This window comes from Loxodonta africana, chromosome 11, assembly GCF_030014295.1.
Source record: "Loxodonta africana isolate mLoxAfr1 chromosome 11, mLoxAfr1.hap2, whole genome shotgun sequence".
NCBI classification, from domain to species: domain Eukaryota; kingdom Metazoa; phylum Chordata; class Mammalia; order Proboscidea; family Elephantidae; genus Loxodonta; species Loxodonta africana.
Window position 1 is genome coordinate 26,886,554 of NC_087352.1, and position 143,700 is coordinate 27,030,253.

At 43.9% G+C, this 143,700-nt stretch overlaps 5 protein-coding genes, 1 long non-coding RNA gene and 1 pseudogene across 10 annotated transcripts; 5 read left to right on the forward strand and 2 right to left on the reverse strand.

Annotated features, from left to right (window-relative positions):
• Positions 1-4,906: 4,906 nt before the first annotated feature.
• LOC135232711 (uncharacterized) lies at positions 4,907-9,153 on the reverse strand. The gene is made up of 2 exons (XR_010323290.1): positions 8,709-9,153; positions 4,907-8,492 (listed from the first exon to the last, which is right to left on the reverse strand). It is a non-coding gene; the product is annotated as an uncharacterized LOC135232711 (long non-coding RNA).
• On the forward strand, positions 9,090-26,841 carry LOC100661413 (zinc finger protein 304). Its single transcript, XM_010586643.3, has 3 exons — positions 9,090-9,496; positions 12,776-12,902; positions 17,298-26,841. Exons 1-3 carry the CDS (start codon positions 9,464-9,466, stop codon positions 18,761-18,763), a joined length of 1,626 nt encoding a protein of 541 aa, XP_010584945.1. The 5' UTR covers positions 9,090-9,463; the 3' UTR covers positions 18,764-26,841.
• A 9,730-nt stretch (positions 26,842-36,571) lies between these two features.
• Positions 36,572-51,031, forward strand: LOC135232710 (vomeronasal type-1 receptor 1-like; annotated as a pseudogene).
• ZNF772 (zinc finger protein 772) lies at positions 47,716-74,313 on the reverse strand. 3 transcript variants are annotated; one of them, XR_010323287.1, is made up of 6 exons: positions 73,091-74,313; positions 72,414-72,452; positions 62,654-62,780; positions 62,031-62,153; positions 54,126-60,698; positions 47,717-53,208 (listed from the first exon to the last, which is right to left on the reverse strand). XR_010323287.1 is itself a non-coding variant. In XM_023543604.2 (5 exons), exons 1-5 carry the CDS (start codon positions 73,121-73,123, stop codon positions 59,548-59,550), a joined length of 1,473 nt encoding a protein of 490 aa, XP_023399372.2. In that variant the 5' UTR covers positions 73,124-74,313; the 3' UTR covers positions 53,750-59,547. The 3 variants fall into 3 exon arrangements, 1 of the variants encoding a protein (XP_023399372.2); XR_010323288.1 differs by lacking the exon at positions 62,031-62,153 and having other exon boundaries at positions 47,716-53,208; XM_023543604.2 differs by lacking the exon at positions 47,717-53,208 and having other exon boundaries at positions 53,750-60,698.
• On the forward strand, positions 73,245-90,491 carry LOC100662452 (zinc finger protein 17). The gene is given in 7 exon segments (XM_023543629.2): positions 73,245-74,358; positions 77,727-77,765; positions 79,471-79,557; positions 81,614-81,740; positions 82,256-82,354; positions 83,044-85,104; positions 85,107-90,491. Coding segments are annotated over 7 exon segments (2,772 nt in total). The 5' UTR covers positions 73,245-74,175; the 3' UTR covers positions 85,283-90,491.
• A 21,670-nt stretch (positions 90,492-112,161) lies between these two features.
• LOC111749618 (oocyte zinc finger protein XlCOF15-like) lies at positions 112,162-112,968 on the forward strand. The gene has a single exon (XM_023544124.2). It carries the CDS (start codon positions 112,162-112,164, stop codon positions 112,966-112,968), a length of 807 nt encoding a protein of 268 aa, XP_023399892.2.
• An 11,056-nt stretch (positions 112,969-124,024) lies between these two features.
• On the forward strand, positions 124,025-134,734 carry LOC100662552 (zinc finger protein interacting with ribonucleoprotein K-like). Of its 3 annotated transcripts, none has more exons than XM_064294296.1 (5): positions 124,025-124,473; positions 125,181-125,219; positions 125,971-126,054; positions 127,744-127,870; positions 128,051-129,517. In XM_064294296.1, the coding sequence occupies exons 1-5, from the start codon at positions 124,441-124,443 to the stop codon at positions 128,068-128,070; spliced, it is 303 nt and encodes a 100-aa protein (XP_064150366.1). In that variant the 5' UTR covers positions 124,025-124,440; the 3' UTR covers positions 128,071-129,517. The 3 variants fall into 3 exon arrangements, with proteins under 3 accessions (XP_064150366.1, XP_023399398.1, XP_023399399.1); XM_023543630.2 differs by having other exon boundaries at positions 124,027-124,473; positions 129,400-134,734; XM_023543631.2 differs by lacking the exon at positions 125,971-126,054 and having other exon boundaries at positions 124,028-124,473; positions 129,400-134,734.
• Positions 134,735-143,700: the final 8,966 nt, after the last annotated feature.

Below are 143,700 nucleotides of genomic sequence, written 5' to 3' on the forward strand. Positions count from 1 at the left end.
TACAGCTCAAGTTAATTTCTCATACACAAATGTATACACGTTATTATGTGACTCTAGTTGCTATCCCTGTAGTGTGACAGCACACTCCCCCTTTCCACCCCAGGTTTCCCATGTACATTGAACCAGCTCCCATCCCTTCCTGCCTTCTCATCCAGCCTCCTGACAGGAGCTGCCCATTTAGTCTCCTGTATCTACTTTTTTTTTACTAAGACGCACACTCTTCATGAGTATTATTTTATGTTTTATAATCCAGCCTTATCTTTGTCTGAAGAGTTGGCTTCAGGAAAGGTTTTAGTTCTGGGTTAACAGAGGGTCAGGAGCCATGTCTTTTGGGGTTGCTCTAGTCTCAGTCAAACCATTATGTCTGGTCTTTTTACCTGAATTTGAGTTCTGCACCCCACTTTTTTCCTGCTCCATCAGGGACTCTCTGTTGTGTTCCCTGTCAGGGCGGTCGTTGGTGGTACCCAGGCATCAGCTGGTTCTTCTGATCTCAGGCCGATGGAATCTCTGGTTTATGTGGCCCTTTTGTCTCTTGTAGCGTAGTGGTTAAGAGTTCAGCTGCCAACAAAAAGGTCGGCAGTTCAGATCTACCAGGCGCTCCTTGGAAACCCTGTGCGGCAGTTCTACTCTGTCCTGTAGGGTCGCAATGAGTCGGAATCAACTCGAAGGCAGTGGGTTTGGTTTTTTTTTTTTGTCTCTTGGGTTAATATTTTCCTTGTGTCTTTGGTGTTCTTCATTCTCCTTTGCTCCAAATGGGTTGGGACCAATTGACGCATTTTAGATGGCTGCTCATAAGCTTTTAAGACCCCAGATGCCACTAACCAAAGTGGTATGTAGAATATTTTCTTAATAAACTTTGTTATGCCAATTGACCTAGGTGTTCCCTGAAACCATGGCCCCCATACCCCCGCCCCTGCTACTGTGGTCCCTCGAAGTGTTTGGTCATGTTCAGGAAACTTCTTAGCTTTTGGTTTAGTCCAGTTGTGCTGGCTTCCCCTGTATTGTGTGTTGTCCTTCCCTTCACCTAAGATAATTCTTGTTTACTATCTAGCAGTGGTTGGGTTTTTATCCAGTTAGTGAATTCCACTCTCCCTCCCTCCTCACCCTCGTAACCATCAAAGAATGTTTTCTTGTGTGTTTCAACCTTTTCTTGAGTTCTTATAATAGTGGTCTCATACAATATTTGTCCTTTTTTGACTGACTAATTTCACTCAGCATAATGCCTTCCAGATTCCTCCATGTTGAGATGTTCTGCAGATTCATCATTGTTCTATATCTTTGCATAGTATTCCATTGTGTGGATATACTATCATTTGTTTATCCATTCATCTGTCAAAGGGCATCTATTTTGTTTCCACTTTTTGCTATTGTGAACAGTGCTGCAGTGAACATGGGCATGCATGTGTCTATTCGTGTGACGGCTCTTATTTCTCTAGGATATATTCCTAGGAGTGGAATTGCTGGATCATATGGTACTTCTGTTTGTAGAGTGTAATTGCTGGATCATATGGTACTTCTGTTTCTAGCTTTTTAAGGAAGTGCTAAATCGATTTCCGAAGTGGTTGTGCCATTTTTCATTCCCATGAGCAGTGTATAAGTGTTCTAGTCTCTCCACAACCTCTGCAACATCTATTATTTTGTGTTTTTTGGGTTAATGCTAGACTTGTTGGGGTGAGATGGTATCTTATTGTAGTTTTGAGTTACATTTCTCTAATGGCTAATGATAGTGAGCATTTCTTCATGTATCTGTTAGCTGCCTGAATGTCTTCTTTGGGGAATTGCCTGTTCATATCCTTTGCCCATTTTTTAATTTGGTTATTTGTCTTCTCATTGTTGAGGCTTTGCAGTATCTTATATAGAGATTAAACCCTTATCAGATATGTCATAGCCAAAATTTTTTCCCAGTCCGTATGTTGTCTTTTTACTCTTTTGATGAAGTCTTTGGATGAGCATAGGTTTGATTTTTAGGAGCTCCCACTTATCTAGTTTCTCTCCTGGTGTTCATGTATTCTTAGTTATGTTTTGTATTTCGCTTATGCCATGTATTAGGGCTCTTTGCATTGTCCCTATTTTTTCTTCCATGATCTTTATCATTTTAGATTTTATATTTAGGTCTTTGAAACATTTTGAGTCCGTTTTTGTACATGGTGTGAGCTATGGGTCTTGTTTCATTTTTCTGCAGATGAATATCCAGGTACGCCAGCACCAGTTGTTAAATAGACTGTGTTTTCCCCATTTAACAGACTTTAGGCCTTTGTCAAATATTAGCTGCTCATAGGTGGATCCTGGATTCTCAATTCTCTTCCATTAGTCTATGTATCTGTTGTTGTACCACTACCAGACTGTTTTGACTACTGTGGCTGTAAAATAGGTTCTAAAATCAGGTAGTATAAGGCCTCCCACTTTGTTCTTCTTCTTCGGTAATGCTTTACTTATCTGGAGCCTCTTCCCTTCCCATATGAAGCTGGTAATTTGTTTCTCCATCTCGTTAAAAAATGTCATTGGAATTTGGATCGAGATTGCATTGCATCTTCAGATCACTTTGTGTAGAACTGACATTTTCACAATGTTGAGTCTTCCTATCCATGAGCATGGTATGTTTTTCCACTTAAGTAGGTCTCTTTTGGTTTCATGAAATAGTGTCTTGTAGTTTTCTTCATATAGGCCTTTTATGTCTTTGGTTAGATGTATTCCTAATTTATCTTCTTGCGGGCTGTTGTAAATGGTATTGATTTGGTGATTTCCTCTTTGATGTTCTTTTTGTTGGTGTAGAGGAATCCAACTGATTTTTATATGTTTATCTTGTATCCTGATTCTTTGTTGAAATCTTCTGTTAGTTCCAGTAATTTTCTTGTGGATTCTTTGGGGTTTTCTGTGTAGAAGATCATATCATCTGCAAATAGGGATAATTTACCTTCTTCCTTACCAATCTGGATACCCTTTTTTTCTTTTTCTACCCTGACTGCTCTGGCTAGGACCTCCAGCACAATGTTGAATAAGAGTGGTGATAAAGGGCATCCTTGTCTGGTTCCAGTTCTCAAGGGGAATTCTTTTAGACTCTCTCCATTAAGATGATGTTGGCTCTTGGCTTTGTATAAAAAAAAAAAAAATTTTTTTTTCTTTTCTTTTAACACCCTTTATTATGTTGAGGAATTTCTCTTCTATTCCTATTTTGCTGAGTTTTTATCATGAATAAGTGTTGAACTTTGTCAAATGCCTTTTCTGCATCAATTAATAAGATCATGTGGTTCTTTTGTTTTATTTATGTGATGGATTACATTGATTGGTTTTCTAATGTTGAACTATCCTTGCTCACCTGGTATGAATCCCACTTGGTCATGGTGAGTTATTTTTTTTTGACATTTTTGAATTCTAAAGGCTGGATTTTGTTGAGGGATATTGTTCATGAGAGATACTGGTGTGTAATTTTCTTTTTTAGTGGTATCTTTACCTGGTTTTAGCATCAGGGGTACGTTGGCTTCATAGAATGAGTTTGGGAGTATTCTATCCCATCCTTTTATATGCTCTGAAATACTTTTAGTAGTAATGGTGTTAACTGCTCTCTGAAAGAATGGTAGAATTCTCCAGTGAAGTCCTAATGGCCAGGGTTTTTTTTTGTTGTTGTCATTGGGAATTTTTTAATTACCTCTTCAATCTCTTCTTTTGCTTTAGGGTTAGTTTTTCTACCTCAGTTTGTGTTAGTTTAGGTAGGTAGTGTATTTCTAGAAATTTGACCATTTCCTCTAGGGTTTCAAATTTGTTGGAGTACAGTTTTTCATAGTCTTCCGTTATGATTCTTTTAATTTTCCTTGGATCTGTTGTGATATCACCCATCTCATTTCTTATTCTGGTTATTTTCTTCCTCTTGAGGTTTTCTTTTGTCAGTTTGGCCAGTGGTTTATCAATTTTTTTCATCTTTTCAAAGAACCAGCTTTTGGTCTGGTTACCTCGTTCAGTTGTTTTTCTATTCTCTACTTTATTGATTTCTGCTGTAATTTTAGTTTTTCCTTTCTTATGGTGCCCGTGGGCTTCTTTTGCTGCTTGTTTTCTCTTCGAGTTGTAGGGTTAGTGTTTTGAATTTGGCAGTTTCTTCTTTTTGGATATGTGCGTTTATTGCTATAAATTGACTTCTGAGCAGTGGTTTTGCTGTGTCCCAAAGGTTCCAGTAGGATGTGTTTTCATTCTCATTTGATTCTGTGAACTTCTTTATTCCATCCTTGATTTCTTCTATAACTCAGTAGCTTTTCAGCGAGGTGTTGTTCAGTTTCCATGTATTTGATTTTTTTTTTTCCTTGCTGTTTCTGTTATTGATTTTCTGTTCTTATGGGTTTATTGTTTGGACAAGATGCTTTGTAATATTTTGATATTTTAGATTCTGTTAAGGCTTGCTTTGTGGGCTAATATGTGGTCTATTCTGGAGAAGGTTTCATGTGCCTTGGAAAAGAAAGTATACTTGGCTGCTGTGGGTGTTCTGTATATGTCTATGAAACCAAGTTGGTTGATTATAAAATTTAGATCTTCTGCGTCTTTATTGACCTTTTTCTGGATGTTCTGTTCTTCACTGAAAGTGATGTGATGAAGTCTCCTACTATTTTAGTGGAGCTATTTTTCTTTTCAGTGCTGTTAGAGTGTTTTATGTATTCTGGATCCCTGTTGTTGGGTGCATATTTATTATGGTTATGTCCTCCGAGTGTACTGACTCTTTAATCATTATATAGTGTCCTTCCTTATTCTTTGTGGTGGATTTTGCTTTAAAGTCTATTTTGTCAGAGATTAATACTGCCACTTGTGCTCATTTTTTTTTTTATTGTTTTTTGCTTGATATATTTTTTTCCATCTTTTGAGTTTTAGCTTGTTTTTGTCTTTCGGTCTAAGGTGTGTCTCTTGTAGGCATTGTGTAGATGAAGCATTTTTTTTTTTAATCCATTCTGCCACTGTCTGTCTCTTTATTGGTCTATTTAGTCCATTTACATTCAGCATAATTATTGATAGGTATGAGTTTAGTGCTGTCGTTTTGATATATTTTTGTGTGTATGTTATTGACCGTTTCTTTGTTCCTCTTAATTTTCTGTTCTGAGTTGTTTTACTTTATGTGCTTTCCATCTTTTTCATTGTTGTTGATTTTGTATTTGCTGAGTCTTTATGGAAGCTTATATTTAATCTTATGAAAGATCGTTGAAGATTTGCTGTAAGTGATGTAAGTTTCCACAGGCAAACCAGCATGTGTACATGCAGGTATGTGTGAGTTTCACAATTATCACCATGCTGTGATCAGTCATTGATCACATTATTTTGCTATTCCTCCTTTGGCATTTTCTTTGAACCTGGGTTTTGAGCTATATGTCATAGTATTACCTTACGTTAAAAAAATATGTTGTACAGATGGATATAAAAATAATCATTTACCCACTGTGAAGCCCCTCAGAGCCTTTTTAAATAACTACATGTGTAGTCTTGCATTAGGATTGTGGTGAGAATCCATATTGTGTTGGCTTTAATGCTTGTCATTTTGTGAATGGAAGTTTTATGTCTTTTTCGTGTAATGTGTGATAATCCTTCACCATGCCCCAGGCCACAAAGTTTGCTTTCTTCTAAATGTTTTATGTTTTACATTTAAATCTCTGATGGTTTTTAATTTTTGCCATTATGCTGCGAGGTTGAAGTTGAATTTGCTTCTTTCTCTCTCTGTTTTTCCTTCTTTCTTTTGTCTAGGGATATTCAGTTGTTCTGACACCATTTGTTGAAAAGACTATCCTGCCTCCATTGTATTGCTGTTGCCCCTTTGTCAGAAATCAGTTGGGCATATTCATGTTGGTGTATTTCTTAGGTCTCTGTACTCTTCCATTGATATATGTGTCTGAACCTCTGTCAGTACCACAGTGTCTTCATTACCTAGTAAATCTTAAAATGGGTAATGTGATTCTCCCCTCTTTAATCTTCTTTTAAGATTGATTTAACTTTCCTAGTTTCCTGGAGAAGGACATCATGCTTGGTAAAGCACAGGGTCAGCAAAAGAGAGTAAGACCCCCAGTGAGATGGATTGACACAGTAGGTGCAATAATGGGCTAAGACATAGCAACAATCGTGAGGATGGCACAGGACAAGGCAGTGTTTCCTTCTGTTGTACGCAGGGTCGTTATGAGTAAGAACTGACTTGACGGCACCCAACAACGACAGGCCCTTTGGCTTTCCATGTATATTCTAGGACATGCTTATCTATATACAAAACGTTTTGGTGGGATTTTGATACAAATTGCATTAAGCCTACCAGAGAGTTGGTGTCTTGCTCATGTAGATACAGTTGACCGTCCTGCTTGGTTATGTTAGTCTCCAGCCCCTCTAGAGGTTCAGCTGATACTGCATGGCCCAAGTCTCGCACCATAAATCACATTGTTAGTATAGGCTGTCTGGCATGGCTAAGGCTTCCAGGTAAACAGAGACACTCTTAACAGGCAGGGGATTCCAAGAGCTTATAGATTACCTCCCAGGAGCTGGGGAGAAAAGCTCAAACTTTTCCTTGGGCAAGGGTAATGCTTTATTGCATAAGCCAGCCCCAGCCCTTTGGCCAAAGCTCATGTAAAGCAAAGCAATCATATTTATGTGAGCATCCACACTTAGTACAGCATTCATATGAGATACAGCAATAGTATCAGTATGAATATGCCTAATATTTGGAGAAGCCAATGTGGGATAGAGTTAGGTGTAAAGAAATTAATTTTTCCTGTGCATTCATCCTAAAGCCATTACATTTCATATTTTTGTACTGATACGATTGTGTGCTTCCTCCACTATTTGTAGCTTATGATAAAACTTGGTAGAGCTATATAGCATAGAAATTAGCTAATGGTTAGCTAAACCCACTTCTTCCTCAGGACAGTCATTTTCCTATGGTATTGTATCCTGACAAGGCTTTAGCTCAGTCTCCCAATACATTTGATCATCAGAATCAGTATTATCATGTGACTTATTTACCTAAGGTAGCTGAATCTTCTGAACAAGGCAAGCGTCGCACCACATTGCAGTATGTAATCTGAAGAAGAGTTAAAAGATACTGGCACATTACTAATTCCAACTCCATCATTAATAATTGGTCCAGTGATCAAATTGATAGATGGTGCTAGGTGCTAACCAAAACTATTTTATTTTTCTGGACACTCAGGAGGACAGCATGGCCCAGCTTTCCTTACACTTCATTTTGGATCATGCAAATGAGTTTTGCCTATGGAATATGGGCAGACATGATTGTGAAAATGTTTCTTCTTTATACCTACTCATTTGGTTCCTTCTGGGATTGTCTGCTTGGAGCTCAGTGGCTCGATTTTCCCCATCTCCCCAGCATTTGGTGCTCCCTTGAAGCTGCAGGATCAGATGATGGGAAGATAGTGGCTTGATGAAGACGGGACCTAGTGATCCTATCTATCACTAGATGGATATCAGGCTGAGCTGAGCCATCTCCTAATCACATATTTGTACCTGGATCTGCCTGCTTTGAGGGCCAGAGGGGAAGACATGATGGTGTTAAGGCCCTGGTTCCTGTGAATTAGACATGAATTAGTGCTGTGTCATCCTATGTAATAAAGGATGACACGAGACCATGTTAAGTTCACTGTCCATTTAGGCCTGAAGGCAGTTAGTCCTGATACTCCCAAGTTTTGAAGTATGTGGCCTGTAAGACTGCATCCCTTGGGCAATAGAATTACCAGTGATTTATGATATCCTGCTGCGTGTGATATTTTTTAAAATACTGAAGAGTATAAAGGTGTGCTTTTAGGCAAAAAAATTAACAACTATGATGCTACTGGCTGAGTCAGGGAGTTATGGTATTTTACGTTTTAAAAAATATCACCAGCAACCTGGCTAAAAGGTGTCTTCTGTGACTTACCCTCCACTGTATGTGAGAATCTTGTGATAAACATGATAATAACAACAATGGCTCTTATGTGTTTTGCAGTATCTATATATATATATATTTTTATACGCCAGGCCCTGTGCTAAGCACTTTTCATCTCACCTCCCATCAAGTAAGTTACGGTATTTTCCCATTTTAGTTATAGGACCTTTTTTTTATTTTTTCAGTACTAAACTTTGAAAGAGAGCTCAGTGCCCAAACTTGAGCTAGGGTCCTACCCCTAGGGTGTCTGTGCCACTTGGACTAGGTTGGATCCCAGAACTTGCATTTTCAAGTTCATAGAAGATGCTGATACTGCCAAACCAGGGACCAACATTTGGGAACCACTGAATTAGAAGAACTTACATTACTAGGAGTCCCTGAGTGGCACAAAGAATAAGCACCTACCAGCCAATAGATTTGTGATTCAACCCATCCAGAGGCCCTTGGGAAGACAGCCCTGGCAATCTTCTTCTGATAGGTCATATCCTTGAAAATCCAATGGATCAGGTCTACTCTGCACACATGGGGTCGCTGTGAGTCGGTATCGGGGAGAACATTAAAAAATATGTTGCTGTTGAGCCGATTCCGACTTATAGCTTTCCTATAAAAAAAAAAAAAAATTCCTATAGGACAGAGTAAAACTGCCCCATAGGGTTTCCAAGGCTGTTATCTTTACCGAAGCAGATTGCCACATCCTCTCGCGGAGCGGATGATGGGTTTTAACCGGCAACCTTTCCGTTAGCAGCTGAGCACCATGCACCACAAGGGCGTCTGAAAACATTGCTACACAAAAAACCCACGGGCAAGGTATACTCACTTTCAATTTGGATCCCGGTCCTCAAAGCTCAGAGAGGTGAAGCAGCTCTCCCAGAGTGTCAGAAGCAGAAGGATTAAAAAAAATGGGGCATCTGCTGGAGACCTCTGAGTTCCTGGCCTTGTCCCTGGTGACCATGGAAATCTTGGTGCGTCCCCTGTAAGAGAACTTCGGCGCTTCAGGACATAGTTTCTTGATCCTTTTTCTCCTGCCCCTGGCGCCGTGCCGCTTTGCTGTTGACACGGAGAACGAAAAAGGAGCCAAACGTCTGGTTGGATACAGGATTAAAACTACATTACCCAGAAGTCTGTGCCTAGCAAGTTGGACCAATGACAGTCCAAGATGGCGTTTCTGGCCGGCAGGAGCCATAGTTCCGGCGTCACTATCGTTGATGTCATTTGCCTGCGCCTTTCAGTACCCGCGGTGTGGTCAGGGCCAGCGTCGGGTTGTCGAAACCGGGCCAGGAGAGAGGGCTCAAGAGGATAGAGCCTTCCTCTGTGCCTTTGTTAGAAGCCGTGTCCCCGGTCTATGGGACGAGCAGTCTCACGCGGGGTGTCAGTCGGGGCCGCGAGCTTACCAGTTCTCTGCGCGTGTTCTCCGTCTTTACGGCACCCAGAGAGTGGCTGCTTAGTTTGCGACCGTTTTACACGGGGAAGGCGTGGGTTACCTAGCCCAGTGGAGGTGTTGGGGTTCGCCGGATCCAGAGAAAGACGCCCAGTTCGCCCCCCACTCACACCCTATTCTGCCCACAGGATCCGATGGCTGCAGCTAAGTTGACGGACCGGGCTCAGGTGAGTGGAGGGTCTCTCATGTAGAGGACCTTGTATCCTGGGACGCTTCGTTTTCATTTCTTCTTCGCCTGAGTATAAAGGCCATGGAGGGCGGTCACTCTTTTGGAAATTGTATGGAGCCTTTCCAGTTCCCAGAGATCAGTGGGATGAGGTGTGGAAACCTTATCAAAGCAGAGGAACCAGCTTGTACAAATACTTGGAGATGAGAATGAGTTAGTAGTGTGTCTTGGTTATTTAGTACTGTTATAACAGAAATACCACAAGTGGAGGCTTTAACAAAGAGAAATTTGTTTTCTCACAGTCTAGTAGGTTACAAGTCCAAATTCAGGGAGTCGGCTCTAGGGGAAGGCTTTCTCTATCTCTGGGCTCTGGAGGATGGTCTTTGTCCTCAATCTTTCCCTGGTGGAGGAGGTTCTCAGGCACAGGGACCTCATGTCCAAAGGATGCGCTGTGCTGCTGGTGCTGCTATTTTGGTAGTATGTGGTCCCCAACTCTCTGCTTCCTTCCTTTTCCTTTTATCTCTTGAGAGATAAAAGGTGGTGCAGTGCACACCCCAGGGAAACGGCCTTTTCCTTGGATCACAGAGGCAATCTGAGTAAAGGTTGTATTACAGTCCAACCCTAATCTTCTCAACATAAAATTACAATCACAAAATGGAGGACAACCACACAATCCTGGGGCATGGCCTAACCAAGTTGATACACACATTTTGGGGGAACATAATTCAATCCGTGACAGAGTGTTTCAGGAGCCACGGGTCTTAATTCTGTCTCTCGGGAACATAGAGCAGAGGACAGGAGTAAGGCAGAAATGTTGGCCTGAGGAGCTGGGCCTCTGTTTTGAGGGTGGTGGGAGCCAGGGAAGGTTTGGATCAGAGAAGGTGTTCTGTTCCAGTCTTAACAGATACAATCTGATTGCAGAGTGGAGACAAGATTGGGATGAGGGATGTTGTCAGGGAGGCCAGGATGGAGTCTGCTTCAATAGTCCAGGTGAATGCTGATGGTGGATGAACCAGAGTGGTGGTGGTGGTGGTGGTGGTGGTGGTTAGAGGAGTGGCTGGTTTTTATATATGTTTTTTAAGTAGGGGTGACCGGTTTTCTAATGAGAAGTAGTGCTGTAATGGGGCTCTTCATCTGTCCCTATCTCTGCACTTGAGTTTGGGGTCCCTGGCTCCTGAATCTAGGCTACAGGTATAAGCGGAGAGGTTCCCATTTCTGTAAACCAATAGGATGAAGACCAGAGGGTGTGTTAGACCCAGGAACAGGCATGTGCAAATACTTCAAGGTGAGAATTAATTGGGAAGGTTCAAGGAACAGCCGGTCTTAATTATGTTTCTTAGAATAGAGAGCAGGGGACTGGAATCAGGCAGCAATGGCAACCTGAGAAGGCAGGCCTCTGTTCTGAGGGTAGTGAAAGCCAAGGAAGATATGGAGCAGAGGAGGCAGCACATCTGACTCAGCTCTTAAGGAGGAGGCTACTGCAGTAGTCTCCATGAGTGCTAGTAGTGACTGGGTCCAAGGGGTGACTGTGGAAGTGGAAAAAGTGGTTGGCTTTGGGATCTGATTTTTAAATAGGGGGGCTGGATTTTCTAATGTGAAGGGTGAGCAAGAGAAAGGGAGGAATCAGGGAAGGCCCCAAAGTTTTTTTGGTTTTACCTGGTAGAATGATGGATATGCCCTCAATAGAGAAGAGGAAGTTGGTGGTTGGAGTTATTTTCAGTGACTGTATCAGGAGTTAGGTTTACGCCATATTGAGTTTAAAAAGTTCCATAGACCCCTCGGTTCAGGCATCAAGCTGAACATACAGGTTTTGAGTTCTGAGAAGGTGTTCATTTTGAAGAAGTCCAAAGGTGGCCGGTACATGGAGTAGGGTGAAGCCATGAGTTGAATTTAGGAGGGGTAACAGGTCAGTAATCTCTGAGTTTTAAAAATGGTTAAGTGCTTGATTACTAACTGAAAGGTTGGAGATTCACATCCACCCAGAAGAGCCCCGGAAGAAAGGCCTTGTGATCTACTTCTGAAATATCATGCTGTTATTGTTAGGTGCCATCGAGTCACTTCCAACTCATATTGTGTACAACAGAACGAAACACTGCCAGTTCCTGTGCCATCCTCACCATCTATATTTGAGCCCATTCCATTGTTGCAGCCACTGTGTCAGTCCACCTCATTGAGGGTCTTCCTTTTTTTCACTGACCCTCTGCTTCACCAAGCATGATGTTCTTCTCCAGGGACTGGTCCCTGCTGATAACATGTCTGAAGTTTGTGAGACAAAGTCTCTCCATCCTCACTTCTAAGGAGCATTCTGACTATTCTTCCAAAACTGATTTGTTTATTCTTCTGGCAGTCCGTGGTATATTCATTACCATTGAAAACCCTATGGAGTACAGTTCTATCTGACACACATGGGGTCACCATCAGTTGGAATCAACAACTGGTTTATCTTCAGGTTGTGGTGGCAATGCCATTAGTGAACAAAAAAGATGAAAGCAGGGACAGGGCCCCTTTCCTGGGCACCTGGGTTGGGCTGGTGAGTGTTAGAGAGACAGATGAGCACTCCCTGGATGCCATGTGTAGAGTGGCATAGGGAATGTTGTGCTGATGCAAATAGTGTGGGCCGGGGGTTGTCAGCGGTGGGGTTCCCAGATGTGAGAAAGGTATATTCCAAATATTGACGTGTATGTTGCGAATGTGAACTGATGGCCTTAAGACCATAGTAATGGAGGCTTCAGAGCTGTGGTGGCACAATGATTAAGCACTCAGCTGCTAACCGAAAGTCAGTTGTTAAAACCCACCAGCCACTCTGTGGGAGAAAAAACCTGATGATCTGCTCCTGTGACGATTACAGCCTAGGAAACCCTACAGGGAGCTTCTCCTGTGTCATAGAGGGTCAGTATGAGTCAGAATCAATTCAGTGGCACACAACAACAACATTGGAGGCTTATGGGAGAATGCTGAGCCCATGCGTGATTGTGTGTGGAAAGCATGATCTGAAGCATGATCAGGATAACACCAGAATTGCCTCGTGGGAGAGTGTTTGGGACCCTGCATTCCAGAGCTTAGATGGTATCAATCTGCACACCTACCTGGTCCTGCTCTGGGCTGGATTCAGTCATCAGTTGAACATGAAGAAGGAGACAATAGTGATGCCAGAGCCTGGTACCTGCTCTGAGTTAGGAGCTGGAGAGGAAAGTGAGCAGGAGGTGGATGTGTGAGTGGATAGACCAGGAGTGCTGGGAGAGATAACTGCCTGTGGGCTCAATTGTCCCTATTATCTCAGGGCTCTGTGACCTTCGAGGACGTGTTTGTGTACTTCTCCTGGGATGAGTGGGGACTCCTTGATGAAGCTCAGAGACTCCTGTACCACAATGTGATATTGGAGAACTTTGCCTTGGTGGCCTCCCTGGGTAAGTCCCTGTTATTTATTGTTATGTGGCAGATTACTCCAAAATTCAGTGGTTAATAACAAGAGAAAATTATTATCTCCCTTCGTTCAGTGAGTCAGGAATCTGGTCACAGCTTACCTGAAAGCTTTTGACTCGGGGTTTCTGATGAGATTGCAGTCAAGCTATTAGACAGAGCTGCAGTCTTCATGTGAAGGCCTGTGTAGGGAAGAATCCACTAATAAGCTCACTCATGTGGTTGCTTGCAAGATTTAGTTTCTTGTGGCCTTTTGGGCTATGAGCATAAGTCCGTTACTGGCTGTTAACCAGAGGCCTCCTGCAGTTCCTTGTCATGTCGGCCTTCTCATAGTGTACCTTATAACATGGAGGCTGGCTTCTCTCTGAGCAAGTGAGCAAGAATGAGTGTCCAGGATAGAAGCCAGTCTTTCTGTAACCTAATCTCAAAAGTGACATCCCATCATTTTTGCCATATTTTGTTCCTAGAAATGAGTTAGGCCACAAGTGAAGAGGTTTACACAAGGCAAAGAATACCAGGAGCTGGCAATCATTGGGACATGTCAGAGGGTACCTTCCCCGGGCACTCACATACACTCCAGCATCTTGGGAGGGTTTTGTTCTTCTTTTCCCTAGGGGCAGCTCTATCTATTCCACAGCCAGATCAGAGACATTTCTCCTTGCCTTCTTAGGCGCTCAAAGTAGGTTCTGTGAGTACCAGGACTGGGCTGTATGTGGCATCCCAAACCTCGCTGAGTGGTCCCAACACCTGCTGCCCCAGAGCATTATGGGAAGGAGTTAGGGGCCCTGGAGTTTTGCAGTCGGCTCAACAAATCCTACACGGCGGATCCTACATAGCAGAACCACAGTGTCCCAGGTTCTGCCTCCCGTCTCTAGCTGGCATGGCCTGGGGCCCAACCGTGCCAGCAATTGCAGAGACTGACATGGTCACTGCTGGCAGAGGCCTCAGGACTATTCTGCCAGATCCTCCTTGGAGGTTTTCTTTTCTTTTTCCTATTAGGTAATTTATTTTGTTGTTGTTGTTGAGAATATACACAGCAATACGTACACCAGTTCAACCATTTCTGCTTATTACACTTCAGTGATGTTATTTACACTCTTTGAGTTGTGCCTCTGTTCTCACCCTCCTTTTCTGAGTTTGTGTCCCACTGGTAGAACTCACTGCCCCCTGAGATTCTTATGGAGGTTCTTTTGTTTGTTTTTTTAACATTTAGTTTTCTTCTCTGTGGGGTCAGTCGCCCTGGGCCAGTGCTTGCCGCTCATCTGTCATCTTTCCTTTAGGACGTTCACCTTCCAGGTCTCATGTAGTTGCCCGTTTGGAAAGGGGCAGAAAGACCCAGGTGCCTGAAAGGGTGAACAGGACTCCAGGCACACCAGGATCAGCCCCGCGCGGGTTTGGCCCTGCTGTGGGGGTGGCGGGTGTGATGTCAAGCCTGGGCTCACATTGTACTTTCAACCTGTTCTGTGTGCACCGATGTTTTGTTGCCCAGGCCAGTAGTAATACATCATTTCTACCTTCTCCTCCTCCTCTTTTTTATTATTTTTTTTTTATTGTTGTAAAGATATGTATGAGCAACATTTGGTAGTTGAACATTTTTTACGTGTATATTTTGGTGACACCAGTTACATTAATCATATTGCGCGACCATCACCAGTATCTGTTGCCAGATTTTCCATCACCATAAATAGCTACTCAGTGTTTCCTTAGGCGTGACTTCCCCCTTTCCCTCTCCCTCCTGCCCCTGGTTGTTGTTGTTGTTAGGTGCCTCTGAGTTTATTTTAAGACTCACAGTGACCCCATATGGCAGAGAACTGCCCCGTAGGGTTTTCTAGGCTGTGTCTGTTGCCAGATTTTCCGTCACCATAAATAGCTACTCAGTGTTTCCTTAGGAGTGAATTCCCCCTTTCCCTCTCCCTCCTGCCCCTGGTTGTTGTTGTTAGGTGCCTTCAAGTTGATTTTAAGACTCATAGTGACCCCATATGACAGGGAAGTGCCCCATAGGGTTTTCTAGGCTGTAATTTTTACAGGAGCAGCTTGCCAGGTCTTTCTCCCACTGAACTACTTTGTGGGATCAAACCAAGAACTCTTTGTTTAGTAACCGAGCACTTAACCATTGTGCCACCAGGGCTCCTCCACCTCTGGTAACCACTAATAAACTTTGTTCTCTATGTGCAGTTGTCTATTCTAGGTATTTTCTTATAAGTAGGATCATAAAATATTTGTCTTTTTACGATTTACTGACCTCAGCATGATGTTTTCAAGCTTCATCTATGTTCTGTCATGGATCAGCACTTCATTTCTCTTTATGGCTCAATAGCATTCCATTTGGATCCCTAGTGGTGCAGTGCTTAAGAGCTTGGCTGCTAACCAAAAGGTTGGCCGTTCGAATTCACCAGCCATTATATGTCTGTGCCATATTTTGTTTATTCTTTCATCTATTGGTGGACATTTGGGTTGTTTCCGCCTTTGGCTATTGTGAAAAGTGCTTTTAATTCTTTTGATTATGTCCCTAGGATTGGAATTGCTGAGTCACACGGTAGTTCTGTAAAAGGAACCCTGGTGGCACAATGCTTAAGTGCCCTGCTGCTAACTGGAAGGTCAGCAATTTGAATCCACACAGCAGCTCCATGGGAGAAAAGACCTGGTGATCTGCTTCTTTACAGATTAAAGTCTAGTAAACCCTATTGGGCAGTTCTGCTCTCTCACATGGTATCACTGTGAGTCAAAAATCAACTTGATGGCATCTGACGACAACAACAATATAGTAGTTCTCTATTTTCTTCTTCTTGGTACTCTTAAAAATGTAGGTCTTTTTAGTTTAACGGTTGGTAGTAGGAGTAGTAGTGATAGTATTGGGAGAACCTATCTAAGTTCAGGAGGATTAATACAAATCAAGATCAGCTCAAGGTTGATCTGTATGAAGTGAAGGTCAGACTTTTCAAACTTTTTACCAATTCTGACACCACCCCTTCTCCCCATAGCACCCTCTGCTTTTCTACTAGCTACAGGAATCCTTTGAAGTGGTCATAGAGAACTCACAGACCATACTTAGAGTTAAGGGGTTTATTAAGGAAGCAACAAGGAACAACTTTAAATCAGGAGCAACAGGCTATAACTCAGGATCAGAATCAGGAAGCATGTAGGCAAAACTTCCCTTTTTCAGTACTAGGCAGCTCTCTCAGCTCCTCTGGGCCCATGCAGGGCTCCTCCTGGCCTCCTTAGTACAGGTTTCCCTTGGCCCCCATCATCTGTCACCACTGACTCTTCTGCCAGCCCCTTTCGGGGCCTGTTATCATCACCTCTGCCACTGGGCCCCTTCTGGGCCTCTCGCTGTCTTTCACGTTGCAGCCCTTAGCCCGTGTTACAGCTCACTTAGGGGGTTCCTTGCCTACTCTCTTCTGTCTTTCTCTTCCCTCTTCTTCTCTCTTTTTTTCTTTTGCTTCTTCCTACTGTTATTTTTCCTGCTTTTTTCTGTCTGACAAACCTCTGTGGGGTTGGTTGCTTATATACACGACTTCTTATCAATTTTAAGCATGGCCCCTCCCAGTGGGACCAAAAACTGACCAATCCCTTCTTGGTAGGCCACAAAGACTTCATCTGCATAGTAGGGTAAAACTAACTTCTTTTGCACAGTCTGTTGACCAATCCCTGCCATGTGCACCATAACAATCACAGGGCAGGCTGAAAACAGGACGAGGACCAGATAAAAAGTATCAAACCAAGTTGTTTACAGCTACCCAGGAAATGTAGGAAACCCTTTGGGGTAGAAAACTAGGACAAAGGTAATTCCTCGGGGCTTCGGGGAAAAATCTCTCAAGCTGTTTTTCCAAAGAGCCAATGCAAAAGGCCAGAAAAAGGAACTCATTTCACCATACTTGTCATTTCTTCTCTGTCTTCCATCTCTTGGCTGTTTCCCCATTTCTCTAGCCTCGATGTCTCATCCATTGTCCTCTGTGTGCTCTGCAACATTGTCTGTGTTTAGTGTGTTTTGAGGTGTGCCCATAACCTTATTCGTCCTTAAACTCTAGCTATTTCCTTGCAGTCAGATTTACTGGGCCTGGAAACACACTTCTGGACAGGGCCCACCTGATACCTGTAGCCAAAGCCCTGCTGATACCTGTCTGCAGCGGATTTGGAGAACTTCCTTCTTCTCCATGTACTGTACACTGCCTTATGTTTACCCAGTGTTAGTATTGCCCCATTCTGTGACCTCTAGAGGCCCAGCACGGACAACAGGCTCGTAATCGCCCTGACCCTAGCTCCCCCATCTCACCAACAATCCCATGAACTCATTCCTAGTTATGTCACATATACATTTATGATGGGGCTGCAGCTCTCCACCAGTGTCAGCTTGCACTTCACCAACATGTCTCTGCTTTCAGGTTGTTGGCGTGAAGCAGAGGAGGTGACACCTTCTGAGCAGGATGTTTCTTTGGAAAGAGTTTCACAGGTCAGGACTCTGTCCACCCAGAAAGCCTACCCCTGTGAGAGGTGTGACCCAATCTTGGAAAACGTTGTACACCTGGCTCAGCACCAGGGATCACACCCTACCCAGAAACCATGCACATGTGGGCCAAGTGGGAGAGACTTCTTGTCTGGTGCAAACTTTGACCAGCAACAGGAGCCACACAGTGCAGAGAATCCATTCAGAAAAAATGACAATCAAGCTTCATTTGCGAAGAGCTATGCAGTCCACATGCCAGGGTGGCCCTTCATGTACAGAGAGGAAGGAACGGACTTCCTGGACAGCCCTGGCCTCTTCCAGCAACAGGCCATTCACACTGGGGTGAGCCCATCCAAAAAGATTGAGTGCATGGAGTCCTTTCTGCACAGCTCCACTCTTGGCAAGCACCAGGGTGCCCACACTGGACAGGCGGTGTTCAGTTATAACAACTGTGGGGAAGCCTTCCTGAAGACCTTCACTCTCCTCAACAACTGGATCACTCAGACTGAAGACAGACCCTTCAGATGCTTCACATGTGGAAATGCCTTCAAGGAGAAATCAGGTCTTATTAAACACAGAAAAGCTCACAGTGGAGAAACGGCCCATGTGGGCAAGGAGTGTGGAAAGACCTTTACTGACCTGTCCCACCTCAGGACGCACCAGAAATTTCATTCTGGAAAAAGGCATTACACATGCAGTGAATGTGGGAAGGCCTTCAGTTGCAAAGACACCCTTGTTCAGCACCAGAGAGTTCACACTGGAGAAAGATCTTATGACTGCAGCGAATGTGGAAAAGCTTACAGCAGAAACTCCCACCTTGTTCAACACCAGAGAACTCACACTGGAGAAAGGCCGTATAAGTGTGGTGAATGTGGCAAAGCCTTCAGCCGCAAAGACACCCTTGTTCAGCACCAGAAAATCCACACTGGAGAAAGGCCTTATGAGTGTGGCGAATGTGGGAAATTCTTCACCCATAGCTCCAATCTTATTGTTCACCAAAGAATTCATACTGGAGCAAAGCCTTACGAGTGTAGCGAATGTGGGAAATGCTTTAGCCGCAACTCCAGCCTCAGTCTACACCGGAGAGTCCACACAGGAGCAAGGCCTTATGTGTGCAGTGAATGTGGGAAAACCTACATCAGTAGCTCCCGCCTTGTCCAACACATAAAAGTCCACACTGGAGCAAGGCCTTATGAGTGCAATGAATGTGGGAAATTCTTTAGCCGCAACTCCAGCCTTATTTTACACCGGAGAGCACACACTGGAGAAAAGCCGTATGTGTGTGGCAAATGTGGGAAAGCCTATAGGAGAAGGTCCCATCTTGTTCGGCACAAGCAAGTGCACTCTAGGGAAAGGTCTCATGAGTACAATAATTTTGGTAACTCTCTAGTTGCATCTCTTTAACTTGTCAACACCAGGATATTCACAGAGAAAGATTTTATGAGTGCATAAAATATGCTATTTCCTTGTTCAAGCCAGTAGGACTCACACCAGTGAGTACCCATTGTGGGAGAGCCGTCAGCCAGCAGGTGAGCCTCGTCCATTCAGATGCCCATACTGAGGGGATTCCCACTGAGTGCCACATGTATTGGAAGTTGGCACACATTGCATTGCACTTTCTAAAATGTCCTGGGTTCTTGTCCTGGGTTATGTCACTGCCAGTGTGTGTCAGTCACCACAATACATTCAGGGAAGACAGACTTTGTGTTGTCTCTCCTGTTCCCTGGAGAGAATTACGAGTGTTTTGAGCCCTCTTGAGAGTCTTCGTTTCCTCCCGTATGACTGGTTTCTGAGAGGACATGATCTAGCTGTGGCCAGAAGGCTTTGAGCTGGCATCTACTAGAGGCTTCCAAAGAAGTCGCCCCTTTTTCATTGATGCTGTACATGTGATAGCTCTGATGAATTTGTCCTGCTTCCAAGTCACGCAGCCTTGTAACTGCCTGTCTCATGCTGTTCTGGTTCTTGGAGCGATAAAGGTGTTATTGTGTAAGCCTTTACTCTTGGGAGATCTGTTTACCGTGTGGAGTGAATTGAGAAAAGAATAGGGTCTGCCAGCATGAAGGTGGGAACACCTTTTGTGGGTGCCCCCAACTTTATGTGCCTAGAGGGGACAAGAGGATGGCAGAAAAAACGTCCGAGTGGAGTTTGCCCATGACCTTTCAGGTAGAACTGAAGACTTTGTGAACCTAATCCTGTGGCCTGGTTATGAGGATTTCCTGTAAGCCCAGAAAACATCCTGAGGAGGAGAATGTTGATAGCACCCTCCAGTGCACTTCATAGCATGCATGAGTTGGGTCTCTTGTACCCAGGAATTGTCCCACATTCCCCACCAGTGTGGAGAAATTGCTGTCTCCCAGACTTGTACAGGAGCCAGCCCACTGACATTCAGAGTCCTGTAGGTAGGAGTCACTGACTGTACGAGCCACAGGTCAGGTGGGAATCAACTGGTACAGAGACACTCAGTACAGAAATACTGAGATAGTTGGGAAGACTGTGGCAAATGAGAAGGGGTGTGTCTATTATAAAGTGACATCCACAGATGGCCATGTGATTCTGGCTGTGTGGGGTGAGGGTGTATGGAAATTTGCAAGACCTGTAGACCTCTATCTCCTTTGGCATGACTGACAATCTAAAGGGTTCTGGAGGCCCGGAGCCTCCCTTGAGTGTGGAACCTTATGGCCATTGCTGCATAGGCAGGAAGTCCAGGCCTGAGAGAATACAAGTCCTTCAGTCCAGGGGTGGGGCTTCTCTGACCTAGCCAGCATTTCCGGTGACTGAAGTGGACATGGTCTTCATTGTGCTCCAGTTTCTGCTGCCGTTGACACCAGTTTCACATGTTGGGAAGAGTGGTATGGTAGAGTCAAAATAGTTGGCAGATCTGATTTTCCAAGAGGCATAGTGGTTGTTGCTGGGTGCTATGTAGTTCAGTTCAACTCATAGCGGCCCCCTGTGACAGAGCAGAACTTGCCCATAGGTTTTTCTAGCCCATAATTTTTATGGAAGCAGATCACCAGGTCTTTCTCACAGAGCAGCTGAGTGCTAACCCAGAGGCATGGTAGATAAAGGCGTTTTATGCAGAACATTTTGTTAACAGCTTTATTGAGGTAGGATTTACATGCAATAAACTGCATTATTTAAAGTGTAAAATTTGTTCTGTTTTAGCATGTGCATACACTTTTGAAACCATTATCACAGTCATGATAATAAACACATCGAACACACTCAGAAGATTCCCCACGTCCCTTCCTAATCCGTTCCTCTCAATTGTGTCTAATCTCCTTCCCTGCAGTTCCGAGCAAGTCATTGATTTGCTTTTTGTCACCATCCTTTTTTTAGAATTTTATTTAAATGGAATCATACAGTATATACTCTTTTTTTATCCTTGTGATATACCACTTTTTTTTTTTTAATCCATTCAACTGTTAATAGGTGGTTTCGTTCTTTCCAGTTTTTGGCTATCATGAATAAAGCTGCTGTGAAGACTTGTGTACAAGCTTTTAGGTGGATATATGTTTTATTTCTCTTGGGTAAATATCTAGGAATGGAATGGTGGGGTCATAGGGTTGATGAGTGTATTATTTTTTTAAAAGAAACTACCACAAACTGTGCTGGAAAGTGATTGTACCATTTTATATTCACAGCAGCAGGGTATGACTATTCCAGTTGCCTCACAACCCCTCTGACAGTTGGTATTTTTCTGTTTAGTTATAGTAATCTCAGTTTGTGTTCTAGATTTAAAAACAAAACCCAGTGGCTGTTGACCCTGCTCTGACTCATGGCAACCCCATGAGTGTCAGAATAGAATATGCACCATAGGGTTTTCAGTGGCTCAGTATTTGGGAGTAGATTGCCAGATCTTTCCTGTGAGGCACCTCTGGGTGGGCTCAAGCACCAACTTTTTGGTTAGCATCCAAGCATGTAAAGTTTGCACCACCCAGGGTCTACTGTATATAGCACAAAACCAAACCTGTTGTTGTGAAGTCAGTTCTGACTCATGGCAACCCCATATGTTACACAGTAGGACTGTTCCGTAGTGTTTTCTTGGCTATAATCTATGGAAGCAGATCTCTAGGCCTTCCTCGCACATGCTTCTGGATGGTTTTAAACTGTCAACCTTCAGGCTGGTAGTCAAGCACAAATCATTTGTGCCATCTAGAGACCTTCTATATAGCATGTTGTTGTTAGGTGCTGCTGAGTCTATTTCAACTCATAGTGACCCCATGCAACAGAGTAGAACTGCCCTAAAGGAGTTTCTAGGCTATAATTTTTATGCCTGTGATCTTTATGCAGATCGTCAGGTCTTTCTCCCATAGAGCCACTGGGTGGGTTCAAACTGCCAACCTTTTGGTCATCAGCTGAGCGCTTTTACTATTTATACCACCAGGTCCCCTCCTGTATAGCATACCCGTTGCTGACGACATTAATTCCGACTCATAGCAACCATATAGAACAGAGTAGAACTGCCCCATAGGGTTTCCATGGATGCAGTCTTTACTAAAGCAGACTGCCAACTCTTTCTTCCACGGAGTAGCTGGTGGGTTCAAACTGCCAACCTTTCAGTTAGCCGCTGAGTGCTTAACCGATGTGCCACCAGGGTCCTTCATATATAACAAACCCATTGTCATTGAGTTGATTCCGACTCATAGCAACCGTATAATATAGTACTTCTCTAATATGTAATAGAAGAAGAATTAGGAAAACATGTACAGATGTGATTTTTGCAATCTCAGTTCAAAAATACCATCACTTTAGGCAGTTCCTTTTTGTCTTAAGAGGTGCATGTACCCAATCCACAGGAATCACAGAAGGATGGAACATTCTTGAACGTGCATCATAATCACCTGGAGATCTTATAAAAACACAGATTCTTTGGCCTGAACTCCAGAGTGTCTGACTCAGTAGGTCTGGGGTTGCGAGTGAGAAATGCACTCCTAATGAGTCTCCAGATGGTGCTTGCAATGTCACTATATTCACAAGTTCTTAGAGAAGGACCGTTTGGAGCAGAGCATGGACCAGACATTGCTAATGGTGTGATCCACAGGCGTTTATAACAGAATAAACAGTACAGGGATGAGAACAGGACACGTCATCATCAGCCTAGGTTCCCCAAAGTTAGGCTCTCGTCTACAAGATGATGTTAGACTGCACTCAAGCATATCCCAGTTCATGTTTTGAGAGAAGAACCCCTAAATTCCTCCCTGGATTAAATACTAATCAGACAGCCAAATTTACATGCCAAATAGCATATATAGAGAACAGGTAGGGAAAGGGGCAGTGAAAGAGGGCAATAAAAGTAGAAGGTCACCTGTAGGCAATGGGCATCAATTATTGCCCCGGTTCAGAGTGGGCTAGATCTACCGGTGCCGGAGAACAGCCCTTCCTCCAGAGGGCAATCATCTCCCCCTGGGGCCACGTACTTTATGTCCATTAGTAGCTATTAATGTGCATTGGCAGATAGGAAGATGGTTACGGGACAGTAATACTATGGCACACCTGCGCACCCAGCACCATTGCTGCATCTTGTGCTGGGATCCAACTCCGATAACCAGTGTTCTGAGAAAGGCAATGCTTCCAAGCCCCAGCTTGTGGGGCTGGAGATTTGCAAACACTGAGGGATGGTGCCAGAGTTGTCACCAACATCCCTCGAAGTGACCAAAGCAGGTGGATGGCCAACTGGGCTAGTGTTCCAGGTTTACAATTGCAGAGGGACCCCACGAGGTCCTGAGCTGGTGTCCACCACTGAAGCTGTTTCTTGATCTCTGCCAGGTTCTTACAGGGAGAGGCTAGAGAAGAGGGGGACCGTTTGTAGGACCTCCGGAGGCCTCCATTGTGTCCAGATCTTTTTAGGAGAACCTCTCCAGACAGTCCTCACTGCTGGCCAGAGGCTAAGTCTGAGCTTCTTGGTGGAGAAACTGAGGCCACGGAGGTCATTTATTCTCCCCACGGAGGTCCCTAAGTGGCACACATGGTTGGCAGTGTGAACTACTAACCGAAAGGTTTGCAGTGTGAACCCACCCAGAGGCTCCACAGAAGAAAGACCTGGCAATCTGTTCCGAGAAAGATTTACAGCCTATGAATAGCTATGGGGACAGTTCTACTCTGTAACACGTGGGGTCGCCATGAGTCAGAATCAACTCGACACTGAACAACAACATATCTGAATCAGCTCGAGAAATACTGCTTTGTTATGACCCTGAAGGGGCTTTTCAAGCCCCAGATAGAGAAGGAAAGCTCTGCAGGAAGGCTGAAATCCAGACCCTTTGACAGTAAGGACTCTAAAAGAACTGTTTCTAAATGTCCTATTTACCTCTTTATTTTAATGGGTATCACTCAGTGTTTTTAAGGATGAAAAACGCATTTTGGAGGCAAAACCCTCATTATGATCAAGGTTCCAGCACAGCCACCTGCTCAGTTTCATTCTCTTCATTCTCTGACTTTTCAGACATTAGTGCTTCATGCCCAAACTTCATTGAGATCTTAACTTTTGTCACATGTCGCAGATAGGTTTTCCCTGAGCTATTTCCACTACTTTTTTTTCCTGTAATATGGTATTGTGTTTTCGGTGAAAGTTTACACAGCAAATTAGGTTCCCGTTTGACAATTTGTGTACCAATTGTTCAGTGACAATTGTTAACATTTTTCACAATGGGACAACATTCTCTTTAATTGCATCTGGTTGTTCTAGTTTCTAGTGCTCTAGTTTCCCTGTCCCCTTCTCATCTTTGCTTTAGAGAAATTGTTGACCTTTTGGTCTCATACAGACGGTTTTTTTTAATGGAGCACGGTACTCAAGGGTAATATCCTTTATTTTGTGTGCCAGTCTGTTATTTCGCTGAAAGGTGACCTCGGAGAATAGTTTCAGTTTGAGGTTTAAAGAATATCTCAAGGCAGTAGTCTGAAGGAGTCCTCTAGTCTCAAGCAGTCCAGTGAGCCTGAACTTTTTAAGAATTTGATGTTCTGTTCTGTGTTTTTCTTCTGTTCTATCTGGGTCCACCTACTGTGGCCCTGATAAGAATGATCAGTAGTGGAGCCAGGCACAATGTTTCTTCTGGTCTGTTACTAATTTTTAATAATGATGTAATCATTCTTAGTAGCTCTCAGCTACTAAAATTTCCACATTTCACTTAACATTTTCTGAGATCATCGCAGCTCTTTATGGAGACATTGTTACTGCAGCCACATGTCAAACAGTGAATGTTTCTCAGCGAGAAGATGAGATCATGGTGTCCTAGACCCTTACCTTAGGGATAAGATGCCTTCTTTCCACATACTCTCTGACTGGGACTCCCGCGGCCATTTTATTTGCAGAAAATGACATTTGTTAAGTGTTACGGATTGAATTGTGTCCCCCCAAAATACGTGTTGTAAATCCTAACCTTTTGTCTTACTTATCTAGTGCTGCTATAACAGAAATACCCCTTGTGGATGGCTTTAACAAAGAAATACTTATTCTCACAGTCTAGGAGGCTAGAGGTCCAAATTCAGGGTGTCAGCTCCAGGGGAAGGCTTTGTATCTTTGTTGGTTCTGGAGGAGGGTCCTTGTCAGCAATCTTCACCTGGTCCAGGAGCTTGTCCAAGCAGTAACCCTGGGTCCAAAGGACGTGCTCTGCTGCTGGTGCTGCTTTCTTGGTAATATGAGGTTCCCATGTCTCTCTGCACACTTCTCTCTTTTATATCTCAAAAGAGATTGGCTCAAGACACAACCCAGTCTTGTAGATTGAGGCCTGCCTCGTTAACATAACTGCCATTAATCCCATCTCCTCATCAAGATAGTATTTATAACACATAGGAAAATCACATCCGATGACAGGATGGTGGACAATCACACAATACTGAGAATCATGGCCTAACCAAATGGATACACATTTTTGGGGGACACAATTCAATCCATGACACCCCTGTACCCCAGTGAGCAGGGGACACTGCATGGTTTAAAGTCAGGAAAATTGTGCATCAGGGTTGTATCCTTTCACCATACCTTTTCAATCTGTATGCTGAGCAAATGATCCAAGAAGCTGGACTACATGAAGAACAGGGCATCAGGATTGGAGGAAGACTCATTAACATCCTGCGTTATGCAGATGGTGTAACCCTGCTGGCTGAAAGTGAAGAGGACTTGAAGCACTTCCTGATGAAGATCAAGGACCACAGCCTTCAGTATGGATTACACCTCAGCATAAAGAAAACGAACATCCTCACAACTGGACCAATAATAACATCAGTATCAATGAAGAAAAAATTTAAGTCGTCAAGGATTTCATTTTACTTGGATCCACAACCAATACCTATGGAAGCAGCAGTCAAGAAATCAAAAGACGCATTGCATTGGGGAAATCTGCAAAAGACCTCTTTAAAGTGTTAAAAAGCAAAGATGTCACCTTGAAGACTGAGGTGCTCCTGACCCAAGCCATGGTGTTTTTAATTGCCTCATATGCATGCAAAAGCTGGGCGATGAATAACGAAGACCAAAGAAGAATTGATGTCTTTGAATTGTGGTGTTGGCAAGGAATATGGAATATACCATGGCCTGGCAAAAAATGAACAAATCTGTCTTGGAAGAAGTACAACCAGAATGGTCCTCAGAAGCAAAGATGGTAAGATTACGTCTCACATACTTTGAGCATATTATCAGGAGGGATCAGTTCCTCGCCCAGCCCATTGCCTTTGACCCTAGAGAAGGACATTATGCTTGGTAGAGAGCGAAAAAGAGGAAGACCCTCAAGGAGATGGGTTGACACAGTGGCTGCAACAACGGGCTCAAGCATAACAGTGATTGTGAGGATGATGCAGGACCTAGCAGTGTTTAGTTCTGTTGTACATAGGGTCACTATGAGTCAGAATCGACTCGATGACACCTAACAACAACAACAAAATACCTGTGGTTATAATCCCACTTGGGAATGAGTTTTATTTGTTATGTTAATGAGACAGTATTAATGTGGGGTGTATCTTAAATCAATCTCTTTTGATGTACATAAAAGCAAATTAAGCAAGCAAGCAGAGGTGGAGAAAGATATAATCCATGCCATATGAAGATCACCATGGAGCCAAGAAACAGAAGTTGAAAAGAGACAAGGAGCTTCCCTCAGTGTGCACAGGGAGAGAAAGCCTTCCTGTAGAGCTGGGGCCCTGAATTCAGACTTCTAGCCTCCTAAACTGTGAGAAAATAAATTTCTGTTTGTTAAAACCACTCACTTGTGGTATTTCTATTATAGCAGCCTTAGATAATTAAGACAGTAAGTATCTTTTTTTTTAATAACTTTTATTAAGCTTCAAGTGAACGTTTACAAATCCAATCAGTCTGTCACATATAAGTTTACATACATCTCACTCCCTACTCCCACTTGCTCTCCCCCTCTTGAGTCAGCCCTTTCAGTCTCTCCTTTCTTGACAATTTTGCCGGCTTCCCTCTCTCTCTATCCTCCCATCCCCCCTCCAGACAAGAGTTGCCAACACAATCTCAAGTGTCCACCTGATATAATTAGCTCACTCTTCATCAGCGTCTCTCTCCCACCCGCTGACCAGTCCCTTTCATTTCTGATGAGTTGTCTTCGGGGATGGTTCCTGTCCTGTGCCAACAGAAGGTCTGGGGAGCATGGCCGCCGGGATTCCTCCAGTCTCAGTCAGACCATTAAGTTTGGTCTTTTTATGAGAATTTGGGGTCTGCATCCCACTGATCTCCTGCTCCCTCAGGGGTCCTCTGCTGTGCTCCCTGTCAGGGCAGTCATCGATTGTGTCCGGGCACCAACTAGTTCTTCTGGTCTCAGGATAATGTAGGTCTCTGGTTCATGTGGCCCTTTCTGTCTCTTGGGCTCTTAGTTGTCGTGTGGCCTTGGTGTTCTTCATTTTCCTTTGCTCCAGGTGGGTTGAGACCAATTGATGCATCTTAGATGGCCGCTTGTTAGCATTTAAGACCCCAGACGCCACTTTTCAAAGTGGGATGCAGAATGATTTCATAATAGAATTATTTTGCCAATTGACTTAGAAGTCCCCGCAAACCATGTTCCCCAGACCCCCGCCCTTGCTCCACTGACCTTTGAAGCATTCATTTTATCCCGGAAACTTCTTTGCTTTTGGTCCAGTCCAATTGAGGTGACCTTCCATGTATTGAGTGTTGTCTTTCCCTTCACCTAAAGCAGTTCTTATCTACTGATTAATCAATAAAAAACCCTCTCCCTCCCTCCCTCCCTCCCCGCCTCGTAACCACAAAAGTATGTGTTCTTCTCAGGTTTACTATTTCTTAAGATCTTATAATAGTGGTCTTATACAATATTTGTCCTTTTGCCTCTGACTAATTTCGCTCAGCATAATGCCTTCCAGGTTCCTCCATGTTATGAAATGTTTCAGAGATTCGTCACTGTTCTTTATCGATGCGTAGTATTCCATTGTGTGAATATACCACAATTTATTTACCCATTCATCCGTTGATGGACACCTTGGTTGCTTCCAGCTTTTTGCTATTGTAAACAGAGCTGCAATAACCATGGGTGTGCATATATCTGTTTGTATGAAGGCTCTTGTATCTCTAGGGTATATTCCTATGAGTGGGATTTCTGGGTTGTATGGTAGTTCTATTTCTAACTGTTTAAGATAAAGCCAGATAGATTTCCAAAGTGGTTGTACCATTTTACATTCCCACCAGCAGTGTATGAGAGTTCCAGTCTCTCCACAGCCTCTCCAACATTTATTATTTTGTGTTTTTTGGATTAATGCCAGCCTTGCTGGTGTGAGGACAGTAAGTATCTTGTCTTAGTGTGGGTTCATTAGAGGAGCAAAACCTGTGAAGCATATATAGATATATAGAGAAAATTTTACTTCAAGGAAATAGCTCATGAAATTGTGGTGGCTGGCAAGTCCCAAATCTGTGGATCAGATGGCCAGCTGAAGGCTTCTGTTGGGCTGGTGAATTCAAAATCTGCAGGTCAGGTGACAGGCTGAAGGCTTCTTGAATCCCAAGAACCAGAAATCTAGCTACAGTAAGAGTACAGGATCAAAAGAGAGCAAGCTTTACTAGAACATCCATTTATATACTGGTGGCAGGCCCCATCCCCTAGAAAACCCCCCTTTCAACTAATTGGCTGCTCACATCAGATCACAAAATGAAAGATGATTACATAGTGTCTGCCAAACCACTGAGAATCATGCCTAGCCAAGTTGACTCATAGCATTAACCGTCACATACGTCTTATTTTCAGATGGGTCTAAGATTTTAAAATGGATAGTAGGCTGGGTTCTCTAGAGAAACAAAACCAGTAAAGCATGTAAATATATATAGAGAGAGATTTATATCAAGGAAATGGCTCACACGGTTGTAGAGGCTGGAATGTCCCAAGTCCGTGAGTCAGGATAGAGGCTTCAGATTCATGTAGCCACAAAGGCCAGTGAACTCACAGTCAGCTGGTCAGAGAGCAGGGCTCTTGCTCACAGGCTTCAAAGATTGACAAATCCCCCAAGATTGGCAGGTGAGACCACAGGTAAGCTGCTAGCTCAAGCCCTAAGAAGCAGAGGTCAGATGAGCAGGAGCCAGTTGCCAGGTCCAGAACAAGCAAACACCCTTACCAGAATGTCCAGTTATATTTGATGCAGGCCACACGCCCAAGGAAACTCCCTTTGAACTGATTCGCTACTCACAGCAGATCCCATCATGGAGGTAATCACATTACATCAAATCTCATCATGGAAGTGATCATGACATCATACAGCTGCCAACCGCAGAGAATCATGGCCCACCCAAGTTGAGACACAACCATACCTACTGAATTGGGGAATTGAGTTAGAAACATATGGAGAAAACAGTGGGCTTGTTGAGGTTTAAAACACTGAGATATATGAGGGTAAGTCAAAGTATTGCTACAAAATCATGCAAACCTTTATTACACAAAAATATCAAAATGTGAAGTGAAGCTATTGTTTCTCGACATGTATCCATCTAGGTCTATACACTTTTGAAGGCAGTAACATCACCAGCTCTATTATAAACCATTTAGTACGTATTCGAATAAAACACGTTTAATAAAAGTCGACACAATACCAAATTTTAATTTTAAATAAAAATAGATTTCTTGCTCCACAAATAATTTCTATTGTGGAATGATCATCTTTTTTAAAAATTTTTATTGTGCTTTAACTGAAAGTTTACAAATCAAGTCAGTCTCGCACACAAAAACTTACATACAGCTTGCTGCGTATTCCCAATTTCTCTCCCCCTAATGAGACAGCCTGCTCCCTCCCTCCACTGTCTCTTTTCGTGTGCATTTTGCCAGCTTCTAACCCCCTCTGCCCTCTCACCTCCCCTCCAGGCAGGAGTTGCCAACATAGTCTCAAGTCCACCTGATCTAAGAAGCTCACTCCTCACCAGTATCCCTCTCCAACCCATTGCCCAGTCCAATCCATGCCTGAAGAGTTGGCTTTGGGAATGGCTCCTGTCCTGAGCCAACAGAAGGTCTGGGGGCCATGACCACAGGGGTCCTTCTAATCCCAGTCAGACCATTAAGTCTGGTCCTTATACGAGAATTTGGGGTCTGCGTCCCACCGCCCTCCTGCTCCCTCAGGGGTTCTCTGTTGTGTTCCCTGTCAGGGCAGTCATTGGTTGTAGCCAGACACCATCTAGTTCTTCTGGTCTCAGGCTGATGTAGTCTCTGGTTTATGTGGCCCTTTCTGTCTCTTGAGCTCGTAATTACCTTGTGTCCTTGGTGTTCCTTCATTCTCCTTTGATCCAGGTGGGTTGAGACCAATTGATGCATCTTAGATGGCTGCTTGTTAGCGTTTAAGACCCCAGACGCCACTCTTCAAAGTGGGATGCAGAATGTTAATAGATTTTATTATGCCAATTCACTTATATGTCCCCTGAAACCGTGGTCCCCAGACCCCTGCCCCTGCTACACTGGCCTTCAAAGCATTCAGTTTATTCAGGAAACTTCTTTGCTTTTGGTTTAGTCCAGTTGTGCTGACTTCGCCTGTATTGTGTGATGTCTTTTGTGTCACCTGAAGTAGTTCTTATCGCTATCTGATTAGTGAATACTCCTCTCCCTCCCTCCTCCCTCTTGCAACCATCAAAGAATATTTTCTTCTCTGTTTAAACTATTTCTTGAGTTCTCATAATAGTGGTCTTATACAATATTTGTCCTTTTGCAACTGCCTGATTTCACTCAGCATAATGCCTTCCAGATTCCTCCATGTTATAAAATGTTTCACAGATTCATTATAGTTTTTTATCAATGCATAGCATTCCATTGTGTGAATATACCATAACTTATTTATCCATTCATCCACTGATAGGCACCTTGGTTCCTTCCATCGTTTTGCTATTGCAAACAGTGCTGCAATGAACATGGGTGTGCATATATCCGTTCGTGTAAAGGCTCTTATTTCTCTAGGATATATTCCAAGGAGTGGGATTGCTGGATCCTATGGTAGTTCTATTTCTAGCTTTTTAAGGAAGTGCCAAATCGATTTCCAAAGTGGTTGTACCATTTGACATTCCCACCGACAGTGTAGAAGTGTTCCAGTCTCTCCACAGCCTCTCCAACATTTATTAATTTGTATTTTTTGGATTAATGCCAGCCTTGTTGGAGTGAGATGGAATCTCATTGTAGTTTTGATTTGCATTTCTCTAATGGCTAATGATTATAAGCATTTTCTCATGTATCGGTTAAAATACATGAAAAGTGAAGTGTCTGTTCATATCTTTTATCCATTTTTTAATTGGATTATTTGTCTTTTTGTAGTTGAGTTTTTGCCGTATCATGTAGATTTTAGAGATCAGGCGCTGATCGGAAATGTCATAGCTAAAAACTTTTCCCCAGTCTGTACGTAATCTTTGTACTCTTTTGGTGAAGTCTTTGGATGAGCATAGGTGTTTGATTTTTAGAAGCTCCCAGTTATGTAGTTTTTCTTCTGCATTGCTAGTAATGTTTTGTATACGGTTTATGCCATGTGTTAGGGCTCCTACGTTGTCCCTATTTTTTCTTCCATGATTTTTGTTGTTTTAGATTTTATGTTTAGGTCTTTGATCCATTTTGAGCTTGTTTTTGTGCGTGGAACGAGGTATGGGTCTTGTTTCACTTTTTTGCAGATGGATATCCAGTTATGCCAGCACTATTTGTTAAAAAGACTGTCTTTTCCCCATTTAACTGTTTTGGGACCCCTGTCAAATATCAGCTGCTCGTATGTGGATGGATTTGTGTCTGGATTCTCAATTCTGTTCCATTGGTCCATGTACCTGTTGTTGTACCAGTGCCAGGCTGTTTTGACTACTGTGGCGGTATAATAGGTTCTAAAATCAGGTAGTGTAAGGCCTCCCACTTTGTTCTTCTCTTTTAGTAATGCTTTCCTTATCCAGGGCCTCTTTCCCTTCCATATGAAATTGGTGATTTGTTTTTCCATCTCATTAAAGAATGTCATTGGAATTTCGATCAGAATTGCATTAAATCTATAGATTGCTTTTGGTAGAATAGACATTTTTATAATGTTAAGTCTTCTTATCCATGAGCAAGGTATGTTTTTCCACTCCTTTTAGGATTTTAATACAATTTTGTAATTTTCATTATAGATGAATGGATAGGTAGGTAGATAGATAAAGGTAATTGTTGTTAGGTGCCATCAAGTCAGTTCCAATTCACAGTGACCCCATGTACAGCAGAAGAAACACTGCCAGGTCCTGCACCATCTTCACAATTGTTGCTATGCATGAACGTATTGTTGCAGCCACTGCGTCAGTCCACCTCGTTGAAGGTCTTCCTCTTTTTTGCTGACCCTCTACTTTACTAAGCATGATGTCCTTCTCCAGGCATTGGTCCCTTCTGATAACATGTCTGAGGTAAGTGAGATGAACTCTCGCTATCCTTACTTCTAAGGAGCATTCTGGCTGTACTTCTTCCAAAACAGATGCCATTAAGTCACCTCCTACTCATGGATACCTTATGTACAACAGAACAAAATGTTGCTTGGTCCTGCATTACCCTTACGATCTCCAGCATGTTAGAGTCCATCATTGTGGCTATCATGCCAAACCATGTCACCTACGGTCTCCCTTGCCCTTGCTGACCCTCTATTTCACCAAGCATGGTGAACACTATTAGTCAGGTCCAGTCCCTCTTCTGTTCAAATTTACTTCATGGCTCCAAATTCACTCAAAGTAAAATGAAAAATCCTTAAATGGCCTGTCCTGCTACACAGGACCTGGCCTGTTTCCTCTCTGACCTTCTCTATGTCCACTCCTCATCCACCTGCTCATATCGCCACCGATGCCCTTGCTTTTCCTGGAGAAGGTAACTCTGCCTAATTTATCTGCTCTCAAGAGGCTTTATTGTCGTTGTTATGTGCTAACAAGTTGATTTTGACTCATAGTGACCCCATGTGACAGAGTAGAATTGCCGCATAGAGTTTCCTAGGCTGTGATCTTTACAGGAACAGATCATCAGGTCTTTTTTCTGCAGAGCTGCTGGGTAGGTTTGAACCGCCAGCCTTTCAATTAGCAGCCAAACGTGTAACTGTTGTGCCATTTGGGCTCCTTTGAGAGGCTTACTGAAATTTAACTTATTGCTGGGAAGAGAGGAACAGCCACAATGCTCTTCTGTCTGGGAATCTCCAATATCAGAACTCCTGATTCTCTTCAGTATGCTCATGTCATTTGTAGAGATATTAATGAAATGCGACACTGTCCTGCTGCACATATATTTCTCCCATAACCCACCTTCAGTGCAGTAGGGAAATCCTCTTGGCTCTTTTTTCAAATGATGTCAAGAATCTGACCACATTTCATCACCACCACTGCTGACCTGGTCAGAGCCACCATCATATTCACAAAGATTTTAGCACTAATCTTCTAAATGGTCTTCCTACTTCTAGAAGTTGTCAACATAGTAGTCACAATAATTCATTATGGTATAGATAGATTCTGTTCTTCTGTTCAAATCCCTGTCATGTTTCCCCAGTTCACTTAGAGGAAAATGAAAAATCCTTAGGATGCCCTGCTCTGCTCTAAGCATCTAGTCCCTGATACCTCCCTCAGCTCATCTTTTTCTACTTTCCTGGTTGCATTCATACCAGCCTCCTTGCTTTTTCTGGAAGAGGACAGATATGATCTCAATTTAGAGTTTTTGCTCTGGCTGTTTTCTCTGCCTGGAACAGATTCTCCAAGATCTCCACAAGGCTTTGACCTTCACCCACCTCATCCTTTGCTCAAATGCCCTTACTACTGAGGCCTCCACTCAGTAATCTACTGAAAAAAAATTATAAGAATATCCCCCAAACCAAACCCACTGCTATGGAGTCAACTCCAACTCACAGTGACCTTATAGGACAGAGTAGAACTGCCCCATATGGCTTCCAAGGCTTTAATCCTTACAGAATGAGACTGCCCCATCTTTCTCCCACAGAGCAGCTAGTGAGTTCAAACCACTGACCTTTCAGTTAGCTGCCAAGTGCATAACCACTGTACCACCAGGGCTTCTTAAGTAGGAACTTAATGAGTATTTGTGAAGGAGGAAATAGATATAATACCACGTGTTCCCTGTTTGTTTTTAGCATTCTGACAATTCTATCTGCATGCCCTCTTTACTTCTCCGTTCAAGTAATCTCTCTCAATATTTTCAAGAATTATAAAAAGAAAATACATCACAAGTCTCAGAGCAGCCATGCTTCCTGTGTAATCATGTGCTCAGCTTCATCCTCTCGCTTCTCAGACTTCACTGAGAACAGAACAACCATAACAGGAATAATGAGAATGTTCATGCATTGTGAAGAATGTTGCTGATCAATTTGTGTAGATATTGGTGAACAGGAACCTAAACTGCTGTGTAAACCACTGAAAACACAGTATTATTAAAAAAAAAAAAAAAAAAAAACTTCACTGGGATCTTAACCCTTTTCACATGTCCCAGGTGTGTTTCCCTAGATCTATTTTGGCAATTAAATTTGACTAACTATACAATCATTTATTTTTGTTACTTGCACAGACCACAAATGTTTTTTCTGAGATAATCTCAACTCCCCATGCAGAAGTTGTAACTGCAATTGCAGGTGAAATTTTCTTTTCACTTCCCAGACAGGAAAGGAGATCATGGCACCCAATCCTTTGTCTCAGGGTTCAGATATCCCCTTTCCAAACATGCTGTCACCACTACAGTCAGTGTCTGGTGGAAAATGGCTATTCTTTTCAGATAGGTGTTAGATTCTTAAAAGGAATTGAATACATATCCAAATATGTAGTAAGAAATATTAACTGAATAAAATTGTGGTGCTCTCTGAGTTGAACATAATGACTGACAATATGTGTTTTCCGAGGGAATCAAAGACATATCACCTTGTCCACAGCCTTCTCTGTCTTCCCACTATCACCCTGTCTGGAATCTTCTCTGTTACCCTATTGGGGTCGGTGCCCTGGAGCAGTCGAGCCCATGAAAGGTACTCCAGGTCAGAAATAGAAAGTTTATTAGGAGATAACACAAATGGAGGGGCCCTGACAGCAATGCAGGCTGTCCTTTATGGAGTTTCCCAAAAGCAATTTTTACATCGGAGCTTATATATAATTTTGGCAAGGATTACCTAATGTTTTTAAGCACATAGCCCACAGATGGTCACATACATCACAAAACAACTACAGGAAACTACTAAACTAAAGGTATGCACGTTGGACAGCTAGACCCTAATCTGTATGTTTGTAACAGGCTGAAAAAAAAACTTAAAGTAAGAATCTCTCAATTACTGCAACTGACCTGCCAAATCCACTCTCACTGAGATAAGGAGCAAGAAAGAACGTTGCAGACCAAGAGCACCAGGCAGCCTTCCTAGCTGCCATCTTGCAGGCTGAAGGCCATTTCTCAAAATAACAAAGAAGAGGAGATAGACCAAGGCCGCAGGAGCTGAAAGCGCTCCACACCCCTTCGGAAAGAGACCAGTGCAGCTGGTGCAATAAAAAAAAAATGCTTATAGATTACTTAGAGTATCATTATGGCATTAGTTATGTCAAGCTCTCAATCGACCATTTTGGGCCCTGGTAGCTCAGTGTAAAAAGCTTGGCTGCTAACCAAAAGGTCAGCAGTTCGAATCCACCAGCCACTTCTTGAAAACGCTGTGGGGCAATTCTACGCTGTCCTACAGGGTCACTATGAGTCGAAATCAACTTGATGGCAAGGGGTTTGGTTTTCTTTTTATAACCCCCATATTTTTTTTTTTTGTGCTCTCTTCCTGCCCCCCAGCAACCATTGGTTTACTTTTTCTCACATTAGATTAGTTTGCTTTTCTACAATTTTGTAATTGGAATAACACAGTGTGTACTCATGTTTGTCTGGTTTCTTTCATGCTGCATTGTTATTTTGAGAGACATCCTAGTTGCAGATGTGAATTGTTCATTCTTTTTATTGATGAACAGTATTCTATTCTATGGATAAACCACCATTTGTTTATCTGTTAATGGATGAATGGGTTCCCCTACCCCCAATTTTTTGGCTATCACAAATAAATTTGTTACAAACATATGCATATGGTTCTTCATATGAATTTATGTTTAATATCTTCTGTCAATATCTAGGAGCACAATCCCTGAGTCATAAGTTAGGTGAATGTTTAACTATTTAAGACACTGCCGCGCTGTTCCCTAAAATAGCTGTGCCCTTTTGCATTCGCACCAACAGTGTAGAAGAGTTCTGTTTGCTTCACATCCTCACCGATACTTGGTATAGTCAGTGTTTTTACTATTAGCCATTCCAAAAGTGTATAGTGGTATCTTACTGTAGTTTAAATTGTATTTCCCTAATTCATGATGTTGAACACTTTTAATGTGTTTATGTGCCACCTCTATTTCTTCTTTGATGAAATGTCTGTTAATTTCGCCTATTTTTTAAATGAATGTTGATTGATATTTCCCTTTTATTAATAACTAAGAAGACAATGAACAACAAAGACATGTTGGAACTTAACTTATTCTTCAATGACTTGAGTGGCTTCTTTTCTTAATGAAAGAATTGTTTTTGAATATTGCAAGAGTATTTTTCTAATTTTTTTGCACTATTCACAACGTAAAGGCCACATACACCACTTTAAAGTTTAATCTGCATTGTTAACACATTCTCCATCACTTTCTTAAGTCTAGACAATAAAATAATTAACCAACCTTTGTTTGCAGTGTTTGCTAATTTCCCTGGTGTAAATACTCCCACCATGGCCAATTTCATGCTGCCAAGATGCTATCACTGAACGTGGAGTTGGGAAGAGAGATGCAATAGTACACTATTATATTCTATTTCTTCTATACAGATACAATAGTGATAAATCACATTGAAAACATAGATAATAGTAAAATGTAGTAATATAATTAGGACGCCCTAGTGGCGCAATGGTTAAGCGCTCGGCTGCTAACCGAAAGGTCAGTGGTTCAAAACCACCAGCCACTCCATGGGGGAAAGCAGTCTGCTTCCGTAAGGATTTTATACCTTGGAAATACTATGGGGCAGTCTACTCTGTCCTATAGGGTCTCTGTGACTCAGAACCAACTCTATGGCAACAGGTTAAGTTTTGAGTATCTGTTACTTTGCAGTAAAGGATTAAGCCAGCAAGTCTGGGTTGTCCAAAACCTGCACATTCCAAGAAAGGATTGGCCTTTGGTTGGCTCCTGGGAAATAACCTCTAAAGCCTCGGATGTTCTTCCTAGTATGAGTGTTTACCTGGGGCTCTGGGCCACGCTAACAATGTGATTTATGGTTGGGGCATTGGGCTGCATGGTGTCAGCTTGATCTCTGTAGAGAATAGAGACTTAGTAACTAAGGTCAGCCACACAAGCACTCTTTGTTTATGTGACTGGCCCCCAAAAACCTGGACACCAAGACTTGTGTGAGCTTCTTTAATTGGCAATACTTTATATGTGTTATTACACATCATTATTGAGAGAATAAAGCACTTTCTGACTCCATTAGGAATGAAAAACAAGAAGCTCCTACCTGATTTCTCCTGGACTCTGCCCTATGTGCTTTTTATTTTGCTCATTTTAATCTATAGCCTTTCACTGTAAATGATAACCATATGTAGAACAGTTTTCCTGGGTTCTGTAAGTTCTTACAGTGAATAATTGTACCCGAGAGTGGTCTTAGATACTCTGACACAATTTTCTTTGTTTTTAAGATATCTTTAATTGAAGTATAATTGATTTACATTAAATTCTACATATTTAAAATGTACATTTTGATAAGTTTTGACACATGCTTATACTTCTGAAATCAAAAGTTTTTTCATTTCATTTGTAATCTATCCCTCTTTTTTTCTAAGTAATAGTTTGTTTTGTTTTCTTTGGTGAAGGTTTACACAGCAATTTAGGTTACCATTCAACAATTTCTATGCAGATTGTTCAGTGACATTGGTTACATTCTTTACAATGTGTGAACATTCTCATTATTTCTGTTCTGGTTATTCCATTTCTATTAATTTAGTTTTCCTGCCCCCTTACATCCTCATCTTTATTTTAAAGTAACTGTTGACCATTGGGTTTCATATAGGTGAATTTTTAAAGGAGCACAGTACTTACAGGTAATATTCACTATTTTGTGAGCCAATCTGTTGTTTAGCTACAAAGCGACATCAGGGATTAGTTTTGGTTTAAGATTTGAAGAATATCTCAGAGCAATAGTCTCAGGGAGTCCTCCAGTCTTGAATTTGAGGTTCTTTCCCATATTTTTCTCGCTTTCTATCAGAGTCTATCTATTGTGGCCCTGATTAGAACGGTTGGTAGTGATAGCCAGGCAGCATCTAGTTCTTCTGGTCTCAGGGTATATTAGGTGTAATCTATCCCTCTCAACATATAGCATTATTGGTGCAAGAAAATATTATTCCTTTTGTAGTGGATATTTAAAAATGTAAACAAAAATGGAAAAGACTGAAATCCCAGGAAAGCATCTTCAATCTTCCATCATTTTTGGTCATTTCGTGGGTGTTCGTTTCATCTGGAGCCATGGTGGCACAGTGGTTAAGAGCTTGGCAGCTTACCAAGAGGTCGGCAGTTTGAATCCACCGGCTGCTCCTTGGAAACCCCATGGGGCGGTTTTACTCTGTCCTGTAGGGTTGCTATGAGTTGAAATATACTCTATGGCAACGAATTTTTTGTTTGTTTGTTTTTTCTTCTTGTTTCATCTATCCCCACCCATATTACTGGCAAACAATGAGTATGCTTTGTACAATCAAAAAGAGACAATAATGGATAAACAGTAGCCTAAGGGTGGGTGTCCCAATAAAAAGGCATATTTCTTTATTCAGAACCCAGACCTGAGCCTGTTTTCAGACCCAGGATCCACCGAATGTAGAGGTGGCCGGGTCCCCAGGAAGAAGAGCCTACAAAATCAAAACAAGTACGTATTATAGTGATTTCCATTGTCCTTCTTCAAAAAGATCTACAACTTTTTGGTAATTTTACAGTAAGGAAAGGGGTCTATCCTGAAATACTGAAGAGTATTGGACAGAACCTGAATTGACATTGATTCTTGGATACCAGAACTGTCATAATAGTCCCCTGTTAGAGTGATGGTATTTGGAAGTGAAATAATAGATTCTGCGGAAAAAACCCAAGATATAATGGGTTCAGTGTGTCTGTGGAGAATACCAAATACAAGCCTCTGAAATGCTCCATGGTCAACATCACGATATTACTTCCTGAGAGTCACAGAGGAGATAAATGCCACCTTCTAGGACTTCAAGGACTTAACAGTGCTTTTCTCTAACAAATTTCCACTTAGTTTGCCAATCTGACTACTGCAGAAACCAGTTGTATCCTGGAGATAGACTAGAGGTTAACAAAATGTCAACCAATTAACAATCCTAGCAGCTACTCCCATACCAAATGTGGTATATTTGTCAAACCAGATTAATTCAGCTTCAGGTATACGGTGTTCTGCTTTTGACTTGTTGAATGCATTCTCTAGTATTCCAATGAGGATAGAAGTCCAGGAATAGTTTGCATTCATTTGGTTTGTAAATCATTCTGAGAAAGCATATCCTTGAGCAAAAACTTAAAAAGAACCTCAACTCTTTCCTAAAATTATTTAAAAAATAACTTGATACGGATAATAAACCTTAATGTCTGAAATAAAAATCACACAGCCTCTGCAAGATAACAAACAAGAATTTTCTTTGTTCTTGGGGTAGGAAAAGATCTACAAAGAAAACAAAAGAATAAAGTAAATTGATAAGGTAGGACTTAATCAAAATTAAAATTTTGCTGTTCAAAACATACAGATAAGAAAATAAAAAGGCAGGCCACAGCTTAGGAAAAAACATTTGCACGACATATATCTGATTAATGACTGGTATCCAGAATATATAAATAGTCTTTATAACAATAGTAAGATGAACAAGCCAACCCAAAGGTGGGCAAACATTTTGAACACGTATTTCACCAATGAAGATATATGAATGGTAAATAAACACATGAAAATATGCTCAACATCATTAATCATTGGTTAAATACAAATTAAAATTGGAAAGAACACTACACACTCATTTAAATGGCTATAATTCAAAGATTGGCAATACTAAGTTGGTTAATATGTGAAAGACTCTCATACATTCCTGGCAGGAATGCAAAATGGTAAAGCCGCTTTACAAAACACCATGACAGTTTCTTACCAAGCTAAACGTAAGACTCTCAGATGGCACAGCAACTTCACTTATAAGCATATTCCTAAGAGAAATAAAACTACTTATGTTGACACCCAGGGTTCGCAGTCACCAGCAAAAGACCAGACACACGCTCTAATAGTGCATGGAAACACTTTACTCACGTAGATAAGCAACAGAGTAAGATCAGCTTCACTAGTGGGCACTGGTTTCCCAAGGCCAGGAGGGTCGTCCCGCATATGGCCGGTGCAGGGCAGATGTTCTATGTTCACCTCTTTTGTGCCATAGTACAGAGACCCTGTTCCTTCCCTGAGAACAGATATAGAAATGGGCTTGGCCAGGTGCCCTACGGTGCCTGTGCATGTGCAAGAGACGGAGAAAGTTACTGTGTGCCCAGAACAGGGGGAAGGCTTCTCTGATAAGGAAAAGGAAATGGGAAAGAGAGAGTGACTCAATTCCCATCCTCCTTATCAGAGAATGTTCTGGGCCCAATGCCTTTACTTAGGCAGCCTAGATGGGAAACATAGAGGCAGACCATTCCCCCAACAATATATCACAGGAATACTCTTACTGAAATATACACAGCAAGAACAACAGCTTCTTTATTCATAAAAGCCAAAAGCAGCAGGAATAATCCAACTGTCCATCCACAAGTGAATGGTTAATCAGTTGAGGTATATTCATAAAACGGGATATTACTCAACAATATGAAAGCACCTTCAGTTGTTGCTGGAGCTGAGAATGGAAATAATGGGTTAATTGCAAATGGCGCAAGGTAATATGTGGTGATGGGAATATTCTGTATCATAATTGTGATGATGGTTACACAAGAGTATATGCTTGTCAGTACTAATCAAAACGTACAATTAAAATTGGTGATTTTATTGATATAAATTATACCTTATCAAATCTGTTTAAACAAATAAAGTATGCATGGGTCTACAGAGATATAAACGAACGAATGACTAATGAAGTAAAGCAGGGGGAGGAAAATTTCTACCTTGATTTAGAATGTCAAGGGAAATACAGACAGACTGATGTTAGACAGTAATCAATAGGTGCTAAAACTAAAAAAAAAACTAGAGGAGGGCAAAATTGATGAGAAACAGGATTTTTCATTCTTTCAATAATCTCCCCCACTAATAACTTATGATTGTACAGGAGAAAAAAAAAACATAATTTTTGTGTAGGGAGACCTGAGAGGTGTCACTCTTTCAAGGTGACGAAAATTAACATCACCAATGTTGTGAAAATAGACATGCATCCTAATACAATACACTGAGAAGGAAACAACATCACTTCTGTAGTATTGTTGCCAAGTTATGCATAAACATAATCTAATCCTGAGGATACCTCACTGCACACCAACTGAGGGAAATTTTTCACAATAATTGACCTGTATTTTTAAAAATACATTGCCAGAAAATGAGCCCCTCAGGTCGGAAGACACTCAAAATATGACTGGGGAAGAGCTGCCTCCTCAAAGTAGAGTCCACCTGAATGGCATGCATGGAGTCAAGCTTTCAGAACCTACATTTGCTAATGCGGCATGACTCATAATGAGAAGGAACAGCTGCAAACATCCACTAATAATCAGAATGTGGAATGTACGAAGTATGAATCTAGGAAAATTGGAAGTTGTCAAAAATGAAATGGAACCCACAAGCATTGATATCCTAGGCATTAGTGAGCGGAAGTGGACTGGTACTAGCCATTTTGAATTGGACAATCGTGGTCAACTATGCTGGAAATGATAAACTGAAAAGGAATGACATTGCATTCACTGTCAAAAAGAACATTTCAAGATCTATCCTGAAGTACAACGCTGTCAGTGATAGGATAATATCCGTACACCTACAAGGAAGGCCAGTTAATATAACCATTATTCAAATTTACACACAAGCAATAAGGCCAAAGATGAAGAAATTGAAGATTTTTGCCAACTTTTGCAGTCTGAAATTGATCGAACATGCAGTCAGGATGCATTGAAAATTACTGGTGATTGGAATGCAAATACTGGAAACAAAGTAGTTGGAAAATATGGCCTTGGTGTTGGAAACGATGCCGGAGATCTCATAATAGGATTTTGCAAGACCAATGACTTCTTCATTGTTAATACCTGTTTTTCAACAACATAAACTGTGACTATACCTGTGGACCTCAGCAGATGGAACACACAGGAATCAAACTGACTACAGGACAAAGGAAAAGCTCAATATCATCAGTCAAAACAAAGCCAGGGACCAGCTGTGGAATGCAGGTCGTTAGTGAGTCTTCTGCCAATCCTAATGCCCCATTCTTCTTCGTATAGTCCAGTTTCTCAGATTATTTACTCAGCATTCAGATTGAATAGGTATGGTGAAAATACAACCCTGACACACACATTTCCTGACTTTAAACCACACATGGTTTGATCGTTGTACAGGTTCTTCATGAGCACAATAAGTGTTCTGGAATTCCCATTCTTTGCAATGTTACTCATCATTTGTTATGATCCACACAGTTGAATGCCTTTGCATAGTCAATAAAACACAGGTAAACATCTTTCTGGCATTCTCTGGTTTAGGGATTGCATTGGGTAAATATGCTGCAAAAAATCTCCTTAAAGTGTTGAAAAGCAAATACATCACCTTGAAGACTAAGGTGTGCCTTACCCAAGCTATGGTGTTTTCAGTCGCCTTATTATATGTGTGAAAGCTGGACAATGAATAAGGAAGACTGAAGCAGAATTGATGCCTTTGAATTGTGGTGTTGGAGAAGAATATTGAATGTACCATGGACTGCCAAAAGAATGAACAAATCTGTCTCGGAAGAAGCACAACCAGAATGCTCCTTAGAAGCAAGGATGGCAAGACTACGTCTCACATACTTTGGACATGTTATCAGGAAGGATCAGTCCCTGGAGAAGGACATCATGCTTGGTAAAGTAGAGGGTCAGCGAAAAAGAGGAAGACCCTTAACGAGATGGATTGACACAGTGGCTGCAACAATGGGTTTAAGCATAACAACAATTGTGAGGATGATGCAGTGTTTCGTTCTGCTGTCCATAGTGTAACTATGAGTCAGAACTGACTCAGTGGCACCTAACAACAACAACAACAAATATATCATGGAGAAAACTTGATATAGTTAGTTTTACTATAATGTAACCTATGTGTTCATAAAAACCACCAAGCTGCACAAAATCTGCAATTAAAAAGAAAAAAAAAACACAGAACTTATTGGGACACTTGAAAACAACATCAGTATAAACAACATAGAAGGCTCTGAAATATGGTAGCTGTCTTACTTATCTAATGCTAAAAAAAAAAAAAAAATTTTTTTTTTTAATAGAAATACCACAGTGGGTAGCTTTAATAAACAGAAATTTATTTTCTCACAGTTTAGGAGGTTAGAAGTCCAAATTCAGGGCATTGGCCTAGGGGAAGGCTTTCTGTCTCTGTCAGCTCAGGAGGGAAGTTCCTCGTTTCTTCAGCTTCTGTTTCCTGGTTGCTTGGAGATCTCCATGTGGATTGGCATCAATCTTCCCCCACCTCTCTTCTTGCTTTTCTATTTAATCTCTATATATCTCAAAAGAGATTGACTCAAAATACACCCTACACTAAACCTGCCTTACTAACATAACAAGGACAACTCATTCTCAAATAAGATTATAACCATAGGCATAGAAGTTAGGATTTACAACATATATTTTGGGGGGACACAATTCAATCCATAACACGTAGATATTGATAGGATGAGTTCTGGAAAATTGGAAATTGAGATTGTCTTCCTCATTCAGACTAGAGTTGGGATCCTGGGGAATTTCTTACTTCTTTGTTTTTATAACTTCAAAAGTCTCATCAATACCTGATTCTCAACCAACTGGCCTTGGCCAACTCCTTGATCCTCTTCTCCAAAGGAATCCCTCAGACCTGGCAGCTTTGCGGTTGAGATATTTCCTGAATGATGCTTGGTGTAAATGTGGCCTCTTATTATCACAGAGTGGCCACAGGAGTTTCCTTCAGCACTATCTGCCTCCTCAATAGCTTCTAGGCCATTAAACTTAACCTCAGTCTTTGTAGGTATTTAGAGCTCAAGATTAGATTTCCAAATTTCATTGACTTCTGCTGTTTCCTCTGCTGGATCCTGCATCTCTTGATAAATATTTGTGTTCCTCTAGTAGTGAATGGTCCATTAGACAGAAACAACCTGAGTGTGAAAAAACACAGATATTGTTCCTGGAACACGTGAAAGAGATTTAGCTTATTAACTATGCTCTTATATTTTTTCCCTGACGTTATGAGTTTGGGCTTCATAGTCTGGGCCAGTGGCTCCATGGTTCTTGTCTTGCACAGGCATAAACAGCAAGTCTAACACATTCACAACAACAGCCTCTGCCCCAGACCTTCCCACAAGGTCAGAGCCACACTCACCATCCTCATTTTGGTGAGCTCCTTCTTTGCCTTTAATTCAACCTTTATGATTGTGACTGTTTGGATGATGCTGGTTGCAAATCCAGGCCACTGGGTGGTGGACACCCTGTGCTCATGGCCACATGTTTCCCAACATTCAGCCCCTTTATTTCATCATCAGTGACACTCATGTCTCTCAGTTCTGCTTTGCCTGCTTGGCAAAGAACAATTTCTCCTAGTCTAGTTGAAGTGCAATGAATTGGTTCTCTACGTGGAATTTAGTCATTCATTTCACAGTCTGCTAATATTTAGAAAATTATGAAGTGCTAGTAATTTGTGGTGCCATAGCAAATGAAAACAGTAACATCCCTGCTCTCATGGATCTTATAATAGAGCTAAAAGTGAATGTACCGTATACTATGAAACAAAGATGACTCAACCTAACCGTGTTAGGTCCTTCGGAGGAAAAGTTTGGGAAATTTTGAAATAGTGTGGAAAATAAGAGAGTTTAGAGATTTAGGGAGAATCCCTGCCTTTGGATCTTATGGGGATGCATGGACGTTTTTGTAAAATACATATTTGAAGCATAGTTGGGTTCAGCTGCTTCTCGCATAAGGCAAACCATCTGGGAAAACCCCACGTAAGAAAGATATGTGGAGCCTTCCTAGACTGGAAATCCCAAGTACTGGTTGTGTAGAGATGAGACAGTGGCAAGATATGATGCTGGAAAGGAAGGTGGTGATGGTTCTGAGCGATCATTTGGACAGGCCAAGGAATATGAACTTTTGTTTCAGGAAAATGATAGGCCAGTGAATGAATTCAACCAGGTGGGTAAAAATGTCAACACTTCTTACAGAAAAACTATTTATTAAATAAACGTATTTTTTATAATTAATGATACTTTAAATATTAATATTGTTTGAATTAAAGTGTTAAGTATTAATTAGTTCTCAAGGAAAATCAATGATTAATTTCTAATGGCCAGCATTAACTGTCTAAGTTATTTACAAAATTTTGCCTCAGCTATTGTCGCGTAAGTGAAAAATTTCAAAATAGTCTAAATACCACAGAGTAAAAGCTGTTTAGAAAGATGTATTTACCGCTATAAAATTGAGAATACTCTTTGTTGCTTTAAAAATTCTTTTTTAATTTTTTTACCTGAAATTCTACTTTTTAATGCAATTTCTTTTTATATAGCTACATAAATTCTGTAAATATAATCTGTGTCTGTAATCTGTAATTATAATAATAATAATTATAATAATGTTTGTTTATTTTTAAACAAAAATAATGAGCCGGTAAGTCCTGCCCAATTCCAAAATAGTCACATTTCCTTTTCCTCTTCTGTTTTTTCTCTAAAAAATCCCATATTCAGTGCTTATTTATTGTTAAAACTGTTTATTTTTTAGAGACAATCTTTGAGGAAACTCAACCTTCTTGTTACCTTAATGTTCACCAGATGTAAAATCAATATGTAGTTGAATACCTCCCCCACATGTCTGTCAGTTTGTCGTACTGTGGGGACTTGCCTGTTGCTCTAATGCTGGAAGCTATGCCACTGGCATTCAAATACCAGCAGGGTCATCCTTGGCAAACAGGCTTCAGCTGAGCTTCCAGACTAAGACTGACTAGGAAGAAGGACTCGGCAGTCTACTCCTGAAAAGATTTAGCTAGTAAAAACCATATGAATAGCAGTGAAACACTGATATAGTGCCGAAAGATAAGACCCTCAGGTTGGAAGACATTCCAAAGATGAGTGGGGAAGAGCTGCCTCCTCAAAGTAGAGTCTACCTTAGTGAAGTGGATGGAGTCAAGCTTTCGGGACCTTCATTTGCTGATGTGGCATGACTCAAAATGAGAAGAAACAGGGGCAAAGATCCACTAATAGTCAGAATGTGGAATGTATGAAGTATGAAACTAGGAAAATTGCAAGTCATCAAAAAGGAAATGGAACGCATAGGCATTAGTGAGCTGAAATGGACTGGTATTGGCCATTTTGAATTGGACAGTCATATGGTCTACTATGCTGGGAATGACAACTTGAGGAATGGTGTTGCATTCATCGTCAAAAAGAACATTTCAAGATCTTTCCTGAAGTACAATGCTGCCAGTGATAGGATAATATCCATACACCTACAAGGAAGACCAGTTAATGGGACTATTACTCAAATTTACACACCAACCAAAGATAAAGAAATTGAAGATTTTTACCAACTTCTGCAGTCTGAAATTGATCGAAATGCAATCAGGATGCATTTATGATTACTGGAGATTGGAATGCGAAAGTTGGAAGCAAAAAAGGATTGGTAGTTGGAAAATATTGCCTTGATGATAGAAATGATGCCAGAGATCGCATGATAAAATTTTGCAAGACCAACAACTTCATCGCAAATACCTTTTTTCATCAGCATAAATGGCAACTATACATGTGGACCTCACCAGATGGAATACATAGGAATCAAATTGACTACATCTTTGGGAAGAGACAATGGCAAAGTCACCAGTCAGAACAAGGCCAGGGGCCGACTACAGAACAGACCATCAATTGCTCATATGCAAGTTCGAGTTGAAACTGAGGAAAATTAGAACAAGTCGACAAGAACCAAAGTACGACCTTGAGTATATCCCACCTGAATTTAGAGACCATTTCAAGGATAGATTTGACACATTGAACAGTTATGACAGAAGACCAGATGAGTTGTGGAATGACATCAGGACATACATGAAAAAAGCAAGAGGTCATTAAAAAGACAAGAAAGAAAGAAAAGACCAAAATGGATGTCAGAAGAGCCTCTGAAACTTTCTCTTGAATGTCAAGTAGCTAAAGTGAAAGGAAAACATGACAAACTAAAAGAGTGGACAGAAGAGTTCAAAGGGCAGCTCGAGAAAACAAAGTAAAATATTATAATGACATGCAAAGACCTGGAGATAGAAAACCAAAAGGGAAGAACATGCTCTGCATTTCTCAAACTGAAAAACTGAAGAAAAAATTCAAGCCTTGAGCTGCAATAGTGAAGGATTCTATGGACTGCCAAAAGAGCAAACAAATCTGTCTTGGAAGAAGTGCTGTTTAGAAGCAAGGATGGCAAGACTACGTCTCACATACTATGGACATGTTTTCAGGAGGGATCAGTCCCTGGAGAAAGACATTATGCTTGATAAAGTACAGAGTCAGTGAAAAAGAGGAAGACCCTCAATGGGATGGATTGACATGGTGACTGCAACAATGGGCTTAAGCATAATAATGATTGTGAGGGCAAGGCAGGACCGGGCAGTGTTTCATTCTATTATACACAGGGTCACTATGAGTTGGAACCAACTTGATGGCAGCTAACAACAACAGCTGAATACACTGCATATCACATTTTCAAACATATACAAAGATCTACATTAAATATTAATTTGATAGGAAATTGAAATAGGCTTGTCTTTTTACTTTGACCTTTCCTTTCTTTAAAAAAAATTAATATAGATTTTTTTTTTTACTGGAATCAAATTTATTTATTTTTGAAGTCACTTTAATTTATTAAGCACCATACAGATTCTTTCCAGATATTTTTTTCTTTTCTTTTTTACTTTAATTTTTTTTTATTTTGGTGAAAGTATAACCAAACATACACCATTTCAACAATTTCTACATGTACAGTTCAGTGACATTGGTTACATTCTTCAAGTTGTGCTATCATTCTCGTTTTCCTTTTCCACAGTATTCCACCACCATTATCTTAAAATCAGTATCCCGTAAGCTTCCCATCTAACCTTTCGAGTTGCACCTGCCAGTTTGATATCACGTAGATAATTCTTTAAAAGAGCTCAATGCTCAAAGCATGTGTACGTTACTAATTAACATAAGCCTTTTTTTTTTTTTTGGTTCAAAGAAGACTTCAGGGGATAGTTCTGGTTTAAAGTTTAAAGATTATCTCACGGCAATTGTTTTGGGGGCTCATCCAGCCTCAACGGCTCTGTAAAGTCTGGATTCTAACTTTCTTAAAGCCTGGGTGATAGTACAGAAGGGATAACACCTTTTAGTGAAAAATGGCTTACAGCAAAAACTTCCCAGCTTCAATTATGTACATCACCTTCTTTTGAATATTTAAATGGTTACCTCAAGAATTCCATAACACCTGCCTTTCTGTGCAGTCACCAGAAATTTCATAGCAGTCACCAGAAATTTCATAGAATTCATACATGCCTTGACCCAGGTATAATTACTAATACTGGACCTCACTATTTTTCTTCCTCTGGCCCTTGCCATCCTGTAATAGTTTACTGGCACATTCTAGCCTAAACCATAGACTATAGTTCATATCCAACTCAAGCCCTGATGTTACTTGCCCTGAAATTATCTCTATATTCTGGTGCAGTGGCCCCCACCAGAAATTTTGCACTGTCTTGGTCACCAGACTCACTGCTGCTGTCCCGCTCCAGGGGTTCCTTCCTCTGAAGATGAGGAAGGGGAATGCCCCGAGACAACCCACACTGCCCTGCACCTCCTTGCCATTTAGAGCAACAACTAAAATCACTTCTTAACAAATCATTTCCCAAAACTATGTTCTGTATTTGGGGCTGCTCTCCACAGACAGAGTGACAATTCTGTGAGCATCCTAGCCCTCTTCCCAGCACAGAGAGCACAACCACATGTCTCTTATGTGAGGGTGGAACCTTGGTGCCTTTGGAAAGTTATTTACTCCAAGATACAACTGGATGTTATATGATCAAGAATTCCCAAATGAAAGCCTCATATGACTCCTTTTCCATGTAAAGTCAATGATTTTTTTGTCAGTCTTTACCTTGAAATTAACCCCTGGGTGGCATAAACAGTTAAGTGCTTGACATTTACTTCCAAAAAAAATCAGCCATTGCAAACCCTATGGAGCACAGTTCTACTCTGACACTCATGGGGTCGCTATGAGTCGAAGTCAACTCCATGGCTGCTGGTTTGGTGTTTTTTACCTTGAAATTCGAATATACATGTAGAAACTTCCCTGAGAAGTAAGCCCAGCCCAAGAAACACAAATTAGCAGAACTTTACTTAAGAATCCCTGAGAGTTACTGAGGGATGGTGGGTCATTGTGAAGTATCTTTATCGAGAATTGGATTATTTATCTGTTTCCTTATATGCATCCATATCTTACTCTAGACCACATATTGCACATACAATTATAAAATCCAGCCTCCATCATCCTGAGGGATTTAAGAAAAAGGAGAAGAGGATGAGGAGGAGGAGGAAGAGGAGGGAGAAGAAGAGAAAGAGGAGAAAGAAGAAAGGGGGGAAAAGAAGAAGGAAACGAGTAGGAAGAAGAGGAAGAGTAGAAGCAGTAGGAGGAGGAGATAGAAGGAGGAGGAGGAGGAGGCAGACTCAAATAAGTACCAAGTGAAAAAATAGGCAAAACCATGTTAGAACACAGATGCTAGAAGTCAGATAGCCCTCCTGGTGGGTTAATAGTTTACTGAGAGGCTGACAGAGATGATGGTATGCTTACACTTTTCTTGACTGGGATCCTGGTTTCAGAGATGTGTTCATTTTGAGAAAAATCATTGACCTGTACAACTAAGGTGTAGCACTTTTTTGAAGGTCATGGGTGAAATACAATTTACAAAAAAAGGTCACGCTAATAAACCTCACAAAACCACTCTGTAGTGTCACATGCATCTGCCATTTCTGCCTACAATGTTTGCTGCCCACTTTCGTTTTAAGATTCTCCTTTTCCTCTAGTCCTGCCTCATAGTCTATGGCTACCTCTTGTTCTGCTAACAATCACATAGCATGCTTTCTTTAGCAATTGGAATAAGTTGAGAAATTCCCACTACATATAAACCAAAACCAAACCCATTGCCATTGAGTTGATTCTGATTCATGGCAACCCCATGTGACAAAGTAGAACTGCTCCATAGGGTTTTCTTGCCTGTAATCTTTATGGGAGAAGATCATCAGGCCTTTGTTCTGTGGCGCTGGTGGGTGGGTTTGAACTGCCAACCTTTAGGTTAGTAGTCAAGGGCAAACAATTTGTGCCACCTAGGGATCTCCTGTATGTACATTGTGATGGTTAAAATTGTATGTCAACTTGGCTAGGCCATGATTCTCAGTGTTTTGGCAGTCGTATGATGTTGGGATCACTTCCCTGTTGAGATTTGATCACCCCCATGATGGGATCTGCTGTGAGTGGTACTGGCAGAGGCAAGGCCTTGGGAGCTCACCACCCCCTCAGCCTTCATCTTTCCACTCTCCGATACCTAGGCCTTCCCCTCTCCTTGCCGGGGCTTTTGTTCTGGATCCTGCAGTTGGCCCCTGTTCGTCTGACCTCCAGTTCTTAGGACTTGAGCCAGCAGCTTACCTGTGGTCTTGCCTGCTGAACTTGAGATTCGTCAGTCTTCACAGCCTGCAACAGTCCTGCTCTCTGGCCTGTTGATCTTGGCTACGTGAATCAGCAGAAGCCTCTTCCCTGCCCCATGGACTTGGAACATTACAGCCTCTAAAATCCACATGAGCCATTTCCTTGATATAAATCTCTCTCTCTATATATATACCCTTTACTGGTTTTGCTTCTCTATACAACCCAGCCTAAGACATATATGTGTGTGTATATATATATATATACCAAACTCATTACCACTAGGTCTATTCCAACTCATGGTGACTCCATGTGTTACAAACTAAAACTGCTCCATTTAGCTTAGCCAAAACCCAAAACTTATTGCTGTCGAGTCCAGCTGATTCTGACTGATAGTGAACCTATGGGACAGAGTAGAACTGCCCCATACGGTTTTCAAGGCTGTAATCTTTATGGAAGCAGACTGCCTTATCTTTCTTCCAAAGAGCTGCTGGGTGGGTATAAACTGCCAACTTTTCAGTTAACAGTTGAGCACTTAACCACTGTACCACCAGGGCTCCTTTCATGTGGTATAAAAAAAAAAAATTTTTTTTTCATGTGGTTTACTCACACCAAATTGACAAGTGTGGCTACAGGAGCACCCCCATTTCTTTTTTATAACTGTAGAAGAAGGTCCCTTACTGTAGGCAAAGCCCAGTGTAGCAAATGGGCTCTGGATCCTGTCTCTGCTTTCATCAAAATCAGTTTCCCTGTGCTGTTTTCCACTTTCTCTCCCTTCTGTCATGTCTCCTGGGTTACTCCCATAAGTATACAAACATAGTCTTATATCTACTTTTGTGAGAGGAAAACAATTTTGCCTCCATCACCTCCCTCCAGCTCCTTTCCATTTCCTGACCCTTCATGGCTCCTCATCCCCACTCCGCCTACATCAGGCCTGCAGTCCACAGAGTCCCCTGTCCAAGTCAGCACTGACTCTGTGTTAATTCCTGTGGTCGCTCTGCATCCTCATATTGTTCAGTTTCTCAGGAGTTGTCAATACAAGTGGCCAATATTTCCTTCTGCTCAACATTTCCTAGGGTACTTGGATGGTGCAGACAGTTTTGTGCTGGACTGCTCATCTAAAAGTTGGTGGTTAGAACCCACCCAGTGGCACTGTGGAAAAAAGGCCTGCTTTTGTAAAAAGATTATAGCCAAGAAAATCTACTCTGCACACGAGGTCACCATGAGTCAGAATTGACTCAGAAGCAGCTAACAGCAACAAACCTTTCCTGCCAGACTTGTTTCCCTGATGAGGATATTATTTGCCCCAAACTGAGCTGTTTTCCCAAAACTTACCCCCAAACCTCAGGCTCCCTTAGTGCTTTCTATCTGTGTGAATCACATTATCATCTTTTCAGATGCATTTTGCAGAAAATATAACCATCTTTTATCCCGGATTCATCCTTTTTCCCTACAATTTAGCATATATTTTTCAGCAAGACTCATTGAAAAATGGACTCAAAATGGATCAATGTCCTAAATATAAAACCTAAGGCCATAAAACATCCAGAAGAAAGCATAGGTCAAAATCTCAAAATCTGTGTGACCACGGTTAAGCAAATATTTCTTAGATATAGCACCAAGAAAAGATTGCCACAGACGAAAAGCCTGGCATTCTTTTCCAGGAGGCCTTAGTTAAGTTAGGCCTTAATTAAACCTTAGTTCCCACAATGGCCTATAAATCCCCTCCCCCACCCCCTGTGATAAATAGATTGTTTTGCAATGCTACCATCTCATAGTCCTATTCCTTGATCAGCCCCCAGATCCTCAAACTCATCACGCCTCTATAACCCTATATCTATAGGCCTATACCTTGAAGGAAATTAGTGTGTAATTAGAAACCTTCCAACAAAGGAAACTCCAGCCCAGGTGACTTTGCAGGTTGTCACTGTTGGGTGCCATTGAGTCCATTTTGACTCATAGTGACCTCACGTGTCAGAGTAGAACTGCCCCATAGAGTTTCCTAGGCTGTCATCTTTATGGGAGCAGACTGCCACATCTTTCTCCCTAGGAGCAGCTGGTAAGTTTGAACTGCCAACCTTTCAGTTAGCAGCCAAGTGCTTAACCACTGCACAACCAGGGCTACTTTAACAAAGAAAACCCATTCCCAAATGGAATTATATCCACAGGTGTAGAGGTTAGGATTTACAACACATATTTTAGGGATACACAGTTCAAACCATAACAGAGTTCATTTGTGGCCAGCAGTAGGGGATCCGATTGTCCCCTGGGTATGGGCCAAATGGTGTTGTCCAAACAATAGTGAATGAGTTCCACCTTCTGGGAGTCGAGAGCAGGTCCAAGCTAATTCCACAGTGACTTTAGAAGAGGAAAGTACGCGGGTGGACAGATGAGGATGCCTCTCCCTCTAGATAGTAGTGGATGCTGGATGATGAGTGGGGCAGACTGAAGATGGTTCCAGAGTTGGTGGTCCATGTCAGATTCTCATCAGGATTGAGGCAGAAGTGGCTAGGCTCTGGATTTTCTTTGAGAGAAGGAAATGGTGAAAGTACCAGGTGAATGTTTCTTTGTTGTGGGTGGCAATGTCAGGGCTCCACGTCTGTGAACACTGGTAATAAATTGTGTTGTGTCCGGTAAGTGTTGCAGCATCTCTGTTGGTGGTCTCATGTGTAGTGAATTTAAATATGATATAGTTATGGCATCCACACAGCCAAAAAACCAAACCTGTTGCCATCGAACAAATTTCGACTCATAGTGACCCTATAGAACAGAGTAGAACTGCCCCATAGGGTTTCCAAGGCTGTAATATTTACAGAAGCAGATTGCCAGGTTTTTCTCCTGCGGAGCCACTGGGTGGGTGGAACCGCCAACCCTTCGGTTAGCAGCTGAGCGCTTAACCACTGCGTCACCAGGGCTCCTGGTATGAAAATGTTATTATTAGGCATCGTCAAGTTGGTTCCAGCTCATAGCAACCCTATGTACAGCAGAATGAAACACTACCTGGTCCTAACCCTTCCTCAAAATTGTTGCTGTCTGAGCCCATTGCTGCAGCCACTGTGTCAATCCATCTCATAGGATCTTCCTCTTTTTTGCTGACCCTCTACTTTAGCAAGCATGATGTCTTTCTCTAGGGACTGGTCCTTTCTGATAACATGTCCAAAGTATGTGAGATGAAGTCTTGCCCTCCTTGCTCTGATAGGGTAGGTGAAAAAGTCCAAGCAATGCTATCATGTTTGCTTTGTGGTGAATTGCAGGAGCCTTGATCTGGCTGTAAACTTGTGGAACTCCCAAAGAGGTTTTATTTACTCTTCAATAAGATTAGCAGAGATTGGTGGCTTATATGAACAAGCCGATAGAAGTCCTATGTAGGTATCTACCAGGGTTAAGGCATAATTACTGGATCCTGCCACTGCAAGGAGAAGCCCACTGAAATCTACTTACCAGTTCTGATGTGGCCTTTTCCTTTGTAAGGTTCTCCTCCCATGTGGTAGACCCAGTAGCTTAGTCTCTTAGTATTGCTGTAACAGAAATTCCACAAATGGATGACTTTAACAAACAAAAATTTATTTTCTTACGTTCAGGAGGCTAGAAGTCTGAATTCAGGGCACCAGCTCTAGAGGAAGGCTCTCTCTCTGTTGGCTCTGGGGGAAGGTCCTTATCTCAGCTTCTCTAGCTGGCCATCCCTGGAGTTCCTCGGTTTTAGACTGGTCTGCCTCCATGTATTCAGATAGTGTTGATCTTTCCCATATCCGCTTTTTATCAGTGCCTAATCTGCTCTTTTATGTGTGAAAAGAGATTGGCTTAAAACACAGCCTACACCGATAATGGCTTGAAAACCCTATTCCCAAATGGGATTATATCCACAGGTATCCAAAACTCACTGCCATCTAGTTGATTCTGACTCATAGTGACCCTATATGACAGAGCAGAACCGTCCCATATGGTTTTCGAGGCTGTAATCTTGCCTATTGAATATACCAGAAGAACGAACAAATCTCTTAGAAGAAGTACAGCCAGAATGCTGCCTTAGAAGAAGACTTGTCTCATGTACTTTGGACATGTTATCGAGAGGGACCAGTCCCTGGAGAAGGTTATCACGCTTAGTAAAATAGAGGGTCAGTGAAAAACAGGAAGACTCTCAATGACTGATAGAGTGGCTGTAACAACGGGCTCAAACATAGCAATGATTGTGAGGATGGCACAGGACCAGGAAGTGTTTCGTTCTGTTGTATATACAGTTGCTATGAGTTGGAATCAACTCAACACCTAACAACATAACAATCTTTGTGGAAGCAGATTGCCACATCTTTCTCCCATGGAGCAACTGGTGGGTTCAAACTGCTGACCTTTCAGTTAGTAGCCAAGCGCTTTAACCACTGTACCACCAGGACTCTTAGTCCATTGTGTCAAAGCTTCAGGGTATAGGGTTAGGATTTACAGCACATATTTTTTGAGGAAACTGCTCAATCTGTTAACACTGTGTCTAGATTTGTGTAAGTATTGTCTTCTTTAAATGTGCAAATGTCTTTTTCTGTGTACTGTATTTTTACGTAAATAACACACACATCCTATGTGTTTGCCATCTGCATCTTCACTGCCAGGAGGTATTTTTGTAAGCACAGCTATGCTATTTTTTGTTACATGTTGCTGTACAAAAATTAGCATAGTGCACTTACAAAAATACTTTGGTGGGGGGAAGGGGAGGGAGTGGTTGGTAAACAAATGTAGAAGGTGCGTGCTATTTGCTTAAAAATACAGTACGTGTGTAAATGTCTTCTTGTTTAAATGTGTAAATGTCTTTTTTGTGTGTAGATGTCTCCCCTTTGAGCTGTCTCCTCTATTAATAGTCCATTTTTTTAACCCATGATGCCCAAATGTCTCGATTCCTCCTGTGTCACTCAAGGGCTACTGAAAAAGGGTAGAGTGGCTCATCCAGAACTTTTAGGGAGTTCCCCTCCTCAGGTTCACTGCTTTGGATATTTGGTTAGTTCGTTGGCATTGGCATTGTATTGTGCCCCCTCCCTGTCTTGGTTGGTATGAGCCAAGTTATGGCTCATCAAGATGGGCAGAGGGAGACCAAAGTGGCGATTTCTTCCCACATCTCTTTATTCCAAATGTCTCCGCCTTGTATCTTCCAGCCCTGATTGTGTCAAAGCTTCGACCAAGTAGTTAGCCCATTAGCCACCAATCAGGTGTTGGTAAAAATATGAACCTTAAGAAAATGTTTATTGAAGGCATATTAGGAGTATTCATGTAGCTTAACCCATTGGGTGCTTTGGTCTTTCTCCCATATGGAAATTACAGTATTTCTCACAGAGAACTTTTATTTCTTTCATAAATGTACTGATTGTTCAGTACTAGATGGTGAGATATGGAGAGATTCCTAAACTGGTTAGGAATAAGACAACTGTGCCAGATACCACCATATTAACTCACTCATTTTCTTCCGGTAAATTCAATGGGCAGGAATAGAACTAACTATGAGATGTAATTACTGTAAATGAAGGTGTTAAATGTTCATACTTGACAGATAAAATGGTCATTTATTAGAGAAACTATAAATCACATAAAGCATTATAATTAATGACAGTTTAGGATACACGTGTATGTTATAAATGTGTATCAACAGATTTAATGTCTATAGGCAATGTTCTCTTTAAAGCTGTAAAGAAAATGGTTTCTCATAAAATGTAACTAAAATTTCATAAAACAACACTAAAATTAATTATAGGGATGTTGAAGCAAAATTAAGAACTCATTTTAACATATTAATAACAGAACAGATTCACACTTCAGACTGAGGCAAATTCTAATAATACAAATAATTCAATTCACAAAAAATAAGAGTCTCGTTTAATGTAACATCAATCGCATGGTGCTTCCAAAATTCCTCTAGTGATTACAGGCTATCAAAAATTCAATAAAAATGAAGAAAATTTGGATGAAGTAAATTGGCCTTGAACAACATAAAGTATATTAACAATAGTTTTTTGCTGATACTGAAATCAACAATTAGGTTAATTGTACAGAATATGGAGCCTACAAAACTGTATGTAGGAAAAGTCAATCAAAATAAGTTGGGAAAAAAGTTTATTATATCACATTTGGAGATTTAGTTGGAAACATAGAGGTAAACTTGTATTTCACATCTTAGAGTGCTTTAAATAACATACTGGATCTAAAAATAAAGAATGACAAATTTCCTAGATAGAAATATTAACCTATATACTGATACTATCGAATAGGGCAAATCATTGCTATGCATGGCATAGACCAGAGGCCATTTTATTTCATAAGAGTGAAATAACGAAAGTAGAAGTATATCAGAAATTGAACCCAAAGAAAATGTTTCAATAAATAGAAAGTAAAGGAGGAAATTATCAATAATCACCTCAGTACCGATAAAAGCAAGACAGTTTCCTGTTGTCGGCTTTAATCAATAAAGCTGCTGTTGCTGTGGACGTTCTAGTACAGGTATTTCTGTGGGCATGTTTTGTTTTTAACTAATACTTTATTGTGTTTTTGGTGAAGGTTTACACAGCAGTTTAGGTTTCCATTCAACAATTTTCTACAGAAATTGTTCAGTGACATTGGTTACGCTCTTTACAATGCGGGAACATCCTCATTATTTTCGTTCTGGTTGTTCGGTTTCCATTGATCTAGTTTCCCTGCCCCTTTACCTTCTTATCTTTGTTTTAAAGTATTGTCGACCATCTGCTCTGGCCATGTTTTATTCCTCTTTGGGATATGGCTATAAATGAGACTGCTGTGTAGGATGACAAGTGCATGTTTAGATTTATTACAAATGACTACTGTAATGTCTAGAAGTCTGGGCATGTCAGAGTGGCTGGAGCCCATAGAGAATATAGGAGAGAGAAAACTTCATACAACAGAATTCTCCAATTTTAAGTGTTGAGTTCAATGAGTGCTTGCAAATGCACGGGGATTTTGTTAAAGATCTTCATGTGATTCTGGAGAAGATTATTTTAAAGATAAAGACAAAAATAAGATAAAAGTCATAGGATGGAGCAATAGAAGAATGAACAAATCAGACTTGGAGGAAGTACAGCCAGAATGCTCCTCAGAAATGAGGATGGTGAGACTTCATTTTGCTTATTTTGGACACATTATCAGAAGGGATCAGTCCCTGGAGAAGGACATCATGCTTGGTAAAATAGAGGGTCAGTGAAAACAAGGGAATACCCTCAACGAGATGGACTGAAATAGTGGCTGCAACGATAAGCTCAAGCATAGCAATGATTGTGAGGATGGTGCAGGACCAGGCAACATTTCGTTCTGTTGTACACAGGGTTGCTGTTAGTTAGAGCTGACTTGATGGAACCTAACCACAACAACAACAGTAAGCAAATAAAAGTTCGAGTGTGTATAATATCAGACAAGGTAGACTTTAGAGCCAAAAATATTACCATAGAGAAAGAGGGTCATCGTAATGATAAAGAGGTCAACTAATTAAGTGGACATAACAATGTTGTTGTTAGGTGCTGTTAGTTGATTTTCAATTTATAGCAACCCATGTGACAGAGTAGGGTTTCCTAGGCGCTCATCTTTATGAAAGCAGATTGCCAGTTCTTTCTCCAGTACAGCAGCTAGGTGGGTTCAAACCACAAACCTTTCAGTTAGCAGCCAAGCACTTAACCATTATCAGGGCTCCTTGGACATATCAACTGAAAATGTTTATTCACCTAATAAATGGCTTCAAGATACATGAAGCAAAACTGATAGACCTGCACAGAGAAATAGGCAAATCTACTTTATATCCAGAGATGTAACCAATCCATTCTAAATAATTGATAGAACAAGAAAATAGAATTATCAGTAAGGATGCAGAAAACGTAGACAACATTATCAACCATCCTGATCTAGTTGACATTTGTAGAACCCTCCACCAAACAAGAATACAATACATGTTCATTTCAAGTGAACATGGAACATTTACCAAGATAGCCCATAAAGCAAGTCTCAATAAATGTAAATGGGGTATCAAGATCTCAAGACGGCTGGAGTCTAAGAAACATCCCCAGGTAACAAGGGATTCAATTCATATTGCTTCCAGACATACCAGAGGTTGTCACAAAAGCACACTGCTCAGGGTGACCTCAGTCATACAAGTAATCCTGGTGTACAGCCCACATAGATCAGTATTCTTTCCTATGGGACCTTGGTCAGTATTAGAAATTAGGCTGAAATAAGATTGAGAGCTATTCTCTGCTGTCCTGCAATCATTTTGGAGACACACAAAGTTGGAGCTCCCACAACTTATCCCTTGACGTTGGCAGAATCCAGTGCCATTCTTAACCCAACCCACAAAGTGCGCAGAACCCCCAAGATCAAGGGAAGTTTAAGAATGAAGGCATTTGTTGCAAAACCAGAACATGAGGCAGGCAGTTCTTGGAAGGCTGGAGATATCTATCACGAGTGCCACGTTAGGCCAACAGAAAACCTTCTCTGTAACCCTCCAGAAGAACAAAACGTGCATTCTTTTGCCCAAAACTGGGTCACATCCATATTTAAACCAGTCAGGGAACAGGGGGGAATGGACTCAGACTACTCAGCATGGACTTTAGGGAAGGGAGAAGAGCACAGAGGTCTGCCTTTCAGAGCACACGGGGGTGAACTGTGCACAACGTGGGACACTCCCAGTCGGTAGATGGCTTCTTCCATAGGCACTCGCAGTGACATAACTTTGGGAAGAGCCATGGGCAGGTGGAGAGTGCAACATAGCTCCAGAAAGGCTCTCACACACTTGGCGCTCAGAAGACTCTCCCCTGGGTGGGTGTTCAAGTGTATGAGGTTTAACTTCTGGCTGGCAAATGAACAAGGAGACAGCACATTCCTTACACTCCTAAGGCCTTTCTTCAGTGTGAACTTTCCAGTGACGAATGAGGGAAGGTCTTTGCCTGAAGGCTTTCCCACATTCACTGCACTTAAACGGCTTTTCTCCAGTGTGAATTCTGTGGTGCTGAACAAGTACATGTTTGTGGCTAAAAGCTTTTCCACATTCGTCACACACATAAGGCCTTTCACCATTGTGCACTCTCTGGTGTGCAATAAGGTCAGAGCTTTGGCTAAAGAACTTCCCACATGCAATGCACTCATAAGGCCTTGCTCCAGTGTGAACACTCCAATGTTTAATGAGTCTGTACTTGTGACCAAAGTATTTCCCACATTCACTGCACTCATAAGGCCTCTCTCCAGTGTGGACGCTCTCATGCTGTACAAGTGTGGATTTGTGGCTGTAGGCTTTCCCACACTCGCTGCACTTGTAAGGCCTGGCTCCCGTGTGCACTCTCTGATGAACAATGAGGTTGGAGCTATGATTAAAAACCTTCCCACATATGCCACACTCATATGGCATTTCTCCAGTGTGAATCCGCTGATGCTGAGCAAGTATGGGTTTGCGGCTGAATGTCTTCCCACATTCGCCACACTCATAAGGCCTTTCTCCAGTGTGGACTCTCTGGTGTTGAACAAGTGAGTCTTTGCGGCTGAAGGCTTTCCCACATTCGCTGCACTGGTAATGCTTTTGTCCGCTGGGAAAGGTCTCCTCACACTTGGTGTTACTGTATGGTTTCCACTCACCCTGAGGGGCCTGGTGCTGGAAAATAGTCGAGCTGGCTGGGAAGTCCTTACAACCATCCTTCCACATAAATGGCATCTCTGATGGGTGGACACTGCAGCTCTTCACAAGAAAGATGCTGCTGTCATTCCTTCTGAAGGGTTTCTCTCCACTGTGCTGCTTCTGGTGCTGGGGAAGGTTTGCACTGATCCAAAATTGTCTCCCACATGCCATACACATGCATGGTTTCTGCCTGGGGTGTGTACTTTGCTGCTCAGCCAGGTGCAAAATGTCTTTCAAGACTGGGCCACACATCTCACAGGAATGGGCCTTCTGGTTGGACAGACCTGCCTGTGGAGTCCTGACCTGCAACGGTCCTTCCACAGAAACACTCTGCTTGGAAGGTTCCTCCTCCTCCTGCACTGCATGCCAACAACCTGAAAGCAGAGAAATGCTGATGAAATTCAAGTTGGCACTGGTGGGAGGAGCAGGCCCATCTCAACTGTGTGTCTCACACAACTAGAATCAAGTTCACAGAACTGCTGACAGGACAAGAGGCCTGAGCTCATGCTGTAACCATTCTGCTACTAACTGAAGGGTTCACAGTTCGAACCTAGCCAGTGGCTCCACGGGAGAAAAGACCTGGTGATCTGCTCCCGTAAAGGTTATTGCCTGGGATACTCTACAGGACAGTTCTACTCTGTCACATGGGGTCGCTATGAGTGGGAATCAACTTGACAGCACACAACAACAACAACATGCAGTAGTTGGCATATACAAGGTCACAGAATGGAGAAGGCCTCAACTGGGAGAGGATACAAATGTGGGGAACACAAAGGAGAGCCAAGGCCTCCAATGAAGTCAATCACATATGGGTTCTAGTCAGGCCTGGGTGCTGGTTACAGAGCTTTGCAGTTTTGTCCCAGGAAAATACAATTGCAACCAAGTCACTTGTACTTAAGGAGCCTTGGTGACGCAGTAGTTAAGAGCTTGGCTGCTAACTGAAAGGTCAGCGGTTCCAATCCACCCAACAGCTCCATGGGAGAAAGATGTGGCAGTCTTCTCCCATAAAGATTACAGCCTAGGAAACCCTATGAGGCAGTCCTACTCTGTCCTATAGGGTTGCTATGAGTCGGAATTGGCTCGACGGCACCTAATAACGACAACAGCTGGTACTAAAGGACTACTTGGAGTATGTATACATCTCGTGACACAGTAATCTAGGTCAATATCGGAGAGCACTGCAGAGGGAGCCGTGGAAAGAGACGGGCGAGAGATAGAGGCAGGAGGAGGAGAACAGCCAGAGGGCAAAGGTCAGAACAGAAAAGACAAATGTGTAAATGGGAAACCAAAGATAGAAATGAAGTGTGGCCAGTGGCGTTGACACTAAAACAACCGTGGGCACAAGAAAGGTTACCGGTCTGATTTGAGTCTGGCCCTACCCTGGTGGTGCAGTAGTTAAAGCGCCCGGTTGCTCACCAAAAGGTTGCAGTTCGAACCCACCAGCTGCTCTGCAGGAAACAGATGTGGCAGTGTGCTTCCGTAAAAATTTATAGAGCAGTTCTACTCTGTCCTATATGATCACTGTGAGTCGGAATCGACTGTACGGCAATAGTTTTGGTTTGGTGTGGTTCTACTTTGATAATTTGGAAGCCTCTCTTGATTTTATGTACTCTAATGGTAGAAACTGTTCTTGTTCCATTCGATGTAGTCTGGACAACCTGGAAAACTCTTTTGAATTCAAGTACTTCACATCTGCCCCTACTCACCAGGGCCGAAATTGTGCTGAGCCTCTCTTGCCACAGCTGGAGTCCTGTCCACCCAGTCAGGTACCCAGGGCTCCCCACCCAGCTCCAATGGGGCAACCACCTGAGACATGGAAGGTGAATGTCCTAAGAGAGAGACGTGACAGGTGAGTGGCCAGTACTGGTCTGGGTGACCCACCCACAGACAAGAAAACAACCATTATAGCCTCAGAGGAGGGTCTTGCAGGAGTAGTCCAGTGGTCTCAGGAAGTAGTGACCATATTGGTACCTGCAGTTCCAGGCAGGTACCTGACATAGGAAATGTCAGCTAGATGGGGACAGAACCTGGGGCCCAGAAGTGCCTTGGCTCTGGAGAGAGACAGCTAGTCAGGGAGAAGGCAAGCCAGGTATGATCCATTGGGCTGACTGCATGACACCTTACTCTGTCCCGGCAAGTCTTTGGGGCTGCACAGGAACAGGAGATGGCTGTGCTCACAGCTCAGCCCTCATATCCACAATGTCTCCTCCAGGGAGCTGGGGAAGGAAGCAGTGCCCATGGTTCTGATGTAGGAAGATCAGAGCTGGCCTTGGTGCTGGGGAAAGACAGAGCCTAGTCCATGGCACTGGGGTGAGTGTGAGGGCCTTACCCAGTGAGGCCATGAGGGCAAGGTTGTCCAGCATCACATCACGGTACAGGAGTCTCTGAGCCTCATCAAGGAGTCCCCACTCCTCCTGGGAGAAGTACACGAACAGGTCCTCAAAGGTCACCTGCCCCTGCCACAATGCGAAGAGCAGAATGCATAAGCAGCATGTCTCCCAAAGACCCACATCCAGGCTCCATGCATCTGGCTCCTGCTCACTCTCCTTTTCAACTCCTCTACTCTGGGGAGCATCCAGGCCCCGGTGCCACTGGTGCCTGCTCTCTCCTCATGGTCGCACTGATCACTGTGTCACCCCACAGCAAGGACAGGAAGGTGGGCAGACAGACGCCATCTAAGCTCTGGGCCTAGCATGCAAGATCCCACTCATCTCCCACCAGCCAATTTCCTCAGAGTCCCTAAGACTGTACCTCACAAAAAGCCAAAGTTGGGAGGTGGAGCCAAGATGGCGGAATAGACAGATGCTTCCTTCAAGCCCTCCTTACAACAAAGACCCAGAAAAACAACTGAAACTAGTATATTTGTGACAAGCTGGGAGCCCTGAGCATCAAAGGTAAGCTTAGACAATGAACTGAGGGGCAGGGGTAGGAAATGGAGGTTCAGAAGTGGAAAGGAGTTACGGCCCTGAATCGTGGGGAGCACTCAGGCACCATTCCAGGAGCGGCAGTGGCGGGCTGGTACTAGCGGCTGCAGTTTCCTCAGGGAGAAGCAGCCAGCCACACAGCCTTCTCACACCTCTGGAACCTGAGGAGAATGGCGCTTTTGGCAAAACCTAAGTACTTGCGTATATTTTACTGCGCCCACCCCAACCACAAACCGGCCTCAGCGGCTGAATCCCTGGGCCTGAGATAGACCCTGGTGAGCACCTACAGCCATCCTCCCGGCCTTGGGGAAGGGAAAAATTTGCAAGTGGGGGGAAAAGATAATTTGCTAGCTCCATTAACCAGGGAAGCTCAGGACAGAAGCAGCTCCTGTCCAGGCATAAACCATCCGTGGACCTTGAGCACCTTTCCCTTCTGCATGGACCTGTGTGGGCCTATTTCGGGAGAATAGGCCCTTGTTGGCAAACTCCAACCATTTTGCTGTGTGGTGGAGAGGTGGGTGTTTCACGTTTGACATTGCTTTGCCTATTAAACAAGGTCCTCATCTACCCACATCAGGGACCTAAGGACTCATAGCTCCACTCAGGTCACCCAGCCACCCATGACAGGGGTCCAAAGATAACTGGTACCTCCTAGTCCTTACAACCAAAATCTTTGGGTGCCCATGGTCCCTCTGCAGAGCCCACCCACCAGCATGATCTAGGGAACAGAGACGCGTTTTCCTCAGAGACACTTGGGGGTCAGTTCTCAGCCCCCTGCCTTGTTCAGAGGGTGACCCCCTGCTGCAATCACATACCAGTATATACGCCAATCACCCCTGCCCCTCTAAGACTGTAGGACAGAGCCTGTACCACACACTTGATATCAGCTACCTGGAAACCTGAGCTGAATTCATACAAGAAAACTGAATGGACTCCTAGACTGATATATCTGATAACAGCTCTAGCCAGCTGGGGACAGGACACCAGAGCTACAAAGGTGAAAATAATCAAGCTGGCTCACTCAAGCAACCCATAGGGGTATACCAAAACAAAACAAAGCAAGCAGCTACAACACAGTAAACAAGCATAAACTAATACAGTAACTTATAGATGGCTCAGAGAAAACAGTCAATATCAAGTCACATAAAGAAACAGACCATGATCACCTCAACAGGCTCTCAAAACAAAGAATCCAGGGATCTTGTAGATGAAAGTGCATTCCTGGAATTACCAGATGCAGAATACAAAAGTTGAATATACAGAACGCTTCAAGACATCAGGAAGGAAATGAGGCAATATGCAGAACAAGCCAAGGAACACACAGATAAAGCAACTGAAGAAATTAGAAAGATTATTCAGAAACATAATGAAAAGTTTAATAAGCTGGAAAAATCCATAGATAGACAGCAATCAGAAATTCAGAAGATTAACAATAAAATTACAGAATTAGATAACTCAGGAGAAAGTCAGAGGAGCAGAAATGAGCAAGTAGAAGCTAGAATTTCTGAACTTGAAGATAAATCACTTGGCACTAATATATTTGAAGAAAAATCAGATAAAACAATTAAAAAAAATGAAGAAACCTTAAGAATCATGTGGGACTCTATCAAGAGAAATAACCTACAAGTGATTGGAGTACCAGAACAGGGAGGGATAACAGAAACTGCAGAGAAAATTGTTCAAGATTTGTTGGCAGAAAACTTCCCTGATATTATGAAAGATGAGAAGATATCTATTCAAGATGCTCACCGAACTCTTTTAAGGTAGATCTTAAAAGAAAGTCACCAAGACATATTATAATCAAGCTTGCCAACACCAAAGATAAAGAGAGAATTATAAGAGCAGCGAGGGATAAATGACAAGTCACCTACAAAGGAGAGCCAATAAGAATAAGCTCGGACTATTCGGCAGAAACCATGCAGGCAAGAAGGCAACGGGATGACATATCTGAAAAATGGAAGGAAAAAAATTGTCTGCCAAGAATCATATATCCATCAAAACTGTCTCTTAAATATGAAGGTGAAATTAAGACATTTGCAGATAAACACAAGTTGAGAGAATTCTTAAAACCAAACCAAAACTACAAGAAATACTAAAGGGAGTTCTTTGGTTGGAAAATCAATAATATCAGGTATCAACTCAACACTACAACACTGGGCAGAGCAACCAGAAGTCAACTCAGACAGGGAAATCCAAAAAAACAAAGCAAGATTACAAAAAAAAAAAAAAAGCCCAAAACAGGGTAACAGCGATGTTATTGTATAAAAGAAGACAACATTAAAATAATAAAGAGGGACTAAGAAATGTAATCATACACCTTCCATATGGAGAGGAAGATACAGCGATACAAAGAAATAAAAGTTAGTTTTAAATTTAGAAAAATAGGGGCAAATAATAAGGTAACCACAAAGGAGACAAACTATCCTACTTGTCAAAATAAAATACAAGGGAAAATACAGACTCAGCAGAAACAAAATCAACAACAACAAATATGAGGAAAGGACACTATATAAAGAAAATCTACTCAGCAAATAAAATCAAGTGGGAAAAAGAAACCGTCAGCACACAAAAAAAGACATCAAAATGATAGCACTACTTATCCATAATTACCCTGAATGTAAATGGACTAAATGCACCAATAAAGAGAGAGAGTGGCAGAATGGATTAAAAAAAAAGATCCGTCTATATGCTGCCTACAAGAGACACACCTTAGACTTAAGAGACACAAACAAACTAAAAGTCAAAGGATGGAAAAAAATTTATCAAGCAAACAATCAGAAAAGAGCAGGAGTGGCAATATTAATTTCTGACAAAATAGACTTTGAAGTTAAATCCATCAGACAGGATAAGGAAGGACACTACATAATGATTAAAAGAACAATACACCAAGAATATATAACCTTATTAAATATTTATGACAGGGCTGCAAGATACATAAAACAAACTCTATCAGCACTGAAAAGTGAGATAGACAGCTCCACAATAATAGTAGGAGACTTCAACACACCACTTTCAGTGAAGGACAGGACATCCAGAAAGAAGCTCAATAACGACACGGAAGATCTAAATGCCGCCGTCAACTAACTTGACCTCGTAGACATATACAGAACACTCTACCCAACAGCAACCAAGTATATTTTCTTTTCTAGTGCACATGGAACATTCTCTAGAATAGACCACATATTACGTCATAAAGCAAGCCTTAGCAGAATCCAAAACACTGACATATTACAAAGCATCTTCTCTGACCACAAGGCCATAAAAGTGGAAATCAATAACAGGAACAGCAGAGAAAAGAAATCAAGCACTTGGAAACTGAACAATACCCTGCTCAAAAAAGATTGGATTATAGAAGATATTAAGGACGGAATAAAGAAATCCAGAGAATCCAATGAGAATGAAAACACTTCCTATCAGAACCTTTGGGACACAGCAAAAGCGCTGCTTAGAGGCCAATTTATATCAATAAATGCACACATCCAAAAAGAAGAAAGGGCCAAAATCAAAGAATTATCCCTACAACTTGAACAAATAGAAAGAGAGCAACAAAAGAAACCCACAGGCACCAGAAGAAAACAAATAATAAAAATTAGAGCTGAACTAAATGAAATAGAAAACAGAAAAACAATTGAAAGAATTAACAAGACCAAAAACTGGTTTTTTTGAAAAAATCAACAAAATTGATAAACCACTGGCCAAACTGACAAAAGAAAAACAGGAGAGGAAGCAAATAACCCGAATAAGAGATGAGATGGGCGATATTACAACAGACCCAACTGAAATTAAAAGAATCCTATCAGATTACCATGAAAAACTATACTCAAACAAATTTGAAAACCTAGAAGAAATGGATGAATTCCTACAAACACATTACCTACCTAAACTAACACAAACAGAGTAGAACAACTAAATAGACCCATAACAAAAGAAGAGATTGAAAAGGTAATAATAAAAAAAAAAACTCCCAACAAAAAAAAGCCCTGGTCCGGATGGCTTCACTGCAGAGTTCTACCAAACTGTCAGAGAAGAGTTAACACCACTACTACTAAAGGTATTTCAAAGCATTGAAAAGGGCAGAATACTACCAAGCTCATTCTATGAAGCCACCATATCCCCGATACCAAAACCAGGTAAAGACACCACAAGAAAATTATAGACCTATATCCCTCATGAATGTAGATGCAAAAATCCTCAACAAAATTCTAGCCAATAGAATTCAACAACATATCTAAAAAATAATTCACCATGACCAAGTGGGATTCATACCAGGTATGCAGGGGTGGTTCAACATTAGAAAAACAATTAATGTAATCCACCACATAAATAAAACAAAAGACAAGAATCACATGATTTTATCAACTGATGCAGAAAAGGCATTTGACAAAGTTCAACACTCACTCATGATAAAAACTCTCAGCAAAATAGGAATAGAAGGAAAATTCCTCAACATAATAAAGAGCATTTGAATGGACTTGACGGCACTGGGTTGGGTACAAGAGCCAACATCACCCTAAGTGGAGAGAGCCTGAAAACATTCCCATTGAGATCGGGAACCAGACAAGGATGCCCTTTATCACCACTCTTACTCAACATTGTGCTGGAAGTCCTAGCCACAGCAATTAGGCTAGATAAAGAAATACAGGGCATCCAGATTGGCAAGGAAGAAGTCAAAGTTTCTCTATTTGCAGATGACATGATCTTATACACAGAAAACCCTAAGGAATCCTCCAGAAAACTACTGAAACTAATAGAAGAGTTCAGCAGAGTATCGGGATACAAAATAAACATACAAAAATCAGCTGGATTCCACTGCACCAACAAAAAGAACACGGAAGAGGAAATCACCAAATCAATGCCATTTACAGTAGCCCCCAAGAAGATCAAATACTTAGGAATAAATCTTACCAGAGATGTAAAAGACTTATACAAAGAAAACTACAGTATACTTTTGCAAGAAACCAAAAGAGACTTACACAAGTGGAAGAACATACCTTGCTTGTGGATAGGAAGACTTAACATTTTAAAAATGTCTATTCTACCAAAAGCGATCTATACATTTAATGCAATTCTGATCCAAATCCCAACGACATTCTTTAATGAGATGGAGAAACAAATTACCAATTTCATATGGAAGGGAAAGAGGCCCCGGATAAATAAGGCATTACTGAAAAAGAACAAAGTGGGGGGCCTTACTCTACCTGATTTTAGAACCTATTATACCGCCACAGTAGTCAAAACAGCCTGGTACTGGTACAACAACAGATACATAGACCAATGGAACAGAATTGAGAATCCAGACATAAATCCATCCACATATGAGCAGCTAATATTTGACAAAAGCCCCTAAACAGTTAACTGGGGAAAAGACAGTCTTTTTAACAAATGGTGCTGGCATAACTGGATATCCATCTGCAAAAAAATGAAACAAGACCCATATCTCACTCCATGCACAAAAACTAACTCAAAATGGATCAAAGACCTAAATATAAAATCTAAAACGATAAAGATCATGGAAGAAGAAATAGCGACAACTCTAGAAGCCCTAATACATGGCATAAACAGTATACAAAACATTATAAAGAATGTACAAAAAAAACTAGATAAGTGGGAGCTGCTAAAAATCAAACACCTATGCTCATCCAAAGACTTTAAAAGAGTAAAAAGACTACCTACAGGCTGGGAAAAAGTTTTTAGCTATAACATTTCTGATCAGCGCCTGATCTCTAAAATCTACATGATACTGCAAAAACTCAACTGCAAAAAGACAAATAATCCAATTAAAAAATGGGCAAAAGATAGGAATAGACACTTCACTAAAGAAGACATTCAGGTAGCTAACAGATGCATGAGGAAATGTTCACGATCATTAGCCATTAGAGAAATGCAGATCAAAACTACAATGAGATTTCATCTCACTCCAACAAGGCTGGCATTAATCCAAAAAACACAAAATAATAAATGCTGGAGAGGCTGTGGAGAGATTGGAACACTTATACACTGCTGGTGGGAATGTCAAATGGTACAGCCACTTTGGAAATAGATTTGGCACTTCCTTAAAAAGCTAGAAATAGAACTACCATAGGATCCAGCAATCCCACTCCTTGGAATATATCCTAGAGAAATAAGAGCCTTTACACGAACAGATATATGCACACCCATGTTTACTGCAGCACTGTTTACAATAGCAAAAAGATGGAAGCAACCAATGTGCCCATTGACGGATGAATGGATAAATAAATTATGGTATATTCACACAATGGAATACTACGCATCGATAAAGAACAGTGAGGAATCTGTGAAACAACACGGAGGAACCTGGAAGGCATTATGCTGAGTGAAATTAGTCTGTTGCAAAAGGACAAATATTGTATGAGACCACTATTATAAAAACTTGAGAAATAGTTTAAACTGAGAAGAAAACATTTTTTTGTGGTTACAAGAGGGGGGAGGGAGGGGGTGGGAGGGGCTATTCACTACTTAGATAATAGATAAGAACTACTTTAGGTGAAGGGAAAGACAGCACACAGTACAGGGGGAAGTAAGCACAATTGGACTAAACCAAAAGCAAAGAAGTTTCCTGAATGAACTGAATGCTTTGAAGGCCAGCATAGCAGGGGCAGGGATCTGGGGACCATGGTTTCAGGGGACATCTAAGTCAACTGGCATAATAAAATCTATTAAGAAAACATTCTGCATCCCACTTTGAAGAGTGGCGTCTGCGGTCTTAAACGCTAGCAAACAGCCATCTAAAACGCATCAATTGGTCTCAACCCACCTGGATCAAATGAGAATGAAGAACACCAACGACACGAGGCGATTACGAGCCCAAGAGACAGAAAGGGCCACATGAACCAGAGACTACATCATCCTGAGACCAGAAGAACGAGATGGTGCCCGGCTACAACCGATGACTGCCCTGACAGGGAGCACAACAGAGAACCCCTGAGGGAACAGGAGAGCAGTGGGATGCAGACCCCAAATTCTCATAAGACCAGACTTAATGGTCTGACTAAGACTAGAAGGACCCTGGTGGTCATGGCCCCCAGACCTTCTGTTGGCCGAGGACAGGAACCATTCCCGAAGCCAACTCTTCAGACATGGATTGGACTGGACAATGGGTTGGAGAGGGATGCTGGTGAGGAGTGAGCTTCTTGGATCAGGTGGACACTTGAGACTATGTTGGCATCTCCTGCCTGGAAGGGAGATGAGAGGGTGGAGGGGGGTAGAAGCTAGCGAAATGGACACGAAAAGAGAGTTTCATTAGGAGAAGAGTAATTGGGAGTGTGTAGCAAGATGTATATGGGTTTTTGTGTGAGAGACTGACTTGATTTGTAAACTTTCACTTAAAGCACAATAAAAAAAAAAAAAAAAAAGCCAAAGTTGGGCTCCCCTTTCTCCCTGAAGCCCTTAGTATCAGAGCCCTGGGGCTATCAGTTCACACTCCTTTCAATGTGCACCCCACTCTTTGTATGGCACCTGCCTCACATCTCTGGACCCCCACCTGTTTGGTGGCCTCCTTCCTGGGTCACTAGTAGTACTAACCCGACGACATGCCGATTCCCGTTCCTCAACTCCAGTCTACACACCATCTGCTACCTTTTATTTTATTTATAATTTTTGTTGTTGTTGGGAATATACACAGCAGAACATATACCAATTCAACGATTTCTACAGGTACAATTCAGTGACATTGATTCCATTCTTTGGGTTGTGCAACCATTCTTTTCCCAGTTGTTCCTCCTCTAGTAACATGAACTTGCTGCCCTTTAAGGTTCCTCTCTAATCTTTCCAGTTGCTGTTGTCAATTTGTCCTCACATACCCAAAACCAAAACCATTGCCTTCAAGTGGATTCTGACTCATAGTGACCTTATAAGGACGGAGTAGAACTGCCCCATTTGGTTTCCTTGGAGCGGCTAGTGGATTTGAACTGCCGATCTTTTGGTTAGCAGTCTGAGCTCTTGACCACTATGCCACCATGATTTCACATATAGTTCTTAAAAGAGCACAATGCTCAAGGCAGACATTCTTTATTAGTTAACATCTGCTACCTTTTAAACGTCTCCATCCTCAGCCCCTCTGCAGAATGCCGGTCTCGCGTGTCCAGCAGCCCACTAGGCACCTCTGCTTGGCACTCTCTGGAACAAGCCAGGCTCTTCATATGGCCAGAAATGAACTCATGTCCACGTGGAAAGCTACTTCTACAACTGACTGCTCACCTTAGTTGACACAGTATCTGCCCCTCCAGCAGGTAAGTCTGAGAGCTCTGGGGTTATCCCTGACTCCTCCCCTTTTCTCTCTCACATCAGAAAATCTGGTCAGCCCTACTTAAAAAAAAAAAAACAAAAAACCAGATCCAGGATCCAATTGCTGTTCCTACCTACAAACCCACTCCTCTGATTCATCCATTATCCCCCAAACCAAACTGAACCTACTACCATCGAGTTGATTCTGACTCATAGCAACCCAATAGGACAGAGCAGAACTGCCCCATAGGTTTTCCAAGGCTATAATCTTGGAATTGGGAATCTTGGGATCAGACTGCCACATCTTTCTTCTGCAGAGCAGCTAGTGGGTTTGAGCCACTGACCTTTCAGTTAGCAGCTGAGTGCTTCACCACTGCACCACCAGGGCTCCTTTCTGTTATCACCATGTACCTGGAATATCATAGTGGTCTCCTCCCTGGTCTCCCGGCCTCCACCTTCGCTCCCCCCACTGCACCCCACACTGCCTATTAAGGGAGCCTGTGAAGACCTAAGTCAGATCACCTCCATCCTCTTCTCCACACCTCCCATGGTACCCATGACCCTCAGGATAGAGGCCCAGCTCCTCAGCCTGCCATTTCAGGCCTGCCCTCTCTTCTCCTTTCCTACAGACAAAATAGAGACCTGCAGTTTCTTAAACACTGCCTTCTCAGTCTCACCTCCAAGTCTTTGCACATGCTGGCTTCTGTGCTAGAATAGCCTTCCACACCTTATTCCATTGGTTGGCAGAAATGGGAACCCCTCCATTATTACCCCAGGGCCTGGACTCAGGACCTTGGGCTTAGAGTTTCTCCAGAGTCCCTAGACCCAAGAGCTGGATGAGTAGCAGGAAAGTGTTCCACAACACCACAGTCCTGGAAAATATTTGACTGGGGACTTACAGTCCAGATACCCTCCCCTCACCTGTTTAGGATCCATAGTTATTTCTGAGTTCATGGGGACCTGTGGGAAGACAGAGGCTGTGAGAGGCAAGCAATCCTGGAGGAGGTCTACAGACTCAGCACTATCCCCTACTCCGGCCCTGCCCTGGAGCTAAATGGCTTATTTTGGGCTGACTGGACCCCCTGTGCCTCTGTGTTCTGGGGCACCTCTTACCAGCTGTTACCTTGGGCTAGGTATCAATCTTCCTGTTCCTCACTGTCTCGTCTTCACTGCCCCTCCCCTAAAGTCTGTTCTCCCCAGAGCAAACTCTGGGATACTTTCAAAACCCTAACTCCGGTCATGTCGCTCCTCTGTTCACAACCGTCCATGGACCCAACGGCCTCAGGATGAAGGGCCAGCGGCTCAGGCTGCCATTCCAGGCCACACTCTCTTTTCCCTGCAGACCCTAGAAGGACCCCTGGTCTCCGGAATTCTCCCGTTGTGTCGCACCTCCAAGCCTTTGTAAGCGCTGGTCCCTCTGACTGTGACGTTCTTCCCCACCTCAACCCACTGGCTGTCAGAAATGGGGACCTCACCAACGAGTGTCACACTGTCCTGGACACAGGGGCCTGGGCTGCAGTGACGTGAGCAGGGGCCCCTCATTCGGGGCTTTGGGATTCGGAGGTCTGGGCCGGGACCGGCGGGGACGCAGCACGCACCTGCGCGGGGCTTATCACCGCGGCCGCCGCCATCCGGGTCTGGGAACAAGGATAGAGGTGGGAGTAAGGGGGGGCGGGCGACAAGGGCAAGGATCGCCGAGGCTCAGACCCGCCTCTGTGCAGCGAGGACAACGCCTCCTCTCGTGTCTTCCCCTTCCTGTCACCTCCGGTCGGAAACAGCGATCCGGAGCCTCGGATACACTGGATTAAGCCAAAATTAAACAAAACTTCAAGAAGGGCACCGGAAGTCCAGTTCTAACGTCTATGGAACGAAAGGAAACGCCTCTTTCCTGAGCCTTCATTGGCCCAAAGCCACCTGGTCGCACGACGCAGAGTATTCGGGGTACTGTAGTTCCCCCGGAAACACCGGTGGCATAGTGGTTAAGTGCTAAAGCTGCTAACAAAAGAGTGGGCGGTTTGAATCCACCAGGCGCTCCTTGGAAACTTTATGGGGTAGTTCTACTCTGCCCTATAGGGTCGCTATGAGTCGGAATTGACTAGACGGCAACGGGTTTGGGTTTTGACTTTGGTAGTTCCCACAGTGCGTGAAGTGGGGCGCCCCTCCTGAAGTCCAGGGCCACTGCTAAACTGTACAGCCAGAGGCGTTGGGAAATGGCATCCTGTTTCTCTGAGGACAAGGCGAGGCTTCGCTTCCTCTTAAAGGGGTTGTGCCCGTTTCCTGGGAGTGCACTTTACTGTAGTCTGTAGCCAAAACCAAAAACCAAACTTCTTGCAGTGTAGAAGATTCTGACTTATGGTGACCCCAAGAGTTACAGAGTAGAATCACCCAAATATTTGTTGTTATGTGCCGTCAAGTCGATTCCGACTCACAGCGACCCTATATGACAGCCTAGAACTGCCCCATGGGACTTCCTAAGCTATAATCTTTGCAGAAGCAGATCGCCAAGCAGCCGCTGAGTGGGTTCAAATCGCAGACCTTTCGTTAGCAGCCCAGGACTTAACCACTAAGCCACCAGGACTCCTTCTATTAAGATTAAAGCTAAGAAAACTATGGAGCAGCTCCTGAGCCGGAATGGACTCCACAGCAGTGGCTTTTCCGATCCACCTCAAAGTTTGTCGTTCGTATGGGAACTACATTACCCGAAAGGCGATGCGCTGCGCAGCAGCCGGCTGAACCAATGAAGATTTTTCGTGCGTGCAACAACTGCCAGGGCGGGACTTCCACTGTTGTCATCGGGGCGACATTTAGACTTATGTCGAGTTCGCGAGCGCCATCTGAAGCTCCGTCGCGCTGCGTTGCGCCTGAGGTAATGGGAGCGGGAGCCGCGAAAGGATGTGTTTTCCCCGTTACAATAGGGGCGGGCCTGAGGGGCGGTGGTGGTGGCGGCGGCGTAGCCCCGAGTGACCGAGGGTCCCGCCCTGGTCGCCCTCCGCTTCAGGCCCAGCTCGGTCCACAGGCTCGTATGGCGGCCGCCGCGTTGGTGGACCCGCTGCTGGTGGGCGTTCTGCTCCCCCGGCCCTCACCTGCCTGGACCCCCGAACCTAAAGCCACGAAAGAGCTAGGCCCACTCAGGTTCTGTTTGTTCAGCCCCGGTGCCCAGTACAGTGGGGCGCTCGTGGGTGGGGTCCCCCTTCCTGACCGCCAGCGGTATGCAGCATGGGAGAATGTTTTAGGAAGAAGGACCAGCACGTGCGAAGGCTTGGAGATCTCAAAGCTGAAGTCTCCTGTCTGCAAAGAACGGATTTTGAGAGGAAGATTCCCACGTGGAATGGCAGCCTAAGCAGCGGGACCTTCCTTTTGAGGGAACTAGTGACCTTGGAGGGTTGTGAAAAGAGGAGGGACTTGATCTGTGTTTCCCAAGGTTTCCCAAAGGCTGTTCGGGGGTAACAAAAGGAGAAGGGAAGTCGGGGATGATGAGGGCAGAGGCAGGGAGACCTGTGCAGAGAGATCTGGACTACAGACTAATAAAGAGTCCTGGGGACTGGACCATAGTGGTGGCAATAGAGGGGGAAGGTTGTTGTTGTTGGGTGTCTTCAAGTCGATTGGGACTCATAGCCACCCACGTGACAGAGTAGAACCACCCCATATGGTTTTCTTGGCAGTCATCCTAACAGAGTCCTGGTGGCAAAATGGTTAAGGGCTCAGCTGCAGACCAAAAAATTGGCAATTCAACTTACCCAGCGGCTCTGCAGGAAAGGACCTGGCAATTGCACCATCATGAAGATAAGGACCCCATGTTGTTCTTGTGCCGTGGAATAGATTTTAACTCATAGTGACCCCATGTAACATTGTACAATTGCTGCATAGGCTTTTCTAGGCTGTAATCTTTAAGGATTACAGGAGGGACGAGTCCCTGGAGAAGGACATCATACTGGGTAAAGCCGAGGGTTATCGAAAAAGAAGAAGGCCCTCAAGGAGATGGATTGACACAGTAACTGCAACAATGGGCTCAAACATATCAACGATTGTGAGGATGGCGCAGGACCAGGCTGCCTTTCTTTCTGCTGTACATAAGGTGGCTATGAGTCAGAGCCGACTCCGTGGCATCTAACAACAACAATCTTTATGGGAGCAGATCACCAGGTCTTTCTCCCGTGGAGCCCCTGGGTAAGTTTGAACCATCAACCTTTTGATTTTCAGCCAAGTGCTTAACCAGTGAGCAACCAGGGCTCCTACAGAGGAGGAGGAGGGGTCAAATCTCCAATGGATTTTAAAAACTGAACAGACAGAATTTTCTGCCTCATCAGGTGTGGCTGTGAAAGAAAGTAGGGATTGAGAGACCATCCCGATTTGTTTTGTTTTTCTGAATATATGGAAGGATGCAGATGGGAAAGTTGATGCAGGGAGTAGGTTTCAGGGAGATTCTTAGAAGTTGGGATTTGGACATTGGGATTCAGAGAGTGAAAGTGTCACGTGGACAGCTTACTTACTCATGCCTAGAATTCTGGGGAGGGGTGGGGGGTCTGGGCTGGAAATATCCAAGGAGTGGTGGATGGTGGACTGGACCAGGGCAAAGCCTGGGACTCATATTCAGGAGGAAGTATCTTTAGGTTTGTTATTTCAAATAGACCCTGAGGTGAGGGAGGGGAGAGGTGGACCTGGAGGGAAAGGCTGCCTCCAGAGGAATCTGTGGTGCGGAATAGCTCTGTCTGGTGTCTGCAGGAGTGGAGGCCTACTGGGTATAAGAAACTGGGACTAGGTGGAGACTAGTGTGTGGGGTGGTATAGATTGGCCACTCCAGGATCAGCAGGCAGGAATGGCCACTTCTGTGGAAAAAAGGAGAGATCAGCCAGGCACATGGTGCCTAAGCTCCACCAGCCCTCAGGGCAGGAGGTGTGACCAGCTGGCCCAATGGAAGAGCCCTCAGCAGGCTGGCCTGCAGGGAAGTAGGTAGCAGGCAGCCAAGCTACCAAACGTAGTGTCTACTCATTCTCCCCAGGTCCCCAAAACCAAACCTATTTCCATCGAGTTGATTCAGACTCATAGTCACCCTGTAGGACAGAGTAGAACTGCCCCATAGGGTGTCCAAGGCTGTAATCTTTACAGAAGCAGACTGCCACATCTTTCTCCCATGGAGCAGCTGGTTAGTTTGAACACCCGACCCTTTGGTTAACAGCCGAGCATTTAACTGCTGTGCCACCAGGGATTCTCAGGCCCACATCCTTCATTTAATAACCTGTGAATTTATGAAAACACTTATTTAGACACTCTTGTTGTTGTGGGTGCCATGAAGTTTATCCTGACTCATAGTGACTCCATGTGACAGAGTAGAACTGCCCGATAGGGTTTTAGAAGCTGTAATCTTTATAGGAGCAGATGGCCAGGTCTTTCTCCCACGGAGCTGCCGGGTAGGTTCAAATATCAACCTTTCAGGTAGTAGCCAAAGGCTTAAGTGCTGCACCAACAGGGCTTCTTTGTGCTTTGCCCTAGACACTTCTTTATTGCTTCCCACAGTCTAAATAGCTCTCAAGTTAATAAAAATTCTTCTAAATATGTAAATTTAGATAAGCAATTAATAGTGTGTGGATTTAGCAAGTTAAAACTATACAAGCATTTAATAATTGTTTAAAACCATAACATACTGCTAAGCACTTGGATAAAATCAAACATCTTACATATCACAGTTTCTTAAATAGTTAGAATGCGTGTAAAAAACACTCATCTTCCAAACCCATCAGTTCAGTTGCACCGAAACCATTGACAAAAAAATGAATTATGTAGACAGTAAGAGACCATATAGGAGTCTATGGGCAGCGCAAATGGTTAAATGCTCAACTACTAGCTGAAAGGTTGGCAGTTCAAACCCACCAGAGGCACCTAGGAAGACAAGTCTGGTGATCTGCTTCTGAGAGGTCCCAGCCTTGAAAACCCTGTGGAGCGGTTTTACCCTGCACACATGGGGTTGCCATGAATTGGAGTCCACCCCATGGCAACTGACTACAACAGAGTCCACATGAACGTTGTTTTTCTCATTTTCCAAGGGGCATAGGGACGTCAAATACTTGTCCAAGGTCAAGTTACCTCTTTGGTAAGAGGCATCACTGAGGGCTAAGGCATACTTGTAGACAGTCAGGCTTATTGTTACTCCAGGGTAGGGCAGGTATGAAAGGCCTTGGATAAGGCTTTGGGACCCTACCTTGGTTGCCTGCTTCTCATGGCCTTGCTTTTCCGTAGGTTCCCATGGCTGCAGAAGCACTTACAGACTGTGCAGAGGTAAGTGGAGGGTGTACCAGGCCATCATCCTCCTGGACTTCTGCTTACATGGTCCCTGGATTAAGGGGTTCTGGGCTTCTGTGCCTGCCACTCTCCCTACCCTTCTCAGTGAACACCCTGGAAGGTGAGGTCACCCAAGGCCCACGGCTCTGAATCCATGTCAGGGCTTATATGTTGTTTTTGTTGTTATGTGCCATTGAGTCGATTCCGACTCATAGCAACTGCATGTGCAACAGAACGAAACACTGTCTGATCCTGCATCATCCTTAAAATCAGTCATTTCTGCGTTTGAGCCCATTGTTGCAGCTACCGTGTCAGCCCATTTTGTTGAGGGCCTTTCTCTTGTTTGCTGACCCTGTACTTTACCAAGCATGATGTCCTTCTCCAGGGACTTGTCCCACCTGATAACATGTCCAAAGTATGTGAGACGAAGCCTCACCATCCTTGCTTCTAAGGAGCATTCTGGCTGTACTTCCTCTAAAATAAATTTGTTTGTTCTTCCGGTAGTCTATGGAATATTTAATATTCTTCGCCAAGACCATAATTCAAAGGTGTCACTTCTTTGTTCTGCCTTTTTTATTGCCTGCTTTGACATGCATGTGAAGCGATTGAAAAGCGCTTAGATCAGGCGCACCTTAGTCCTCAACATGACATCTTTGCTTTTTTACACTTTAAATAACTCTTTAGCAGCAGATTTGCCCAGTGCAATACATCATTTGATTTCTTGACTGCCGCTTCTATGGACGTTGCTTGTGGATCCAAGTAAAATGAAAGCCTTGACAACTTCAATTAAAGTTGAAGATTGAAGTTGTCAGGGCATATATATAGATAGTCCCATTTCCGGCAATAAATGGAATGAATTGTAGAAGATATCACAGGCACAGTGATCAGCATTGAGAAAATGCTTGGGAGGTGAGGCTGAACTGAGAGTGCTCATGCAACCTCAGTTGCCCATTACATCTTTGGAAACAAGCAGGAGGCAGGCCTGAAATGGCAACCTGGGGAGCTGAGCCTCTGTTCCAAGGGTGGTGGGAGCCATGGAATATTTGTTTGGAGCACAGTAAGGAGGTAATCTGACCCAGTCTTAACAGCTTCCCCTGCTGCAGAGTAGAGAATGGCCTGTGGGGTTGAGGGTAGAGGCAGGGAGGCCAGGTGAGTGTTAGTGGTGGCTGGAACAGAGCAGTGGCTGTGGAGGTGGGAATCGTGGTTGGACTCTGCGTCTGATTTTTTGTTGTTGTTGTTTAATTTTGGTGAAAATATACACAGCAGAACATACACCCATTCATTAGTTTCTACACGTACAGTTTAATAACCTTGGTTACATTCTTTACATTGTGTCACCATTCTTGCTGTCTCTACCCGTACTGTTTCACCACCATTGACTTAGACTCATCTGAGTCTATTTTTTTATTTAATTTTATTTCTGGTGAGAATATACACAGTAAAACCTGCTCCCATTCCGCACTTTCTAGACATAATGATCAATGACATTGGTTACATTCTTCATGTTATGTAAGTATTCTCATTATTTCTGTTCTAGTTGTCACTTCTGTTTACTTTATCTTCCTGCCCCCTGACCTTCTTGTCTATGCTTTAACATAGCTGTTGACCCTTTGGTCTTCTGTAGATAATTTTTTTTTAAAAAACACAATATTCAAGGGTGACAGTATATACTTTTTGACCTAAACTGTTACTTATTTTAAAGGTGACTTCAGGGAGTAGTTTTAATCCAAGGTTTGAAGAGCAACTCAGGACCATCGTCTCGGGGACTCCTCCAGCCTCAATAGGTCCAGTAAGTCTGAAATCTTTAAGAATTTGAAGTTCTGTTCCATATTTTTCTCTCTTTTCGTCAGGATTCATTTATTGTGTTCCTGATCAGAGTCATCTGTATCAGTTTTTAAAGTAGGCCCAGAGCAGACTTTCTGATGTGGTGGGTGGGAGTAAGAAGTGGAAGAGTCAGGGAGGGCCCCGAGGTGGTTGGCATTGGTTGTTGGAAGCAAGGAAGTACCATCTGCTGGGATGGGAAGTCAGTGGTGTTCTAGAGATGCCCAAGTGGGTTTGTTGAGTGGGCACCTGGACACACTAGTGTGGAGTCCAGGTAAAGGGTTCAGATCAGAGACACCCACAGGGTAGCTGGTGCATGGGCCAGGATAGAACTGGGGATTAGAGTTAGAAAGGGAATCTTTAGGTCATGGTGGCAATACCTCTAGGGAACAAGGGAGGGAAGTACTAGGGTTGAGGACTGGGCCTCTTGCTTGGACACCTGGGGTGGGGGAGATGTGCTTCATAAAGATGAGGGAAAGCCGTGATCATGGGGAAGGGGTACAGGAGAGGAGGGTCTCATGCATGGTCAGGGCTCCCAAGGGGAATGGACATGAGGTGGCTGCAGAAGCCAAGCAGTAAGTGAATGTAACAATGAGGTCAGCCCCTTCACTTATTCACACCACAATGGGGCTATCAGGCTTTTATTCTGAGCCTTGGTGGGGCTTGGAGAGTGTCAGTCAGGTGGATTCGCTGAGAGTCCAATGGGGTCACCTGGAAGAATCACTAGGCCTGGTTTGGGAGATATCTTAGCTAGTGGTGCTATAGCAGAAATACAGGTTGGTGGCTTTAACAAGCAGAAATTTATTTTCTCACAGTTTAGAAGGCTAGACGTCCAAATTCAGAATGCTGGCTCTAGGAGAAGGCTTTCTGTCTCTGTCAGTTCTAGGAGAACGTGCTTGTCTTTTCAGCCTCTGTTCCTAGGTTTCTTGTGGATCGTGTGGAGTGTACCTTCTCCGTTAGTCCTTGCTTGCGTAATCTGCTCTTTTACATCTCAAAACAGATTGATTTAAGATAGACTGTATATTAATACTGCCTCGTTAACAAAAACCTATTCCTAAACGAAATTATAACCACAGACTTACCCCTTGCAGTAAAGCTAATTCTGACTCCTAGAGACCCTATAGGACAGAGTAGAACTGCCCCATAGGGTTTCCAAGGCTGTAAATCTTTACAGAAGCAGACTGCTGCATCTTTCTCCAGCAGAGCTGCTGGTGGGTTTGAACCACTAACCTTTCTGTTAGCAGCTGAGTGTGTAACCACTGTACCACCAGGTATAGGGATTAGTATTTACAACACATATTTTTGAAGGACACAGTTCAATCCATAACAGGAGACAGGTGGGCCTGGAATCCCAATGAGAGTTAAGTGGTGAGAGAGAAGCTGAGATTGGCAAGGGGAGAGCTCTGCAGCCCCGAAGAGGGAGGGGGCCCATGGCATTTGAAATGTGCTTATGGTTCTAGGTGGCTGAGGATAAAGAAGGAAAAGGGCCAGGCAGGGGTGCCTTTGGAACAGGGCTGGGGCTGCCTCTGACAGTGGGGACCATTGGCAGTCTGGGACAAGTTGGGTTTCTGACTTCATATGCCAAGCACACTCTGGATGCCGTGTGCAGAGGGGCATGTAGGGAGGCCAGGGAAGTGTGTGTGGTTTGGTATTGGGGTGGAGGTAGGAGTGTGGAGTTGGAGATGTCGGGAGATGTGGTGCCAACAGCAATGTGCACCCATGTGACAGAGGAGAACTGCCCCTTGGGGCTTCTCTTCTCACCCGTGGACTACGATAGGATCCCAAGTGAATTGTCTGGCAGGGGAAGGGTAGAGTCCTGATTTTAGATGTCATCTTTCCTGCCCACCCACCTATTGCTGTGGGCTGACTGGTCAGTGGGAACTGAGGAGAGAATGGGCAGCAGGGAGCTCTCGTCAAGGGGGCGAGCTGGGCAGGAAGACGAGCAGGGGTGGATGATTGGGGGTGCCTGGGGAAGGAGGCTGAATACCAACTCAACATTAACTCAACTGTCCACATCCCGGCAGGGCTGTGTGACCTTTGAGGACGTGGCTTTGTACTTCTCCCGGGAGGAGTGGGGGCTCCTTGATGTGGCCCAGAGACTCCTGTACCATGATGTGATGCTGGAGACCTTTGCACTCATGGCCTCACTGGGTAAGTCCCTCACACTCCACCCCTGTGTCCTGGACTGGGCTTTGCCCTTCCCATTTTTCTTAGGGGCCATTCTGTCCTTCCCAAAGCTGTTCCATGGGCATGCCTTCCTTCCATAGTTTCCTGGAGAAGGCACTGTGGGTGAAAGGGCTGTGTTCCCTACCCGCTTGGCTCCCCCAAGCTGCCTCAACACCTGCTGCTTCAAAGCATTGCAAGAAAGAATTTGGGGGTCATGAGCCTTAACAACTGACCTCATGGATCTCACCCTGCCTAGTGACACTGTGTGGCTCCATGGCAGTTTCATGTCCCAGGTTCTCCCTCCCTCAAACTAACACACACTGAGGTGTGCCCATGCCAGCAGTTAAGGCACCAACATGGTCACTACTTATCTGACTTACTCCTTTAAAACCCTCCTCCGAGGTTCTTCTTGTAATATTTAGTTTTCAGTCCTGTGGTCTGTCATGGGTGGGTCACTCTGTCCCAGTGCTGCCCACTCACTTGTCCTGTCTCTCCCTTAGGACTGGTATCTTCCAGGACCCATGAAATCACCCAGCTGGAGCGGTGGATGAAGCCCTGGGTGCCTGACCGAGAGGCCACGGCCCCAGACATGCCAAGAGGTATTTGGAGGGGTCCTGGCCCCAATAATTGGGAGCTGGGGGAGGGTGTAAACTCAAGGAGGGGCTCAATTCATACTAGGAATCTTTCTAGTGTGCCTCATTTTTAAGTGCCAAGGCAAGTGGCCATGGCTGATTTCCATCTTTCCTTCCCCAGTCACACACATATCATTTCTATCCTGAGTTCTGACTCAGGCCTACCCCGCACCTTTCTGTCTTCCATGTCTCACCCGTTCCTCTCCACTGATCCCTCTGTAGTGCTCCCTAGCACTGACCTTCACTTAATGTGTCATGAAATGCGCACATATCCTTAAATAGTCCTGGAACACCACCTACCCAGCTAGAGTGATTTTCTTGGGCATGGACACACTCTTCTGCAAAACCCTCACGTGTCATTTATAGGCAAGTCCGGGCATAAAGCCTCTTGGAGAAAAGTGTGTTGAAGGCCCTATTTCTCCTGAATGTGCTGCCCCCATCCTTGTGTCCTTGCTGTTTGAGAGGCCTCTGTCATCTTGTAAAAATTGCCCAGCCCTTGCTGCACAGCGGGCCCTTCCTCACCCTGGCCTTGGCCCTCTCATTCTGCCAGCAATGCCATGGACTCATTACTGGGTGTGTCAGACATAGGTCTTTGGTGTGGCTTCCCCATCTCACCATCATCAACTTGTGCTTTACCAGCAATTCTCTGCTTTCAGGTTATTGGCATGGAGTGGAGGCTGAAGAGGTACCTTCTAAGGAGAGTGTTTCTGTAGAAGGAGTGTCACAGGTCAGGACTCCCAAGGCAGTTCCATCCACCCAGAAGACCCACCCTGGTGCACCATGTAGTTTCGTCATCAAGGAGAATGTGCAAGTGGTTGTGCATCAGGGAACACGTCCGAGGAAGAAACCGTACACATGTGGAACATGTGGGAAAGGGTTCTGGTTCCGTGCAAACCTTCACCAGCACGAGAAGCTGCATGCTGGAGAGAAAGCTTTCAGTAGAGAAGAGGGCCAGTTATCAGTTTTGGAGGGTGGCAGCATTCACCTGTCAGAGAAGCCCATCCAGTGCAGAGAAGGTGGGAAAAATGTCCTGATCAGCTCAAATCTTCCCAAGCATCAGGGGACACACAGCAGGGGTGAGTCTGTGAGCTCTGAGTGTGGGGAGGCCTTCCACACTGGAAAAAAGCATTACAAATGCCACGAATGTGGGAAAGCCTTCAGTCAGAAATACTTACTTGTTCAGCACCAGAGAATCCATACTGGAGAAAAGCCCTATGAGTGCAGCCAATGTGGGAAATCATTTAGCAATAAATCTAACCTTCATATACACCAGATAATTCACACTGGAGAAAGGCCTTATGAGTGTAGTGAGTGTGGGAAAGCCTTTAGCCGCAATGCTGACCTGCTTCAACACAGGAGAGTTCACACAGGAGAAAAGCCGTTTACATGTAGTGAATGTGGAAAACCCTTCAGGCATAATTCCACACTTGTTCAGCACCAGAGAATCCACAGTGGAGTAAGGCCTTATGAGTGCAGTGAATGCGGGAAGTTCTTTAGCCACAACTCCAGCCTCATGAAACATCAGCGAGTTCACACTGGAGAAAAGCCTTATGACTGCAGGGAATGTGGGAAAGCCTTTATCCACAAGTCAAGCCTCATTCAACATCAAAAACTTCACAGTGGAGAAAAGCCTTTTAAGTGCAATGAATGTGGAAGATTCTTTAGTGAAAATTCCAGCCTCGTTAAACATTGGAGAGTTCACACTGGGGCAAAGCCTTATGAGTGCAGCGAATGTGGCAAATTTTTTCGCCACAAGTCAAGTCTCGCTAACCATCGGCGAATTCACACTGGAGAAATGCCTTATGAGTGCAGTGACTGTGGGAAATCCTTTAGCCAGAGCTTCAACCTCATTCAACATCAGAGAGTTCATACTGCAGAAAAGCCATTTACATGCAGTGAATGTGGAAAACCCTTCAGGCATAATTCCACACTTGTTCAGCACCAGAGAATCCACACTGGAGTAAGGCCTTATGAGTGCAATGAATGTGGGAAGTTCTTTAGCAACACCTCCAGTCTCATGAAACATCAGCGAGTTCACACTGGAGTAAGGCCATATGAGTGTAGCGAATGTGGGAAGTTCTTTAGCCACAACTCCAGCCTCATGAAACATCAGCGAGTTCATACTGGAGAAAAGCCTTATGACTGTAGGGAATGTGGGAAAGCCTTTAGCCACAAGTCAAGCCTCATTAATCACTGTAGAGTTCATACTGGAGCAAAGCCTTATGAGTGCAGTGAATGTGGGAAATTTTTTCGCCACAACTCGAGCCTTGCTAAACATCGAAGAATTCACACTGGAGAAATGCCTTATGAGTGCAGTGACTGTGGAAAATCCTTTAGCCAGCGCTTCCACCTCATTCAACACCAGATAGTTCACACTGGAGAAAAGCCTTATGACTGCAGGGAATGTGGGAAAGCCTTTAGCCACAAGTCAAGCCTCATTAATCATTGGAGAGTTCACACTGGAGAAAGGCCTTATGAGTGTAATGAATGTGGGAAATCGTTTAGCCAAAACTCTACCCTCATTCAACACCGAAAAATTCACACTGGAGAAAAGCCTTTTAAGTGCAATGAATGTGGAAGATTCTTTAGTGAAAATTCCAGCCTCGTTAAACATTGGAGAGTTCACACTGGAGCAAAGCCTTACGAGTGCAGTGAATGTGGCAAATTTTTTCGCCACAACTCAAGCCTCGCTAGACATCGGCGAATTCACACTGGAGAAATGCCTATGAGTGCAGCGACTGTGGGAAATCCTTTAGTGAGCAATTCAACCTCATTCAACGCCACAGAGTTCATACTGGAGAAAAGCCTTTTGAGCATAGCAAATGTGGGAAAGTCTTTAGGCAAAACTCCATGCTTATTGAGCACCAGAGGATTCACACAGGAGAAACGGCTTAATGTGGCAAATGTGGGGAATTCTTTAGCCACACCTCCAACCTCATCAACACTGGAGAGTTCACACTGGAGAAAAGCCTTATGAATGCAGCTAATGTGTGGAAATGGTTTATCAAATGGCCCCACCTCATTCACCACCAACAGATTTACCACTGAGAAAGGTCTAATGAATGCAGCAAATACAGAAGAGCCTTGAACCAAAGGTCTTCTCTGATTCAGCAACTGAAACAGCCCTTATGATTCCTGTGAGTGTGAAGAAAGGCTTTGGCCAAAGCATCACCTCGTTCGGTACCAGAAAGTTCAGACTTGAGAAAGGCCTTAAGAGTGTAGGGAATTTGTTGTCTTGTTCAACATAACCTGACTTAGAACAGAGAAAAGCTCTGAGGGTAGTTTTTATGAGTGAGCCATCAATTGCACTTAATCCAAATATGCACACTGAGAAGATTTACTATGAGTGCTAGGTGTGACGGAAGACTTTTGGAGCTGTACTGCATGTTGTCACCTGCCCAGGGACTTTATCAGAGTATGTAATGGCTAGAGTTTGTGCAGAAGCCATCTCAACTCTCCAGCTGGCTGGTCTCCACAGTGTGCCTCATTTGCCAACTGTTATTGACTTGTTGGCAATTGGTGGTGGCAGAATCAACCAATTGGTGGTAGTGGAATTGCAACAAGTCCATTCTTCTAAAAGTAAGAGGCAGCATTAGGGTTTTTTTTTTTTTTTTTGTATTCTTAAATCCATTTACGTTTAGTGTTATTATTACTATACATATAGTTTTATTAGTATAGTTGGATTTACAATTGCCATCGTTTTGTTTTCTATATGTCTCACGTCATTTTGTTCCTTTATTCCTTTTTTTTTTTTTTTGCATTAAGTATTTCCTAATGTAAAATTTTATTTCACTGTTTATATTTTTAGAGTTATTTTCTTTAATGGTTGCTCTAGGTTGCCATTGTCAAAAGAAAAATCTGACCAATCAGTTGCTCAGGTACAGACCTGGGCCTCCAAGACAGAGTTCCCACTTCCTTCTCTGAGCCCACGTCCCCACCACTTGCTTAGGTGACTGTATCCTGGCTTTCCTCTCTTGACCTTCCGAGGCCAAGTCTCAACTTCATATCACAGAGGGCCAAGTCTCTCAGAGGCCATTAGGAAGTGCTAGATAAGCCCACTGGGACACGGGCCAACCAACTAGTGGCTGTGACCCCAGCCTACTTGCTTCTCGACCTGGTTCTCGGCTCTGGGACGTTGGAGATCAGCAAGATTGGCTGCAGCACTCAGGCTGGGGACTGAGAACATTTTTCCAAAGACACTTCCTGTTCTTGGGCCCCATGTAGGACCCAGTCTGCTCCCAGGAGTTCTCCCTAGGTCATTTTCAATGTCCCTGTCGGTCCCACTGGCAGAGGGGTCCCTGCATGTGAGCCGAGCATTCTTTGTGAAACCAGGACCCCATTGTGGAGCAGATCCGAGAGACAGCCCCTCTTCTACACGCCTGTCGGGACAACCTCAGAGACCAGCTGAGAGGGCAGGACTCTGTCAAGATGATATGGCCCTTGTGCTGGACTCTATGGCAACCCCCCCCAGCTGAACCCACCTCAACTTTTGGAACCCAAATGGATCAAGATCCTGTACCCCCGGCACTCTGGCCTCCACCCTGATGCTTCACAACCCAGGTTATAGGCTTTGAAAGATTGCAGGGAGGCAGAACAAGCAGGCAAAGAGCCTCACAGACCTGGTCTTGGAGGACAGAGGGCCATAGGCAGCCCCAAGCTGGGTACCACCAGCCAGCCATGGTGCATGCAGACAAGGAAACGAGTGCAGCCTCTAAAAGAAGGAGGCAGCATTGATTTTTACCAGATGTCAAGGCAGTATCACGTGTGCAAAGAGGAAGAGCTGTTTAGGAGTCTGTTTGAACACACAGACACAGTGATGCACACCTGTAAACACAGCCCCAAAAGCACAATACTTTTTTTCGCCAGGAGGCAGAATTAGCAGAGACTTCTTCACTTTCTATTTTATAAATGTATATAGTGTAGTATTTCCTTAATAAATAATAGAAAACTTGATATTCAACATTAATTTCTTTAAAAAGAATTATGAAAATGAACATGCACTGCTGTTTTTGCCAACTCGGTTAAAAAATACCAAACCTTTAGACAATATTCCTGTTAATCACAAGAATCGCAGGTGCCCTCTCCATAGGAATCACAGCAGAGGGATGGACTATACCTGAATGGGCATCAAAATCACCTGGGGGGGTGGCTTATTAAAACAGTGACCCTTGGGCCTGAACCCTGGTGTGTCTCATTGAGCAGGTCTGGATTCAAGACAGAATTTGCACACCTAAGTAGTCCCCCAGATGATAAGGATGCTGCAAGCATGCCCTTCCAGAAAAGGGGAAGCTCCGTTGTCTTAGGCCCCAGCACACTGCTGGGTATTTGCAGACTGTAGCTCCCTACGGGCTGCGCCCAGAGTTCTCAACATCACTGCCAAGGTCTCTTACAGTGAGCTGAGCAGACAATAGCTGATGGGGCTGGAGATCCAGGCCCTTCCATGCTGAGACCACGTGGGGAGGCCCCAAGGTGTGGGAGTGATCCGAATTCCTGGCCAGGGCTCCCACTAAATAAGCTCTCTACCCATCTAACCTTTACTGGGTGACTTCTGGCAGGGGAAGCCAGAGGACAGTGGGACCAGCTTGCCGGACCCCGGAGTCCTCTATGGAGGCCATTTAGTTTCAGGTGGCATTCTGGAATACTAGTTCCCAGAAATGAATTGGGAGAGGGCATACAATGAGAAAGGACCCATCATGAGCACACTGGGATCTTGTACTATTAGCTGCTGGTGAGAAAAACACCCTTTGAGAGCACCTCACATGATGAGATGTTCAGAAGCATTCCCAGTGGGACAAGAACAGCTGGACATTCTGCATTCATTTGCAGGCTGCTGCACTTCGGGCCCAGGTGAAAGTAGAGGGAGCCTAAGCAAGTCCAGCACATCCCCTGAACTGGACTCAGGAACAGCCGAACATCGAAGGAAGAGACTAATCAGACTCTTCCCTGCTTGTGTCAGGTTTCCTCCATCAATGTCCAGTCCCTTCAATGCCTGGGTTCTTTGAGGTCAGATAAACCACATTTAGCAGAAAGATTTGGAAATGTGATTCTGTCCGACAAGTTTATTTCTCTCACCCACCACATCTAATCTAATGGGAAATCTATTTGACTCTTCTTTCAAGATATATCAAGATTCTGAACATTTCATTGCTGCCACAGCTACCACCTAGTTAGGACCACTTTCGTTCACGCCTGGATCACTTACTTGCCACGATGGCCTGGCTCATGTTACGGTCCTGACCTCTCTTCCCTTCCGCACTTGCCTGACTCCACCAGCACAAGCCCTTTTGACTTTAGGAGCAGAACAGACAGCTCTGCCCTAAGGGCCTTTGTAATGACTGTTTCTTCTGCCTATAACTTATCCCTTATGCCTCAGTCCCTTGACTTTTTTGCTCGATTAATCTTATTAAATCCACCACCACCAGTTGCCAACAAGTCAATTCCGACTCATGGCAGCCCCATGTGTGTCAGAGTAGAACTGTGCCCCATATGGTTTTCAATGGCTGACTTTTTTGAAAGCAGATAGCCAGGCCTTTCTTCCAACGTGACTCTAGGTGGACTCGAACTTCCAAGCTTTTGGTTAGCAGCCAAGTGCTTAATTGTGCCACCCAGGAATGTCCTCTAATTAAATAGGACTTTCTTATTGTGTAATATTACATTCCACTCCCTTTCCTCCTGGCAACCTCAACTTTTCTCTCTTCATCCAGTAGTTGGTGCATGCTACCTCCTCTGTCATATCTATAATTATAAGAATACACAGCAAGAAACAAAATATTTTAGATGATGTAGAAAATATGCTCCATTTGCTGTGATCATCTTCCAATTATGTTACAAAACAACAGTTAAAAGATACCTTAAATTCTTTGGAAGTTTAAAATCACACAAAGGAGCCATAGGTTCGATATCAACAGGCAAAACAGCCGAAGCATATAAATGTATAATCACGAAACACCAATCCTGTATGAAGCAGCTAAAGCAGTTTTCAAACTTTCTCAGGTCACAACGTCCTTAATGTCCCAGTTATTTTTCTACGGCACTGCTAAGAAATCCCAGCAGTTCCGTTAATTATGTAGAATGGTCCAAATAATAAGCATTATGTCCTAACATCTCAGTATCCACGAGAATAAAATAATACACAAAACTCAAAATAGTACTATTTATGTTTTTCCTTGAATAATCACAATTGCCTAGTGATGAGATGTGTGCATTCTTGGGCACTGAATGACTCTCAGTGGACGGTGCCACATTCATTTCTCCGTCTACACCATTACGTACTCTGAGGAGGTTTACACTTCCCGGTCAAGGGCTTCCTACCTTGAAGGAGTGTGGCCTCAAGACCCAAAGGCAGGGCCTGGGCCTCAGGCTGTGTGGTTCTCACCCTTTAAGGGTGTCCAAAATTGGAAATAGAAATTAATTCAAAACGGTTTACGCAAAAATCTTTCATTATAGACCCAGGATGTGTTGTTTTATTCTCAAAACTTTTTGGTGAATTTTATGAGACGTTAAGTTGTTGTTTTAATATATATAGATGATCATTTGACCTAAATGACTATCATTGAACACTCTTACCCCACTGATGAAGATGTTTGATCTCTCATATATACCCATTGCCCTCGAGTCAATTCTGTCTCACCGTGATGCCATGTGTTAACCGAGTAGAACAGAGGTCCACAGAATTTTCTTGGTTGTCATCTTTAAGGAAGCAGAGCACCAGACCTTTCTTCCACAGCACGGCTGGGTGGTTTCAACGCGCCAACCCTGTGGTTAGCAGTTGAGTGCAAACTGTTCGCTCCCCCAGGGGCCTTCTCATATATGAGTCTGTTTTATTCCTTTACACCAGTCTATTTGCTCAATCTTGAGTGTCCTTTTGGTACAGTACTTAATGTGGAATGTTTGCCTTTGGGAACATTGGAAACAATGTTTCCAAACGCTTCTCGTTGCAGAATACATTCCCTGGAAGTGGGGGGTGCCATAAAAAGATGCGTAGAATCCCTGAGACATTAGCTAGAGGCCCTCTCCGTGCCCCTGCCCTTTGCCCAGGACTTTTGGAGGGGTGCCCCTTGCAGTGGCTGATGGAACTGTGAGAATTACATTATCCGGTAAGTAGTCTCAGCACCGAGAGAGGCGGTAGCTCTAGACCAGTGAGGGACCAGGACTCTAGCAGCTCTTTCGGACCACGTGGAGGCTAGACTTCCGGAGTCAGTAGGGTGCGTATTGGCGCGCTTGGCTCGGTCCACGTGGTCAGAGGTCTATGTGGGCACTTTAAGTGCAGCCTGAGGCCGTGGAAGCGGGAAAGCGCCAGGAGAAGCGAGGTCCCCGTGCGCTGAGGCGGGCTCGAGGGTCAGCGGTGGTGCCGTCCTAGGCAATCCAGTGCCAGGGCGGAGCAGGGTGAGGGCACTCCTGAGCCTTGGGACCCTGCCTGGTCTCCCACCTCCCACAGGGTTTCATGGCGGTGGGGGTAGCACAGATGGACCTGACGCAGGTGAGTGAGGGACTCCTCTCACCCCCACCCCCCGCCACGTTGTTGCGGCGCCTCGATGTAGATCATGGTATTAGTTGTCTTGGGTCCCTGTGACCACCCCTCACTGTGCCTTGGAGTCTAGACCCTTGGAGGATGGTCCAACCGGACTTACATTCCCGAATCCCAGCCAGGATTTATATGACGGGATTTCCATCTCTGTTAGTGGGACGAGACGGGTGGGTGCCCCTAGCTCGGCAACCAGCACGTGCAAATGCTTGGAGGTGAGGCTAAGCTGAGTGGAAGTGTTCAGAAAAAACAGGTCTCCGTTTTGTCTGGTGGGAACAGAGAGCCCAGGATAAGAGCTGGTACTATTTTGAGGATGATGGGAGCCATGGAGGGAGCCCTGGTGGCCCAGCGGTTAAGTCCTCGACTGCTAACTGAACGGTCAGAGGATCGAACCCACCAGCTTTTCCGTGAGAGAAGGATGTGGCCGTCTGCTTTCTGAAAAATTTTTGCAGTCTTTGAAACCTTATGGGGCGGTTCTACTCTTACCTATAGGGTCGATATGAGTCAGAATCGGCTGGATGCAGTGGATTGGGAGCCATGGAGGGTTTGGAGCACAGGGGCAGTGTTCTGACCCTGACCTTTTTTTTTTTAATCTGATCATCTATTTTATTTATTTTTTAATTTAATTTTATTTTTGGTGAAAATATACACAGCAAAACCCACTCCCATCCCACAGTTTCTAGACATAATCATCAGTGACATTGGTTACATTCTTCACGTTGTGCCAACATTCTCATTATTTCTGCTCTAGTTTCACTTCCTTTTACTTCATCTCCCTGAGCCCCAACCTTCTCATCTATGCTTTAGAATCCTGTTGACCCTTTGTGTGACCCACATTTTATTAGACTTCCTCTAGATATGGAATGGAGAGTGGACAGTGTACAGGTGGGGACACTCCTGCATCCCCGGTGCAGTACTTGGCACCCCCTCTTCAGCCACCCTCCCAGCCTGTGAGTCTGTCCCAGCAGAGCAGCAGGTTCTGAAGTGACCACCTGGTTTCAGCTCCCCCTTCTGCCTCTTCCCAGTAGCAGGACTGTCTGCTGAGTCCAAAGCCTCTCAGGTCTGTTTCCTCACCTGTGAAATGGGGTTGATCACAGCATCATCTCTTGGGTCCTGGTGAGAGGTGAGGAGGGTGGGACATGGCAAACACTGGCTGCAACTCAGAACCCAGAGAATGCCCCGTGAGTGCCGGGTGTGGTCGTTATTATGATTTATGGGGTCCAAAGAAGCCTTGGTGGTGCAACAGTAAGCGCTTGACTGCAAACTGAAAGGTCAGTGTTTGAACCCACCAGTGGTTCTGTGGAAGAAAGGTGTGGAAACCTACTTCTGTAAAGATTACAGTCTTGGAAACCCTATTGGGCAGTTCTACTTTGTCCTATAGGGCCCCTATGAGTTGAGATAGACTTAACAGCACACAACAACATGGGGTCCAAGGAGACCTGTTCCCTGGCCTTGTCTTCATGGTGATGTAAGTAAGAGACAAATTGGATTTCTCAGAACCCCCTTGTCCCTGCACCGTCTGAGTGCACTGAGCCTCAGGAAAGCGTTTGTCCCACAGTCTGGAAGCTTCAGTGTCCTTTCTGGCCGTGTCTCTTCCCAGGGCTGTGACCTTGAACAAGTCATATCACTCCCCTTGTCCTCCATCTCTTTGCGTCTAGAATGGAAATAGTGCTGCTTTCTCCCCCTGGCTTGGAACGGTGCCCCTCGTAGCAGCGTGGCACTGGAGAGGACACGTGTTTGATGTTTGCCTCTGAGTGCTCAGCACTGCCAGGCAGCATCTCTTAGGATGCTGTTTTTAGGGATGGGCAGCTCTCACCCTGGGATGAGCTCAGGGGCTAAGGGATCAAACACCAGTCCCTGACTTGTGCAGACAGTTAGGCGTCAGACTACTAGCTAAAAGGGTAGCAGTTCAAACCCACCCAGAGGTGCCTCGGAAGACAGGCCTGGCGATCTGCTTCTGAAAGGTCACAGCCTTGACAACCATATGGAGCAGGTTCTACTCTGCACACATGGGGTCACCATGAGTCAGAATCAACTAACAACAAGAAGGATCATGGGGGACTCTGGCCCTGGGTGTCTCCCCAGCCTCAGGCCTGTATCCAGCTGTGGGCAAAGGGAGAAAGGGGAGCCTGGGAGCAAAGGCAGAGTGGGAGCAGCATATTTGGAATTGTGGCTCTTCTGCTAGAATAAAGGGGGCCCTTGGACAGGCTGGGAGCCAAGAAGGTCACTGGATTCATTTTTGCAATTACTAGCTATTCGTTGAAGGAACCCTGGTGGCATGATAGTTAAGCACTCCACTGCTAACCAAAAGGTCGGCAGTTTGAATCCACTCAGTGGCTCTGTGGGAGAAAGACCTGGGGACCTGCCGCTGTAAAGATTACAGCCTAGGGAGCCCTATGGGGCAGCTCTACTCTGTCACATAGGCTCCCTAGGAGTTGGAATCGACTCGACAGCATACAAAAACATCTGTTTATTGCAAGTCAAGCTGGCTTGCCGCTGTCAGCAGTGACTCCGTTTTTCTGTGTAAGGCATTTGCCTGTATTTGAAAAGTGAGTCCGTTAAATATTGGGTGATATATAAATATTCAGTGCCGGAGCGAGGTGTGCCTTTGGATGGAAGCACACAAAGGCTTGGCTTCTCTCTAGCCGTCACCCTGTTACTCTTGTCGGAGCCCCAGTCACCCTCAGGACATGGCCTTAGTCGTTCACTTCTTGTCCTTGTGGCTCACTCGCTTCATTCCAGTCTCAGTCCCGTGCCTCGACTTCAGAGAGATCTTCCTGAGTTTCCCCTTCTAAAGCCGCCCCCAGTTTCTCTGGCCTCCTCGCTGTTTTGTTGTCTTTGAACATCTTGTGCTGTTTGATATTATCTTGCTCAAAAATTCGGGTTCTTGTTGAGGGTCATGTGAATTCCTGGCTGCTGCCTCCTCCCGCCCTCTTCCCCTCCCCCAGCCTAGAACAGTGCAGATCTGTCACAGATGCTCAATAGGTCCTGAAAGAATGCAGGGTGCCCCCCTACATGGGGAATGTTACACACTCGGGAGAAGTTCAAACCTTCCCGCATGGCCTATAAGGAGCCCTGGTGGCGCGATGGTTAAGCACTGGGCTCTTGTGCCACCAGGGCTGCTAACCAAAAGCTTGGCAGTTCAGACCCACCCAGTGGCTCCATGGGAGAAAGGTCTGGTGATCTGCTCCTGTGAAGATTACAGTCAAGAAACCCATATGGGGCAGTTCTGCTGCCAAACGGGGTTGCTATGAGTCAGAATCAACTTGGCACCTAACAACAATAACCTTCATGGAAGCAAATTGCTAGACCTTTCTTTTGTGGCACCGCTGCATGGGTTTGAACTGTCAACCTTTTGATTAGTAGCTAAATGCAAACCCTTTGCACCACCCAGGGACCTTCAAAAGATGGGCAAGGGGAGCAATTCCTGGCAGAGGGGCCCTTGTAGACAAAGGCAGGGAGTAATTTTTTTTTCAAGGAGGCACAGGAGGGCCTTCTGGTTCCCAAAGACTCGCCAGCCTTCAGAGGGCGAGAGTGTGCGCCCCACCCTCTCCCAGGACAGATGTTGCAGCTGGTCAGAGGCTGCTGCCCGTGTTGTCATGGTCACATCTGCATAATCCTTGTGCCTTCATGTCCCCTGGCCCTGAAAGTACCAGTGCTGCTGGGCCACGTGTTGGCAGGACGCAGGAAGGGAAAAGATGCCTCGTTGCGGCATCTCCCAGAGGAGTCTGCTGGTGACAGAGGAGTTCAGGAGACACAGGACCTGGGCCAGGCCCTGCTGGTCCCCAGATCAGCGGCACCTCACCTCTTAGGTGAGTGGTGATGGTTCTGCCCCTCTGCCCACATCCATGGAAATATTTGCAGGGGTGGCTGAAAAGGATTTCACAGCAAGAATAATTAGAAATGGTTCCCATATGTCTTAGTTTCCTAGTGCTGCTGTAAGAGAAATATCACAAGAGGGTGGCTTTAACAAATTTATTTTCTCACAGTTTAGGAGGTTAGAAGTCTGAATGGCTCCAGAGGAAAGCTCTATCTCTCTCTGTCGGCTCTGGGGAAGGTCCTTGTCTCTTTTCAGCTTCTGTTCCTTGATTCCTTGGGCATCTTCATGTGGCATGGCATCTGTCTTCTTCCATGTCTGCTCACTTCTGTGTGCCTAATCTGCTCGTTTTATATGTCAAAAGTGATTGACTTAAGACACACCTGACACTGACATGGCCACATTAACATAACAAAGAAAGCCTTATTTATAAATAGGATTATATCCACAGGTATAACCAAAAAACCATTTGCAAATTCCAACTCGTAGTGACCCCATGGGACAGAGCAGAACTGCCCCATAGGGTTCCCAAGGCTGTAATCTTTACAGAAGCAGATCACCAAGTCTTTCTCCCATGGAGCGGCTGGTAGGTTGAACGTCTGACCTTTCGGTTAGCAGCTGAGTGTTTAACCATTGTGCCACCAGGGCTCCTTTCCACAGGTGAGAGGGTTAGGATTTACAACATGTAGTTTTTGGGGACACAGGTCAGTTGATAACACCATCCTTGTCATGGCTAATTCATCGCAGGGATGGAGGGCTATGAATGTTCCCATAGATCCCAGACCACAGAGACCTAGATTGAAGTCCCAATGCTGCTTTCTAGACAGGAACTCTGGGTGACTTGCTGGAGCCACTGAACCTTCAATCACTGTCTGTGACACTGTAAAAATGGCAGGGTGGCATCCAACTTCCTCTAACTCCACAAGGGGGAAGGAGAATCAAGATCAGCAGTCCAAGGCTGATTCCTACGAGGCGGAGGTCAGACATTTCTTCGCTCTCTGCCATCTGTACCAGTTCTGACACCAACCACCCCTCCCACACACTCTCTACTTCTGTACTATGTTCGATAATTCATTACAATGGCCACACAGAACTCACAGACAATACTCACAATTATGGGGTGTATTAGGGAAGTAACAGGTTACAATTCAGGCTCAGGAACACTCAGGATACAGTTCTTCCATCAGGACAGCCTCTTCCCATCTGTGCCACAGGCACACCTCTCTCTGGACCTTTGGCCTCTGGCCCACTTAGGTGAGTGTTACAGAGCTCTTTTAGTTCTGCCAATAAGTGTCCAGAGGCACTCTATTCCGACAGTAAGCCTCAGCCCAAAGGCACTCAGCTTTCTTATTCTGTGGGCTGGGAACCCACTGCGCTGTATCCTGCTGGTCTCTCCTGCTGTCATTTCTTGCCATCTTCAGTGTTTTCTGTGTTACAGCTCTTCTGTCTACTGGTTCCAGGAGCATCTCAATGCAGAGATCTCAGGTCCAAAGGATGTGCTCTGCTCTGGCCGTTCTTCCTTGGTGGTGATGGTGGGGTCCTCTCTTTTCCAACTCCGGGGGGCTCATTTCAAACCCAGCGGGACGGCAAAACTGACCAATCCCCTTGGTGGGCCACAATTACCCTATTTTCACAGTCCCACCCAATCACTTGGGTGGGAGTTACAAGACCATGGCAAGAAAGGCCATATAAAAGCGATCCATTGCACTGCAGGCCACCCCTTGGCTTTTCTAGCCATGGTTCTCTCATACTTAGAGGATAACTTCCCCCTCCCAATCATTTTAACAGTCCAAAAACAGTCATTAACAATTAGTCCTTCAGTAGGGGAGAGTCCTCAGGGTGAGGTTACTCAGACATCAGCCATTCAGTTCTGCTGCAGGTGTCCACCTGATCTAGTCAGGTTCTGCAAAAGTCATCTCAGCTTCGCCCTTCCTGGTGTCCGTATTAAATTTAACTGAGAGATTATTCCCTTGCTGTGAGCCTTACAAGGTATCAGCGTAACAAAACCTTTAAGGGACTTTAGGTTTGACCACTGTGCTCCAGTCCATCAGTGCCCAGCCCTCAGTCCACTCTATCACAGTTACAGCTTCTACAATTTTTACAATCACAATTAACCCTGTTAACGGTCAACACTCACAGCTGAATTATACAACCTATTTATCAGCATCTCTCCCTCCCCCCCACCCCACACCTCCCCTCCCTCAGACTCATGAGGAAAAGAGGAATCTATTCAGTGGGGATCTTCCCTTGTCTCCCTCATTTGTGTGTAAGCACACCCACAAAAGCATGTAAGCAGACCACTTGATGCTTTCATCTCCCCCTGTTTTACATAGTCAATGTTTAAATTGCCTGTCCCAATCGAACCAGTACTCTGAGGAGATAAGCATGTTCCTTGGTCTTGAAGAATCTTCTATTCCTGTTGGAATTTTGAGGATCTGCATTCATAAGCAAAGCCCAGTCAGAGCAAGCCATCAAATTGCAGCAGCCTACACCAACTCACAGTGTCATATATCCTTCTCTTCATTTAGTCATGTTCTGGTCAGTTCACCCCTAGCCATCCAACTAGGTCACAATGGGTAGCAGCTTTAGGCTTCAGAGTTCACACACACCTCCCAGCACTTCAGACAGCCCCCTTCCCACTTTTTCATACCTAGCCCCCTTGGGCTAGGTCCATGGGCTCTACCCATAAACTCGGGAGTCCACATAACTGCTTTTACTTCTGACCAGCCATCCCTTCCTCCCTCTCTCTCATCCCTAGCCCCCGTGAACTGGGTCAGTGGGTGTCAGTGGAACATGTCCAAACTCTGCTCATCCCTTCATTGCTGCACTTCCCGCACTTCCACTCATTGAGTGGACCCAGGTGGTCACCACAAGTGAGCATACCAAGCTGTCTACTCGCTGGCTTCCTTTAGTTTCCAGCCCTGGAGGGGGCTTCTTCAGATGGACGGTGACTTTTTCTGCCTCAGTTCATCCAACAGCAAACCGCTGGCTGGAAATTCAAAACGCAAACCGGTCGCTTTTTTTCCTGCAGGTCCTGCCTTCAAATGCAGATTTTCTATTCTCTCAGCAGTTCTGCATATCTTTTCAAGTGCAAATTTTCTGACTCCGGAGAAGAGTTCCAGTGGAGTTCAGATATACACAGGGCTACAGGGGCTACCGCATTCAAACAGTCTGTGTTTCTTTTGGCAAATTCTAGTTCCCCTTTCAGCATAGCCAGTCAAGCATTGGCTGAAGGTGGAGTTACATGCTCTCCGTAGTCCATAATACCCAATCTTCATTTCTATCATACATTTAGGTCTGCTTTACAACACAAGGTCAATATCCACAGTATATTCAGATAAAAACAACCCTTTTTAAAAAAATTCCAGTTTCATTTTCCCCATACTTTAACTTTCTTTCCATTCATATGCATATGGCGTTGGGCCTCTGGCTGGGTGAAACCAGTAGACCCTTCCCCCTGCTTATCTGACCTGGCTTTTGCCCCAGGCCATCCCAGATGTGACTTTTCTCCCCTCAACAACCAAAGACAACCAGCTCAGAATCAAAAGTTTCGCTTCCAAAGTGCCTTCGTTCTCTCCGTTACAAAGTCCCATGCTTGTGTGAGTTTGGAGCCATTGCAGTGAATCCCGCTTCTGATGCCAGTTGTAAAAACGGCATAGGGACAGTGTCTGATCTCTAATTCCACAAGGGGGAAGAAGAATCAAGATCAGCAGTCCAAGGCTGATTCCTGTGAGGCTGAAGTCAGATGTGCCTCCTCTCCGCCATCTTTACCAATTCTGACGCCAACCATCCCTCCCACGGCACTCTCTCTCTACTTCTGTGCTGGGTTTGATAATTCACCGCAGTGGCCACACAGAACTCAGACCATACTCACGATTATGGGGTTTATTAGAGAGGTAACGGGTTACAATTCAGGCTCAGGAACACTCAAGAGAATACTGTTCTTCCATCAGGAGAGCCTCTTCCCATCTGTGCCACAGGCACACCTCTCTCTGGTCCCTCGGCCTCTGCCCTGCTCAGACAAGTGTTATAAAGCTCTTTCAACTCTGCCAATAATCGCCCAGAGGCACCCCACTCTGCCAGTAAGCCTCCACCCAAAGGCACTCAGCTTTCTTGCTGCATAGGCTGGGAAGCCCACCACACTGTCTCCTGCTGGTCTCTCCTGCCACTGTTTCTTTGCCATCACTTCTTGCCGTCTTCAGTGTTACAGCTCTTTCTCTCTGTCTCCTGGTTCTAGGACCATCTCAGTGCAGAGATCCCAGGTCCAAAGGATACCCTCCACTCCTGGCTGTTCTTCCTTGGTGGTGGAGGGATCCTCTCTGGCCTCTGAGATGGCTCATTTCAAGCCCAGCAGGATGGCAAAACTGGTCATTTCCCTTGGTGGGCCACAATTACCCTATTTGCACAGTCCTACACAATCACTTGGGTAGGAGTTAGAAGATCATGTTGAGAAAGGTCACGTAAAAGCGATCCATCATACTGCAGACAAGGAGATGATGGTGGCATTCATCTCACGGATGGAGAAGGATTGGGAGTCCCTGATGGCACATTTGGTTATGTGCTGGACTACTAACTGAAAGAATGGTGGTTCAAAACCACTCAGAGGTGCCTAGGAAGAAAGGCCTAGCAGTCTGCTTCTCAGCAGTCCCAGCCCTGAAAATTCTATGGAGCAGTTCTACTCTGCAATCGTGGGGTCGCCATGAGTTGGAATCAACTCAAAGGCAACTAGTTTTATATAGAGAAAACTTAGTGTATGAATTTCCAAACATATAGAACAGGTGGAAATTAAGGGGCAATGCTTTGGTTAATGGAAGGAAGTGTGATTCACAAAGCCAGGTCCCTCAGTTAAGAACCTTACATGCCATACAGAAAGCTGGGGTTATATTTTGGGAGGAGGTCTGGAGAATGGAGCCCCAGAACTGTTGAGTGCCAGAATAAAGCGTCTCCACTACTACATAAGGAGCCCTGGTGTCACAGTAGTTAAGCACTCGGTTGCTAACTGAAAGGTCAGCAGTTTGAAACAGCTACTCTGTGGGAGAAAAATGTGGCAGCCTGCTTCCGTAAACATTTACAGCCTTGAAAACCCTGTGGGGCAGTTCTACCCTGCACATAGGGGGTCACTATGAGTTGGAATTGACTCACCAGCAACTGGTTTGGTTTATGTTGTTTGTTGTTCTGACTCATAGTGACCCTGTGGGCCAAAGCAGAACTTCCCTATAGAGTTTCCAAGGCTGTAATCTTTATAGGAGCAGACTGCCACATCTTTTCTCCCACGGAGCAGCTGCTGTGTGCAAGTCGCTGGCCTTTTAGTTAGCAACTGAGTGATTAACCGTGGCACCACCAGGGCTCCTTGGTTTGGTCCTTGGAAGGATGAATAAAAGGAGCAAAGCACATTCATCACCGACAGGAGCGGGGCACTCCCGTGTTTGCTCTGTAGACGTGTTTACTTTAACTCTTACAGCCATCTGGTGAAGTGAGGACTGTTTGTTAGTGTATTGATGCAGAAATTGAGGCTCAGAGAAGTGAGGTGGCTTCCCCAAGGTCACACAGCTGCCCAGTCCCTGATTCGAGAGGCTAGAGTCAAAGCCGGGAGTCTGGTTCCTGACTGGGAAAGCCCTCAGCTCGGGGCAGACACACACAGAGGACCAGTGAAACCCAGCTCCTGCTGCTGTCATTGTTGAAATCATCATTTCCTAGATGTGAACATCTCGATAACATGAAAGATTTTCTACACAATATAAATTACTTTATATCCCTCAACAACAACATAAAAACCTAAAGCATCAGAAAACCATGGTATAACTTGAAAAGTCTACAAATGTGACTGGGTAAAACATCAATAGCTTTCTTACCTATAACTCTACCTTTCCTTCTGGGCTGCAAGTCTGAGGTTCTAGGGTCAAATGTCTGGCATGATGGGACTAGTTCTTGCCTGTGGTTGTGGAAAAATTGGAAAACAGTAGAGTCTGACATCCCAGGACACTTACTGTCTGCCCCTCACAGCCCACATGGGGCTGTCCTACCTTCTTGTCGTTCCCCAGAGGCTTCCATCAGGGGCAGTGTCTGCCTCCTCTCTGAGCCCAGTGCACAGCTCGGCATCGAGAGGTGCTCTGTGACCTGGGCCTTGGGTCTCTCTACACCTTGTCCAGTAACCGAGTGTCGGTGACTGTTACCATCTAGGAGCCCCAAGCCCACCGTGCTGCCTCTGTTTGACTTTCCAGGAATCATCTGTGACCTTCGAGGATGTGGTGTTGACCTTCACCAAGGAGGAGTGGGGGCTGTTGAGCCCGGCACAGAGGAGCCTATACCAGAAGGTGATGCTCAAGACCTGGGGGCTCTTCACCTCACTGGGTAAGACCTCACCTCTCCCGGGTGGGAGATGCACAGCCTTCCTTCTTTATTTGCGTTTCTGTCTGCCTGCCTACCTGCCTACCTATCTCCCTGTCATCTATCTACTATCTATGTATCTATTATTTATTTATCTATCTATCCACCTACTTATTTATTGGTGGAAATATACTCAACAAAACATACACCAGTTCAACAGGTTCTACATGTACAATTTAGTGACATTGGTGACATTCTTCAAGCTGTGCCACCTTTCTTGACAACCTTTTCCAAACTATTTCACCATCGTTAACACAAACTCACTGCCCCCCCAAGCTTCTCCTCTGACCTTTCAAGTTGCTGTTGTCAGTCTGATCACATATAGATAATTATTTAAAAGAATGTGATGATGAAGGTTGTTTGTCAACTTGGCTGGGACTTTCTGGCAAAGCTTGTCAGCTTTTGCTCTGCTCTGGATCCTGCATTTGGCTCATCATTAGCTGACTTCTGGTTCCTGGGACTTGAGCCAGCAGTCTGCTGTCTTACCTGCCGATCTTGGACTCGTTAGCCTTTGCAGCCCACGAGCCAGCAGCCTGTTGTCTTACCAGCTGATCTTGGGTTCATCAGCCCCTGCAGCTACATGAGTCAGGAGAAGCCTCCAGCCTGATACCCGAGCCACAGACTTGGGATTTTCCAGCCTGTAAAACTGTGTGAGCCATTTCCTTGATATAAATCTCTCTCTCCCTCCCTACGCCGCTCCCTTCCTCTCTCTCTCCCCTTCATCCCCCTTCCTTCCCCCCTCCCCCATATGCTTCACTGGTGTTGCTTCTGTAGAGAACCCAGCCTAAGACAAAGAATATAGTGTGCTTAATGCAGACATTCTTTTCTAATCAGGCTAAACTATTTTTTGGTTCAAAGATGACTTCATGAGACAGTTTGAGCTCAAGGTTTCAGCTCAAGATTTCCTCAGGGTAATAGTTTCAGGGGATCATCTGGCCTCCATGGCTCTAGAAAGTCTGAATTCTGTAACAATTGGAAATTCTGTGCAGTATTTTACCCCCTTTTGATCAGGATTCTTCTATAGAATCCTTGATCTAAATATTCAGTATTGGTAGCTGGGCACCATCCAGTTCTTCTGGTCTCATTATAGCCTCTCTTCTTGGTTCCGCCCTCCTCATCCAGGCCTGGCTGGTGGAGCAGACCTCTGGAGTTCCACCCTCATCTGCACAGTCTCCACCATATCTAGTCTCACCTCCTACAACTGCTGTCCCTTTGTCTCCCTCAGAGACCATTGATCAAGAAACATGGTCCCCTCATGGAAGGATCTGGATGTGTCTCACAGAACCCAAGGGCAGAATGTTCATGTCTGGGTCCCTCATGGGAACACCAGATGCTCAGCAGTGACTGGGGTAGGAGACCCCCTCGCTCACCCTTTTCTTCCACCTCAGAGTTAAGACTTCCTCTTCCATTGTTTTTTCTTGTTGTTGAGTTTATTATTGATTTGTGACTTAGGAGACACCATGTATTATGTATTACAGAGTAGAACTGCTCCATGGGGTTTTCTTGACGTAATCTTTGCAGAAGCAAATTGCCAGGTCTTTCTTCTGTGGAGCTGTTGTGTGGGTTCTAACCACCAACCTCTTGGCTAGCAGCCGAGCACATTAACTGTTTGCATCACTGTCTTAGTTATCTAGTGCTGCTATAACAGAAATACTACAAGTGGATGGCTTTAATTAACAGAAATTTATTATTTCAGAGTCTAGGAGGCTAGAAGTCTGAATTCATGGTGCTGGGTCCAGGGAAAGGGTCTCTTTCTCTACTGGTTATGGGGGAAGGTCCTTGTCATCATTTTTCCCTGGTCTAGGAGCTTCTCAGCACAGGGACCCCAGGTCCAAAGGACGTACTCCCTTCTGGTTCTTCAATCTCAGTGGTAGGAGGTGTCCTTGTCTCTCTGCTTGCGTCTCTGTTTTATGCCTGCAGTGTGATGGATCACTTTTGTGTGGCATTTCTAGCCATGGTTTGTAACTCCCACCCAGGTGATTGGGCAGGACTGTGTAATAGTATAATTGTGGTTCACCAGAGGGCTTGGTCAGTTTTACCATCTCGCTGGGCTTGAAATGAGCCACCCCAGAAGCGAGAAAGAGAAGATCCTACCACCACCAAGGAAGAACAGCCAGGAGCCAGCATGTCCTTTGGATCCAGGATCCCTGCACTGAGAAGTTCCTGGAAGCAGGAGACAGAGAAAGAGCAAGCTACAACCCTGAAGACGGTGAGAAGCAGTGGTAGTGGGGAGACCTAGCAGCAGAAACTCTGCAGCCGGAGATGGTGCATTGGGATTCCTGACCCATGGAGCGAGAAAGCTGAGTGCCTTTGGGTAGAGGCTTCAGACCAGGAGAGGCGTGCCTGTGAGCATGGCTGAGAAGAGGCTATCTGGATGGAAGAACTGTATTCTTGAGTCTTCCTGAGCCTGAATTGTAACTATTACTTCCCTAATAAATGCCATGATCCTGAGTATTGTCTGTGAGTTCTGTCTGGCTACTGCAATGAATTATCGAACCCCGCAGAGAAGTAGAGAGTGCCGTGGGAGGGATGGTTGGTGTCAGAATGGGTAAAGATGGCGGAGAAAGGAGGCATGCCTGACCTCTACCTCATAGGAATCAGCCTTGGGCTGTTGATCGTGATTCTTCTTTCCCCTTGTGAAGTTAGAAGAGGTCAGACACTGCCCCCATGCCATTTTTACAATATCTCAAAAGAGACTGACTCAAGATACAACCTAATCTTGTAGATTGAGTCCTGCCTTATTAACTCTCTCTAACTCTGCTTCATTAGCATCATAAAAAATAGAGGTTAGAAATTACAACAATAGGACAATCTCATCAGATCACAAAATGGTGGACAACCACACAACACTGGTAATCATGGTCTAACCAAGTTGACACACATTTTTAGGGGAAACAATTCAATCCATGACAGCCACCCAAGGACAAACAGAGACAACATCCATCTTTCAGACAAAGAGTCTTCCGCGAGGCCAGCATTTACATTTTCTTCTTTCTTTCAGATGTTACTGAGTAGTCTTTCCTCACAAAAGTGTTGCTCACAGTTTTGTTCCTAGGATACCCAAGAGTGACTAGTCCATACTAAGATCACTAATCAATATTTGCATAATGAATGGAGGAATAAAGCTGAAAATCAATTACTGTTGAGTTGACCCTGACTCATGGCACCCCCATGTATGTCAGAGCAGAACTTCTCTATAGGGTTTTCTAGGATGCAGTCTTTACAGGAGAATATAGCTAGCCCTTTTTTCCATGGTGCTGATGGGTTCAAACCACTGGTTACCAGCTGAACACAAAAACCATTTGCACCACCAGGGACCTTAAGTCTTTCTCTTCCAAATGACTGGCTCACTGAGGATACCTGCCAACCTCCGACTACTGGTGACTGGGCGATGCCATTTGCAAGTTATGGAGACTGGTGCTTTTCACCCTCCCTGGGCCCCAGGATCACCCACGGAGCTTTCAAAACTATGGCTGTCTTGGCCTCACCCCCAGAGATTTGGTTTCCATTGTTCTGTGGGCAGAGCCATACCTCCCCAGGTGATTCTGATGCATAGGATGGTGGAGACCCACTGACTTAGATCATAGGTCCCTGGGTGTTGCGAACGCTTTGCACTTGATTACTAACCTAATCAAGGTTAGTACTTCATTTATTGTACCATGGTACCTTGTGTGTTGCTGGGATAATGGAAGCTATGCCACTGGTATTTCAAATACTAGCAGGGTTACCCATGGTGGACTGGTTTCAGCTGAGCTTCCAGATTAAGACAGACTAGGAAGAAGGATCTGGTGGTCAACATCTGAAAAAATTGGCCAGTGAAAGCCTTATGAATAGCAGTGGAACATTGTCTGATATAGTGCCAGAAAATGAGCCCCTCAGGTTGGAAGGCACTCAGAATATGACCGAGAAGAGCTGCCTCCTCAAAGCAGAGTCGACCTTAATGGTGTGGATGGAGTCAAGCTTTCAGGGCCTTCACTTCCTGATGTGGCATGACTCAAAATGAGAAGAAACAGCTGCAAACATCCGTTAATAATCGGAACTCGGGATGTACAAAACAGGAATCTAGGAAAATTGGAAATCATCAGGAATGAAATAGAACATGTAAATATCGATATTCTAGGCATTCATGAGCTGAAATGGACTGGTATTGGCCATTGTGAATCAGACAATCATATGGGTTACTATGCTGAGAATGACAAATTGAAAAGGAATGGCATTGAATTCATCATCAAAAGGAACATTTCAAGATCCATCCTGAAATAGAATAGTGTCAGTGATAGGATAATATCCACACATCTACAAGGATGCCAGTTAATGGAACTACTATTCAAATTGACGCACCAACCACTAAGGCCAAAGATGAAACAATTGAAGATTTTTACCAACTTTTGCAGTCTGAAATCGATCCGACATGCAATCAAGATGCATTGATAATTACTAGTGATTGTAGTGCAAAAGTTGGAAACAAAGACGAAGGAACAGTAGTTGGAAAATATGACCTTGGTGATAGAAGCAATGCCAGAGACCATATGATAGAATTTTGCAAGACCAATGACTTCTTCATTGTAAATACCTTTTTCCAACAATATAAATGGCGACTATATACTTGAACCTCACTGGATGGAATACTCAGGCATCAAATTGACTACATCTGTGGAAAGAGACAATGGAAAGCTCAATATCATAGTCAGAACAAGGCCAGGGGCTGACTGCAGAACAGACCATCAGTTGCCCATATGCAAGTTCAAACTGAAGTTGAAGAAAATTAGAACAAGTGCAGGAGAGTAAAAGTATGACCTTGAATATATCCCACCTGAATTTAGACACCAGCTCAAGAATAGATTTGACAAATTGAACACTAATGACCAAAGGCCAAACGAGTTGTGGAATGACATCAAGGACATCATACATGAAGAAAGCAAGAGGTCATTAAAGAGACAGGAAAGAAAGACAAAATGGATGTCAGAAGAGACTCTGAAACTTGCTGTTGAATGTAGAATACCTAAAGCAAAAAGAAGAAATGATGAAGTAAAAGAGCTGAACAGAAGACTTCAAAAGGCAGCTCGAGAAAACTAAGTATTAGAATGAAATGTGCAAAGACCTGGAGTTAGAGAACTAAAAGGCAAGAACACGCTCAGCATTTCTCAAGCTGAAAGAACTGAAACCTTGAGTTGCAACATTGAAGGATTCTACAGGGAAAATGTTAAACAACGCAGGAAGCATCAAAAGAAGATGGGAGGAATACACACAGTCACTGTACCAAAAAGAATTGCTCATCGGTCGATGTCCAGACATTTCAGGACATAGCATATAATCAAGAACCTATGGTACTGAAGGAAGAAGTCCAAGCTGCACTAAACGCATTGGCGAAAGACAAGACTCTGGGAATTGGCAGAATATCAATTAAGATGTTTCAACATCTGATGCAGCACTGGAAGTGCTCACCCATCTATGCCAAGAAATTTGGAAGATAGCTATCTGGCCAACCAACTGGAAGAGATCCATATTTGTGTCCATTCCAAAGAAAAGTGATCCAACAGAATGCAGAGAATATCAAACAATATCATTAATATTACACACAAGTAAAATTTTGCTGAAGATCATTCAAAAGTGACTGCAGCAGTATATTGACAGGAAACTGCCAGAAATTCAATCTGGATTTAAAAGAGGACGTGAAATGAGGGATATCGTAGCTGATGTCAGATAGATCTTGGCTGAACGCAAAGGATACCAGAAAGATGTTTACTTGTGTTTTATTGAGAATGCAAAGGTATTCAACTGTGTGGATCATAACAAATTATGGATAACATTGCCAAGAATGGGAATTCCAGAACACTTAATTGTGTTCATGAGGAACCTATACCTAGGCCAAGAGGCAGTCATTCAAAAAACAAGGGGATACTGCATGTTTTAAAGTCAGCAAAGGTGTACATCAGGGTTGTATCCTTTCACCATATTTATTCAATCTGTATGCTGAGCAAGTAATCTGAGAAGCTGGACTATATGAAGAGGAACAGGACACCAGGATTGGAAGAAGGCTCATTAACAACCTGCAGTATGCAGATGACACGGCTTTGCTTGCTGAAAGTGAAGAGAACTTGAAGCCCTTACTGATGAACATCAAAGACCACAGCCTTCAGTATGGATTACACCTCAACGTAAAGAAAACAGAAATCCTCACAACTGGATTAATAAGCAACATCAAAAGATTGAAATCAAGGATTTTATTTTCAGTGCCTGTGAAGCAGCAGTCAAGAAACCAAGCATTGTATTGCATTGGGCAAATCTGCTGCAAAAGACCTCTTTAAGTGTTCAAAAGCAAAGATGTCACTTTGAGGACTAAGGTGGACCTGACCCAAGCCATGGTGTTTTCAGTCGCCTCGTATGCATATGAAAAGGTGGACAGTGAATAAGGAAGACCCAAGAAGAATTGATGCCTTTGAATTATGATGTTGGTGAAGAATATTGAATGTACCATGGATTTCCAGAAGAACAAACAAGTCTGTCTTGGAAGAAGTACAGCAGAATGCTCCTTAGAAGTAAGGATGGTAAGACTTTGTCTTATATACATGTTACTCATGCTTTGTAAAGTAGTGGGCCACCATAAAAGAGGAAGACCCTCAGTGAGTTGGATTGACCCACTGACCCCAACAGTGGGCTCAAGCATAACAGCGATTGTGAGGATGGTGCAGGACGGGGAGTGTTTTCATTCTGTTTTACATAGGGTCGCTATGAGTCAGAACCAACTTGACAGCACCTAACAACAAATAACCTAAAGTTTGACTGTTCAAACACACCTAGTGGCACCATGGAAGAAATGACCTGGAAATCTGCTTCCCTAAAGATTACAGCCAGTACATTATTGAACATTTTGATCAAATATTCTGTGGAAGAATCCTGATCAAAAGGGGCAAAATGCAGAACAGTACTTCAAATTCTCATGGAATCCAGACTTTCTGGATCCATGGAGGCTAGATGAATGCCCGAAGCTATTGCCCTGAGACAATCGTTAAACCTTAAATCAAAAATATCCCCTGAAGTCTTCTTAAAACCAAACAATAGTTTAGCTTAACTTGTAAAAAATGTCAGCTTTGAGCATTATGCTCTTTTAATATCTCTTAAAAGATATTAAACACTAGCAACTTGAAGGATTAGATAGGAAACTTAAGGGCAGTGAGTTTACGTTAATGGGGAAGGAACAACTCAGAAACGTTGGGTGAGAATGGTTGCACAACTTAAGAAATGTAATCAGTGTCACTGAATTGTACATGTCGAAACTTGTTTTGGTCTATGTTTTGCTGTGTATATTCTCAACAACAAAATAAGTAAAATTTAAGCAATGAAACTATTTGGTATAAAAAAATTTTTAAATCTCAAATTCTAAAAAGGAAAAAAAAAAAGATTACAGCCAAGGAAACCCACGGAGTAACACGTTTGGCTTTTAGTGTTGGACTTATTAGAAAACAGCTCTTGAAAGAGATGCACCTTCCCAGTGTCCCATGGGTGTGTTAAGGCTGTGCACCTGGCCAGTGTGTAGGATAGAGAGCAAGGAGAAGGGGTGTCACGTAGACAGGCAGCACTATCCTCTTTACCTCTGCGGCCCGAGGAGTGTGCTGATTCCCTTAACTTCCAGGTCATAGGTCATCATTTTCTTTGCATTGCTGTTAGGTGCCATCAAGTCAATTTCGACTCATAGCAATCCCATGTGACAGAGGAGAACTGCTCTGTAGGGTTTTCTTGGCTGTAATCTTTATGTAAGCAGATCACCAAGTCTTTCTCCCACGGAGCTGCTGGTGGGTTCCACTCCCAGCCTTGTGGTTAGCAGCCGAGCACTTAACCGCTGCACTACCAGGGCTTCTTTGAGAACATGAGAGCAACATCAGTCGGAAAGTGCCCCTGTCCTGAACACCATGTTCTATTGTTGGTTGCTGTCAAATCGATTCCGATTCATGGCGACTTCATGTGTGCAGAGTAGTATTGTGCTCCCGAGGATTTTCAAGGCTGTGATGTCTCAGAAGCACATCTCCAGGCCTTTCTTCCAAGGCAGCTCTGGTTGGGTTTGAACCACCAGGCTTTCAGCTAGTAGTTGAGTGCTTAACTCTTTGCACCACCCAGGGACTTTTCCGTTGAGAGGTTCTTTTTTGTCTTTACCAAAACATGTATGTCCTATTTCTCCACAAACAGGGTGTCCTGTGTCCAAACCAGAATTCATTGACCTACTGGAGCACGGGCAGGAGCTATGGGTGGCGGAGAGAGGTCTTTCCCAAGGCATCTGTCCAGGTGAGTGGCTGAGAGCCAAGCAGGTGAGGGTCGTTGCTGACTGGGATGGAGGCACAACCTCTGGAATTCTATGGGAATCTTCATGTTGTGACCTTCCCAGGGACCCCAATTTTAATAAATGGCCTTGATACGCAACAGATGAAAGCCGGTAATTACCTGCGCAACAATGATCGTTCTAGACATTGTCCTCTGTCAGACCTCACATCCAGCTACCTCCAGGTCCTGTATATTTCTCATCAGAATGTCTCCTAAACCTGTGTCTCCACCCCCTCTCTCAGCTCCACCGCTACTACCCAGTCCAGGCTCTCCTCAGCTCTTGGCTCTGTGATGCTGACACGATCCCGACACGTCTGCCCACATCTGTTTTGTGCCTCTGGTCACCTCGGCCTCCCACACCTGCTTCCCCAGCCACTCAGCCCTTATGCCAAACCTCCACGCCCCAAGCACTGATGTCTCAGTCTTGGACCAAATTCCTGCTGAAAAGAAAGACCCTGCACTTCTGTTTCTTGTTCCTAGGAAGGAGTGCAGGATTTTGGGGTCCAAATTTATTTACTTGTGTATGTATGAGGTGGCACAGTGGTGAAGCACTCCACTGCTAAAGGAAAGATCGGCAGTTCAAACCCACCAGCTGCTCTGCGGAAGAAAGATGTGGCAGTCTGCTTCTGTAAAGATTTACAGCCTCGGAAACCCTATAGGGTCCCTGTGAGTCGGAAGCATCTCAACAGCAGCGGGTTTTTATGAGTCATAAATGGACTTGATGGCACCTGACAACAACAACAGTGAACGTGTAGATCGATTTGGGAGAGAATTGACAGATTTATGTTAGTAATTTCTCCATTTGTATAGGTTTTCTTTAATATCTCCAATGACGTATTTGTAATTCCTCTGTCTAGATCTTGGAAGCCCTAGTGGTGTAGTGGTTAAGAGCTATGGCTGCTAACCAATAGGTCAGCAGTTCGGATCCACCAGTTGCTCCTTGGAAACCCTATGGGGTAATTCTACTGTCCTATAGGGTTGCTATGAGTCCGAGTTGATTCACTGGCAACTTCTTTTTTTTTTAAACCTAATCTATATCTTGCCTGATTTGGTGTCCATTCTCCTAGTGTTCCCTTATGCACAGTAGATGTAATACATCCCTCTAGATCCTCCTCCCCCTCTGCCATGTTGCCTGTCCTGGGCGTGGCAGTGGCCATCCTCACTGTCACCTGCATCAGAGCCCTGGGACTCAGTGCTCCATCGTTCCCTGCCTGCCTTGTCTCCTTGCCTTCACCATCCTCTTTTGCTCCTGCAATTCCCTGGGCATCCAGGGTTCTCTCTGGATAGTCTGTCTCCTTTGCCTGCAGTGTCCACCTCTTACCTCTTACCTGGTAACACCTACTTCTCGTTTAGGACTCAGCTTACGAGGCAACTCCTCTGGGAGGCCTCCCTGACATGTCTCTTTAACTCTCTCATCTGCCTGGTTAGGTGTCCCCTTCCCTGGGCTCTTGTAGCACCATGGGACTGACTGACTTCCTTTCTTCCCTTCCTTCCTCCCTTCCTTCTTCTCTTCCTCCCTCCCTCCTTCCCTGCTTTCCTTCCATCCTTTTCCTTCCTCCCTTCCTTTCTCTCTCCCTCTCTCCCTTCCTATATTTCTTATTTTTGGTGAAAACATACACAACAAAACATGCACCCCTCAACAATTTTTACATGTACAGTTCATTGGCAGTGGTTACAATCTTCACAGTGTGTCACCATTCTCCCCTATCGTTTCACCACTGTTAACCCAGGCTGTCTGCCCCTTAAAGTTCTTGTCTGTGTTTTAGAGTTACCCTTGTTTATTTAATCCCATATAAATAATTCTTTAAAAGAGTGCAATAATCAAAGCAAACATTCTTATTAAATGAGCTAAATTGTTGTTTACTTTAAAGGCGACTTCATGGGTTAGTCTTGGTTCAAGGTCTAAAAGTTGTTTCCAGGTAATAGATTTGGAGGTTCCTACAGTTTCAATGTATCTGGTGAGGTTTGGTTTCTGGTAAGAATTTGAAATTCTGTTCCACATTTTTCCCACCTTTTGATCAAGATTCAACTATTGGATCTTTGATCAAAACGTTCAGTAATGGTGGTTGGGCACCATCCATTTCTTCTGGTCTCATGGTAAAGGAGGTAGTAGTTCATGGAGGCAATTAGACCTGCAGTCCCTTTCCTTCTCCAATTCCCAGGTCTCCTTCCCCCTGTTGCTCCAGGCGATTAGAGACTGATTGTTGTATCTTGGAGGGACATCCTTTCTTAGAGCAAACCCAGCACACACAATGTCATTGTTGCTCTCTCTACCCAGCCCTCTCTGGACAGTGAGGAGGGGGCTGCACTCCACCCCTCTGTCCCCTGCCTCCTGAACACTTCCCCTTTAAAGGTGTCAAGAATCCAAGGACCAGCAAAGAAAGAAACTGTAAAACTGAGTTTCAGAGATGGCAAAACCCAGCAGAGACAAGAGGCACTGCATCCATTTTTTTTTTCACCCTGAGGTACTTTGTTTTGTATACGTTGACATCACTAACAGGCCCTTTTACTGGATTCCCTTTAGGTAAAAGAGCAAAGCCCAACACCACTGAGCCAACACATTCTTACCTGCCTTTGTCTCAGGGACCTTCACACCATGGACGAACAACCAAGGGAGATGCTGGTGATTCCAGATTGAGACTATCCAGGGGACAGGAAAGATCATCAGAAATACAGAGAGGCCACTTGAGGACAAGGAGAGCCCCCCATGAGGAGACTTCCGCTAGGGAGATGAACCCTGACTGTGACAACATGGAGACAAGCAACATTCCGCACTCTGAGGGTTCACAGGAACGAGTCCCTCCAGAAGATACTCTCCATGAGTGCGACTCACAGGGGACAGGCAAAGACCTCTTGATTCGTGGAGCGAAAAAGCCAGACAGGTGCAAGGAATGGGACATGTTTGACAAGAATTGTCAAAGGACTCAAGCTGGTACGAAGCCACCGGAATACAGCAAGTGTGGCAAAACCTTTCTTGAGGGGGCAGGTGTCACACAACACTGCAGCAGCCACACCAGGGAAAAGCCCTATGAGTGCATTGAGTGCGGGAAGGCCTTCAGCCGCAAGTCCCACCTCACAGAGCACCAGCGGATTCACAGTGGTGTGAAGCCCTATGAGTGTGACGAGTGCAGGAGGTCCTTCACCCGCCGGTCCCATCTCACGGACCACCAGCGAACCCACACTGGGGAGAAGCCCTACGTGTGCAATGAGTGCAGGAAGGCCTTCAGCCACCAGTCTGATTTCATTCGGCACAGCAGGACCCACACTGGAGAGAAACCCTTTGAGTGCAGAGAGTGTGGGAAAGCCTTCTGCGACAGCTCTTCCCTCAGCCGACACAGGACAGCCCACTCGCAGGTGAAGTCCTACCAGTGCAGTGAATGCGGGAAGTCCTTCAGCTACAGCTCATCCCTCAGCACCCACCGGAAGATTCATGGTGGGGTGAAGCCCTATGAGTGTATGCAATGTGGGAAGGCCTTTCACCAGAAGGCAGACCTGGGTCGGCATCAGAGAATTCACGTCGGGAAAAGACCTTTTTAAAGTAAGGAGGACTGTGAAGATCCTTGGCTGGCACAAATAGTTCATGTTCGGCTGCTAGCCAAAAGGTTGGTGGTCTGAACCCACCCAGCAGCACCTTGGAAGAAAGGCTGGCACTCTGCTTCCATAAAGATCACAACCAAGTAAACCCTATTGGGTAGTTCTACTCTGTCACAAGGGTCACTGTGAGTCAAAACCGACTTGACAGCACCCAACGACAATATATATAAAAAAATATACTACATGTAAATACATATTTACATAAAGTACATATATGTTTATACATATTCTATATATACATGTGTATATATGTATGTATGTGTGTGTTGTTGCCATCAAGTCAGCTCCTCTGACTATGACAAACTTACGAATAACAGAATGAAAAGTTGCCTGGCATATATGTATGTATGTGTGTGTGTGTGTATGTATATAGATATGTATGTATATGGACATATATATACACGTTTAGGAGCCCTGGTGGTACAGTGGTTAAGTGCTCAGCTGCTAACCTAAAGGTCAGAGATTCGAACCCACCCGGCAGCATCTTAGAAGAAAGGCCTGGCAATCTGCTTCTGTAAAGATCACAGCCAAGTAAACTCTATGGGGCAGTTCTCTGTCACACATTGGGTCTCCTAAGTCACAAATCAACAACAAAAACAAAATAACAATAAAGTATCAACTGTGGCAAGTCATCTGGTTGGGAAAAAAAAATTACACATCTGAAAATTCATGTGGAAGAGAAACCCCTTTTTCCTCCAGGTGCCCACGGTGCTGTCGGTGTGATTTTACCTGTAGCAGAACCCCTGCATTGCAGGGATTGGAGACTGCTCTCTCCCCAAATACTCTGTGGTTCTCAGAAGAGAGCCTTTCTTTCCACAGCCAAAGGCATTTTGGTATAACGTGGCCCACATGGAGACCTGGGCCTCTGTTTGTCCCAAAGCAAAAGTGACAGGCAGTCCAGTGGAGGAAGGAACCCCTGGGCTTTGTTCCCTCACCATCCAGTCTTCTGTGTTCAAGAGGAAGGGGTCAGCTCTCTGTTGCTGGTATGGTGGGTCAGAGTTATGAGAGCCCAGCCCTCATCCACACAACGACACACAGTGTTCTAGAAAGGGGACACGTGGGTAACTGAGACATGGGCCTTGGCTTTGAGCCGGGCAGGAACTTACCATCTAGGATGGGAAACACACATGAAAACAAACAGGTGCGGTCAGGCAGCTCACCTGTGCCATGACAATAATGTCCCCATAGTCCTCACAGGACAAAATGAAGAACAGGGTCAAAACGGGGGTGGAAGAGGCCCGGAGATTATTGTCCTGAGATGCTCTTCAAACCTTGAGTATAAACTATCTCTTGAAGTCACCTTTTAACTAAATCCAGGTAGTCCCCAGTGGACACTGTATTCGAGTTACGACCAATCGCACTTACAACTACCCTTTTTTTGTCTTTGTAAACCTTACCATTAGTAATATGTGGTGCATACAGCACTGCAGCACATAACCTGCTGATGTTATTGTTCTCAGACGTTCACTTGCAGATGTTCAAAGATCAGATTTATAAAGATACTGATAATAAAAGAAACAACAATAAAAACTAAAAAACAATGAGAAATTAGGCTTATGTCAGACCCGACTTACGATGGAGTCATCAGAACAGAACCCCATCACAAGTAGGGGACTACCGTTAACACATTAGCTCTGAAACTATTTCATTCTTGAGAACAGCGCTTTTTAAAAATTAAATGAGACCAGATGGGCAACAGTTACTCTAAAGCATAGATGAGAAGTTTGGCAGGGGGTTGGGGGGAAGGCAGTGAGACTAAATTAATGGGAGTGCGACAACTAGAACAGAAATAATGAGAATGTTGACAAACTGTAGACTGTAACCAATGTCATGGAACGTTATTTAAAGAAACTGTTGAATGGGGAACTGTTTTGCTGTGTATGTTTTCATCAAAAATATAATAAAATATTAAAAGAAGAAGCAAAACTTGGGAGTGGGAGGGCAGATGTGCCTTGGGAAGCTTGGTCTGGTGCCTAAGTGCTTGGACACTGGGCTATACCGGGATTCCAGCCCTTCGGAACTGTGCCTGTCATGAACAAGGTGACCTTGGTTCTGTCACTTCTCCTGGGCCTCTCTTCTGTCAATACAGGAAGATGGATATTCAGGCATGGGAAGAGGAGAAGATATAGGAGAGATGTCATACACCCCATGAAGGATGAAAGGGCCCCAGCCAGGTTCCAAGGTGGGGAAGGGCATTACTGGCAAAGGGAACATCACATGTATCTGAAGGAAGGCAGGACAAGACAGGGCTTCATAGGTTGTGATAAGAAATTTGGGTTTTATTCTAACTGCTCTGGGAGGCTGATGTTCTGACCAGGACATCACTAGGAGCCGTGGCGGCATAGTGGTTAAGCACTCAGCTGCTAACCAAAAGGTCAGCGGTTCAAACCCACCCAATGGCTCGGTGGGACAAGATTACAGCCTTGGAAACTATGGGGCAGTTCTACTCTCCTATAGGGTCACTGTAAGTCTGAATTGACTCCACAGCAATGGGCTTAGTCAATAGGTTGGGAATGATCTTTGTTTTTATATCTCTGGCGTTGTTAGTTGCCATCCAGTTGATTCTGACTCATAGAAGCTACATGTGACAGGGTTTTCTTTGTTGTAATCTTTACAGGCGCAACTCACTAGGTCCTACTCCCACAGAGCCACTGGGTGGGTTCAAACCGCTGACCTTTCAGTTAGTGTGCGGATGATGGCCTCCATGGATTCCAAGATTGCATTGATGGCAGGCCGTCCTAGCATGGTGACATTGGTGGTGTGCAAGAGGGTGGCCTGGGACATGTTAAGAGTCAGAGGTGACAGGTTTTGTGAATGGTTGGGATGAGGAGGTGAGGCTTCAGCTCAGGAATGACCCTCCTTCCCCTTCCTTAGTACTCAAGAGACAACCCTTTTTACCCGTGGGAATGCAAAGTACGGCCTAGACTCCTGTTCAGATTTCTTTGCATGAGAGGAGCCAGAATGCCGTTTTCTAGGACACAGAAAAGTTAGGTCTCCTCCTTGGCCATGTAATGGTTAAAATGGGCAGTTGAGTTGTCCATGGCCTTGTTTAGCTGACAGAAGGGGCTCTGGCTCTGCCCGTGTTCAGTGACACTGGGCAAGAGGCCTGTAGGGTGGAGGTTGAGGTGCAGGTCTGTGGGCTCCATTCCCAGATATGCTACATCCCAGCCATAACTCAAGGCAAGTTGGGGGGTCTTTGGGGGCCTTGGTTTCCTCCCCTATAAAGTGGTCAAAAGGAGCCCTGGTTGCACAGTGGTTAAGCACTTGGCTGCTAACCGAAAGGAACCAGCCGCTCTGCAGGAGAAAGATGTGGTTGTCAGCTTCCATGAAGTTTACCCATTGCCATCGACTCTGACTCAGTGATCTTAAAAGGACAGAGTAGAACTGCCCCATAAGGTTTCCAAGTCTGTAACCTTCATGGACGCAGGCTGCCACATCTTTCTTCCATGGAGGGGCAGGTAGGTTCGAACCACAGACCTTTCAATTAGCAGGTGATAGCTTAACCACTGTGCAACCAGCGCCCCTTTCTGTAAAGATTATGGCCTAAAAAACCCTATGGGGCAGTTCTCTGTCCTATAGGGTTGTTACTAATTGGAATCCATTCGATGACAATGGGTAAACTGGGGAAGAAGTCCCTGGGTGGCACAAGTGGTTAAGCGCTGTACTACTAACTCAAAGGTTGGTGATTCAAACCCACCCAAAGGCGTCTCAAAGGAAAGGCCTGGTGATCTGCTTCTGAAAGTTCACAGCCTTGAAAACCCTACTCTGCGCACATGGGGTCACCCTGAGTCGGAAATGACTCGGTGGCAACTAACAACAATAAAGTGGGCAACCTAATAACAATTGGAAGCCTGGGCTCCTTGGTCTGTGAAAGGAGAGAGTGTGGACAGAACTACCTCCCCGGGCTGGTATGCCCATCAGAGGACACGGTGTTGTCAAGTCCCTGTTGGTATGTAGACATGCTCAAATGTCAGCTCTTCTTATCATCACTCATCCGTCACCCCTTTGTAACATCCTTTCTCCTCCCACCCACCTTCCTGAGACTTACCAGGTTTTCAGGGTACAAAATTAATATACAAAACTTTGTAATTCTATGTAATAACAGTGCACAAATGGAAATTAAAGTAAAACATTATATATCTCATATATAAAATATTTGTAGATAAAGAAGATGTGTAAGACTAGCCCGATGAGTGTGGGTACTGCCCAGCATGACCCCTTGAGTCAACTGAGACACACCAGGCCTTTGAGAAAGAGACAGTAGACTTGTTAGATCCCGTTGAGTTGGTTCCGACTCAGCGACCCTGTGTACGACAGAACAAAACACTGACTATCCTCACAATTGTTGTTATGCTTGACCCCGTTGTTGCAGCCACTGTGTCAATCCATCACATTAAGGGTCTTCTTTTCTGCTGTCTACTTTATCAAGCATGTGTCCTTCTCCAGGGACTGGTCCCAACTGATAACATGTCCAAAGTATGTGAGATGAAGTCTCGCCATCTTTGCTTCTAATGAGCATTCTGGCTGTACTTCTTCAAAAACATATTTGTTCGTTCTTCTGGCAGTATATATTCAATACTCTTCACCAGCATCATAATTCAAAGGCATTAATTCTTCTTCAGTCTTCCTTATTCATTGTCCAGCTTTCACATGCATGAGGCAATTGAAAACACCATGGCTTGTGTCAGGCACACCTTAGTCTTCAAAGTGACATCTTTGCTTTTTAACAGTTTAAAGAAGTCTTTTGCAGCAGATTTGCCCAATGCAATATGTCGTGTGATTTCTTGACTTCTGCTTCAGTGGGTGCTGACTGTGGGTCTGAGTAAAATGAAATCCTTTACAACCTCTATATTTTCTCTGTTTATCCTGACATTGCTTATTGGTCCAGTTGTGAGGATTTTTGCTTTCTTTATGTTGAGGTGCAATCCATACTGAAGGCTGTGGTCACAGATCTTCATCAGCAAGTGATTCAAGTTCTCTTCACTTTAAGCAAGAAAGATTGTGTCATCTGCATATTGCAGGCTGTTAATGAGTCTTCCTCTGATCCTGATGCCACAGTCTTCTTCATGTAGTCCAGCTTCTTGGATTATTTGCTCAGCATACAGATTAAATAAGTATGGTGAAAGGATACAGCCCTGTCACACACCTTTCTTGACTTTACGCAGTATCCCCTTGTTCTGTTTGAACGACTGCCTCTTGGTCTAAGTACAGGTTCCTCATGAGCACAAGTAAGCGTTCCGGAATTCCCATTCTTGGCAATGTTATCCATAGTTTGCTATGATCCACACAGTCGAATGCTTTTGCATACTCAGTAAAAACAGGTCAACATCTTTCTGGTGTTCTCTGCTTTCAGCCAAATTCCATCTGACATCAGCAATGATATCCCTTGTTCCATGACCTCTTCTGAATCTGGCTTGAATCTCTGGCAGTTCTCTGTTGATATACTGCTGCAACCTCTTTTTTGAATGATTTTCAGCAAAATTTTACTTATGTGTGATAGTAATGATATTGTTTGATAATTTCCGCTTTCTGTTGGATCACCTTTCTTTGGAATGGCACAAATAGATCTCTTCCAGTCGGTTGGCCAGGTAGCTCTCTTCCAAATTTCTTGGCATAGACAAGTGAGCACCTCCAGTGCTGCATCCATTTGTTGAAACATCTCAATTGGTCTTCCATTATTTCCTGGAGCCTTGTTTTTCGCCAGTGCCGTCAGTGAAACTTGGACTTCTTCCTTCCGTACCATCAGCTCTTGATCATATGCTACCTCCTGAAATGGTTGAACATTGACTGATTCTTTTTGGGACACTGACTCTGTGTATTCCTTCCATCTTCTTTGATGCTTCCTGCGTCATTCAATATTTTGCCCATAGAATCCCTCAATATTGCAACTCGAGACTTGAATTTTTTCTTCAGTTCTTTCAGCTTGAGAAATGCTGAGCATGTCTGTCCCTTCTGGCTTTCTAACTGCAGGTCTTTGTGTATTTCATTATAATATTTTACTTTGTCTTCTCAAGCTGCCCTTTGAAATCTTCTGTTTAGCTCTTTTACTTCGTCGTTTTTTCCATTCATTTTAGTTACTCTACATTCAAGAGCAAATTTCAGAGTCTCTTCTGACATCCATTTTGGTCTTTTCTTTCTTTCCTGTCTTTTTAGTGATCCTTTGCTTTCTTCATGTATAATGTCCTTGGTGTCTTCCCACAACTCATCTGGTCTTCAGTCATCAGTGTTCAAGGCATCAAATCTGTTCTTGAGATGGTCTCCAAATTCAGGTGGGATATACTCAAGGTCGTATTTCGGCTCTTGTGGATTTGTTTTAATTTTCCTCAACTTCAATTTGAACTTGCATATGAGTATTTGATGGTCTGTTCTGCAGTTGGTCCTCGGCCTTGTTCTGACTGATAATGTTGAGCTTTTCCATCGTCTCTTTCCACAGATATAGTTGATTTGATTCCTGTGTTCTTCATCAGTGAGGTCCACATGTATAGTCACCATTTATATCGTTGAAAAAAGGTATTTACAACGAAGAAGTTGTTGGTCTTGCAAAATTCTATCATTCGATCTCTGGTATCATTTCTATCACCAAAGCCATATTTTCCAACTATTGTTCCTTTTTCTTTGTTTCCAGCTTCTGTATTCCAATCACCAGTAATTATCAATGGATCTTGATTGCATGTTTGATCAATTTCAGACTGCAGAAGTTGGTAAAAACCTTCTATTTCCTCTTCTTTGGCCTTATTGATTAATGTGTAAATTTTGAATAATAGTCATATTAACTGTTCTTCCTTGTAGGCGGATGGATATTATCCTATCACTGACAGTGTTGTACTTCAGGATAGATCTTGAAATGTTCTTTTTGATGATGAATGCAACGCCATTCCTCTTCAATTTGTCATTCCTGACATAGTAGACCATATGATTGTCTGATTTTAAATGGCCAATATCAGTCCATTTCAGCTCACTAATGCCTAGGATATCAATGTTTATGCATTCTGTTTCATTTTTGATGACTTCCAATGGTACCTTCCAAGGTGCAATTACTAATGCATGTTTACAGCTGTTTCTTTTCATTTTGAGTTGTGCCACATCAGCAAATGAAGGTCCCAAAAGGTTGACTCCGTCCATGTCATTAAGATCGACTCTACTTTGAGGAGGCAGCTCTTCCCAGTCGTCTTTGGAGTGCCTTCCACCCCGAGTTGCTCATCTTCCGGTACTACATCAGACAGTGTTACACTGCTACTCATAAGGTTTTCACTGGCTGTTTTTTTCACAGGTAGACTTCCAGGTCCTTTTTCCTAGTCTGTCTTAGTCTTGAAACCCTGCTGAAACCTTTCCACCAAGCGTGACCCTGCTGATATTTGAAATTCCGGTGGCAAAACTTCCAGTACCATAGCAACACGCAAGCCACCACCATAGTACAACAAACTGACAGATGCGTGGTAGGTGTGTATGCAACTTTGGTGAGAATCAGTTTTATCACATAATTGATTTTCAACAAAGTTGTAAAAGCAACTTCACTGAGAAAAGATAGCCTGTTAAGTCAGTGTTGCTGAAGAAGTTGTGTATCTGTATCTTAAAATTTCAAAAAAGAAAAAATTTTGATACACATCACACACCAAAACAAAAAGTAAAGTGGATCATAGAACAAAAAATATAAAACCTAACAGTATAAAACTTATAGGACAAAATATGGTAAAAACTGTATTTGAATGAGGCATCTATTTCTTACATGTAACAGTCCATAAAAGTGCAAATGGATAAATTAGATTTTACAAAAATTAAGAACTTCTCAATTTTCTTCTCTGCATTTCTTCTGGGAAAGACACCATGAAAATAATGAAACAACAAGCCACGGACTGGGAAAATATACTGGTAAGTATATCTAATACAAGATTTTAATTGAGACTATATTAAAAACTATCAAAACGCAATAATAAGGAACAAACATATAACAGATATTTCACCAAAGAAGATCTGTGGATAGCAAGTAAATAAATGAAAACTTCTCAACATCATGAGTCTGTAGAGAAATGTGAGTTATAGTAAAAATAAGGTACACAGCTATTAGAATGATTGAAACTAAAAAAACAGAACAACACTGTACTAAGTATGGAAGAGGACATGGAGAAACTGGAACTCTAACACATTGTTGTTGGTAGTTTAAATCAGTGCACATTAGAAGTCAGTTTGTCAGTTCCTTAAAAGATTAAACATTCACCTACACTGACAGAGGTACTGAACTCCTAGGTATTAACCCAAGTGAAATGAAAGCACATGTCCAGAAAACAATGTGTGTATAAATGTTCCTTGAAACTTGCTATGGATTTAATTGTGTCTTCCAAAAGTGCTGTAAATCCTAACCACCATAGTTGTTATGTTCATTATGTTATGTTCAGCAGTATTAGTGTAGGGTGTGTCAAAGTCAATCTCTGTTGAGATATAAAAGAGCAGATGAAGCAAGCAGGGGCAGTTGGAGAAAGATAGATGCCACACTACATGAGTTTTCCAAGACACCAAGAAAGAGAAGCTGAAGAGACATGAACCTTCCCCCAGAACCAACAGAGAGAGAAAGGCTTCTCCTAGAGCCAGCATCCTGGATTTGGACTTCTAGCTTCTTAATCTGTGAGAAAATAAATTTTCTGTTTGTTAAAGCCACCCATTTGTGGTATTTTTTATTACAGCAACACTAGATAACTAAGACGCAGCTTTATTTGTAATAGCAAAAAAGTTGGAAAGAATTTGAATGCCCATTAAGAGATGATTGGATAATCACAATGTGGTATAGCCATGCAATAGAATACTATTCAGTAATAAAAAGAACTATTCATACATGCCACAGGGATGAATCTCAAATAATTATGCTCCCTAAAAGAAACCAGAAAAAAAAGAGTAAAGACCTGATTCCATTTATATGAAACTTGAATGGGGCCTGAGTCAGAATCAACTCGATGGCACCCAACAACAAATCTATAAAGAAAGAAAATAAATCAATGGTTTAATTTAGATGACAGGCGGGGAGAGCAGGGATAGAAGGATTATAGTGGTGCACAAAGGAGTGATGTCAGCGAAAATGGCAGAGTAGGGAAGATAAAGGGCCCTTCCATCCATAGAAACACCGGAAACTGGCAAAAATAGTCAGAATTGACTTTATTACAGGTCTGGAAAACAGTGAAATGTTTACAGCAGCTATGCGTACACTTGTTATTAGGTGCCATTGAGTCGGTTCTGACTCATAGCAACGCAATGTACAACAGAATGAAACACCACCCTGTCCTGTGCCATCCTCACAATCATTGTTGTATTTGAGCCCATTGTTGCAGCCACTGTGTCAATCCATCTTGTTTAGGGTCTTCCTCTTTTTCACTGCCCCTCTACTTTACCAATCATGATCTTCTTCTCCAGGGGCTGGTCCCTCCTGATAACATGTCTAAAGTACTTGAAATGAAGTCTCACCATCTTTGCTTCTAAGGAGCATTCTGGTTGTACTTCTTCCAAGACGGATTTGTTCATTCTTCTGGTGGTCCATGGTATATTCAGTATTCTTCACCAACACCATAATTCAAAGGCATCGATTCTTCTTCAGTCTTCCTTGTTCATTGCCCAGCTTTTAATGCATTTGTACACTTAGTCAAGAAAAAGGCAACTGAAACCTGGTATGAGAGCTTTGTGGTATCTTCACTTAACCAAATCCACTGCTGTCGAGTGGATTCCAACTCACAGTGACCCTGCAGGACAGAGTAGAACTGCCCATACAGTTTCCAGGGCTGTATTCTTTATGGAAGCTGACTGCCCCATCTCTCTCTGAGGAGCAGGTGGTAGGTTTGAATCGCTGACCTTTCAGTTAGCAGCCAAGCGCTTTTAACCACTACACCACCACAGCTCCTGTTTTCACTTACCCTTGCTCAATTCCCCCATTCTGCTCAGTGTCCGTTTGAAGACAGCTGCTTGAGTTCCTGGTGTGGGTTCCTTGTTCTGGAGGGAGTAGCGATCTTATCCTAAGAGAAATGTGTTTGTCCGTTTGACCTGTCTGGGGTCCACCTGAAGAAAATGCTTTCTGGGCGGGGAAGTGGCTATGTTCAGGGCCTTTCACCAAAACATGGAAATGCAAATTAAGTGACCACTGTTGCCTGGAAGAAAGGATATCAGTCAGAAGAAACAATAAAAAAAAAACCCAAAACTACTACCTTTGAGTCGATATTGACTCATAGCGACCCTATGGGAGAGAATAGAACTGGCCCATAGGGCTTCCAAGACTGTAATCTTTAAGGAAGCATATTGCCGTATCTTTCTCCCGTGGAGTAGCTGATGGGTTCAAATCTGCAACCTTCTGGTTAGCAGCTGAGCACTTAGCCATTGCACCACCAGAGGTCCTTGAGGAGACAGTAGACACAATGAAAACGTTGACAGGAAAAGTTATGGAGTAAGATATTCTGCAGGAGCCCTGGTGGTCCAAAGGTTAAGCGCTTAGCTGCTAACTGAAAGGCCAGCGATTCAAACCCACCCAGTGGCTGCGTGAGAGAAAAGACCTGGCAATCTGGTGTTCCAAAGATCACAGCCAAGAAAGCCTTATGGGGGCATTTCTACTCTGTCACATGGGGTCACATGAGTCAGAATCACTTGAGGGCACACAGTAACAACAAAAATACTCTAAGGAGTCCCTAGGTGGAACAAAGTGTTAAGCACTTGATTGCTAACCTAAATCTTCAGAAGAAAGACCTGGCAATCTACTTCCCTAAAGATTAAAAAAAAAAAAAAACCGTCGCTGTGGAGTCAATTCCGACTCATAGCTACCTTATCAGACAGAGTAGAACTGCGCCAAACAGTTTCCAAACAGCAGCTGGTGGGTTCAAACCGCCGATCTCTTGGTTAGCAGCCTTAGCTCTTAACCACTGCACCAAAAGAGATTACAGTGAAAGAAAAACCTAGGGAACAGTTCTGTAACACACGGGGTCGCCATGAGTCAGAATCTACTGCAATGGTTTTTCAGGTTGGAGGAGGGCGTGTGGGAGATGAAGCGCCTTTGGCTATACCTGCAGAACAGTGGGAATGCCAGTACCCAGAGTGCTCTGCTCTGTGGAGCTGTGGGAACTACACTACCCAGAATGTGCAGGCCCGGTGGAGAAGTGTATACCGCAAGTGCATCACGTGGGGGCGGGAGTTCCGGCCTCACTTTTGTGGCGGTCATTTTGGCTTTTTTGTGCTCATCCACCGTTTCAGTCTCAGGTCACTGGGTCGGTACTTAGGTGACGGGGTCGAGAAGGCACGAGAGAAGGCGAGGAAGAATTGCCCTCACTGCCCAGAAGCGAGTCTGGGGCTGGGCGGTGGCGCTGGGCCAGGTGAGCCCCCCATTCTGGACTGGGCTGGGGACCGCAGTGCCTGGGTCCCTCCGCTCCCGTCTCCGCTCCACCCACAAGCTCCATGGCAGCCGCTGCGCTGAGGGACCCGGCTCAGGTAAGTGCTGTATCCTTCAGACCATCCCGTCCTGACCCGAATCTCCCAATCCTGGAGCCCCGAATGGGGCGCCTGCTCAAGTCTCTGCAGCCTAGACCCTGGTCCTGCACAAGGCGGCGCTCCTAGTGGAGACCCCTTTTCCTGAGAACTGGTGTGATGAGTTGACTGGAGCCCAGGTGGCGCAGTGATTAAGAGCTCGGCTGCTAACCAAAAGGTCGGCAGTTCGAATCCACCAGTCACTCCTTGGAAACCCTATGAGGCACTTCTACTCTGCCCTATAGGGTTGCTATGAGTCAGAATTGACTCGAAGGCACTTAACAAGAACAGTGTGATGAAGGGCGGGAGAGAGTCCCCCGGCAGAGGGGCCGGCAGGGTAAAGGCTGGAGGTGCAGGTGAGTTGGAGCAACAGGGAAACCTGGGGTCTGTCATGTGTCAGCAGGGAATAGTCTTAGGAATCGCGCCTGGAGTTGAATCTTCATTCTGAAGAGGGTTGTGAACGAGAGATGATTAAAAAAAAATGCTCAGGGAAAAAAACAACCTGTCAGGGGGATGATGACAGTGAGGCCCAGGGAAGTTGAGTCTTCTGCAAAGGTCATACAGCTGGTAAGAACAGCCCTGAGGACCAAAGATAATCTGTTCATCTCAAATTCACCTGGTTCCAGAGCCCACCATGGTCACCAGCCTCTCACGTCTCCCTCTTCACACAGGTTTCCACATTTGAAAAACCTGTTATGGATCCTGCACAGGTGAGTGGCAGGTGTCTCAGAGTCTCAGCTGCTCCTGACGCCTCCCATATGTTCTCTGTGATTGTGGGGCTTTGGGACATGCCATTCTCCTAGCCCATGGGTCTATCTGGGTAATATCCCAAGTCCAGGGTCTTGAGTGAAGGCTGGGGTTATTTGCCAGGGTTCCCATTTCTGGCAACAATGGAAAGAGGTGTGGAAAGTTTTGGTAAGAAAAGGCACCAATATGTGCAGATACTAGAAGGTGAAGCTGAGCTAGGAGTTTTCAGTGAACTGCAGGTCTCTTTCTGGTGGGTACAAAGAGGAAGGGGCAGGCATCAGGCCTGGAATGGCTGTCTAAGGAAGTGGACATTTATTCTGGAGGTGATGGGAGCAATGGGAAGTTTGGATCAGAGGAGGGAGGTGATCTGACCCATGTCTTAGGAGGCTCCATCTGGCTCCATAGTGGAGAACAGAATCTAGGGTTAGGAAGTTTACTGCAATAGTCCAGGTAATTGCGGTAGAGGTGGGAGATGTGGTTGGATCCTGGACCTGTGCCTTAAGGTGGGCCAACTGGATTTTCAGACGTGTAGGGTTTTTTTTAGGGTGAGGGAAAGAAAGGGAGGAGTCAAGGATGACTTTAGCTTTTTAAGTCTTTACGGTTGGAAGAATGGAATCTCCATCAATTGAGATAGGGAAGTTGGTAGTAGAAGTGGTTTTCAGTGGGGAAATCAGGAGGTTTGTTTTGACCATGTTAAGAGTCTGAATGTTTCAGAAACGACTGAGTGGAGGCATCAAGTGGGCAGCTGGACACATAGCCCTGGAGCTCTGGGGAGAGACGAATGGAGACATCAAAAAGGTAGCGGCCAGTGTGTGGGCCATGGTGAGACTATGGGTCACATTTCAGAAGGCCAGTCTCAGGTCATGGTAGTATTGCTGTCAGCAGGCCAGGGAGATGAGGGTGGGACCTAAGAACTAGACTTCTTGCTTGGGCATCTGGCTAGGGGTGGTGGCCATCACAAACACAGCCGAAGGAGACAAATGGCCTTGAAGGGGTGGTGTGAAAGGGAAGATGGTTTGGCAGGTTTCCAAGGAAGAGTGGACATGAGATAGATGCAGGGACTGATATAGGAGTAATTGAGGCAAGATGACACTGAGGCTGGGCTTGGTGCCCAGTCACCACTCTACGGACTCACCTGGACATTGTGGTGACTTTTGGTGTAGCCTAGGGTCTTTCATTCAGGCTGGTGGATAAACTCAGGGGCAAATGTGGCCATCTGTGAGAGTCACTAGGCTTGGGGTGCGGGGTGTGGTGAGCGGGCTCTGAATGAGGGTTGGATGGAGAGAGGAAGCCTGTGGCTACTGATAGGACAGCAAGTGCAGCACAAGTGGAAGTGGACTGGGGGTGACTGACATCCACAGGTGGTTCTGGGTGGCTGAGGTTGAAGCCAGGAACAGAGTCAGGGAGAGAGGCCTTCACAGCAGGACTTGGAGCTGCTCCTGGCAGTGGTCACCATCGGAGGTCTAGAGTAGTATTAGATCCTGTTTGGACTTAACTAAGAGCTCATTTGAGGTCATGTGCTGAATATGTTGGACGGCCAGCGAGATGCCTTTAATGTGGGGCAGGGAGGTGGTGGTGGCAAAGAGGGTGCAACTGTGGGGTCCAGAGATATAAGAGTAGAGCAGTCTAAAGAATGATGTCACGTGGGTAGGGAATGTGAACTTATGGCCCCAGGGCCTTGGTGTTAGAGACTTCAGGGTGAAGCATTAGGGACATATAGGAACTTAAGGTCCTTGGGTGGTACAAACGGTTTGCAGTTCAACTACTAACTGAAAGGTTGGTGGTTTGAACCCACCCAGCAGCACCACAGAAGAAAGGTCTGGTGATCTGCTTCCATAACGATTGTAACCAGGAAAACCCAGTGGAGCAACTTGCTACGAGTTGGACTTGATGGCAACTGGGTTTTTTTTTTGGTATTGGGGACTTAGGCCAGTGGTGGTTCAGTGGTACAATTCTTCTTGCCTTCTATGATCTTGTGTGTCTGTGGAACCTTGTGTATTGCTGTGATGCTAAACAGCCTTCAGTGGAGCTTCCACATTAAGACAGACTAGGAAGAAAGGCCTGATGATCTACTTCTGAAAATCAGCCCATGGGAATCCTATGGATCACAAATGTCTGATCTCATTGTGCATGGGGTTGTGATGAGTTGGGGGCCAACTAGACAGCAGTTAACACTGACACCAACATTGGGTCTTAAGGGAAAGCCCAAACTTGGTTGTGTCTGGGCAGCAGGACCTGGAGATGCCTGGGGAAATTGCAGGAGGAGTGGAGCCCAGCAGATGCCCACCGGCCTGTAGTTGCTCAGGGCTGGACACAGTGGTTAATAGAAACATGAAGAAAGAACAGTACCACTGGCACCAGGCCTGGTATCTCCTCTGAATTGGGGAGCTGGGAAAAGGGGATGGCTGTAGGTGGCTATGTAGGGAGATGGGTTGGGGTCCTTAGAAGAGAGGCTGTTTATAGTTTCATCTGTCCCCATTCTGGCAGGGCCGTGTGATCTTTGAGGACTTGGCCGTGTACTTCTCCCAGGAGGAGTGGGGGCTCCTTGATGAGGCTCAGAAACTCCTGTACCATGATGTGATGCTGGAGATCTTTGTACTCATAGCCTCGCTGGGTAAGACCCTTACACCCACCCCAGTGCCCTGGGCTGGGCTCTGCCTTTCCCCTCCCCCCGGGGCCGTCTCTGTCCTTCCCATGCAGGACCGTGGGCACTGCTTTCTTCCCCACGTCACTGGTTAGGCACTGTGGATTCTAGGGCTGGACTAGTGTACTGCCTAATTCTCTTCCCCTTTAGCCCCAACACATGCTGCCTGAAGCCTTGCAGGGAAGGATTCAAGCTCCGGAGTCTTCCGTTCAGCCCAGTGGATCCCACCCTGCTTGTCCTCTCCCTGCCTGGGTGACGTGTCCACATCCACAACACCTCTGTGCCCCAGGCTCTGCCTTTCCTCTAGCTGACATTTCCTCCTGTCTGACTGCCAGGAATTGCAAGCATTGTCATAGTCACTGCTGATGTGGACCATGGATTGTTCTTATGAGACCTTCTGAGGTTTTAATATGTGATACTAATTTCCTGCCCTGTGGTTTGTTGTGTGCTGAGTTGCTCTGAGCCAGTGCTGGCCACTCATCTGTTCTGTCTTTCACTTGGGACTTGCCTCGTTGAGGTCCCATGTAGCTGCAGATTGGGTCTGGAGGTACAGCCCTGGTTATTTCTCAGGGTGGACATGGCCAGATGGTCTCAGAGAAGCCCTGGCCCTGCTGAGTCACAGCTGTGAGAGGGCACAACAACGGGGCTGTGTTTAAATCATACCAGAAATTTGTCTTGAGTCTGTCAGTATTTAGGGGCAAATGCCAGTGGCCACACCTCATATCTACCTTTTCTTCCCCAATCTTGACACTTTGCCGACTTGTCATTTCTACTCTTACTTCTGGCTAATCCCCACCTCTGTGGACTCCACGTGTCTCCAGTTTTTCTCACTACTCCCTTTGCAGGGCTTTCCAACATTGGGCCACATTTATTATATTATATTGTTATTAACTGCTGTCAAGTTGGCCCCTGACTCATGGCAGCCCCATGTGTAACAGAGTAGAACTGCTCCATAGACATAGAGTTTTCTAGGCTGTTATCTTTACAGACACAGATCACCAGACCTTTCTTCCACAGAGCCACTGGGTGGGTTCAAATCGCCAACCTTTTGATTAGCAGCTAATTGCAAATGGCTTGGGCCACCTGGGCTCCTTTTGTATTGTGAGATGTGCACATATGCCTAAATAGTCCTTGAACACAAACTATTCTTTTGCAATTAAATTTTCTTGGGCTGGAACACATCCTTCTGCACAGGGTTCATGGGTTTTCAGCAACAAGGATTTACTGAAACCCATTAGCAGAGGAGTCAGTTGGACACCCTGATTCTCCTCCCTGAGCCACATTCCATGTCTCTGTTCTTCACTTGGCAAGGCCTCCCTCATTCTCTGGTCTTTAGAAGCTCAGTACTGCACAGCAGCTCCTTCCTCAACCTGCCCCCAACTCCCTCATCCTGAAAACAACCCCATGCACTTGTTCTGTGGTGTGTAAATCATTTGTGTTTGATCTTTTCCTTACCACCAAAGTGTATATGACCTTCTCTAGAATTTCTCTACTTTCAGGTTGTTGGCATGGAGTGAAGGATAAGGAGGCACCTTCTCAAGATAGTGTTCTTGTAGATGGAGTGTCACGGATCAGGATCCTCAATGTAGGTTTGTATCCCCAGAAGGCCAGTTCCTGTGAGACGTGTGGCCTAGTCTTAAAAGCTATTTTGGACTTGACTGAGTACTGGGGAATAGATCCTGGACAGAGACTCTACATGTGTGGGCCAGCTAGGAAGCAAATCTGTTTCAATGCAAACCTTTTCCAGTGCTGGAAGCAGCACAGCGGAGAGAAATCCTTCAGAAGGGATATAGGCAAGGACTCGTTTGTGAAGAGCTGCAGATTCCAAGTGTCAGGGCAGCCCTTCGCTGGTGGAGAAGTTGGGAAGAACTTCCTGGCCAGCTTGGTCCTTCTCCAGCACCAGGTTACTCATAATAAGCACAAGCCGCACAGTGGCACCAAGTGTGGGGCTGCCTTTCACAGCGAGAAAAGTCATTACAGTTGGTGTGAAGACAAGACAGGCTTCAGCCTCAAACACACACTTATTCAGCGCCAGAGTGTCCACACTGGAGAAAGGTCTTATAAGTGCAACAAATGCAGAAAAGCCTTCAGCCAAAAGTTTAACCTCTTTCAACACCAGGAAGGCCATACTGGAGAAAGGCCCTATGAATGCAGCAAATGTGGGAAATTCTTCACTCACATCTCTAGTGTCACTCAACATCAGAGAATTCACACTGGGGCAAGGCCTTATAAGTGCAACAAATGTGGGAAATTCTTCAGCCAAAGCTCCAGCCTTACTGTACACCAGAGAATTCACACTGGGGCAAGGCCTTATAAGTGTAACAAATGTGGGAAATTCTTCAGCCAAAGCTCCAGCCTTATTGTACACCAGAGAATTCACACTGGAGAAAGGCCTTATGAGTGCAGTGAATGTGAGAAATCCTTCTCCCAAAGCTCTAGCCTCATTAAACATCAAAGAGTTCACACTGGAGCAAAACCTTATAAGTGTGGGAAATGTGGAAAATTCTTTAGTGACACCTCCAACCTCACTAAACATCACAGAATTCACACTGGAGAAAGGCCTTTTGAGTGCAATGAATGTGGGAAGCTTTTTAGCCAAAGCTCTGGCCTCTTTCAACATAAGAGAGTTCATACTGGAGAAAGGCCTTACAAGTGCAATACATGTGGAAAATACTATAGCCGTAAATCTGATCTCATTCAACACAAGAGAGGTCACACTGGAGAAGTGCCTCGTGAGTACAGAGAACGTGGAGAATTCCTTAGTGAAAACACTTGCCCAACTTGGCACCAAAAGCTTCACATCAGAAAAACACCTCATAAGTGCAGCGAATGTGAGAGAGCCTTCAGCCGAAAGTTTAACCTCATTCGACACCAGAAAGTTCACTGCGCAGAAAGGCCTTATGTGTGCAGCAGATGTGGGCAAACGTTCAGTGACAGGACTGCTCTGATTCAGCACCGGAAAATTTACAACCCAGATAAGCTTGATGATGAGTGCAGTGAATGTGGGAAAACCTTCAGCCAAAGGGGTAACCTCACCCGGCACCAGAAAGTCCACACTAGAGAGGCCTTATGAGTGCACTGAGTGTGGGAAGGCCTTCAACCGAAGTACTCATCTCATTGGCACCAGAAAGTTCACAGAGAAGAAGGTCTTTAGTTGTGCAAGGAATGTGCTGTTTCATTGTTCAGAATAGCAACACTAGAGAGGCGCCTTTGTGAGGGACTGATCTACCTGAATTGACTTGTCTACATTTGAACTTCCACAGCGGGGAAATTCCAGGTATACTATACGAGAAGCCTTCAGGAGCTGCACTGCACTTTTTTTTTTTTTTTAATGTGAAGAGGACCATATATTTATTATCACTACATGTCAGAAACCATCTGGACCATTTTCTGGTAGCAGATGTTTACTAAATTGCTTTGGGAACAGAGAATTCATGTAGGGTTAGCAAAATGAATGCAACTAGGGCAGATGCAGATAAGTTTTTGAAAAACAGTAAACCATACTACAGTTAGGTCAGAAACCGTGGTGACTACATACATTCTGATAATTTGCTACAGAGCGCTCAGGAAATGTCAACAAACTATGTCTTAATTTCAGAGAAATTTTTCCAGAAATGATCTGAAATTAAAGATCTTTAAAGACTTGACTACAAACACTTAAAAGCCTCTAACTTATGTTGTTCACGGTAATGGTAATTATTAAGAGATAGAGCCCTTAAAATTATTGCCCTGACACAATCTTTAAACCTTAAACCAAAAATATCTCCTGAAGCCTTCTTAAAACCAAACAACAGTTTAGCGTAACTAGTAAAAAATATCTGCCTTGAGAATTATACTCTTTTAAGAACTTTCTAAATAGGATCAAAGTGACAACAGCAACTTGAAAGATTCAGATAGGAACCTTAGGGGGCACTGAATTTATGTTAATGGGGGAGGAACAACTCAGAAAAGGAGGTTGAGAATGGTACAACTCAAAGAATGTAATCACTGTCACTGAATTGTACATGTAGAAATGAATAGGTGTATGTTTTACTATGTGTATTCTCAACAACAAAATAAAAACAAAAAGAGGTACTTTTTTGTTAAATCATCAGGATTGTCTGATTCGCTTTCCTTCACAAACACACTGCTAGGCTCTGGCATTGCACTTTTAACCTGCCTAGGGCTCTTATCAAAATTATGTCACTGCCAGTTTCTGTGGCACAAGCCATCTCACCTCTACCACCTGGTGGTCCCCACAGTATGCATCCGGCATCCCAGCCTGCTCAGGGAAGAAGGCCTCTGTGCTTTCCCATTCTCTGAAGGAAATAATGACAGCCTGAGCCTGTAGGGGGACCTCCTTCTCTTCTATCTAGCTTTAGAAAGAGCACGGACTTAACCCATAAGGCCTGATCGGGGTTCTGCTGGCAGCTTGTTGGTTTCGTGTGATGCTTGTGGTGGATTTTTCCAGCCTGGTAACTGGAATGTCATCATTGTGGGAACTGCCTGCATCAATATCTCTGGTTTGTGCCGTAATAAAGGCCTGATTGCTTGTTGTTGTTAGCTTTGAACTAGCCCCCACTCATGGCAACCCCATGCACAACAGAATGAAACACTGCATGGTATTGCACCATCCCTATGATTGCCTAATTGTTTAAGGCACCTTTAGTATTGAGGGAGCCCTGCTGGCACAGTGGTTACATACTCAGCTGCAAAACAAAAGATGGGTGGTTCGAACGCACCCACAGTTCCATGGGAGAAAGTCATGGTGCACTCCCGTAAAGTTTATGCCTAGAAAACCCTACGGGGCAGTTCTGTCATGTGGCCGTAATGAGGCAGAATCAACCCGACAGCAATGGGTTTGGTTTGGTTTTAATCTTGAGGTTTCTATTTACTGTGTGGGGTTGCTTTGAAAAAAATTATGAAGGGGTGAACAGCTTGTGGGGGGGTCCCCAACTTTGAGTACCTCAAAATGGACACGGTATGATAGCAGATATTAACTTTCCTCTCCAGATCTGGGTGTCATGTAGTCGAGGCCGTTGCCAGAAAATAAGCTAAAGCTTTTATGCATTCCCATGGCCTCCCTGGACTATTAAAAAACAAAAAACAACCTATTGCCATCAAGTTGATTCAGACTCAATGCAGCCCCATGTCTTAAGAGTAGAGCTGCTCCATGGGGTTTTCTTGGCTTTGATTTTTATGGAAGCAGATCACTAGGCCTTTCTCCTGCAGTACTGCTGGGTGGATTAGAACCACCATATCTTTGGGTTAGCAGATACATGCAGAGCACTTGAGGATATAGAGAAGGGAGATTCTGTAGCCCAGGGATGTGGCTCTTATGACCCAGCCAGCATTCCTTTTGACTCAGGTGGCAGTGGCTTTCATTGCTTGCCAATATTTGCTGCCTCTCCCAGGGCATGGGAGAGATGGTGGAGTCATAGAGTTGCCAAACCTGATTTTCTGAAAAGAGCTATATTTTTACTGTGAACTATACTTAAAGCTTTGTTAAGATATAATTGGCATGCAGTAAACTGCACGTATTTATACACTATCCTAAATTTTGACACACATATAAACTCATGACGCCACCATCATCATCATGATAATGAACATATTGGTCCCCACATTTACCTCTTGCTTTTTAATAGTCTTTCCCTGCCCTCTCTGGCCCTCCAAGCAACTTTTGATTCACTTTCCTTTACAGTAAATTAGTTAGCATTTTCTATAATTTTATAGATTGGATTCATAAAGTGTTTACTCTTTTTAATGATTTCCTTAATGCTGCATAATTATTTGGAGATTGATCAATGTTACGTAAGTAGTTCATTTTTTTAATTGCAGAGTAGTATTCTGTTGTATGAATATATCATTGTTTGCTGATCAGTTTGTCTTGTTGATGGACATTGTTTCCAGTTGGGAGCTATTACAAATAAAGCTCTTTGAACATCTGTGTACAATTCTTTATATGGATGTATGTTTCATTTCTTGTGATAATATCTCCAAGTCAATGCCTGAGTCACAGGGTAGATGAATGTCTAACTTTTTAAGAAACTGTCAAGCTGTGATCTAAAATGGATCTGCTTTTCCTACCAACAGCGTATGAGGGTTCTGCTTCCTCTGTGTCCTTGCCACTACTTGGTTGTTGTTGTTAGTTGCCATTGAATTAGCCTCTCGTGGCAACCTTATGTATAAGGGAATAAAACGTTGCACTTTTCTTCGTGATCATTAGTATGTTTGAGCCCATTGTTGCAGCCATTGTGTCAATCTATGTCATTGAGGGTTTCCCTCGTTTTCACTGACCCTCTACCAACCCTGATGCCCTTTTCTAGCGATTGGTCTTGATGACATGTCCAAAGTAAGCAAGCTGAAGTCTCACCATCCTTGCTTCTAAAAAGCATACTTATTTAGTTCTTCTGAGACCAATCACTCAGGGTTTGAGGGCCAAAGGATGCACCCCACTGCCATCTCTTTTTGTTGGTTGTAGTCAAGTCCCTCCCTCTCTGTAGTTTCTCTCTTTTATCTCTTGTAAAAGATGTGACTCAAGTAAAGGTATGACTTGAATAGGGATAGGAAGGTTGGTGTCTGGGGTAAGGGTGGTAACTTGAGTCACACCCTCTAGTAAGGCTATGACTCAGGATACATCGCACCCTAATCCTGCCTCATTAACATAATGGGCAACTTCCAAATGGGACCGTAACCACAGGCATTTGTTATTGGTAGGTGCCGTTTAGGCCGCTCCAACTATAGTGACCCTCTGTACCACAGGTATAGAGGCGAGCATTTACAACACATCACAAAATGGGGGATTACATCACTAGATAACTGCCAAACTACTGAAAATCATGGCCCAAACAAGTTGACACATAAACTTAACCTTCCTAGGTTCCATATACCTCATTGACATAGCCCCACCCAGTCATTGTGTGAGAGTCACAAAGACTATGCCTAGAAGGGCCATATTAAATATTTTAGCGCACTGCAGCTTTCGACATCACTAGACCCTTTTTACAGATGTTGACACCCCTCCACACAGCCAGGGCCCATAAACACATATCCCACGTCCATAACACAAAAGGTGAGTGATGAACATTAGACAACTGGGAAATGCAAAACACACCAGGGACCTGAGAGAGAGACATCAGATACCAACACAACGTGTCTTAGTTATCTAGTGCTGGCATAACAGAAATACCACAAGTGGATGGCTTTAACAAAGAGAAATTTACTTCTTCACAGTAAAGTAGGCTAAAAGTCCAAATTCAAGGTGTCAGCTCCAGGGGAAGGCTTTCTGTTGGCCTGCTCACCAATCTTCCCCCGGACTAGGAGCTTCTCCACACAGGGACCCTGGTCCAAAGGACCTGCTCTGCTCCTGGCACTGCATTCTTGGTGGTATGAGGTCCTCAATTTTCTGCTTGCTTCCCTTTTATCTCTTGTAAGATAAAAGGTGGTACAGGCCACACCCCAGGGGAACTCCCTTTACATTGGATCAGGATGTGACCTGAGCAAGGGTAATACATCCCACCCTAATCCTCTTTAACCACAGGGAGAGATTATGATTTATAATGCATAGGAAAACCACAAAATGGAGGACAGCCACACAATACTGTGAATCATGGCCGAACCAAGTTGTCACATATTTTTGAAGGACACAATTCAATCCATGGTACGATGGCAGCTGGAGAAAAAGAAACCACATTTGCAGTCGAGTCAATTCTGACTAATAATGACCCTATAGGACAGAGTAGACCTGCCCTATAAGGTTTCCAAGGAGCACCTGGTGGATTCGGACTGCTGACCTTTTGGTTAGCAGCCCAGCTCTTGACCACTACACCACGAGGGATCCATGCCTGGTGAGGAGACACAAGTACTGCATAGAGACTTCTGGATTGTTAGTGCTGTCAAGTAGGTTCTGACTCAGCAACCCTGTGTACAACAGAACAAAATGTTGCCCAATCCTGTGCCATCCTCACAATTGTTGCTTTGTTTGCACCCATTGTTGCAGCCATCTCAATCCTCTTCTTCAGTGGCCCTCTACCAAGCATGGTATCTTTTCCAGGGAATGGTCCCTTCGGATAATGTGGCCAAAGTACACGAGACGAAGTCTCGTCATCCTCACTCCCAAGGAACACACTGGCTGTACTTCTTCCAAGGCAGACTTGTTCATTCTCGCAGTCCATGGTATTTTTAATGTTCTTTGCCAACAGCATAATTATTCTTTAGTCTTCCTTATTCATTTTCCAGCTTTTGCATGCATATGAGGGAATTGAAAATGCCATTGCTTGGGTCAGGTGCACCTCAAAGTGACAACTTTGCTTTTTAACACTTTAAAGAGGTCTTTTGCAGCAGACTTGCCCAAAGCGATACATCATTTGATTTCTTGACTGCTGCTTCCATGGGCAATGGTTGTGGATCCAAGTAAAATGAAACTCTTGACAACTTCAATCTTTTCCCCGTTTATCATGATGTTACTTATTGGTCCAGTTGTGAAGATTTTTGTTTTCCTTATGTTGAGATGTAATCCATACTGAAGGCTATAATCTTTGATCTTCAAGTCCTCTTCACTTTCAGCAAGCAAGATTGTGTCATCTGCATAATGTAGGTTATTAATGAGTTTTCCTCCAATCCTGATTCCATGTTCTTCATATAATCCAGCTTCTTGGATTATTTGCTCAGCATATATGTTAAATAAGTATGGTGAAAGGATACAACCCTGCTGCACACCTTTCCTGACTTTAAACCACGCAATTTCCCCTTGTTCTGCTGAAAAGACTGCCTCTAGGTCTATGTACAGGTTCCTCATGAGTACAATTAAGTGCTCTGGAATTCGCCTTCTTTACAATGTTATCCATAATTTGTTATGATCCACACAGTTGAATGCCTGTGCATAGTCAGTCAATAAAACAGGTGAACATCTTTGCGGTATTCTTGCCTTTCAGCCAGTATCCACCTGACATCAGCAATGACATTCCTCGTTTCACATCCTCTTTTGAATTTTGGGCAGTTCCCTGTCGATGTACTGCTGCAGCATACATAAATATACTTATTTCCTTAATAGCTCATAAGGTGACATATCAGTCAGGCCAGTCAAGAGAGAGAAACCATACCATAATTTGTATAGTGAGAGTTTAATATAAAAGACCATTAAAAATAACAGGGTACTGGTGTAATGAAACTGGTTAATAAAAATAAAGACAATGCTAAAATGAAAAAAAAAAAAAAGTCAATTCTGACTCATGGCAACCCTATGTGTGCACAGTAGAACTGTGCTCTATAGGACGCTATTGGTTGTAATCTTAAGGGAAGCAGATTGACCAGCCTTTACTTCCACAGTACCACTGAGTTGGAACTGCCAACCTTTGGCTTAGTAGTTGAGTGGAAACCATTTACGCAACCCAGGGACCTAATGTTTGTATATCATATCAATATAATCTCTTATTTTGGATCCCCTATGAGCTGACAGACTAAGACAGACTAGGAAGAAGGACCTGGCAGTCTACTACTGAAAAGAATTGGTCAGTGAAAACCTTATGAATAGCAGCAGAACACTGTCTGATATAGCCAGAAGATGAGCCCCTCAGGTTGGAAGGCACTCCAAAGACAACTGGGGAAGAGCTGCCTCCTCAAAGTAGAGTCGACCTTAATGACATGTATGGAGTCAAGCTTTCAGGATTTCATTTGCTGATGTTGTGCGACTCAAAAGGAGAAGAAACAGCTGCAAATATCCATTAATAATTGGAATGTGGAATGTACAAAGTATGAATCTAGGAAAATTGGAAGTCGTCAAAAATGAAATGGAACACATATACATCGATATCCTAGGCATCAGTGAGCTGAAATGGACTGGTATTGGCCATTTTGAATCAGACAATCATATGGTCTACTATGCCAGGAATGACAGCTTGTGGGGGAATGCCGTCGCATTCCTCGTCAAAGAGAACACTTCAAGATCTATCCTGAAGTTCAACGCTTGTCAGTAATAGGATAATATCCATATGCCTCCAAGGAAGACCAGTTAATACAAATGTTATTAAAATTTACGAACCAACCGCTAAGGCCAAAGATGAAGAAACTGAAGATTTTTACCAACTTCTGCAGCCTGAAATTCATCAAACATGCAATCAAGGTGCATTGATAATTACTGAAGATTGGAGTGTGAAAGAAACAAAGAAGAAGGAACATTAGTTGGAAAATATGGCCTTGGTGATAGAAATGATGCCAGAGATAGCACGATAGAATTCTGCAAGACCAACAACTTCTTCATTGCAAATACCTTTTTTCAACAACCTAAATGGCGACTATACACAAACCTTGCCAGGTGGAATACACAGGAGTCAAACTGACTACATCTGTGGACGGAGACTATGGAAAAGGTCAATATCATCAGTCAGAACAAGGCCAGGGGCTGACTGTGGAGCAGACCATCAATTGCTCATATGCAAGTTCAAGTTGAAACTGAAGAAAATTAGAACAAGTTCATGAGAGCCAAAGTACAACCTTAGTATATACCACCTGAATTTAGAGGCCATCTCAAGAACAGATTTGACACATCGAACACTAATGACCGAAAACCAGACAAGTTGTGGAATGACATCAAGGACATCATACATGAAGAAAGCAAGAGATCATTAAAAAGACAGGAAAGACCAAAATAGATGTCAGAAGAGACTCTGAAACTTGCTCTTGAATGTCGAGTAGCTAAAGCAAAAGGAAGAAATAAAGAACTGAAGATTTCAAAGGGTGGCTCAAAAAGACAGTAAAGTATCGTAATGACATGTGCAAAGACTTGGAGTTAGAAAACCAAAAGGGAAGAACACGCTTGGCATTTCTCAAGCCGAAAGAACTGAAAGAAAAAAAATCAAGCCTTGAGTTGCAGTATCGAAAGATTCTACAGAGAAAATATTAAATGACACAGGAAGATGGAAGGAATACACAGTCACTATACCAAAATAACAACTCGACCGCACTGGGTTGGGTATACCAAAAGAGTTGGTCGACGTTTGGCCATTTCAGGAGGTAGCATATGATCAGGAACCAATGGTACTGAAGGAAGCAGTCCAAGCTGCACTGAAGGCATTTGGGGAAAAAAGTCTCCAGGAATTGATGTAATACCAATTGAGATGTTTTAACAAATGGATGCAGTGCTGGAAATTTTCATTTATCTATGTCAAGAAACTTGGAAGACAGCTACCTGGCCAACCTACTGTAAGAGATCCGTATTTATGGTTATTCCCAACAAAGTGATCTAACTGAATGCAGAAATTATCAAACAATATCATTAATACTACATGGAAGTAAAATTTTGCTGAAGATCATTCAAAAGCAGCTGCAACAATGTATCAACAAGAAACGGCCAGAAATTCAAGATGGATTCAGAAGAGGACGTGGAACCAGCAATCTCATAGCTGATGTCAGACTGATCCTGGGTGGCAGCGGACAATACCAGAAAGATGTTGTCTTAGTCATCTAGTGCTGCTATAACAGCAATACCACAAGTAGATGGCTTTAACAAAGAGAAATTTATTTTCTCACAATCTAGTAGGCTAGAAGTTCAAATTCAGGGCATCAGCTCCAGGGGAAGGCTTTCTCTGTCAGCTCTGGAGAAAGGTCCTTGTCATCAATCTTTCCCTGGACTAGAAGCTTCTCTGTGCAGGAAACCCGGGTCCAAAGGATGCGCTCTGCTCCCAGTGCTCCTTTCTTGGTGGTCTGAGGTCCACCTGTCTCTCTGCTTGCTTTTCTCTTTTATATCTCAAGAGATTGCCTCAAGACACAATCAAATCTTGTAGATTGAGTCCTGCCTTACTGACACAACTGCCACCTGTCCTCCCTCATTAACATCATAGAGGCAGGATTTACAACATATATGAAAATCATACGACACCCGGAATCATGGCCCAGCCAAATTGATACATACATTTTTGGGGAGACATAATTCAATCCATGACAGATGTTTACCTGTATTTTATTGACTATGCAAAGGCATTCAACTGTCATAACAAATTATAGATAACATTGAGAAGAATGGGAATTCCAGAAAACTTAATTGTGCTCATAAGGAGCCTGTACATAGATCAAGAGGCAGTTGTCCAAACAGAACAAGGGGATACTGCATAGCTTAAAGTCAGGAAAGGTGTGCATCAGGGTTGTATCCTTTCACCATACCTATTCAATACACTGGAAACCCTGGAGGCGTGATGGTTAAAAGCTATGGCTGCTAACCAAAAGGCCAGCGGTTTGAATCCACCATGTGCTCCTTGGAAACTCTATGGGGCAGCTCTACTCTGTCCTATAGGGTCGCTATGAGTCAGAATCAAATCGACAGCAAAAGGTTTGATTTTTTTTTTTATCCAATATGCATGCTGAGCAAATAATCTGAGAAGCTGGACTATATGAAGAAGAACGGGGCATCAGGATTGAAGGAAGACTCATTCCTGCGTTACGTAGATGACACAACCTTGCTTGCTGAAAGTGAAGAGGACTTGAAGCAATTACTGATGAGGATCAAAGACCACAGACTTCAGTATGGATTACACCGCAACATAAAGAAAAATCCTTACAACTGGACCAGTAAGCAACATTATGATTAACGGAGAAAAGACTGAAGTTGTCAAGGATTTCATTTTGCTTGGATCCACAATCAACACCCATGGAATCAGCAGTCAAGAAATCAGAAGACGCATTGCATTGGGCAAATCTGTTGCAAAATACCTCTTCGAAGTGTTGAAAAGCAAAGATGTCCCTTGAAGACTAAGGTGCACGTGACCCAAGCCATGGTGTTTTAAAGCTGGTCAATGAATAAGGAAGACTGAAGAAGAATTGACGCCTCTGAAATGTGGTGTTGGTGAACAATACTGACTATATCACAGACTGCCAAAAGAATGAACAAATCTGTCTTGGAAGAAGTACAACCAGAACGCTCCTTAGAAGCAAGGATGGCAAGACTATGTCTCACATAATTTCGACGTGTTATCTGAAGGTATCAGTCCCTGAAGAAGGACATCATGCTTGTTAAAGTAGGGGGTCAGTGAAAAAGAGGAAGACCCTCACGAGATGAATTGACATGGTGGCTGCAACAATGGCCTCAAGCGTAACGCTTCTGAGGATGGCACAGGATTGTGCAATGTTTCGTTCTGCTGTAGATAGGGTCATTATGAGTCGGAACTGACTTGACGGCACCTAAGAAAAACAGCTTAAGCTGTATAAGGAGCCCTCATGGCACAATTGTTAAGCACTTGGCTGTGAACCAAAGGGTTGGTGATTTTAACCTGCCCAGCAGCTCCACAGGAGAAAAATATCTGGCAACCTGCTCCAGTACATATTACACCCTAGAAACTCTATAGGGAAGTTCTAGTCTAACCTATAGGATCATTGTCTTAGTTATCTAGTGCTGGTGTAACAGAAATACCACAAGTGTGTGGCTTTAACAAACAGAAATTTACTCTCTCACAGTTTAGGAGGCCAGAAGTCCAAATTCAGGGCACAGGCTCTAGGGAAAGGCTGACAGCTCTGGAGGAGGGTCCATGTCTCTCTGAGCTTCTGCTCCTGGTTGATCTTCACGTGGCTTGGCATCTCACTTCCCCTATCTCTTCTCTTTAGTAACTTGTTTTATCTCCTTCCTATCTCAAGAGATTAACTCAATACACCCTATACTAATCCTGCCTCATTAACATAACAGAGACAACCCATGCCCAGATGGAATTATAATGACAGGCATAGAGGCTAGTATTTACAACAGATATTTTTGGGGGGACATAACTTCAATCCATAACATTCCACCTTTTGGCCCCCCACAATTCATGTCCTTGCCACATGCAAAACACATTCACCCTATCACATCATCCCAAAAGACTTAAATCAACTCCAAGTCCAAAATCTCATCTTCTGAATCATCAAAATAAAATACAAGTGAGACTTTAGACATCCTGGGGCAAAATTCTTCTTCATCTGTGAACCTATGTAGCCTAGAATACAAATTATCTATTTCTAAGGTACAGTAGTGGAACAGGTACAAAGTAGGTATTTCTTTTACAAATGAGAGAAACTGGAGGAAAAAATGGCATAACAGGCACCAAGCAAGTACAACACCCAGCCGAACAAATTACAGGCAGACCTCATTTTATTGCACTTTACTTTATCGTGTTTTGCAGATACCGGGTTTTTTACAAATTGAAGGTTTGTGGTAACCGTGTGTCCAGCAAGTCTATCAGTGCCATTTTTCCAACAGGATGTGCTTGCTTCATGTTTCTGTCACATTTTGGGAATTCTCACAATATTTCAAACTCTTTCATTATTATTATAGCTGTTATGGTGATCTGTGATCAGTGATCTTTGATGTTACTATTGTAATTGTTTTGGGGCAGCAGAAACCATGCCCATATAAGACGGTGAACTTAATGTTGTGTGTGTTCTGACTGCTCTACCCATCAGCTGTTCCCCCATTTCTCTCCCTCTCCTCAGACCTCCCTCTTCCCGGAGACACGACAATATTGAAATAAGGCCAATTAATAATCCTCCACTGGCCTCTAAACGTTCAAGTGAAAAGAAGAGTCACATGTCTCTCACTTTAAATCAAAAGCTAGAAATGATTAAGCTTAGTGACAAAGGTATGTAAAAAGCCAAGGTAGGCCTCTTGTGCCAGTTAGCCAAGTTGTGAATGCAAAGGAAAAGTTCTTGAAGGTAATTAAAAGTGTTACTCCAGTGAACACACAAATGATAAGAAAGCAAAACAGCCTTATTGCCGACATAAAGTTTTAGTGGTTTGAATAGAAGATGAAACCAGCCACAATATTCTCTTAAGCCAAAGCCTAATCCAGAGCAAGGCCCTGTTGTTGTTGTTATGTGCCATCAAGTTGGTTCTGACTCATAGCCAACAGAACAAAACACTGCCTGGTCCTGCCCCATCCTCACAATCATTGTTATACTTAAGCCCATTGTTGCAGCCCCTGTGTCAATCCATCTCACTGAGGGTCTTCCTCTTCTTCACTGACCCTCTACTTTACCAAGTGTGATGTCCTTCTCCAGGGACTGATTTCTCCTGACAACCTGTCCAAAGTATGACCTTGCCTTGTACAAGTTGTGTTTCATCATCTATTCTTCTAAGGAGCATTCTGGTTGTACTTCTTCCAAGACAGATTTGTTCATTCTTTTGGCAGTCCATGGTATATTCAATATTCTTCTCCAACACCACAAGTCAAAGGTGTCAATTCTTCTTCAGTCTTATTTATTCATCATCCAGCCTTCACATGCATAGGAGGCAACTGAAAACACTATGGCTTGGGTCAGGTGCACCTTAGTGTTCAAGGTGACATCTTTGCTTTTCAACACTTTAAAGAGGTGTTTTGCAGCAGATTTACCCAATGCAGTGCGTCTTTTGGTTTCTTGACTGCTGCTTCCATGAGTGTTGATTGTGGATCCGAGTAAAATGAAACCCTTGACATCTTTAATCTTTTCTGTTTATGATGATATTGCTTATTTGTCCAGTTCTGAAGATTTTTGTTTTCTTTATGTTGAGGTGTAATTCATACTGAAGGCTGTGGTCTTTGATCTTCATCAGTAAGTGCTCCAAATTATCCTCACTTTCAGCAAGCAAGGTTGTGTCATCTGCATATTGCAGGTTATTAATGAGTCTTCCTCCAATCCTGATGCCAATGCTTCTTCTTCATGTAGTCCAGCTTCTTGTAGCAAGGCCCTGTCTTCAATTCTATGAAGGCTGAGAGAGGTGAGGAAGCTGCAGAAGAAAAGTCTGAAGCTAGGAGAGGTTGGTTCATGAGGTTTAAGGAAAGATGCTGTGTCCATAACAAAAGTACAAGGTCAAATAGCAAGTG

What these genes read in the sequence shown, in the direction of transcription:
- LOC100661413 (XM_010586643.3), top strand. Translation starts at nt 9,464, where the DNA reads ATGGCTGCAGCTAAGTTGACGGACCGGGCTCAG. An exon ending in AGTTGACGGACCGGGCTCAG is followed by an intron (nt 9,497 to 12,775) that starts GTGAGTGGAGGG and finishes CTATTATCTCAG; the next exon opens with GGCTCTGTGACCTTCGAGGA. An exon ending in TGCCTTGGTGGCCTCCCTGG is followed by an intron (nt 12,903 to 17,297) that starts GTAAGTCCCTGT and finishes CTCTGCTTTCAG; the next exon opens with GTTGTTGGCGTGAAGCAGAG.
- ZNF772 (XM_023543604.2), bottom strand. Translation starts at nt 73,123, where the DNA reads ATGGCGGCGGCCGCGGTGATAAGCCCCGCGCAG. An exon ending in CGGTGATAAGCCCCGCGCAG is followed by an intron (nt 72,453 to 73,090) that starts GTGCGTGCTGCG and finishes GTCTTCCCACAG; the next exon opens with GTCCCCATGAACTCAGAAAT. An exon ending in TGCCCTCATGGCCTCACTGG is followed by an intron (nt 62,154 to 62,653) that starts GTAAGGCCCTCA and finishes TCTCTCTCTTAG; the next exon opens with GACATTCACCTTCCATGTCT.
- LOC111749618 (XM_023544124.2), top strand. Translation starts at nt 112,162, where the DNA reads ATGAACCCTGACTGTGACAACATGGAGACAAGCAACATTCCGCACTCT.
- LOC100662552 (XM_023543630.2), top strand. Translation starts at nt 124,441, where the DNA reads ATGGCAGCCGCTGCGCTGAGGGACCCGGCTCAG. An exon ending in CTGTTATGGATCCTGCACAG is followed by an intron (nt 125,220 to 125,970) that starts GTGAGTGGCAGG and finishes TGAATGTTTCAG; the next exon opens with AAACGACTGAGTGGAGGCAT. An exon ending in TGTACTCATAGCCTCGCTGG is followed by an intron (nt 127,871 to 129,399) that starts GTAAGACCCTTA and finishes CTCTACTTTCAG; the next exon opens with GTTGTTGGCATGGAGTGAAG.